Source organism: Mixophyes fleayi, chromosome 11 (genome assembly GCF_038048845.1).
Source record: "Mixophyes fleayi isolate aMixFle1 chromosome 11, aMixFle1.hap1, whole genome shotgun sequence".
In the NCBI taxonomy this organism is placed as follows: Eukaryota; Metazoa; Chordata; class Amphibia; order Anura; family Limnodynastidae; genus Mixophyes; species Mixophyes fleayi.
In genome coordinates, this window is record NC_134412.1 from 57138443 (window position 1) to 57282621 (window position 144179).

At 41.9% G+C, this 144179-nt stretch overlaps 4 protein-coding genes across 9 annotated transcripts in view; 3 read left to right on the forward strand and 1 right to left on the reverse strand.

Annotated features, from left to right (window-relative positions):
- APOA5 (apolipoprotein A5) overlaps window positions 1-211 on the forward strand; it is a 13706-nt gene extending 13495 nt beyond the window's left edge. For all 5 annotated transcript variants that reach the window (XM_075191563.1, XM_075191562.1, XM_075191560.1 and 2 more), the window contains exon 4: window positions 1-211. This exon is cut by the window's left edge and continues 3036 nt beyond it. The gene's annotated coding sequence lies outside the window, so the exon portion shown is untranslated.
- A 45488-nt stretch (window positions 212-45699) lies between these two features.
- Window positions 45700-60349, forward strand: ZPR1 (ZPR1 zinc finger). The gene is made up of 14 exons (XM_075190417.1): window positions 45700-45904; window positions 47103-47264; window positions 48375-48465; window positions 48570-48640; window positions 49326-49412; window positions 52047-52169; window positions 52345-52410; window positions 52975-53041; window positions 56015-56085; window positions 56164-56253; window positions 56887-56997; window positions 58241-58330; window positions 59469-59534; window positions 59636-60349. The coding sequence occupies exons 1-14, from the start codon at window positions 45785-45787 to the stop codon at window positions 59771-59773; spliced, it is 1353 nt and encodes a 450-aa protein (XP_075046518.1). The 5' UTR covers window positions 45700-45784; the 3' UTR covers window positions 59774-60349.
- Window positions 60350-70419: 10070 nt separating this feature from the next.
- BUD13 (BUD13 spliceosome associated protein) lies at window positions 70420-105395 on the forward strand. Of its 2 annotated transcripts, none has more exons than XM_075190424.1 (11): window positions 70420-70583; window positions 76968-77058; window positions 79104-79188; window positions 80929-80974; window positions 88820-90771; window positions 91465-91670; window positions 92068-92167; window positions 100639-100777; window positions 101305-101489; window positions 102097-102178; window positions 104601-105395. In XM_075190424.1, the coding sequence occupies exons 1-11, from the start codon at window positions 70447-70449 to the stop codon at window positions 104692-104694; spliced, it is 3117 nt and encodes a 1038-aa protein (XP_075046525.1). In that variant the 5' UTR covers window positions 70420-70446; the 3' UTR covers window positions 104695-105395. The 2 variants fall into 2 exon arrangements, with proteins under 2 accessions (XP_075046525.1, XP_075046526.1); XM_075190425.1 differs by having other exon boundaries at window positions 91468-91670.
- Window positions 105396-140599: 35204 nt separating this feature from the next.
- Window positions 140600-144179, reverse strand: part of LOC142107034 (uncharacterized) — a 13578-nt gene continuing 9998 nt past the window's right edge. The window contains exons 8-10 of the mRNA XM_075190164.1: window positions 142697-142879; window positions 142410-142552; window positions 140600-140953 (exon numbers count right to left, since the gene is read on the reverse strand). Coding sequence (XP_075046265.1) covers window positions 140869-140953; window positions 142410-142552; window positions 142697-142879 — 411 coding nt within the window. The 3' untranslated portion in view covers window positions 140600-140868. The remainder of the gene's footprint in view (window positions 140954-142409; window positions 142553-142696; window positions 142880-144179) is intronic.

A 144179-nucleotide genomic window follows, 5' to 3' on the forward strand; every position in this document is an offset into this window, starting at 1 on the left:
ATTTGTAAGTTGCAGGTCAGATAGTGTGTGGGGATGAAAGTAAAAATGCCATATCAAATTCCTTTTATGAAATACTCTTCCATTTTTGGTCTTGTGTATGTCTAGCATTTCCGGTTTTCAGTGTTTATTTTATTGGGGATTCTGTGTTTCCTGTATTTGTATTGTTTTTCACATGCAAAAATCTGTGATGTTCAATGTTAAATAAATAAATAAATATACCATAAAAATATTAAAATCTCCATGTAATTTGGCATTGATCTTGTTTTTATATTACACAAACCAGGGCAAGGAGAAGATACAAAGCAGTTAAGAGGGTTCCAGGGAAGAGCTGAGAGGGTGCCATGGGACAGAATGCCAGGGCAGGGGATAGGGTGTCATGGGCCATGATCCTGGGGAATGGGTCCCAGGGAAGGGGTTGCCAGGGGACATGGTGCAAACGGCTAATAGAGAGGGTCCATAGGACAGGGTCGCACAGAATAGGGTGCCAGGGGAGAATGAGAGGATCCTGGTGGAGAGGGTCTCAGGTGCGAGGGAACATAGGAAGGGGAGAGGATGTCAGGGTACAGGGTTCCAGGGGAGAGTGGACAGAGTACTAGGCTATGAATTGCCATGGGTACAAAAATGTAGTACAAACTAATCATTATATATGGTTGAAATATTCCCAATCCTGTATCACATTTTTGATCTCTCTCACTGTGTCTTCTTCTCAGTCTCATTGCTACTCCATGCTGGGTATGATTGTTTCCATCCTCCCTGTGCAAGCAGTAGAACTTCACAATGCCGCTTCCCGCACCCTTAATATAGCAATGTGCTAAAGTACAAGCTCTATCAAGCTCCACTGAGTTTTCAAGCTATCATCTGAAAATACCAGCATAGTCCACATTGAGGCTTTTGGGGAGCATTTTCAATTTCAACCAAAAACCAGAATCCCTAACACATACTTCTTCCAGTACCTACAACTAAGGAACTTTCATTCTACCTCTAAATTAACCTTAGGTATCAGGCCATTGACCTTTTTTGAGTCGCTTTCCCTTCGGTGTTCCTCTACCAAAGGTTTCATATCCCTTCTGTACTGGGAGCTTTGGGTTCCTGACACAAGCAGGTGAGATTCACATGAATGGGCTTGGGAGGAAGACCTGTGGATCCTCTAGATAGGGAAGACTGGGAAGAAATAAGAACCAATACAGCCTCCAGCTCAATCTGTGTGAAATTAAAAGAAAACGCATAAAAACTCTTATATCGGTACTTGGTTCCAACCAAACTGAAAGAAATCTTCCCAGACTTGTCCAGCATTTGCTGGAGAGGATGTCTGATGGAGGGTTCCTTCCTCCATATATGGTGGCATTGCACCAAGCTTGCTCCATTTTGGATGGAGCTTCGGAACTTTGCATCACAATTACTGCAAATTGACAACCCCATGCTCCAACACTAGAGACTATCATTAGAAGAATATGTTACATGTATAAAATGTAATGTATGACGTGTATTATCCGCAGTACATCCAGATCATTTAACAAAGTGTGGGAGCCGTGGACTTCATACTTCCAAATTCAAATACCTTTTTTAACTTGACTCTTTTGGTAAAATTGGCTAAACGTCTAGACCCCTCAATTGCTATGATAGACGCTTATTGTTTTATTTCCTGATTGTTCATATGCCTCATGTAACTCACTATGTCATTGTCTGATGTTTAACGTTGTCCCTTGCAAAAATAAAGTGTTTAAAAAGAAAAAACAGAATCCCTATCTATGTCTATTACTTCATGAGAGTATGGCTCATCTGACTTTTTTAACATGTGACATTTCTGGTGCCCGTCTAATAAATGTGTATCTTTCTTCTATTAGTGTTTTAGCAATCATATTTTGTATGAAGAAATGAGTGATTACTCAATAAATTATATCTTGTTTAGATAACACATTAGTATTTTATTGGTCATGAATGTACCCATAGACCTAAAATAAGAGTGGCGTGTGGGGTGTGCCATTGGTGGAATTAAAATAAGAAAAAGAGGTAGTTTGTTAAAAATTCACACCAGCCAACAGAACTTACCTACTAGGGATGTGCACCGGCCACTTTTGGTGTCTCGTGTTTTGTATTCGGATTTGCTTGAGGTTTTGGGTTCGGATTTGTTTCGCAAAACACCTGACAAAAGGTTTTGGTTCGGATTTAAGGTTTTGGATTCGGATTTATTTTGCTAAAATCAAGTTTTTTGGTTTATTTTCACTCCTACGCTATTATTAATAGAGATGAGCGGGCTCGGATATCTGAAATCCGAGCCCACCCGAACGTTGCCGATCCGAGCCGGATCCGAGACAGGTCCGGGTATTCCCGCCAATTGCAAAACTAAAACCGAGGCTCTGAGTCATAATCCCGCTGTCGGATTTCGCGATACTCGTATTCTATAAATTCCCCGCTAGCCGCCGCCATCTTCACTCGGGCATTGATCAGGGTAGAGGGAGGTTGTGTTAGGTGGTCCTCTGTCCTGCTATATCTTGTGCTGTGCTGTGCTGTGCTCAGTCCAGTGGTGCTGTGTCCTGTGCTCTGTCCTTCTGAGTTCAGTGGTGCTGCTGGGTCCTGTGCTGTGTCCTGTTCAGTCCAGTGGTGCTGTGTCCTGTGCTCTGTCCTTCTAAAGGCATTGTTATTTCCCCATTATTCCCAAGTTATAAAAAAGTTATAAAAAAAATAAAAAAAAATTATTATAAAAAAAAGAAATTAAAAAAAAATATCCAAAAACAATCCTGCAGTATAAGTCCATTGGTACTGCAATATTACAAAGTTCACTGATTCAGCAGTATAAGTCCAGTGGTACTGCTATATTACAAAGTTCACTGATTCAGCAGTATAAGTCCAGTGGTACTGCAATATTACAAAGTTCACTGATTCTGCAGAATAGACTGGGAATTAGTGGAAATGATTGTTATTGAATGTTATTGAGGTTAATAATAGCGTAGGAGGGAAAATAAACCCAAAAACTTGATTTTAACACTTTTTATGTTTTTTTCAAAATAAATCCGAATCCAAAACCTTAAATCCGAACCAAAACCTTTCGTCAGGTGTTTTGTGAAACAATTTCGAACCCAAAACCTCAAGCAAATCCGAATCCAAAACACAAAACACGAGACACCAAAAGTGGCCGGTGAACATCCCTAATTATTAACCTCAATAACAATCATTTCCACTAATTCCCAGTCTATTCTGCAGAATCAGTGAACTTTGTAATATTGCAGTACCAATGGACTTGCAGCACCACTGAACTCAGAAGGACAGAGCACAGGACACAGCACCACTGGACTGAGCACAGCACAGCACAGCACAAGATATAGCAGGACAGAGGACCACCTAACACAACCTCCCTCTACCCTGATCAATGCCCGAGTGAAGATGGCGGCGGCTAGCGGGGAATTTATAGAATACGAGTATCGCGAGATCCGACAGCTGGATTATGACTCAGAGCCTCGGTTTCAGTTTTGCAATTGGCGGGAATACCCGGATCTGTCTCGGATCCGGCTCGGATCGGCAACGTTCGGGTGGGCTCGGATTTCAGATATCCGAGCCCGCTCATCTCTATTACCTACCTGACATTTCTATTGACATGACAATAAATCCTCCCCCACAAGCTTGCTGCCTAGGTGTGATCCTTGAATCACAACTATCTTTCTCTTACTACATGCAATCTATATCTAAATCCTGTTACATACATCTAAGAAACATTTCCAGAATATGCACATACCTCACACAAAACACCGCAAAACTTTAATTCATGCACTCATCGTCTCCAGCATTGACAATACCATTTTACTGGTCTTTCCCAAACCTTTCACCCCTACAATCTATTTTGCACGCAGCGGCTAGATTGACCTTCTTTATAAATCGTTCTTCCACTCCTGCTCTGCTCTACATTGGTTTCTTGTTTGTTCATCGAATCCAATAGAAAATACTTCTACTAACAAACAAGGACATAAAAAACTGCACCAGCATACATCTCATCACTTATCTCAAAATATCTCCCAGCTCGACACCTCCATTCTGCACAAGATCTGCGTCTCTCATCCTCACCCATTCCTGTTTCCAGGACTTTTTCCGGGCTACACCCACTTTGTAGAATTCTCTCTTTTGCACAATAAGACTTTCCCCTAGTCTTCAAACCTTCAACCATTCCTTGAACACCTACCTCTTCAGGCTAGCTTATCAAATTCCTCATCTACCCCCTTAACCTCCGTAGGGTACCTTATTACAACCCCTTTACACAGTTCACGCAAGACAAGAACCCTTAGACCAACATTGCTGTGTGACTGGATCATATAACACTATGCACTTTTAATTTTTGCAGTCTGGCTGGACCAAAATGCAATATATAGCATTTAATCTCATGTATCAAACTCCCTTGTCCTGTAGATTGTAAGCCTGCTAGCAGGGCCATCTTACCTCTCTTGGCTTGTTTTATTACTATGTTTGTTCTCAATTGTAAAGCGTTTTGGATATGCTGGCACTATATAAATAAATGTTGATTTATTGTTACATTTTATAATGGTCTAAGGCAGCACAATCTATAAACACAGTCCTGTATACATGTGTTAAGCTAGGAAGCACATCCTGTGACATGTAGGATATGCAACCTGTCATGCATGTAGTCTGGTGAAAGTTGACTGTCGGTCAAGTGAGGAGACAGACCTCAATAATAATTATCCATAATAATATATAATCAGCCTTGAAAGCCAATTGCCATGTTAAATTTGCCTTGCAAAGTTGCCAAATATCGGCAATTTGTAATACAATTCCCCCCTGATGTTTTAACCAGCTAAGGCTTGTTTTTGCTTCGCCCTATATACTAATATGGCTATTGTTTTAGTGTTAACCTAAACCAAATAATATTAGGGGTGGTACCGGGAGGAGGCGCAGAGCACTAGGTGTCACCCTGGCTCAGAGATAGATTAAGGGCTAGATTTACTAAGTTGCGGGTTTGAAAAAGGTGGAGATGTTGTCTATAGCAACCAATCAGATTCTAGCTGTCATTTTGTAAAAGGTACTAAATAAATGAAAGCTAGAATCTGATTGGTTGCTGTAGGCAACATCCCCACTTTTTCAAACCCGCAGCTTAGTAAATCTAGCCCTAAGGCTCTGAGAGGCTCGGGACACTTTAGACAGGGGTCTATGATTTAACATAGTTATCATTTTAGACAAATACACAGGCAAAACTGTGAGCACTACTGTTAGGTGCACGCAGTTCTGCCTTTACGAGCAGTACAGTGTGAAGCAGGACATATCTCCCAACTGTCATTCCAGTCGGACCAAATCCTGACTAAGTGAGACAGTCACCCAAATTCAGGACTGCTCCCCCAGATTCAGGACAGTTGGCAGAATGTCCTGCTCTCTCCTACCTGTTCTTGTCACTTTTACCACCTGTGGCTGCTGGTGTCATTAGCTCATTTGCTGATTGCCTGGATCCTTGATGCCCTATTTGGTAAAAAAAAAATGGTCACATAAAAAGTAAAAAACTCCAACCAGTCCCTGTGTTAAATCAATAGCACCCTCGGTTTATAATTAGGCCTTCCTCCAGACCCAACATTAATATATAATAGTACTCACATTTGCTAAATAGATATATTTCCCTCCAACCAGCCCTGACATTAAATTAATAGTATTCCCATTTAATATATAAACTTATTTCCCTCCCTCCAAACAGCCCTAGCAATAAATTAAATAGCATTTACGTTTAATAACTATAACCATTTCCCACAACTATCCCCAGCATTAAATAATTCATATTCACATTTACATTTCATATTCACATTTAATAAATAGCTCTCCTCCTCAACCTCAGCCCCATATTCAATTAATAGCCGCAAACCATCCCAGCATTAAATTAAAGGTCCCGTCACCTCACCTTAAATTAATAGGCCCCACTATTAAATTGCCCCACCAATAAATTAAATTGCCCCACCATCACCCCACTAATAAAATAGCACCCGCTCTCCACCATTAAATAACCTACCTCCCACACTATATTAAGACCCCCTCTTTCCTCATACATTATATTAACATACTCCCCCCTCGCACATATATGATATTGACATACTCGCCCCCCCACACATTATATTGACATACTCCCCCTCCCCCTCATACACATTATATTGGCATACTCCCCCTCATACACACATTATATATGTGTGTGAGGTGAAGAGGGAGTATCCTTATAATATCCTTTAAAAATGCACTTGTCTCGCCCATCCTTTAAAAAACAAATCTTGACCCCACCATCCTGTACAACTACCGATCCATCTCCCTTCTCCTCTTTGCTTCGAAGCTGCTTGAACGGCTTGTCTACAACCGTCTCTCCAGCTATCTTTCTGACAACTCCCTCCTCGATCCTCTCCAATATGGATTTCGCCTCCTCCACCCAACTGAAACAGCCCTGTCCAAGGTCACTAATGATCTTCTTTCTGCCAAATCCAAAGACCATTACTCCCTCCTTATCCTCCTGGACCTATCTGCAGCCTTGGACACAGTTGATCACTCTCTCCTGTTACACACCCTAAGGACCTTTGGCCTTTTTGACACTGTTATCTCATGGTTTACCTCCTATCTCTCTAATTGTTCTTTCTGTTTCCCATCCCTCCCACTTCACGTTGGTGTTCCTCAGGGCTCTGTCCTCGGCCCTCTGCTCTTCTCCCTGTGTACCTCTTCACAGGGTGAACTTAGTTCCTTTCGCCTCCATGCCGATGACACCCAAATCTACCTCTCCTCTCCTGACCTCTCCCATTCCATTTTCTCTAAAGTGTCCTGCTGCTTCTCTGCCATCTCCTCCTGGGTGTCCCATCAATTCCTTAAACTAAGCATTGCCAAATCTGAACTTATTGTCTTCCCTCCCTCAAGAGTTTCCCGTCCTCCCACACTCTCTACACTATTGGTACCATCATCTGCCACAAGTATGATGCCTGGGTGTCATCCTCGATGCGTCCCTCTCATTCGCCCCCCACATTTAATACCTCACCCAATCCTGACTCTTGTACCTTCGCAATATAGATCGTATCAGACCCTTCCTCTTCATCAATGCCACCAAAACTCTCATCCACGCCTTGATAATTTCCTCCCTTGATTACAGCAACCTCCTCCTTACTGGCCTCCCACGCAACTGCCTTGCTCCTCTTCAGTCCATACTCAACGCTGCAGCCTGACTTAACTTCCTCTCCCGCCGGACTACATCTGCCTCACCTCTCTGTCAAGCACTGCACTGGCTCCCCCTCTGCTACAGAATCCTCTTCAAACTCCTCACCCTCACTTATAAAAGCCCTCTGTAACTCCACTGTTCCTTACGTCTCTGACCTCATCTCCATTCATACTCCCTGTCGCCCCCTTCGGTCAGCTAATGACCACTGCCTAACCTCCCATCTGGTTACCTCATCTCATACTGGCATTCAAGAATTCTCCCGCACTGCCCCCTTCTCTGGAATGATCTCCCTCGCTCTATCAGGCTATCTCCTAACCTGCACATCTTCAAACACTCCCTTAAAACCCACCTGTTTAGGGAAGTGTCACAGTCACTAGGTGTCTTGACCCAGAATTTACTAGATGTAGCTTTACTCACCAGAGGCGCGGAGTCTAACACAGTGGCTGGTCTTCTCCAGGAACTCCCGCAAGGAAGTATGGGTTTTTGCGGCTTCCACTGTGCAGGTCACGGCCCTCTGGAGAGTATGGTAAATAGTCGGATACAGCTATACACAATGAGAGCAAGGACCTCCTTAAACTGGATAGGAGGAGGAATGCCAGAAGATTAGATAGTCTCTGAGTAGTAGGAATAGTAATGACACAGCGAGAATGATGACCAGTAGTAACTAGGAATGAGAGGTTCCGAAGTGCCTAGAGTGCAGGTAAACTGTAACAGACGGATACTTCACAGCTGAAGGAAAGATTATACGAGCAGCCAATAATACAAAGTAGCAGGGAAGTCAGCGACTAGCAGATATTACCACAGATACAAAGTAGAAACTTAGTCCCGGTAATAGATAACATACAAGGTAGTGTGAAGCGGTCTGGCGTGGAGTAGAGACTTGTCCAGGTACAGGTAAGATACGAGGTAGCGTGGAGTGGTCTGTGGCTGACCGGTATTACCACTAGCGTGGAGTAAAAACTTGTCCAGGTGCAGTAAAGATACAAGGTAGCATGGAGCAGTCTGCGGCTTACAGGTTTTACCACTGACGTGGTATAGAGACTTGTCCAGATGCAGGTAAGATACGAGGTAGCGTGGAGTGGTCTGCGGGTGACAGGTATTACCACTGGCGTGGAGTAGAGACTTGTCCAGATGCAGGTAAGATACGAGGTAGCGTAGAGTGGTCTGCGGCTGACAGGTATTACCACTGGCGTAGAGTAGAGACTTGTCCAGGTACAGGTAATATACGAGGTAGCGTGGAGTGGTCTGCGGCTGACAGGTATTACCACTGACGTGTAGTAGAGACTTGTCCAGGTGCAGGTAAGATACAAGGTAGCGTGGACAGCAAATAGGAACCACGAACAGGAAATAATAACTCCTTAGTACCTCAGAGGAATGAGGACCAAGAACAGGCAAAGGTAGTAGGACTGCAGGTGTCTTAAATAGTGAGAAGTAATTAATCATCCAATGAGGAGAGGAACAAGGTTTTAACAGTCTGTAGGTCTGCACATCTGCAGACCCCTGGTCAAGATGGTGGACGGCCGCGGCGCAAGATAGGCGTCGGCAAGACAGGCACCGGCAAGGCGGAGAGAGACCTAGGTCTTAAACCAGAGGAACTAACAGTCCGGTGAGTGATTGTACCCCCCCTTTTAAAGGTGGGCACAGAACACTTGGAACCGGGTTTGCCCGGATATGTGGTATAAAACTTTTTTAGAAGTGCTGGAGCATTGAGAACATCCGCACGGATCCAAGAGCGCTCCTCCGGACCAAAGCCCTTCCAATGGACCAAAAAACAAAGAACTCCTCTAGAAATTTTTGAATCAAGGATGTGAGTGATCTCGAACTCCTCCTCCTGTTGAAGTTGGACTGGACGAGGTGTCGATGAAGGAACTGAAAATCGGTTGATGATGAGAGGCTTGAGTAATGAAGCGTGGAAAGAGTTGGAGATGCAAAGGTTCTTGGGCAATAACAGTGTGAAACAGACAGGATTTATCACCTGAGTGATTTTATATGGTCCAATAAAACGTGTAGCGAACTTCATGGAAGGAACCCTCAGGCGGATATTCCTGGTAGAAAGCCATACACGATCTCCAACTTTAAATGCTGGAATTGCTCGCCTCTTTTTATCAGCAAAGAATTTATATCTTGAGGATGCCTTCTTCAGGGAGGACCTAACCTGAGCCCAAATGGAAGTAAATCTCCGGCATAATACATTAACAGCAGTAACTTGGGTGGGAGGGAGGGACGGAAATTCTGGGAGAGACGGATGGTGACTGTATACCACAAAGAATGGTGTATTGGAAGATGACTCATAATACATGTTATTATGGGCAAACTCAGCCCATGGGAGTAAGTCTACCCAATTGTCCTGATTGGCTTAAGAAAAAATTCTCACGAAAGTCTCTAGATCTTGGTTGACTCTCTTGGTCTGACCATTTGATTGAGGATGGTATAAAGAAGATAACGACAACCGGATACCCAAGGTTTTACAAAGAGCACGCCAAAATCTGGAGACAAACTGCACTCCCCTATCCGAAACAATTTCAGACGGACATCCATGAATTCGAAATATTTCCTTGATAAAATGGTCAGCCAATGTAGAAGAAGAAGGCAAGCCTATCAAAGGGACATAATGAGCCATCTTAGAGAACCTATCTACGATCACCCAAATGGTATTAAATTTTTTACTGGGAGGCAGGTCAGTGACGAAATCCATACTTATATGGGTCCATGGTTTGGAAGGAATGGGTAGAGGTCGAAGCAGCCCCGCCGGTGCTCTACGGGAAGACTTGAATTGGGAACAAATATCACAAGCGGCAACAAATTCTTTGACATCCCTTCTAAACATCAGGTTGTTGAAGAATGGGAGCAGTAGAGAACGCCTTTTTGAGAAACTGGAATGCTAACACCCTTGCGGGTAAGAGCACAAGAGAGACAATGGAAGAAAATCCTTGAATAAAACGTTGATAATAGTTAGGAAAACCCAAAAAGCGTTGGATAGCTTTAAGTGTAGTTGGCAGAGGCCAATGTAAAACTGCGTTCACTTTTTCAGGATCCATCTCCAGGCCTACTCCAAACACAATATATCCCAAAAAAGGAATTTGAGATAATTCGAAGGAACATTTCTCCAGTTTACAGAATAGTAGATTTTCCCGAAGTCTTGAAAGAACTTCTGCAACGTGTTGTCAATGAGACAAAAGATTTTCAGAGAAAATCAATATGTCGTCTAGATAGACAAGGACACATACATACAACAGGTCCCGGAAGAGGACGTTACACACTTGCCTCTGAACTCCAATGGAATAATGAGGCGAATCATTCACGAATCCCTGGAAGACAGCTGGGGCGTTACACAACCCAAATAGCATGACAAGATATTCATAGTGTCTATCCCTGGTGTTAAAAGTAGGGATGTGCACCGGCGACGTTTGAGGTCTCGTGTTTTGTGTTTTGTATCCGGATTTTCGTTATTTTTGAGGTTCGGATTTGTCTCGCAAAACACTTGACGAAAGGTCTCGGTTCGGATTTAAGGTTTTGGATTCGGATTTTTTTTGAAAAAAACATAAAAAGTTTAAAAATCAAGTTTTTGGGCTTATTTTCACTCCTAGGCTATTATTAACCTCAATAACATTCAATAACAAGCATTTCCACTAATTTACAGTGTATTCTGAACACCTCACAATATAGTTATTAGTCCAAAACGTTGCAACAAGGTATCTTTCTGGACTGCGTAGAGGAGTGGGTCACCACAATATATTAAAAACCCTGAACTTTTATGATTCGCACCAATAAATGTACCTGGACTGCGTAGAGGAGTGGGTCACCACAATATCTTAAAAACCCTGAACTTTTATGATTCGCACCAATAATTGTACCTGGACTGCGTAGAGGAGTGGGTCACCACAATATCTTAAAAACCCTGAACTTTTATGATTCGCACCAATAAATGTACCTGGACTGCGTAGAGGAGTGGGTCACCACAATATATATTAAAAACCCTGAACTTTTATGATTCGCACCAATAAATGTACCTGGACTGCGTAGAGGAGTGGGTCACCACAATATATATTAAAAACCCTGAACTTTTATGATTCGCACCAATAAATGTACCTGGACTGCGTAGAGGAGTGGGTCACCACAATATATATTAAAAACCCTGAACTTTTATGATTCGCACCAATAAATGTACCTGGACTGCGTAGAGGAGTGGGTCACCACAATATATTAAAAACCCTGAACTTTTATGATTCGCACCAATAATTGTACCTGGACTGCGTAGAGGAGTGGGTCACCACAATATATTAAAAACCCTGAACTTTTATGATTCGCACCAATAAATGTACCTGGACTGCGTAGAGGAGTGGGTCACCACAATATATTAAAAACCCTGAACTTTTATGATTCGCACCAATAAATGTACCTGGACTGCGTAGAGGAGTGGGTCACCACAATATATATTAAAAACCCTGAACTTTTATGATTCGCACCAATAAATGTACCTGGACTGCGTAGAGGAGTGGGTCACCACAATATATTAAAAACCCTGAACTTTTATGATTCGCACCAATAATTGTACCTGGACTGCGTAGAGGAGTGGATCACCACAATATATTAAAAACCCTGAACTTTTATGATTCGCACCAATAAATGTACCTGGACTGCGTAGAGGAGTGGGTCACCACAATATCTTAAAAACCCTGAACTTTTATGATTCGCACCAATAAATGTACCTGGACTGCGTAGAGGAGTGGGTCACCACAATATATATTAAAAACCCTGAACTTTTATGATTCGCACCAATAAATGTACCTGGACTGCGTAGAGGAGTGGGCACTGGGCACCACAATAAAATATATAAAAAACCTTCAACAGATCTGCATTACACTACACATACGGCTGCTCCTCCATCCTCTCCATCATATACATGTTGGAGTTTTAGCGTGTGACAACCTCTTGTTTTTGATAATGTCAGTGCATTTTGAATATTTTTCAATTTGCCCCACACCACTGAATGTACTTTATCTATGATACGCAATACGCATCTATCTATCTTGACTGCGTAGTGTGGTGGCCCCGGTACACAATTTGGTACCGAGGCCACAATATAATTAAAAAACCCTCCACGTGTCAGAATTCCACCAAACAAGTATCTGGACTGCATAGTGGGGTGGCCCCGGTACCCAATTTTATACCGGGGCCACAATACCTCCTCCAAACATGGTACAGACAATTCGTCATTGAGATCCCAGACAGACAGGGTCAAAGTGTTATTGTTTGACTTTGTAAACCCAAAAAACTGTCCCTGTTGCACATAGTCGTGCAATGAAGACTGACTTTTTCATTTAAAGGCACGATCTTTCAAGTGTAGTGTTTGTAAGTCTAAGTCATATTATACTTTTGGTAAAATTGGTTTATTTTGTTCCTCTTTATGGTAATTAGTCATAGAATTAAAGTATGAAATAGAATTAAAGTATGAAATAGAGTGGTATAGAGTTGTAGTGTGGTATAGATAGAGTGGTCCACACAATATAATAATAAAACCCTCAACTGGTCTGAATTCCACCAAACAAGTATCTGGAGTGCGTAGTGTGGTGGCCCCGGTACACAATTTGGTACCGAGGCCACAATATAATTAAAAAATTGGGCATCAACTGTCACCGTTGTTTAATATCTGATACACCTAAATATGGACTGCAAAGTGGAGTGGCCCCGGTAGTAAATTTGGTGCCGGGGCCACAATACCTCCTCCAACTTCCAAGTGTAGTGTTTATAAAGACAGACAGCGTCGAAGTGTTATTAGTTGACTTTCTTAACCCTAAAATTGTCCCTGTTGCAAATATTCGTGCAATGGACAGTTACTTTTTTATTGAAAGACTCAAGCTGTCAAGTGTAGTGTTTATAAAATATAAACAACAATACAGTAGTTTTAGAGCACGTCAATACCTCTTGTTTTAAATTATGACACGGCATTTTACTTTTGGTTTAATTTCTTGTATTTTTTTAAATTTGGTTTTACTTTTTGAACATGGCAAACGACTGTTGATTGGTCATATAATGCAAAAAAAAAAGGTCCAAGATGGAATTGTCCTTGGGCCCTCACACCCATCCTTATGTTGTTTAAATAGGACATGCACACTTTAACAAACCAATCATTTCAGCGACAGGGCCTACCAAACAACTTTGGCTGAAATGATTGGTTTGTTTGGGCCCCCACACCAAAAAAGCTATTCATCTCTCCCTGTACAGACTAAACTTACTGAGGCAAGATGTCGTCCTCATCCTCAACCTCTGATTCCTCTCCCCCTACAGTGTGAACTTCCTCCTCATCACACATTATCAATTCGTCCCCGCTGGACTCCACAACCACAGGTCCCTCTGTAGTATCTGGAGGGCAGTGCTGTACTTCATTGAGGAATTGATTATTCATTTTTATAAACATCATTTTTTCAACGTTATGAGGAAGCAACCTCCTTCGCCGCTCACTGACCAGGTTCCCCGCTGCACTAAAAACTCTTTCCGAGTACACACTGGAGGGAGGACAACTCAGGTAAAATAGAGCCAGTTTGTACAGGGGCTTCCAAACTGCCTTTTTTTCCTGCCAGTAACAATATGGACTGTCTGACATGTCTACTTGGATGGTGTCAGCAAAGTAATCATCCACAATTTTTTCTATTGTGACAGCATCCAATGCAGCGAGAGTAGACATGTCTGCAATGGTTGGCAGATCCTTCAGTCCGGACCAGATGTTATCAGCATCCCCGCCAGTGCCTCTTTTGGGAAAACTGAGCTTTTTCCTCGCAGCCATAGATGTGGAAGAAAATGAGGGTGGAGCTGTTGGCATGTCACGGTCCTCTTCAGAGGACAATCTCCTGACCAGCAGGTCTTTGCATCGCTGTAGACTTGTGTCCGCCGGAAACAGAGACACAACATACGCTTTAAACCGAGGATCGAGCACGGTGGCCAGAATGTATTCCTCTGACTTTAAAAGAGTGACCACCCTCGGATCCTGGCAAAGCGTACGAAGGGCTACATCCACAAGAGCTACATGCTTGGTGTAATCGCAATGGCTTACCAGCTCCTCCCTCACTTTCTCCAGCTGCTTCTGCAACAGCCTGATCAGGGGAATGACCTGACTCAAGCTGGCAGTGTCGGAACTGACTTCTCGTGTGGCAAGTTCAAATGGCTGCAGAACCTTGCACAACACGGAAATCAGTCTCCACTGCGCTTGACTGAGGCGCATCCCCACTCCTTTGCCTATGTCGTAGGTGGCTGTGTAGGCCTGAATGGCCTTTTGCTGCTCCTCCATCCTCTGCAGCATATAGAGGGTGGAGTTCCAGCGCGTCACAACCTCTTGTTTGAGGTGATGGCAGGGCAGGTTCATGCTTTTTTGATGTGCCTCTAGTCTGCGGTAGGCACTGGCTGAATGCCGAAAGTGTCCAGCAATTTTGCGCGCCACCGCAAGCATCTCCTGCACACCCCTGTCACTCTTGAGGTAATGCTGCACCACCAAATTAATGGTGTGGGCAAAACATGGGACGTGCTGGAAATTGCCCATATTTAATGCCCGCACAATGTTACTGGCATTGTCTGACACCACAAATCCCCATGAGAGTCTAAGTGGGGTAAGCCACTGGGAGATAATTTCCCTCATTTTCTCTAATATGTTGTCAGCGTTGTGCCTCTTATTAAAGCCTGTAATGCACAATGTTGCCTGCCTTTGCATGAGCAGCCATTTTGTAGATGCTGCTACTGATGCAGCTGTTGCTGTTGCTGCGGAAGGGGATGCATCTACCCAGTGGGCTGTCACAGTCATATAGTCCTTCGTTTGCCCAGAACCACTTGTCCACATGTCCGTGGTTAAGTGGACAGTGGGTACAACCGCATTTTTAAGAGCACTGAGGACACTTGATCGTACTTCTCTGTACATTTTTGGTATCGCCTGCCTAGTGAAGTGGAATCTCGAGGGGATTTGGTACCGGGGACACAATACCTCCATCAACCCTCTAAATCCCACTCCACTGATGGCGGACACCGGGCGCACGTCTAACACCAACATTGCAGTTACAGCCGCAGTTATACGCTTTGCAATAGGGTGACTACTATCGTATTTTGTGGTCATGGCAAACGACTGTTGGACGGTCAATTGTTTTGTGAAAGACTTAGCGGTCTTACGACTTCCCCTCTGGGAAGATGACCGACTAACAGCAGCAACAGCAGCAGTGGCAGTAGTAGGCGTACCGCTGCAGGATTCCTCGGATGAATCCCGTATTGAGGAGGACTCAGTCTGGCTGCTGACTTGGGCTGCAGGACTGAATCTGATGGAGATTGTGGAGGAAGTTGACGAGGAGGGTGTTGCTGGTGTGTATCCAACTGGACCACGGGATTTAGGTGTCCCTGTACCGATGAGGGTCCTAGCCCCAGTTCCTGAACTAACCACTGAACTATGAAGGTTATTCAGGTGACGTATAAGGGAGGATGTTCCTAGGTGGGCAAGATCCTTACCCCTGCTTATTTGAGCTTTACATAAGCTACATATGGCCATACATTGGTTGTCTGGATTTGGATAAAAATAACTCCAGACCGAAGAGGTGCATTTTTTGGTCTTCTGACCAGGCATGACGATGGGCTTTTTCATCCCATGGACATCAGCTGTTTCCCCCCCTGGTGCCTCATTTACAATAACCACATCACCATCCTCATCATCAAGTTCCTCCACAGCGCCAGCTACATCATCAATAGCCTCCTCCCGAGCCACCTCTTCCCGTACAGTGATGGGAAGGTCAGGCTTGACAACCACCAACACCCTTGGACTCGCCTTGGGGATTTGTGATAATTTCTCTTTAGAAGGCAGAGTTGTTTGCTGTTTTGTTGCTGACAGCATAACTCTCTTCAATTTTTTGTAGGGGGGGGAGGAGGAGGAGGGCTAAGATCCGTGGGTGAAGCTGAACCACTAGTCATGAACACGGGCCAGGGCCTAAGCCGTTCCTTGCCACTCCGTGTCGTAAATGGCATATTGGCAACTTTACGTTTCTCCTCAGATGATTTAAAGTTTCTCTTTTTGCTACTTTTTCTTAACTTGGGCTTTTTGGATTTTACATGCCCGGTACTACGAGATTGGGCATCGGGCTTGGAAGACGACGTTGATGGCATTTCATCGTCTATGTCATGACTAGTGGCAGCAGCTTCAGCATTAGGAGGAAGTGGGTCTTGATCTTTCCCTACTTTATCCTCCAAATTTTTGGTCTCCATTATATGTAGCACAAGATACTGCAGAATGTGTGAACTTGGTAATATTGCAGTACCAATGGACTTATACTGCTGGATTGGTTTTGCAAATTTGGTTATAATTATTATATATTTTTTTTTTTTTTAATTTTTTTTTTTTTTTACTTTTTTTTTATTTTTAAAAAACTTGGGAATAGTGGGGAAAAAACTATGCCCTTAGAAGCACAGAGCACAGGACACAGCACCACTGGACTGAACAGGACACGGCACAGGACCCAGCAGCACTACGGAACTCAGCAGGACAGAGCACAGGACACAGCACCACTGGACTGATACTGCAGAATGTGTGAACTTGGTAATATTGCAGTACCAATGGACTTATACTGCTGGATTGGTTTTGCAAATTTGGTTATAATTATTATATTTTTTTTTTTTTTTTAATTTTTTTATTTTTTTTTACTTTTTTTTTATTTTTTAAAAACTTGGGAATAATGGGGAAATAACTATGCCCTTAGAAGCACAGAGCACAGGACACAGCACCACTGGACTGAACAGGGCACGGCACAGGACCCAGCAGCACTACGGAACTCAGCAGGACAGAGCACAGGACACAGCACCACTGGACTGATACTGCAGAATGTGTGAACTTGGTAATATTGCAGTACCAATGGACTTATACTGCTGGATTGGTTTTGCAAATTTGGTTATAATTATTATATATATTTTTTTTTTTTTTAAATTTTTATTTTTTTTTACTTTTTTTTTATTTTTTAAAAACTTGGGAATAATGGGGAAATAACTATGCCCTTAGAAGCACAGAGCACAGGACACAGCACCACTGGACTGAACAGGACACAGCACAGGACCCAGCAGCACCACTGACCTCAGAAGGACAGAGCACAGCACACAGCACCACTGGACTGATACTGCAGAACACAGCACAGCACAGCACAGCACAGCACAGCACAGCACAGTACAGCACTAAACAGCACAGAACTAAACAGCACAGAACTAAACAGCACAGAACTAAACAGCACAGAGGACCACCTAACACACCCTCCCTCTACCCTGATCAATGCCCGAGTGAAGATGGCGGCGACTAGCGGGGAATTTATAGGATCCGAGTATCGCGAGATCCGACAACGGGATTATGAGTCAGAGCCTCAGTTTCACTTTTGAATTTGGCGCCAATACCCGGATCTGTCTCGGATCCGACTCGGATCCGCAACGTTCGGGTGGGCTCGGATTTCATAAATCCGAGTGCGCTCATCCCTAGTTAAAAGCTGTCTTCCATTCGTCTCCGGCCTTGATCCGGATTAAATTGTAAGCACCGCGGAGGTCTAACTTGGTAAATATCCGAGCTCCCTTGATGCGGTCAAAGAGTTCAGTGATCAAGGGGATAGGGTAACAGTTTTTGATGGTTATGGCGTTAAGACCTCGGTAGTCTATACAAGGTCTTAATGAACCATCTTTTTTCTTAACGAAAAAGAAGCCCGCTCCTGCGGGAGAAGTAGATGGCCGAATAAAACCACAATGGTGTTAAGAGCGTTTTGTAGCTATCCAATAACGATTGTCGAATCTCGATTTGTGTTTCCAACGCACAAATATTTATTCTCAAAAAGTAGCAGAATAATTCAAGCGAAATAATAATAAGTACAGCCGTTACTTATCGCAGGCGCTCTCGATCCAGAGAACAGTCATTCAATCCTGAAGTCTGTGGACAAGAAGTCTGTCCACTGGATGTGAGGCTCATGCTTATATGCAAACAGAAATACAGTAAAACAATGCAGATGATGTGGCTTGCTTCTATTGGTCCAGGTTTAAGGAAGGTCCAGGGGGTTGTAGATCATAGGCTGGTTTAATCTAAGGAATCTAAAGGTGGGGGTCATCTCTCCAGGGGATGAGCTCTGTTCTTCCCGCCATACCTCCAATTACAACCAGTCTATTAGCATTTAACAGTCAGAATCATATTAAAGGTTTATTTCCTAACATCAATAACTAGAGTATGCAATGTGCGATCTCTTCGCCGAATGCATTGGACAGCTGCTGATGTAAAGGGGATTAATATGATATCAAATATGACACATTTCCCTTAACCTGAACCATAGGTTTCACTTGTATGCATATACCTTCTTTATTAAACATGAATTCTACTATATTTCGACATAAATGACTATGTGTTGCAACTACAATTAATGTGTACTATTTACAAATGTTTATGTTTGTGCGAATATGTGTAGAAGTGTAGAAACTGTTTATTGCCACGTGTTGCGGCTGGATACGCCCTTTCACGCCGTAGCGTGCTCTACGCATAATTTCAGACAAAGACAATCAAGTTTGCTCGATATTAATTGAAATGACTTTATCCAATTTGCTGACTTTGACAGCTCCACCCTTTGATAGTACACCAAACTATCACATGATAACCGTTTCAAGTTCAGGATTATACAATATTTCTTCACAGACCAAGAACTAGGTATCTCTCACCACCCTTTCAGTCTCGTTTTCAGTGTTTCTCCCAGGAGACTGTTTTCCACACTTCAACACAGTCGGAACACATTTGACACACAAACCAATTGCTAAGATGACACCAAGTATAAGGAGAAGGAGCTTACCTACACTAGCAACCATTTCCTGTACCCACTTCCCTAAACCAGAGAACCATTTTACAGGGTTCAACCACGAGAACCAACCTGCCAGCTTTTCCCCGACATCATATAACGAAGAATTATGATTCCTTCGAAATTCCCATTTTAGTTGCAGAATTTCGTCCATCTTCCGGTCTATAACCCCTTTGGGGTCATCTGTATTATTGGTGATGTACGTGCAACACTTGACACCAAACTGGGTAGCCAAAGTCACACAGTATCCACCATTAATAGAGGTAAGATAATTCAGTACCAACCTATGTTGCACCAACTCCTTCTTGTACGCTTGTAGCTCCCTTCCAGTATACCTGAAAGTGTCATCATACATCTCGGTGATATTATCTATCAATTTAGCTAGGTCTTGAATATATTTAAAATTTAACGTTCCCCGAGCGGTCCTGGTGAGGTCTAGAGCAACCATAACTTGAAAACCAGCAGTTTCACTAATCAATTTTGTAGCTATGGGCTCCTCACCAGGAATCAGATTTCTCTTGTCACGGTGTTCATACTGTGTGTGTATGTATGGTGGTGATGTAGTCTTGTGAATATCAACCATTTCTTCATGAGTAATAGTCATGATTTCTGGAACCAGTTTAGCTAAGAAACACAAACCCTTGAAACTTGGAGTCACCCAGGAATAAGCTTTCCTCCCACAAACAAAGTACACATCATCAGGGAGAACATAAGGAACAGTATGCCCATTAATTATATCACAAAAGGTTTTGACAAAACTACCTATGCCCAGTATCTCCATTTGTTCAAGACACGTGTCGGCATGAATGACATTCTTACAATTACCTATAGAGACCTTTCCAATGGATAATTTCTTATGTTTAGTTACACGCCCTAATTTGTGGTGTCCATCAACAGTCCTGCTTATTGGTGACCTTGCAAGTCTCCCTCCAAAATGAGTGTGGCGAGCCATTGTCTGATCTGATAGGTTAGCTTCCCAATTCTCCAGACGCTTTGCATGAGAGATGTTTAGGCACAGTAAAGATCTGTGTAAGGAGTATTGTCGAAGCTTCAGACTAGGGGACCTAGTGTTATTGTACCTCCCTTCTATGGGCCTCCCACCCCTCAATTCGAGTACATCGGAGATGTTTAGTGGGAACGGCACTAGTCCTACGTTATGCTGTCCCTGAGGCACGTGTGAGCACACCTAGCACTCAGTTTGATTTAGAACCTTACCCACTAAGGAGTGATAATCCTCCAGAGGATGCCTGCTCATGTCCAGGGTACTGGTGGACTGGCATCGCTGGATGCACTTCTCTTCAACTAGGGAGTCACAGAACTTACAGATGCAATACTCATTAGACAATAGCCCCTCACACTGTCTCCGAGTTCCCGAGCTAGCAGACCTTTTCATAACCCCTGGACTAAGCTTGATAATGGGCTGCTCTGGGTATTCTACTAACTCTATCTCATCCGTATCACTACCAGAACCTGCCTCTGTCCTCCATCCTCCTTTGCAAAAATCGAATGTGCTAGAAAAAGTAAAAACAAGGAAAATCCTGGAACAAAAGAAAAACAAAAAACGCCACTCCATCGCTGGAAAGATAGTTCTGAGGCAACGTCTCTGGTTCAGGTGTCTTGACTGCAGGCTTTAGGTCTCCCGGAACAGGTTTACGAGTAACAGATCTGTGTCGTCGGTCTCAGCTTTATCTCGCACTTTCTCCGGGTTCCTGACTTTCCTACAGTGGGTGGAATGGACCCAAGTGTCTCTCTCTGCAACCTTCAGTGATGTGGTACTGGTCAGCAGCACTTGGTACGGGCCTTCCCAACGGTCTGTTAAACAACCTGAGCGTAAGAAATTGCGGATCATAACATAGTCAGGTTCAACATCATAACAGTTCGTTTCTGGCATACCAGGTGACAGCATTTTGAGTTTTTGTTGTTGTTGTTTTAGCTATCTGCTCATTTTGATAAGATATTGTACAGTCACTTCATTATTACACTTTAAGTCGTCTTGCGGACTCACGATCAAATGAGGTTGTCGGCCGAACAGTATCTCAAAGGGGAACAGATTAAGAGGAGGTCTAGGAGTGGTTCGGATGCTATGGAGGACTAGTGGCAAAGCTTCAGGCCACGCTAACCCAGTCTCAGCCATTACTTTACCAAGCTTGTTCTTAATAGTACCATTTACTCTTTCCACCTTACCACTGGCTTGTGGTCGGTAAGGGGTGTGAAGTCTGCTACTGATTCCCATGAGTTTACACATATTTTGGAAGATATCACCAGTAAAGTGGGTACCCCTATCACTTTCAATGATTCTAGGGATACCGAATCTACACACAAAATCTTGTACAATTTTCTTTGCAGTGAACACAGCAGTATTAGTGGCTGCCGGATATGCTTCTACCCAACCGGAAAAAACATCAATACATACTAACACATACTTTAGATTCCTGCAAGGTGGTAATTGGATATAGTCAATTTGTATTACCTGAAAAGGCCCATCTGTAGGAGGGATGTGGGATGGCTCAGTTGGAATAGTTTTCCCGACATTTTTCCTCAAACAAGTAAGACCGGACATTGCTTTCTTACCAGCCTGAGAGGAAAATCCAGGAGCACACCAGTATGCTCTCACCAGTTTGCACATACCTTCTTTACCCAGGTGAGTCAGACCGTGTGCTGCTTCAGCCAGGCTTGGATAGTATGTTCGGGGAGCTACAGGCTTACCTTATCCATCCCTCCAGAGTCCTGAGGACTCTTGACCACATCCCTTCGCCTTCCAGACCGCCTTTTCCTGCAGGGAACACAAATCTTGCATTTCAATTAATTTCTGCATGTCTAATGTCTGAAAAACCATCATAGTCTCGGTCGATACAGTCATAGATTGCCCTGCCGCCCATTTAGCAGCTTCGTCTGCCCTGTTGTTGCCCAATGACACTGGGTCTTCTTCAGAGGTATGGGCTTTACACTTTATGACGGCTACTGTGCTGGGTAACTGTATCGCTGTCAGAAGTCCTTTTATGTGTTGTGAGTTTGCCACTGGCGTACCTGCTGCTGTCGTAAATTTTCTAAGACGCCAAAGGGCCCCAAAATCGTGCACTACCCCGAAGGCGTACCTAGAGTCAGTATATATATTAGCTGATTTACCCTCTGCCAACTCGCAGGCTCTCCTTAATGCTACTAGTTCAGCCACCTGGGCTGAGTGAGGTGGACCAAGGGGTTTAGCTTCTACAACATCCTGATCGTCTACAACAGCGTAACCAGTACATAGTTCTCCCGTCTCTGTCTGTCTATGACAACTCCCGTCTGTATAAAACGTAAGAAAATCGACATTTTCTAAGGGGGTGTCACGTATGTCGGGCCTGGCAGTAAAGGTCTGGTTCAGGTATTCCATACAATCATGCGTATCAGTACTCTTGCCAAACTCATCATCAACCAGGGTCTCCTCACCTCCCACCCTTTGTGTCTCTAGAGACACATATGGAAGGTATGTAGCTGGATTTAAGGTGCTACATCGTTTGATGGTGATGTTTGAGGGTGCCATCAGAGCTAGTTCCCATTTTGTGAATCTAGCTGAGGAAACATGTCTGGTTTGAGCTGAGTTTAACAGAGCTGATACAGCATGGGGTGTATAGACAGTTGAATCATGTCCTAATACTACATCCTCGCTCTTACTTGCCAGTAGAGATGTCGCTGCTACACTTCTGAGACATGTTGGGAGTGATTTTGCCACAGTGTCCAATTGTGCACTGTAGTATGCTACCGGTCTGCTACCGTCACCATGTTTCTGTGTGAGAACACCTGCTGCACAACCATTAGCTTCCGTACAGTATAGCTCAAAAGGCTTTTCATAATCAGGTATTCCCAATGCAGGTGCTCTAGTCAGACTATCTTTGAGATTAAAGAACGCTTGCTCTGACTCTTCTGTGTGTACGACACGTTCTGGTTTCGACAAAGAGACTAGCACCTGTAATGGTAATGCCAGAATAGAAAAACCTGGGATCCAGGATCTACAGTATCCACACATCCCCAAGAAGGTACGAATTTGCGTCTGGCTCTGCGGCAGAGTCATGTGTTGTATGGCCTCAATTCTGTCACTCGTCAGATGTCTTAGCCCCTGGGTGAGACAGTGCCCTAAGTATTTGCCCTTAGTCTGACATGGCTGTAACTTGTCCTTTGCCACTTTGTGCCCTGTTTGCGAGAGATGGAGCAACAACAATTTAGTATCATGTAAACATGACATAAAAGAATCAGAGCACAACAACATATCGTCCACATATTGAATTAGAACAGACCCATTGCTAGGCTGGAAAGTTTGTAAACAGTCATGTAAGGCTTGAGAGAAAATACTGGGACTGTCAATGAACCCCTGGGGAAGTCTGGTCCATGTATATTGCACCCCCCGGTAGGAGAATGCAAAAAGGTATTGGCAGTCAGGGTGAAGAGGGACTGAGAAGAAAGCAGAACATAGATCAATGACAGTGAAATGACTAGCAGACGGTGGAATCTGCATGAGGAATGCAGCTGGATTAGGCACTACGGGGAATTGGCTCTCAACCATTTTATTAATTCCCCTTAAGTCCTGGACTAATCTATAGCCCCTCCCCCCACTCTTCTTCACAGGGAAAATGGGTCTATTTGCTATGCTGGATGTACAAATTAAAATCCCTTGTTGCAACAGCCTTTCAATAACAGGATATACACCTAGTTCCCAGGGCCATCTTTTCCATTGGGCACGATGGGCAGCTGCCCGGGGGCCCCATGGGCAACGGGGCCCCATAGGCACGGCTCTTAATGAGAATAAATAATCCTGCAAAAGAAAAAAACCTGCAAAAAAAACCTTCAAGGGTCACTGAGCAAGTACACCTATCTATCTCTATCTCTATATATCTATATCTGTATCTGTATACATCTATATATCTATATCTAGGGGCCCCGTGCACTGCTTTGCCCGGGGGGCCATAATGTTGTTAAGATGGCCCTGCTAGTTCCACCTCTGGTTTTAATGGATACTGTGGGATTTTTGGAGCTATCCTACCACTTTTTAGATTTACCATCACAGGAGCTACGTTTGCCATTAATCCAGTGTCTTGTCCATCTCTGGTCCATAGTGAACCCGGTATTTCCAGCAACATCCCCTTTACTTGAGATGGACTCTGTTCTATAACGGTAGAGTGCAACATTAACCTTTGAGGGGTGTCTAATATATCCTGTACCTCATGCACGACCTTCTCTGGTATATCTAAGAACATACCATCTGGGGTACAGTATATGACACATCCTATTTTATATAACAAGTCTCTTCCCAGCAAGTTAGTAGGAGCCGCCGCAGCCAAGAGAAATGAATGCTTGGTATGCAGGGGCCCAATAGTAACTTCAGAGGGGTTAGTTAAAGGATAATGTAACACTCTTCCCGTTACCCCTATAGCTGGAATAGTTTTACTGGTCACCTGTAGATTGAAAGGTGAGGTTATCACAGATCTGGCCGCCCCTGTATCTACAAGAAAAGTTTGTTTCCTACCAGCTATGTCAACTATCATCGTTGGTTCTTCTCTCAGACTCTCTGTTAACCTCACTGGCTGTAGACTACAGGTATGACATGACCCCTAGCGCTGACTATCGCTTTACATTTGCAGCTAGAATATGCGGGTAGGTGTGAGTCTTCTAATCTATCTGAATCCTTCCTTGGAGGATATTTTTGTGTCCCACCTCTAGGGTTGTATCTGTCCTTTTACAATCCCTCCTAATGTGTCCTTCTTCATTACAGTTGAAACATCTGATCAATCTATGTTTCTTATTATGTGGGTTGTATGCTAGTGGTCGTGTATGCATCCCCTCTAGAGCCTGTATACTCACCGTCATCAACCTATCATTCTTCTCTTCCTTTTTTCTAAAGATATTTTTATCATGCTCCACAGCAGACTCCTTAAGGGAATCTACTGTGATGCCTCTCAAATCAGGTAATGAGGTTTGTACTCTGGTTTTTAAATTTTCCCTACGACCATCCATTAGTACTCCTACAGCTACTTCCCTGTGATGTGGGTCCTCACCTATGTTTGATATCCCAGTGAACCGTGTTATCGCTGCTATAGCTCTAATAAAGTAATCTGCTGCTGTTTCACTATCTTCTGCTTTATGGTGAAAATTTTTCTCCAATTTACTACTACTGGAAAATAGATGGCTAAATGTTTGATAATTTGTTCTATATTCTCTTGATTAATCTCATCTGTCAAGGTGTCGTCTTCCTCCAACGAACAATCTTTAATAAATTTTTGTATGTTAGTATTGGGAGGAAGACACGCCCTCAACACTACACGCCAATCCTTATTGGTTGGTTCGTGTGCATTTCCTAGGTCTTTAACAAACCTCTGACATTTAGCCGACTCTTTTCTAGGATCTGGGAATTCAGTCATAATGGAATGTAATTCTGATCTAGTCCAAGGACAATGCATTGTTACATTTCTTAAAGGAACTACATCATCCTTATCCGCTTTCCCATTTGGAACTGATATTCTGGGAGAAACATGATTGTAATCCAGAATACTTGTCCATTATAGGCCTAGAAGCTATTAAACCAACCCCTAGAGGGGGTGATAGGTTCAGAACACTATGCAAACAGGAGGCATATTGGATATATCTCCTAAACACACTGTCTCCAATGGGCCTAAATGAATCGATTGAGTTAAATCAAATAGTATAGGAATATTATATAAGAATTTTTATATTATGCTTTTTCTTATCCTCTCTCTTTTTCCCTCTATCAGCAAAGCTTTGAATGATCTAAGTTGATGGTACCTATCAATATATATATATATAGTTTAACTACTCAGCTATATGATCTTATTTGATTGTTAAGTTGATGTTATTTAGCAACATAGCTCATTTATACAGCTATACGATCATATTCGATTGATATCAATGATCATTACATTTGTATAATCATGTTGTTAATACTGTTTATTTTTTCCTATTTATCTCCGTGTTTCATGTGAGGAAATTTTCACTCTAGAGATGATTAATATAATATCAAAAAATTAACTTATTTGGATCTAATGGTCAAATGACTATAGTGAAGCACAAAAGAATTCACTTGAATCTCTAAGGAATGGCTTTATAGTAGAGCTGCTGCCCTACAGGGTAGATTGGGTATCAAGCCATTTTGACAGCTGAGAATTTCTATTGGATTTATCCGATGTGGTTTATTAAGGAGAATTGCATCCACTACATATAGGGTTGATAATTTCAATATGGTATATTAAAGTAAAATCTAATAATGACACTAAGATTAGTTCATATACTGTATAGGGTCAACTGTGTATGTATATATAGGGTTAACATAAAAGGTTTAAGATGTTTTTTCTGTCAAGACAAAATAAGAATACATAAAACGGAGAACTTTATGCTACCATCAGCTACGACACATTAGTGTCTCTATAGAGCTATATATATGATTTAATATGATTTGGTTTGACACATTATGTTATGCTAATAAATATAAGATACTGTGTAGCATTGAGTACATAATATTGTAACATGTAGCATTTAGCTGTCTAGGAGATTTCACTGCGTGACAGTGTTATTTCTCCATAGAGCGGACTGGTCTTTTGCAATGTGATTGATGAGATCCTGATTACAGTCAGGTGTATACAATTGAACTCATTAGGTAGATATATAAGATGTGTTTAATGAACGAGACACTATCTCTGAGGAAGTTGTACTATACAACGAAACGCGTAAGACGTGTGTTCTCGCTACTTGGAGTTATTCTCAGGCATAATTGATTGTTCACTGGAAGCTGCTCTATCTACACACCGGAACCATACGGAGGTGTCTCATCCACAGCACTAATCTCTGGAGACTGGAGGTTTACCCTCCCAATAAGAAGATCCTGAAATCAACTCATTCGCAATACTGCCCGTTTGATTATACGGAAATCATCAACCCTCTAAGCTTGAAGGGAACCAAGTTTCCATGACCCGTTTTGGAGGAAATCTAATACTGGCACTCTGACCATACACGCGGGAGATAGAGGAATCCGGAGCGAGTGTGCCGGCTGAGACCTTCACGGTTGGGTAAGCAATTGCCCTTATACGGGTTATACACCACCCATACGAACATATATGTTCTCATACGAAGGAGGCCACTGTGAATGCTATTTTAACTAACCATCATAGACGGACCTTATTCCGCTTAGTCGGTCTAAGTGGGTCATTATCCAACTGTGACTATTTAACCGACGGCATCTATTCATCTGGATTTTCTTTATTGTAAATAAATACACATCTATTGTGTAGAGACTCTCCGTATTCTGGATATTGATCTAAATTTGCTACATAGCATGTTACATATAGCAAGCTTCCAGTAACATGTTCCAAATGGAAACAGATACCGCTTAATGTGGAGATAATATTCATACTTCAATATAGGTGCACCTATTATCGATACTCCCTAAGATAGGGTTCTGTTGGTTTTATATGCAATCTGAGAATTATCCATATTTTAAATCTCATTACTGATAATAATGTTTTAATAAATTGTTTTATATCAATCACATCGCATTTCCAGTTTTTTTATAGAGGATCTAATACTCCACTGTAATTTTTTTGTCCACTGGATGTGAGGCTCATGCTTATATGCAAACAGAAATACAGTAAAAAAATGCAGATGATGTGGCTTGCTTCTATTGGTCCAGGTTTAAGGAAGGTCCAGGGGGTTGTAGATCATAGGCTGGTTTAATCTAAGGAATCCAAAGGTGGGGGTCATCTCTCCAGGGGATGAGCTCTGTTCTTCCCGCCATAACTCCAATTACAACCAGTCTATTAGCATTTTGCAGTCAGAATCATATTAAAGGTTTATTCTCTAACATCAATAACTAGAGTATGCAATGTGCGATCTCTTCGCCGAATGCACCGGACAGCTGCTGATGTAAAGGGGATTAATATGATATCAAACATGACACATTTCCCTTAACCCAAACCATAGGTTTCACTAGTATGCATATACCTTCTTTATTAAACATGAATTCTACTATATTTTGACATAAATGACTATGTGTTGCAACTACAATTAATGTGTACTATTTACAAATGTCTATGTTTGTGCGAAAGTGTGTAAAAGTGTAGAAACTGTTTATTGCCACGTGTTGCGGCTGGATACGCCCTTTCACGCCGTAGCGTGCTCTACGCATAATTTCAGACAAAGACAATCAAGTTTGCTCGATATTAATTGAAATGACTTTATCCAATTTGCTAACTTCGACAATGGAGATTCTCCTTAACGTAATCGGACATCGCCTGGGTCTCAGGTTACGAAAGAGGATATACACGACCCCTTGGAGGATTCTTGCCAGGTTGTAATTCTATTGGGCAATTTCAGGCCCGATGAGGCGGAAGATGTTCTGACTGAACTTTATTAAATACTGTTACGGACTTACCTTATCCCCGCCGCTCCGTCCAGCCGCACTTCCGCATTCAGGACCATGTGACCGCACCCGGAGGCGGTCACATGACCACAACCTAGAGGCGGGGATTTTGAATCCCCTTCTGTATAAAAACCTCACTCTGACACTCGCTGAGTGTCAGAGCAACACTTACCTGTTCCTGGCTCCTGCTCTTCGTGGATTGCAGTGTCTTCCTGTTTCCTGTGTCTCCTGTGTGCTGATCTCTGCCTGTTTGACTTCCCTGGCTCTCTATTCCCTGTGTACCGACCCGGCTTGCTGACCATTCTCCTATTCTTGTGACCCGTGTACCGAACCTGGCTTGTTGACTCCGAGTTGCCTTCTGATTCTGCCTGACTCCATTCCTGTGTACCGAACCGGCTTGTTGACTCCGCTACCACCGCTTCACTCCGCTGTACTACATCTTGAGGCGAACCTGGGGACCGCGACCTGCGACTCCTGGCAGCGAAGCCCACCCCGCCTTGCGGCGGTTCTTGGTGAACACCGGGGAGATCGTTAGACTCCGCACCTCAGGTAAGCCAGCGCTAATCAAGATTAGTAATATAGTATCCAGAATCTGTTACAGTTTGCTCTGACCATGGATACCACAGCTAAAGATCTGTTGGAGCATTTAGTAGGAAGGATGGATAAACAAGAAGCTAACCAAGAGCAACTTTTAAAATTCCTCAATAGTCTATCCACTCGCTTGGATGTTGTCCAGAACACCCTAGTGGCTGGCGGATCACCTGGGCCGGCAGTGGCCCCTGTACCTCAGGCCGCAGCAGCAGCTTCTTCCTCGCAGCTACGGTTACCTAACCCACCTAAGTTCGATGGAGACCCTAAAAATTGCAGAGGATTTTTAAATCAATGCTCCATACAATTCGAGCTTCTACCTGGGAACTTCCCCTCCGGGAAAACGAAAGTGGCCTATGTGATTTCGTTATTGTCCGGTCAAGCTTTAGCATGGGCTTCCCCCTTGTGAGAGAGGGACGACCCCATTCTACATAACTTCAACCTCTTCTTGTCCACCTTCAAGAAAATATTTAATGAGCCAGGAAGGGTGTCCAATGCCGCTTCCGGCTTACTACGTCTCCGCCAGGGAAACCAGTCTGTGGGGCAGTATGCGGTCCTCTTCAGAACCATGGCCTCTGAACTTCGCTGGAACGATGAGGCTCTAGTAGCTACATTCTGGCAGGGCCTTTCAGACCGAATCAAAGACGAGTTGGTATCCCAGGAACTCCCTACGTCTTTGGACGACATTATCTCCCTCTGTGTCAAAGTTGATTTGCGTTTCAAGGAACGTAATTCTGAGAAGGAACAGTCGCGGCGTAGCATGATTCGCTTGGCCCCCAACTTCCAAACCCCTGTTCTTCCCCCTGAAGAGCCCATGCAACTTGGGAGGACCCGCTTATCAGCCGAAGAGAGGGAGAGGAGATTTCGGAACAAGCTGTGTTTATATTGTGGAGAGAGTGGCCATCTTCTGAGTTCTTGTCCCAAACGCTCGGGAAACGACAGGGCCTAACGAGTTCTGGAGCTGTGTCGTTGGGCCTCTTTTCTCAGTGTCAGTCAGTTCCCAATAGTAATGATTGCCTGTCTATTCCCATTTCCCTTCAGTTAGGACAAAAGACCTTCCCGCAGTCGGCTCTTCTAGATTCCGGAGCCGCAGGAAATTTCATTTCTGCCACAGTAGTTAAACAATTCGCTATTCCCACACAAGCCTTGGAACAACCCATCTCTCTGATGGCCATTGATGGGGGAAGAATCCCTGAGGGGTCCATCCTGGTACGCACTATTCCTCTTCTACTTCAGATAGGAGCACTTCATCGGGAGAAGATTTCTTTTCTAGTAATACAAAGATCTACCAACCCAGTCATCCTAGGACTTCCTTGGTTTCGTGCCCACTCTCCCACCTTGGACTGGAAATCTGGTCACATATTGTCCTGGGGACAGTCCTGCTTCTCTCGCTGCCTACAGAGAGTGGTTCCCCCGAATAGTCCCAGACGTACCCAAGAATTTCCTGTGACTCTCCTGCCTGAGCCATACCAAACCTTCTCTGATGTTTTCTGTCAACAAGAGGCCACTAGACTTCCCCCTCACAGAATCTGGGACTGTGGCATTGATCTGATACCTGGTAAACCCATTCCCAGGGGCCGTGTTTACCCCCTTTCCCTCCCGGAATCTAAGGCTATGGAGGAGTACATCCAAGAAAATCTAAACAGGGGCTTCATCCGCAAGTCTGCCTCCCCAGCTGGGGCTGGCTTCTTCTTCGTAAAAAAGAAAGATGGGGGCCTCCGCCCTTGCATTGATTACAGAGGCCTGAATGCCATTACCGTTAAAAATCGGTATCCACTGCCACTGATTTCTGAACTATTTGACCGGATCAAGGGTGCCACCATCTTTTCTAAACTTGACCTCAGAGGAGCGTATAACCTTATACGCATTAAGGAGGGGGATGAATGGAAGACGGCGTTTAACACCCGAGACGGCCACTTTGAATATCTGGTCATGCCTTTCGGGCTATGCAATGCCCCAGCCATATTTCAGAGCTTTATGAATGAGCTGTTTCAAGACCTCTTGTACCAATCTGTAGTCATCTACTTGGACGACATTCTCATCTTTTCTCAAGATCTAGCATCTCATCGTACTCATGTATTGGAGGTCCTCTCTCGTATCCGAAGAAATCAGTTATTTTGCAAATTGGAGAAATGCACCTTCGAGCAGAGACAAATTCCCTTCCTGGGATATATTATTTCGGGCACCGGTCTACAGATGGATCCCACAAAATTGAAAGCCATACTTGACTGGCCCCAACCTTCAGGCCTTAAAGCCACTCAACGCTTCCTAGGATTCTCCAACTATTATCGTCAATTTATCAAGGGGTACTCCTCTCTCGTGGCTCCCATCACAGCATTGACCCGCAAATCTGCTGATGCTGGTATTTGGTCCTCTGAGGCTATCCAAGCCTTTATATTATTAAAGTCTCTCTTTTCATCCGCACCCATTCTTCAACAGCCAGATTGTTCTCGTCCCTTTGTCCTGGAGGTAGATGCCTCTTCTGTTGGCACAGGAGCCGTACTATCACAGCGAGGTCCTTCTGGAAAACTTCATCCCTGCGGATTCTTTTCCCGTCGCTTTTTACCTGCTGAGAGGAATTATGGGATTGGCGACAAAGAGCTCCTGGCCATCAAATTGGCTCTCTCCGAATGGAGACATTTACTAGAAGGAGCGCAATTCCCTATCACCATATATACCGACCATAAGAATTTGCTTTACTTACGCACTGCCCGATGTCTAAATCCTCGTCAAGCAAGGTGGTCCTTATTCTTCTCACGCTTTGATTTCAACATCACTTTTCACTCAGGATCTAAGAACACGAAGGCAGACGCCTTATCTCGCTCTTTTGATCCAGCTGACATGGAATCCTCGGAAGATAAGAAATTCATTGTAAATCCATGTCAAGTATTGGCAGCTACACACCTGAAAAAGGGTTGTCCTCCAGGCAAAACATTCATCTTGCCACATCTACGCACCCGGCTCCTTCACTGGGCTCATCACTCACTCTTCTCTGGGCATGCCGGCATTCGCAAGACCTGGGACTTATTGTCCCGAAGCTACTGGTGGCCTTCCTTGCTGGAGGATGTGAAGAGATTTGTTGCTGCTTGTTCCAAATGTGCTCAACACAAGACCTCTAGGAAGAAGCCTTATGGATGCTTGCTCCCATTACCCATTCCTGATTACCCTTGGTCACAGATCTCCATGGATTTTATCACGGACCTTCCCCCTTCCAAATCCTGTACTGTAGTGCTTGTGGTCACGGATCGCTTCTCTAAAACAGCCCACTTTATTGCTCTCAAAGGCCTTCCTTCTTCCTCCTCCTTAGCCGATATTTTTATTAAAGAAATATTTCGCCTCCATGGCTGTCCTCAACATATTGTCTCCGATAGGGGATCACAATTCATATCAAAATTTTGGCGGTCTTTTTGCAATAAATCCGGGATCAAGCTTGACTTCTCTTCCGCATATCATCCCCAGTCCAATGGGGCTACTGAGAGAACCAACCAAGAATTAGAGAAGTTTCTCAGAATATTTATCTCTAGTAACCAAGACAACTGGGTGGACCTTCTCCCTTGGGCCGAGTTCGCCCATAACAACCATTTTCATGAGGCCATCTCTAACTCCCCCTTTTTTGTTCTGTATGGCTGCCATCCTAGACTACCCACCTTCTCTCAAGTCTCATCTTCTGAAGTTCCAGCAGTGGACTCTCTGGTTCGTAACTTCTCTGATATTTGGGAACAAACCAAGACAAACTTAAAACAAGCAACTGCTCGTTCCAAAAAATTCTACGATAAAAGGAGAAGAATGACTCCAAGTTTTGCAGTTGGTGACAGGGTATGGCTATCCACCCAGAACATTCGTTTAAAGGTTCCCAGTAAAAAATTTGCTCCCAAGTTTATTGGCCCATTTGCTATATCTGAGATTATTAATCCCGTAGCCTTTAGATTGAGTCTGCCTCCCTCCTTACGCATACCCAATGTCTTCCATGTCTCCTTGTTAAAACCGATGGTAACCAACAGATTCTCCACCTCATCCAGAACTCCTCCTCCTGCTGTGGATCGGGATCAAGTGGAATACGAGATTAAAACTATCCTAGATTCTCGTAAAGTTCAAGGTGCCATACAGTTCTTGGTGGATTGGAAGGGTTACGGCCCTGAGGAGCGCTCATGGGTAAGAGCCATTGACCTACATGCTCCCCGTCTACTTAAATCCTTCCATAAAAAATTTCCTTTGAAACCCTATTAGGTGTTCGGAGTCCACCTTTATGGCAGGGGGTACTTTTACGGACTTACCTTATCCCCGCCGCTCCGTCCAGCCGCACTTCCGCATTCAGGACCATGTGACCGCACCCGGAGGCGGTCACATGACCACAACCTAGAGGCGGGGATTTTGAATCCCCTTCTGTATAAAAACCTCACTCTGACACTCGCTGAGTGTCAGAGCAACACTTACCTGTTCCTGGCTCCTGCTCTTCGTGGATTGCAGTGTCTTCCTGTTTCCTGTGTCTCCTGTGTGCTGATCTCTGCCTGTTTGACTTCCCTGGCTCTCTATTCCCTGTGTACCGACCCGGCTTGCTGACCATTCTCCTATTCTTGTGACCCGTGTACCGAACCTGGCTTGTTGACTCCGAGTTGCCTTCTGATTCTGCCTGACTCCATTCCTGTGTACCGAACCGGCTTGTTGACTCCGCTACCACCGCTTCACTCCGCTGTACTACATCTTGAGGCGAACCTGGGGACCGCGACCTGCGACTCCTGGCAGCGAAGCCCACCCCGCCTTGCGGCGGTTCTTGGTGAACACCGGGGAGATCGTTAGACTCCGCACCTCAGGTAAGCCAGCGCTAATCAAGATTAGTAATATAGTATCCAGAATCTGTTACAAATACATCAGCAAAAGGAGCATACTGTGGAGGAAGGCCAGGCAAAACAGATTCAATAGAGGATTTATTCACTTTCACAGGAAGGACTTGAGTCAGACATCTATGATGACAAGCTGGACCCCAGGATACAACTTGCGGAGCGTTCCAGTCAATTTGTGGGGAATGAAGCTGAAGCCATGGAAGGCCAAGAACAATAGGACTAGTGGTAACCGGAAGGACTAACAGGGAAATTTGCTCTTGATGTAAGGCCCCAACTTGAAGAGATAGAGGAATGGTACGTTTAGTTATAGTTCCATTGGTAATTTGTGACCCATCAATGGCCGTGATGACAATGGCTTTCTCTAAAGGAATCACTGACTCCTGCCTCTGTGGGTGACCTGTTTTACTGGATAGAATAGGCAAAACACAGGTTCAATATACACTTTGACTGCCCTGTTCTGGGTGCACAAACTGTCAATTAACCCAATTGTTGCTCAGCTCTGGTTGTTAGAACAGACACCCAGCACTATGGAAGACCTGTTTCAGAGAGTTGTACTGGCTAAACACAGGTGACGTTGACTGTGTACCTCTTTCCAGGGTCCAGAAAAAGAAATTAACAATGTGTTTACCTCTAGAGTAGTAAGGCACAATAGGCATGTCATGGTTCCCTGCTTCTTCTCAGACCACAGGACCATTCTCTTTTAGGGTGTTCTCTGCCATGGTGTCCTCCTTGTCTGAGCTCCTGGAAATTGAATTGTGTTCTACTGGAAAGTGAAAATGTGTTTAAGGAGTTAAGGGATGCCTACATCACATGGAGAAATGACAAAAGATATTTTGATTGCATGTCTGACTGGCAGGAATATGTTAAGGTCAAACTTTGCTAATTTCTTTCAGACTATAGGTAGACAACAGGCGTGTGAGAGGAAGAGAAACTTCAGGAGGCTGCAAAGACAACTGCAGTCCCTGCTGGTTCTCCAACTTTACGGCTGGGATGTGAAGCATGATCTGGAGGAGACCAAGGGGAGCCTGAAAAGAATCCAGAAGCATAATCTTCCATTCCAAGGAGGAGAATCTGGAGAAGGGTGAGAAATGTAACGCTTTCTTTTTCAGAAAACTTCACTCCAGCCACACGCCCCTAACTGAACTGTAAAATGAGACCGGCATTCCCAGAGAGTAGAAAAAGGGTGTCATGGGAGTCATCACAGACTACTACAGTAACCACTAGTCCCCTAAGACTACTAAATCAAAGTGGCTGAATCATTCCTGTCAGGTATTAATAACACTATTGATCCTGCAGGTAAAGAAGCCATGGACACCCTCCTGGCTTTGGATGAACTGCTCTCTGCTGCTAAATCTTTTAGGCCAGGTAGGGCCCAAGGCAGTGACTGTCTCCCAGTGGTGCTCTATGTAGCGCTGTGGAGCCTCATTGACCTGGACGTGCTAGAGCTTTATGAGGAGATGGAAGTGGAGGGCAGAATGCCTCCTACTCTGAGGAAATGACTGTGACCTTAAAAATTGGAGGCCCAACTCTCACCTGAACGTCAACAAAAACGACTACAAAATCCTCACCAGGGTACTAGCCAACAGGCTAAAGGGTGTCATAGGACAAATAGTTCATCCAAATCAGACTTGCTGCATTCCTGGTCGCAGGATTGCAGATAGCAGTGTGATGCGGTTTGTTACATCAATAAACAAAATGCACATGTGGCCCTGATCAGTCTTGATCAGGAGAAGGCCTTTGATTGTGTTTCTCATGAGTTTATGTTTAGGGTTTTACAGAGATTTGGTTTAGGAGAAATGTTTTGTTCATATGTTAACCTGATGTACCTTGACATTTATAGCTCAGTGTTGATGAATGGCTTGAAGACTGACCCTTTTTCTGTTTTGTCAGACAAGGCCGCCCTCCTTCACCTCTCCTTTTTGTTTGTTGCATAGAGCTCTTCACGATCTGCATCAGACAGAATCCAGATATAAGAAGCTTCACGCACCGGGTCCAGACTGACTAGAGGCCAAGTGCTCGTACTACATGGATGAAGTTACTGTCTTCTGCTATGACAAGCATTCGGTGCCAGCATTCGTTCTGACCTACGAGAACTTTGACCGAGCTTCGGGGGCAAAGGTTAACTGCGGGAAGTCAGAGGCAATGCTCTTCAGGCAGTGGCACCTGTCATCCACCGTTGCATTCCCTTCACAATCAAGTCAAACTTCATCAAGATTCTGGGTGTTTGGTTTGGTGGAAATAAGGCAGCATTGAAGTGCTGAGAACAAAGACTTGCAACTATGAGACAAAAGACTGGTTTGTGGAGCTTTAAAGACCTCACCATTGAAGGGAAAGCACTGGTGCTGCGCAACAAGACACTTCCTGTTCTGCAGTACACAGCCCGAACTCACCCAACTCTTGCTGGGGTCTGTAAGACCATCATGAGGACCGTCTTCCACTTCATCTGGGACTCCAAAATGGACAGTGAAGTGGTCAGTTATGTATAAGGAGCCCTACAAAGGTGGGATAGAGATACCAGGTATCCCCACCATGCTGCAAGCCTTCTTTGTGTGTAACTGTATCAACATGACTCTTACTAAAAAGAACACTTGCTCTGCTGAGAAGTCCATGTCTTGCTTTTTCCTGCTGCCTCTTTGGAGGGTTCTTGGCTAGGATAAGTGAGACAGCTCCTTTCCTTACAACTGGACTACACCTTGGTTTTACCTGGATGTTGGACAATTTGTGACAGAACACCATCTGGAGGTAATTAAATCAGACTTGTGGAAGCCAAAAACTGTCCACAAGCTCATCAGAGCTAAGGATGTTATGGAGTATTATCCAGGGATCCCTGCAGCAACTGCATAATGTGTGGGAGAATGTGGCCTCTAAAAAGTTGACTAACGGACATAAAGACATTGCATGGATGACTATCCAGGGGGGTTTGCCTCTCAGGACATTCATGCACTCCTGGACAATGTGCAGATATATTCACTGTCTTTTCTGTAAAACCAGAAGGGAAACATCTCAGCATATATTTTGGAACTGTTCCACTGCACAAGCACTGTTGGATGCCTTGACACACAAACTTAAAGACATTGTGCCCAGGAAATGTCTTTCATACCATTCGGTATTTTATGGATTATTTCCTGGGACCCACACTCTTGGGAAAATCCAGGAGGTCTGGCGCCTTATGAACTGTTTTAAGGATGCTATATGGCTTGCCAGGAATCTCCTCCTTTTAAAAAGGGAGAAGATGTCCACCTAGAACTGTCGCAGGCTGATCCACAGCCTGCTAAGAAACTATAACACCATTGCTAGTCATGAGAAAGATGATTGATTTTCTCTCCTTCTTCCCCTTTCCTTCATGTCTCTGTTTTTCAATAAACCTTTGGGCTTATGACTCTCCCTCCCTTACTCTCTCCATGTCTTGCATTTAATTTATGCATCCGCCCCTATAAATGTGTCTGTCCTTCAATAAAGCATCGGGCCTGTGATCTCCCCACCCTTCCCACTTCACCTAACTACCCCTCATATCTATTGCTTATTTAATTTTTTTGTGTTGTCAAAATCATGATTGGTTAGTGCAATACTTTGTGCATAATGCAGGATGTGACATGTTGTACCTTTTGTCTTGTATGGTACTAACAACCATGTCTGACTATGTTTCACTGAGTATTGTGCTGAGTTGCGACGCCGTACACTTAAATGTAGTGTATGTTTTTTGTACCTTTATAGAAAATTAAGATACTTTTTTAATAAAAAAAAATCAGATTCCTGACAAAGTGGGTGAACTGTTTCAGGGGTTGGGATATGCAAAACACAGGTTTGCCAGACTGCACACCCCATTCACAGAGCCAGAGCAGGCCAATGGCATTGTTTCAATTGCAGGGATTGGCACCTAATGCTGCAACTAACCTGCTCTGTGTGTCAGAATTGACCCCAAGCAGTGTTGGAGAGGTGTTCTCAGGGGTTGGAACAGGTAAAAAAAAGGTTTTGTGGACTGTATACCCTGTTGAATCTAAATCAGATTGTTCACCTGTAAGTGCTCATTTATCAGTCTATGAGCTCATCAGCCAGAGAGAATAAGACACTGCAAGCTCTACGTGTACAACTAGCTCTGATTTATTAGTTACAAGTCCATATCTATATAGCACAAAATCACATATTACAGAAAACTTTGCCCCAAAAGGTTTTAACCACTCATGCTTCCTTTATACAGATCTTTCTACATTCTCACACAGGAATTCTCCCCAGGGAGGTTGGTTTATCTCCTGCCTGCTATATCCAAGGTCATGGGCATAGTTTCTTGCAAACAATGAATAATTCCTACAAACTAGCTGTATCTAAGCTGTCTTTGAGCTATAAGAGAATAAAATGGCTATAAGGCAACCAGATGGCGTCAGCTCAGCAAAATCACATTTCTGATTTCCCATCTTTTTGTTGAGGCTCTGGGGCCTCTTGTGCTTCCTTTATATTTTCTAACTATGGATTTCTTAGGGAAGGAAAAAAGGAAAGGGAGGGAGAAAATACACAGTGCGCTCGGCAAGTGTTATATGTCACTTATATCTTCATAAGGATAAACTTCAGTAACGAGCATGTGGATTCCAAGGAAAAGGTTCTTGGTTTCTGCACTGATCACAACTGGCAGTACTACTGAGAGTTCCACAAGGTTCACACTCATTAGATGGAGTGTACAGTACAGTGGTTAAGACAGATGTGGTAACTGTAATTTTTCTGTAAGAGAAACACTTAGCTTTAATACACTTGCTAATAAGCCACATCATCAGTTTTATTAGTATATATAATAATAAGGATTAGTAACAGTCCTTGAAGTACAACATGTATAAAACCTGATAACTATCTTCCTATACCCTTGAACCAATTGGCCGGGTACAGCCATGAAAACTATCCTTCTAGATAAGCATCTCCAGTCTGCTCCTTTAAAATTGTATATTTCATGTCTTAATTTTTTTTGTAAGTGTTCATCAAACATTTTCTCTGGATCATCTGCGTCACTAGTTAAAAAGGTGCAATCCTGGGCTTTAATTTAAATATTTAGGGTCAGCCAGTATCCGCCAGACTAAGCTGTCAGGTAGTCCAATATTAACCTATTGTCTTGTGTAACTGTAATGTGTTGGGCCACAATACTGACAAATACATTTTTGTATTGGGTGTAAAGCCCTACAGTCATGGGTTGCTCTTTTCGTTATTTGGTTGGGTTAAACTTTCATATTAGAATTTTTCTCATTATGTATAATGATCTCTACATTACTATTGGCATGGTTCTGGTTCTTCCAGACCTAGCTTTGCTTTCTAGACTAGTACACATCTACAGCCTACAGCAAAAAGGAACATAACATGCAATCAATATTTCTCCTGCTAATATCAATGAACACCACTCCATGGTGTCCCTTGGACCTTTAAAAAACTTGTAAAATACATTTTACTCAGACTCCCCTTGTCTGAAGATCTTGCAGTGGAATGCGTGTATTCAGGTGTCATTTCCCTGTACTTCCACTACCATGGGAGTCGTCAATAATACCTGGAAAGGACTCTCATATCTGGGTTCAAGACTCTTCCTGACGTGCTTTTCACGACCACCCAGTCCCCTGGTTGCAGTTTAAAGGCATCTGTATCAAAATTAGGGCCCAGAATGGAAAAAAACACTTGACCATGTATTTCTGTTAGTTGTTTCTATAATAAAGCAACATAGCTCAACAAATTACCATGTACATGATGTAGTTGCTATGGAAAATAACAGCCTGGTCTGTGTGCTGTGCCAAACAGTATCTCATTTGGTGCTAAACCTGTGCCTTTTCTAGGAGTGTTTCTTACTCAGTGCAGGGCCATAGGTAAACATGAGATCCATGGCAGGCCTGTTTCAGCCATTATTTTCTGCATTTTCAATTGCAGAGTACCATTAAGGCGCTCCACACATCCCGAACTTTGGGGTCTGTAGGGGGTGTGAAGGTCAGATATGATTCCCATGTCTTTTAACAGTTCTTGGAATCCTTGCCCCGTAAAGTGTGTCCCTCTGTGACTTTCAATGACCTCTGGTACCCCATATCTGCAGATTACCTCACTCATAATTTTCTTGGCTACTGTTTTAGTATTTGCTTTCCTATACAGCCATGCTTCCATCCAGTGACTAAAGAAGTCGACACAGACTAGCACATTCTCAAAGGCTGAGCATTTGGGAAGCTGTATAAAGTCTATCTGTATTCTCTTATAGGGATACTGTGTCTGGGGTGTGCTTTTCCGTGGCCTTGGGACAGACTTACCTATTCTGTGCACAGATAAGGCATCCTGCCACTAACACCTGTGCTGCTTGGGCGAGCCCTGGTGCTATCCATAACCAGTTAGTGAGTGCAACCATAACATCTTTCCCCAGATGCACTTTCCCTATTGTGCTATTTTGGCTATATCGGGATAAAGTGCTTTTGGCAGACACAAACTTTACACCACTCTCCTTGCACTTCTAGTGCTCTATGTTTTGCCCAAGTCTCATTCTCTGTGGCCTGTCTCTGCATAAGTTGGAGTGTGATACGGTCAAACTTGGGGTCAGGGGGTCTCCATGTAAATAGACTCCCCTTGGGGTACTGGGGCTATGGCGGCTTCTCGTGCGGCCTGGTCTACCAGTCTATTACCCTTAGCTTCGGGGGTAGTGTCTCTATGTGTGTCATCATCTTCATCACTGACAGTTTAGAGGCAGCTGGAATGCGGTGAACAGTGCCCTGATATGTTCAGCATGTTGACTGGTTTGCTTGCTGAACCCATAAAGTACCTACTTTTCTATATAGGGCCTTAAGCATGCGTAATTCCAAACGCATAACTTGAATCAGTGTAAATGTTTACTCTTTGTCCTTCTGCATATATTCATGCAAGTGTCAGGGCCTTCAGTTCAGCTTCTTGTGCTGACATGTGACTCGGTAGAGTCTGTTGAATCACTATTTCTGTGTGTGTGATTACAGCACACCCTGTAAAAGAAACACCATCTATGTAGTAGCATGAGATGTCTGCATTTGGTAGCGGTGTATCTTTAATGTCAGATAAAACCAAAAATCCTTGTCTCATTAGTTCTACACAATCATATTCAGAAAAATGTTGCGTGTATATTTTTTCTTCTTTTTCAAACTGGGATTCCCCCGCTAGGGAAAATCTGACGTGTTTCCTCCCATCTTCTGAAACATGCAAAAATAATGCTACTTCATATATAGTAAGAAAGAGATATACCGACGCACCAGATAATCATATACCCGGTCTATTATTATAATATTTGTGATCATATGACTGGGTTGGTGCACCCTACACACGTTGGACTGATATTCACAGAGGTAAGTAGAGGGTAGAAAACGTGTATCTTAGGGGCACTCTATGATTATTTATTTATATAAAACATACATTTTAATAGTTCATTTAAAACGATAGTAGAGTCCCAAATTAGTACCTTAGTACCACTAGTAGCGAAATAAAACCAAAATAATAACCAAAATAAATTTATTAAAAAGGCAGAACCAACTGCCTAGCCTCGCTGTGTAATTTGTATTACAATTTCCCTAATTATATTATATCTGGGTAATATCGATCATCATGCTGTCCAGGTGTCTGGCATAATAAGCAGATTAACCAAGTTAGTGTAGACACTGTTTAAAAGTGCAAGAGAGATAAGCTATACCGTTACAAGCAGTTCCTATTTGCATACATATGATGTCATAAATCTAATGCAAATAGATAATATCCTCTCAATACTTTACTGATAGGGAGAGAGTCAATCTTATAAAATTGAATACATAACGTTTAGGACAGAATCAAAACCATAATATTTTCTTCACCCATTTATAAGATAGTTAGGTCTAGATTGTCTAATATGATAGGAGTTGGTAGCGTAATTATATTGTGTCCCGTTTTACAAGATAATAAACTCCTTTCTTGCAGAGATACCAAATTTGCTGCTATCTAGTACCACTCCCTATTGATATGAGTCTGGTGTCCCTCTCAAGGACTACAAACAGATCCCTTACGTGCTAACTATAGCCACGCTCCCCTATAGACAAGGCTGTGGGGTTTTATTGAATTGTCATATAGTATCAGACCCCCTCTGTTCTATTATGGCCCCTTTGCGTATTAAGGCATATCTCCCTAGCTTATACAAATAGCGGCAGCATGAGTCACACATGTAAGCAACACAGCGAGGGGGTCTGATACTATATGACAATTCAATAATGTCTTTACAACACTGATTGACTCAAAACTGTTATGAGGATAATAATAAAAACCTTTTGTTATCTACCATAATTTGACATTACATTGCATTACTTTCTTTCAAACCATCCAATATAAAATTTAGTCATTAAAAAAAACAAACAACAAACTGAACTACCAGTTTATATTTAACTATGTTAGTTCATTTCTCCTTCTTTCTCCAGAAACACAATAGTCATTACTCAGCAGAGTCTACGTTATTTAAATATTTCATTAGTTTCTACTTATGTTTGTTGTGGCTGTGGACCAAAACATATTGCAAACTTGTATTGATTGGAAGTTGGATAAATTCAATCTGGATTGCCTAAAGGGTCTTTCTCTGTAGCTGGAGATCTTCTGTGAAAAAAAAAAACTTTTGCATAGAGATTAACATTTATTCATTAGGGATTACAGTAACTGTCATTAATTCACATTTCCCAATCAGTGTGTGTTATTGTATCTAACACGCTTGTACGCCGTTATAAGGTAACCAGTGAATATTTTTGTTCAGTGGACAGCTGCTTATGTTTCTCTGTGTAACTTAACTGTGACGTTATGCGTTCCATGCCATGAATATATGATTTTCTCAAAGGGGCAGTCCCTAATTTCACAAACAGGGAATGTCAAAGTGACGTGACCTGGGCGAGTGTTCAGAGCCACTCCTTTCGGATCATCACCTAGTACTGCCCCCTCTCCTGAGGAAGCCTGCCTGAGCACGGGTGAAACGCGTTGATAAGGATGGTTAACGTCTTATAGCCTTTGTCGAGTGATTTAAAGGTGGCCAAGTCTGTTATATTCAGCAGAATTCATGTGCAGACGGCCAGGAATCCGGAAATAGTAACAGAAGAAGACCTACTGTAGATGAGGAACGCAGCTGGCTGACGTCTTCCCAGGACTTGTGAAGTGAGTACCCACGTCTTATATTCTACTACCAGAACCTATGGACACCTACTTGTATATATAACTCATTATCTTCTCATGCATTGTGCATGGGTAGTGCAATTCTATGGCATAACTCTAATCTATATTGACAGATTTCCTCTCCTGGTCGGACCTTTCGTTTGGGTGAAGTGTAGTGCTTGCTACCTGTTCCTTTTTTGGTCGTGCATTTATAGTACACAACCTACTTAATTCATTATTTTAGTTATTATATCATTCTGCTTCTGATACATTTAGCATATCCACTCAACACATATCAGTTCATTCTTTGGCTATCCCCGCTTTTTTGAAAAATTACTTGCAGACCTTCTACTCCTCCCAATTATTAAAATCTTTGTGCATCATTTCTATGGGGGAGTTGCTGTCATCTATCTGCTTACTGTCTATATTTCACTATATTGACAGTATTATTGAGTCCCAATAGAGACTCTGATCTAGTTTCTGTGGGTTGTCCTAATAGTGGATGTCCTGTTCTGTGGACTCCTCGGGGTGGATGTCCAGTTCTGTGGGCTCCAAACACTGGATGCCCCTGTGGACTCCTTACACTGAATGTCCTGTTCTGTGGGCTCCAAACACTGGATGCCCCTGTGCAGAATAGCCTGACAGTATCTGGGACGAAGGTCTGCGAAATTCATCTAACTTCTTTGATAAATTTCTGGGGATGCTGTTGGTGTGTCACACTTGCACTAAAAATTCACTCATCTTTCAGAAATCTAATTACCAATACAATTACAGTAAACAAATTGAGTTAGTATTTACTGTATAAATCTAAGACTTACAGATCTGCGTGCCTAATACCTTAGACGGACATGAGGAAGCTCTAAATATAGAGGAGCCTGACGAGTAGAAAACTCTACTCCCCCGGGTTATAGTCAGAGTCCTGTGTCCAGGGCGACATCCAGTTCTGTCTGTCCTTGGCTTAGGTCAGCAGTCCTGGACCTCCAATGCTGTCAAATCTAAATCAGATTATTCACCTGTGTGAATTTATCAGTTTCTGAGCTCATCAGCCGGAGAGAATAAAAAACACTGCAAGTTCTGTGTGTACAATTAGCTCTGATTTATTAGTTACAAGTCCATATCTATATAGCACAAAATCACGTATTACAGAAACCTTGTCCCAAAAGGTTTTAACCACTCATGCTTCCTTTACTCAGATATTGCTACATTCTCATTTTCACACAGGAATTCTTCCCAGGGGGGGTTGGTTTATCTCCTGTCTGCTATATCCAATGTCAATGGCATAGTTTCTTGCAAACAATGAATATCTCCTACAAACTAGCTGTATCTAAGCTGTCTTTGAGCTATAAAAGAATAAAATGGCTATAAGGCAACAAGATGGCGTCAGCACAGCAAAATCACAATTTACATCATTGCTGCCCTGTTCCCTGCATTTCCCCTGTCCCCTGAAATAGTCCTGTCCCTCGAGTGTTCACATACAGACCTATATCGGTAACCGGTAGCAGGAGGCGCTGTGATCGGAACATACTAAAAGGAATGACAGCTCCAGTCTGCTAAAAGGAATGCCAGTTGACTACTATGATATCAATTGAAATTTTATGTATATTTAAAAAAAAAAAAAAATCTTATACTTCTGAATTATATCTTCCACATACTTATTGCTAAAATACTTTGTCATGTTTGACATTTGGAATGACATGGAATGTTGGATAATTACTATGGAATGACAGCTATTATATACACCATGTCAATGCACAAATGTAAAAAATAATGCTGTTCTATCATGGAAAACATCCTTATTTCTCCAAGATCCCCTACTCCCAATCCTTTGCATATGCGCTCCCCAATAACTGTACCCCACTACACCAGTGTCATAATGTGGAATGATGGAGGATTGGTATGAAATTGTCTGGGAAAAATAAGGGTGTTTTTATGAGCAAATGCAACTTTTTACTGATGTTTCTATATTGACATGGCGTATAAAACAGCTGTCATTCCATAGTAATCATCCGTCATTCCACATTATGACACTGGTGTAGTGGGGTACAGTTATTGGGCAGCACATATTCAAAGGATGTAGTGTGTGGGATTAAGGGATTTTGGAGAAATAAGGGTGTTTTATGAGAGAAATTCAAGTTTTTACTAATATTTCTACATTGACATGGTATATAAAACAGCTGTCATTCCATAGTAATCATCCGTCATTCACATTACGACACTGCTGTAGTGGGGTACTGTTATTGGGGAGCGCATATACAAAGGATTTAGTGTTTGGGATTAGGGGATCTGGTAGCAATAAGGCTGTTTTATGAGAGAAATGCAACTTTCTATTGATATTTGTACATTGCTATGGTGTATAAAACAGCTGTCATTTCATAGTAATCGTCTGTCATTCCACATGTAAAACATGACAAAGTATCTTAGCAATAAGTGTGTGGTAGATAGAATTCACAAGTATAAGATTTTTTTAAAATATACATACAATTGTAATTTTCTATCATAGCAGTCACTGGCATTTCTTTTAGCAGACTGGAGCTGTCAATCCTTTCAGTAGGTCCCCTGTGATCCAATATGTTCCGGCTCCTGTTTCGCATATGACACAGTTCCCATTACATTTACCCCAAGACTGAAACAACAAAAACAATATTAAACTTTGCTTCTATCCGAAAACGAGACGACTATGATGACAATGATGATATTGAGGAGAACGGCACCGCTTTAATAATGGGCGTGTTTGACAACCACGTTTTACTGACAGTTAGTTCCGGGTGAAAGGGAAGCACATGGTGCCGGAGGAAGCGGTGTGTCAGTGACTGTGTGGCTGCTGTATGATGAGCTAGTCGGTATGTCGGTGATACACGCCGGTGCCGGTGCACCCGCCTCGGTGTTCCGGGAGATCAGCGCGGATGATGAGGAGCAGCAGCCGGCAGAGATCGAGTCCCTGTGCATGAACTGCTACCAGAATGTGAGACCTTACCGGGGGCAGCAGGACATATATTATATTATTAGTAGTAACAGAACTTATACTACCACCAGGTACCCCCCAGCTTCTCTGGGGGGTACCTGGTAGTATAGGTTCTGTTACTACTAATAAGTACAATCTAGGCTGTTAAAGTGGTTGAATTTATTCCACAAACAATAGATACATATCATTTGGATACTTGTAGATTGTACCATCTTCTCTTGTATCAGGATGTTAGGAGAATTGTTTATATAATTAGTTTAAATAGACTCAATCGCTGATTTATTTGACCACATACTGTTTAAAGTCTGGGCATTAAAGATGCAAAATTTATATTTGACAACTTTCTCCCACAATGTGTCCCTTGCTGAATGGCAAATAAAGACGACTGTAGTGTTGCTTTTCAGAAAAGGGCTTACATTTTGGCCATTGACCCTTTTTCTTGCATTCTTAATGCTAGTAGAAACATAATTTGCTATGCGGTTTTACTTGCATTTTATTAACTTGTTAGAGCTCACAGGAGGACTCCTGATGCATTTAAGTGCATTAAATACAAAGATGGAATAAGAAAAATACCAATGTGTTTGATACCTAGAAGCAACGGTTTCCAGTGTCTGACCTGTTTATATTAAGCGTTAGAAATACTTGTAAAATGCACTTAAAGCCACCAGTGGACATGAAGCCTTAGGGCATAATTTATCAAGCATAGATTTTTAATATTGTTACCTCCAGCAAAATTGCAGAAAAGTTGTGATTTTAAACAAGCCATGCTTGAAAAATAATGTCTTTAGTGTGTTGTGTGTGTGTAGGAATGGATTGTGCAAAAGTAATATAATCTGTGTATGGCAAGAAATATTCAATTGTTAGGTGTATTATTATATAACTGAATATCTATCATATGCAAAACATACAGTACACTACCTAAGATGAAACATTGGCACATGCCCTTCTAAGATCACATCCCTTTGTCATTACAGTTTGGGACTATTGGGAGGTATGTGTGTATATATAGTTCCATACCAGAACAAATTTTACAGTCCCATATACTATTGATGCACAGGCATATCACAGTGTATGTAGGAACATTTTGTTATTTAAAATCTTAAACCTCTCAATAGCACAACTAGGCTTGTGATATATGTGAACATGCTGAAGGCATAGCTTGTTTGAGACATTGTATCTGATTACTCTTTCTATGCAGGGGATGACACGAATACTGCTTACCAAAGTGCCTTTCTTCAAGGAAATAATTGTCAGTTCATTCACATGCGATTCATGTGGCTGGTGCAACACAGAGATCCAGTCTGCTGGGCGGATCATGGAGCAAGGTGTCCGCTATTCGCTCAGTGTCAGAAACAAGAGGGTGAGGAGCTGTGGGGCAACACAATCCATGCAGAATGTTAAAACCATTGTGATAGGTTGTGAGTTATAGCCTAATGCAAGATTTCTGGGGGGAAGTGGAAAAAGGAAAAAAAAAAAGTTAAACCACTCCTGGACAAATCCTAGTTTCCATAGTGATTAAAAAATTTCTGTGGGACTTCCACATGTTTAATAACAAAATTGCTGGCTCCTAATTTTTGGATACATATTTCCAGGTTTGACTTAAACTGTTTTTCACCATCATACAACTCTTATTGGTTTTCTTTGTTATATCTTTCTGATGTCATTGTATGTTTTTGTTTTTTGCCTTTATCCCAGCCAAGCACTGTTTACATTCCTTGCCCTTGTATACAATCTACATAAACTACTTTCTATTGCTAAAAAAAAATAGAACTATGTGTTTAGTAACAATTTCAGGAGGGCATCTTCTGAATGTGGAAAACTGTTTTAATGTGTTTGGCCTGAGGAAGAGCATATAATCCCTGTGGGGTTTGGATTCCCAAATTCCCTACTCGGCTACCATCAACAGATCATGTTTTGAGGAATCTGCATACGTTAATGTATTTCATTTGGTCCCACTTTCCCACAAGGCCATCCTCAAAATGTGTCCTGTTGAGGGTACTTAGTGACCAAAGCTGACAAACGCTGCCCTTGAGAATGAGAGAGTGGTGAGCAAGCACATTTATTGTGGCTCTCTGGGCAGAGTGGCCTCAAAGAGAAAAGCAGGTTCCCTTGTTTGCCTGAATATTGTTGATGAGTTTGTGCACAATAAGGGAGATTCTATTCAGCATGATGTGTCTCTGGAACAGTCTGTGGAGACACATTGACATGAGGTTCAGGCTGAAATCTTCTCTCATTTTCCTTGCTCCTCGTAGAGGTGCCCAGAAAAATGAGCGAAGATTCCTTACCGTAATATCCAGCAATGCACAAAGGGCATCTCCCCCGGATAGAATCTCCCCCAATGATGTCTGTGAAATGTTTGGTCTAGCACATGCAGAAGAGAAGTTGTGGATATAAGTATGTATAGAAGTTAGTCACTCTGCCCCAAATCCACAGATTTCTATATACACAGTCTAATGTTTCTTCTGTTCAGGATGTGAACCGTGAGGTGGTGAAAACAGACTATGCAACAACCCATATCCCTGAGATTGATTTTGAGATCCCTGCTTGTACGCAGAAAGGAGGTGCGTATATAGCTAATCGCCATTATGCATATATAGCTAATCGCCATTATTGTATAGTGCAGAAGATGCATGTAATGATTTAACATATCTCTGTTCTCTACTAGCCCACACTACAATTGAAGGAATCCTTGAAAGAACTGTTGTGGGTCTGCAGCAGGAACAGCCCCTCCGCCGGGTAAGGATCTAGTGTATACTAGACTGCAGTCTGAAGAGTCTGGTATACAGCTATTTATACAGAACACCCAGTAAGATTTGGGTATGGTGGGCTAAAAAGCCTTATAATGTAAATAAATTACAGTAAACATATTAAAACACTATACTGTTGTATTACTACTGAAAACCAACACATTTATTGATTTAAAAGAGCACTAAACTATCAGTATGATTTTGTGGGAGGAGAACTGAAAAACTCCACACAGCGACCTACCTAGTGTAGTGGAAAAAACAAAGGGATAATTAGTACAGCAAATAACTGAAGGGGCGGGGAAGTTGAAGGAGAAAAAAAAATTGTAGATTACATAAGTAACTGTTTTTGCTTCATATTTGCTGTTGAAAATTCATAAATCGCCTACACTATTGGGGGCAAGATCTATACCCTACTGTACTGTAGATGCAATATATTTACTACAGAATAGGTGTTACTTGAAGTATCAAAATTCAAAGTAGCCAAGTCATTGGGTCCAGATATATACATTATAAATAATATAATAGTATAGTTATCAAGCTGTGGCCCAGAACTGATCATTACTGTATTGGTTCTAAGTCTTGTATAGTGTTCACACTATTCTTAAATTACTTAATCTTTCATTATGGGGATATAGGCGTTCAATATAATGGTGAATATATGTCTTTTCCTATAGGCTGAAGATGCACAATTAGCAGAGAAAATTGATGATTTCATTGCAAAACTTCAGCGTATGAAGGCTGGGGAGACACCATTCACGTTTGTAAGTTAATTTTCCTAGGACTGGTTTGAGTGTCGGTGAAACATTCAAACATCATGTGTGTGTTGTGTATGCTAAGCTGGAAAAATATACAGATGTAGCAAGTGTAACGATTCTGCTGCCATTACATAGTCCATGCAGTACAATGTCTCCATACATACCATTGATAAGTTTTACTTGCAATACCATGGATAACCACATGGTTTGCTATTGAATCAGTTCTCACTGAATGATGGTTTCGGCAATACTGAATAGTATTCTTAAATGAATGAATCGCCAGCATCTGTGTTCTGAGAGGCGCTAGCTGTCTGTCAGTTGCAGAAAAACCCCAAACATGGCTGAGTAAAGGACAGAGACTGCACTGTATAATAAATAAAAATGACCACCCTGCCTATGGAGAGGTGTGGCAAAAATACAGTGTACCCCAGCCCTCTGAAAGTCCTGGGATTCACAACGACCATTGGTGGCTGTGGGGGCTGGTTTAATTAACAAGTATTGGGCCCACTGGAGTGGAAAGATTCCTAAGACTCCATGTTATACAAAAAGATCAGAAATAAATACACACCGCTTTAATTGAATAACAACTTCCACAAATCCTTGTTCGCCAGGTTTCTAAATATAAAATCATCTTTCTTGATCCTAGTCAAATAGGAAATAACATCATATTTTTTTCTTCTTTCTTAATCTTATGTAGTCCAAATAGGGGGGGGTAAAAACGCCAATAAATAACGACCCAAATTAAATTATTTTGATTGAGATTAACTGGGACTCTACTGCCAGCCAATCACAAAAGATTTCCATGCTGGCTACTTGTCAATCCTGACTTTGCCATGGTGGGTGTCTGAGGTTTTTTTTATTTTATTTTTTTTCCCATTGTGGAATACTTTATTACATAAAAAAATAAAGTCTTTATTAAGTAAAGTGGTGGACAAGGGTTTTGGGTACTTATTTATTCAATTAAAGTTAAATTTTAAATTATGTTATATATTGTACTTGTTTGCTAGCATCGGGTGGGTTTTCACTATAGCAACCCAGGCAGTTTAGTGCTGAGGGTGGTTGAGGATTGGGGGCATAGACAGTGCTGCCTTATTTTTTTACACCGTACATCATCCGTGGTCTGAATGAGTAGAGGTAACTGTCAATGATGTGTGGATCTCTGCCATTCAGCAGTGTGTGTTTTTTGTTTGGCTGTGTTGTTGTTTTTTTTTTCCCCCTGAAATAAAGTGAATGTCATTTACCTCCACTCACACCACAGATGCTTCCTTAGTTTAATTCAGGATGGGAATGTGGTTATTTGATGCACAAAGCACAGTATGCATGCGCTACATGTTCATCTTATTTGCATATTTGATTCTGTCATGATGGCAGAACTACATAAGTGGAAATTTAATATTATGCTATAAAATGATGCTTATATCTCTGGTATGACTTTGTACTGCTTGTTCTTTGGGTGTTTTAGTTGATTCATACACAGGGACAGCAACTCAAACATTTTGTTTTTTGTGTCTTTAGCCATATTTATCCAACTTCCTGCAACCTTTCTATTCATTGGTCTGTCCCCTTTGAACTAATGTCAGAGTTTCTGTGACATCACTAAGCCTGTCCCTGTGTGTGAATCAACCAATGGACACTGTGCATTTATGCTAAGCAAATCTGTCTAGCTGTCAATCACTGTCAACTTGTTACGTCGGTGAAGCCCTCCTTCCTAACGTGACAACCTGCTGATTCTCTTTCAATATGTTTAACTAAGAACAGGGCAAAGTGTAAAGAGTATCACTTCTGCATAGTCTTTCAGTTTTAACTAAGACTATTTGAATCTGTAGCTGTTTTTTCCTTGATATATGCTACAAACGTTATTTTGGGCTTTTCTTTTTTTTTTTTTAACAGGACAAAAAGTTTCTTTAGAATGCTTGGATAAAACAAAGCTGCTTTCTATAGACATGTGAGGGAAAATTATGAGATATTTCTGTACTGTATTAGCCAGCAAGGTGTGCAGCCGGACATCGAGACAATATCCGGCAGTACCTTGCAGCTAACTGAATTTTTCCCCTATGTATCTATTAAATGTTTGGTCTTTGTGTGTGGGCCAATAATAAAGTGTATAAGATACAATACATGAAAGCATTTTTTTGTTTCGCCCCCGCCCCACCTTTCACCACAGTGTTAACATTCCATAAAACAGGATTGTGGCATTCAAAGCTCATATCAAAGTGTATTAACATGAAGGGAGTTGTCGGAGAACTGCTCTGGGTCATCAGTAGGGTTTCAGACAGTGGCTGTGGCACACTACACTGCAGTCTAGTGGACAATGTTTGCTTGGTTTGTGTTTCTAGGAAGTAAACGGGTATGAATAAGTGTGTATGGGAGATGGGTTACTTGTTCACTGTGTGTGTTTACATACCAGAAGCAGGTAGACCTTATATATTCCAGAACTTACAAGGAGATGGCTGAATTGGAGGAGCAATAATTGGAATGTAGAATGCACGTCCACTGGAAGTGTCCATTGTGGTTTTAGTTCTGTAATGTTCTAGATTGATTAAATCAGCATTTATGCATGGGTTAGGCACAGACATTGTGTAAAATCAGTCACAGCTTCTAATATATTATTGGTGTATGTCCAAAATTAATCTCTTCTAGGTCCTAGATGACCCCTCTGGAAATAGTTTTGTAGAAAATCCATTTGCCCCCCAGAAAGATGAAGCCCTTACAGTCGCACACTACAGGAGAAGCAAAGAACAGGACTCTCTACTAGGGATAGAGGTGAGATCAACATTATTTTTTGCCAGTGACTATCTGTGTTGCTATGAACAATTTGTGAGTGGCTCCATTTCTAGTTTATCTAAACAAAGATTAAAATGGAAAATCATAATTTTATTAGCGTAAATTGGAAATTCTGTATGTACTTTTGAGAATATTTTTTTCTCTTGTTGGAAAGAGCTTGAATGGCCAGCAGAATTCTGAAGAGACCCCTGAGGTCAGTACAGAAGACATGAGAGATGAGGTAAGATGCTCTACTGTGAGGCATACTTTATCTACTTCAGCCAGTTCATTTATAGATAATAGGTACTAATCCATCATTGCATTAACAGAAGTAGTCTTTACATAAGTCATCTTCAGTTACCCTGCTACAACATCCTCTTGTGATCTATAATCACTCCCTGGCTATACATGGTTTCCCCCGATTGCCAGGGATAAATGTTTTCTGCTAGCAGAGACATGTGCCATTCCAGAGATACTCATACAGTAAGTCCCTCATTGTGCACTTCAGGCAACAGTGCCACAAGAATTTGTACACTTAGGTTTATAGGAAATGTGCTGATTGGACAATCCACATTTTACTGCAGCTTTTCCAGTCACCTGTAACCTGGCACAAACTGCTCACTTATAGTATATTCTCTGGACACGGTGCATAGAGGGTTTAAAGTGGTGACTCCGGAGGTGCATTACAGAAGAGGGTTTCAGGGGCAGGAAAAGGCAGCAGTTGTTGGAGGGACAAAGCTAAAAGTTATTCGAGGCTGGTGTACTCTTAAAATGTACAAAACGATTACATTCTCCTTTCCTACAGGTGCTTCAGTTTCCAACGAACTGTCCAGAATGTAATGCTCCTGCAGCCACCAATATGAAATTGGTGCGTATCCTTTGGAGTTAATTTGTGTCTGTTTAGTAAAATAACATTACATGAATATGACAGATTTCTGCGATTAGTGCAATTGACATTGGTTGAATGGAGATTAGATTCCCTTGACACTGTGTATATATCTGCTTCAAGATAATGAACTTAATTCATAAATTGTGTATTGAGAGCTAGGCAGCGATTTGAGGAGAACACCATAGGCTGAGCTACTCTGTGCCTGGTGAAGGAGAACGAGGGTGCCACCTGTGCCCCCATCTGTATATATGTAGTCACAAATTGTGAGTTACATTATTCTGACTTTTGGCAGTGGCTGGATGTGACTTACATTGGGGGCCAGCAATAGGGGGAGGTGGGGAAATTGTATCCCAGCCGTGATGGGCGCTATGGTGGTGGATGGCATCCACTTGCCCTTTCAGTATTGACTTCCTACTTTTTCAACTGCTGGCTTTAGTGTTCGTGTTAATTGATTCACGTTTCCATGTACTATAAAAAATAAATAAATAATAATTTCATTACACTATGGAAATTGAAATAAATTAAACTTTTTCCAGTTTTATTTACAGATTCCACCTTACAACATTCAGCTAACAAAAAAAGGCAACAGTTCTGAGACTTAATACATAATGATAAACTTGGAGAAGTGATCGGTCTCCTGATTTAATACTTTGTAGAGCCATATTTTACTGTAATTACAACCATCATTCTGTTTGGTTATGTTTCTACCAGCATTGTGCACTTAGATTGTGAAATACACTATATGGACAAAAGTAATCAGACGCTTGACCATTACACCAACAGGAACTGTAATGACATTGTATTCAAATACATATACTTTAATATGGAGTTGGTCTCCCATTTGCAGTGATAACAGCTTCCACTCTTCTTGGAAGGCTTTCCACAAGATGTTGGAGTGTTTCTGTAAGAATGTGTGCCCATTCATTCTGTAGAGCATTTATGAGGTCAGGCACTAATATTGGACGAGAAGGCCTGGCTCGCAATCTCCGTTCCAGTTCATCCCAAAGGTGTTTGATGGGGTTGAGATCAGGGCTTTGTGTTGGTCAGTCAAGTTCTTCCACACCGAACTCATTAAGCCATGTCTTTATAGTCCTTGCTTTGTTGCCACAAAGTTGAAAGTATAGCATTGTCCAAAATGACTTGGTATGCTGAAGAGGATTGCCCTTCCCTGGAGTTCAGGGGCCTAGCCCAAACCTTGTAAAACAGCCCCATACCATTTTCCCCCCTCCACCAAACTTTACAATATTTGTGTTTACATTAATGCCAGTGGAAGTTCAGAACTCTTCAGTTATGGAATCAGCAGAGCGTTGGTGACTTTTACACACCATGCGCCTTTGCAGTCGTTGACCCTGCTCTAAAATCCCTCACTTTAGTAATTGGTCTTCCATTTCGTTGCTGTTGTTCCTAAATGCTTCCACTTTCTATTATTATCACTTACAGTTGGACCGTGGAATATCCAGCAGGGATGAAATGTCAAGAACCGTCTTATTGCAAAGGTAGCATCCTATCACAGTACCACACTTGAAGTCACTGAGCTCTTCAGAACGACCTATTTTGTATCGCAAATGTTTACAGATGAACACTACATGGCTAGGTGCTTGATTTTATACATGGCAACGGGTCTGATTGAAACATCTCAATTCAATAATTAACAGGTGTGGCCAAATACTTTTGTCCATATAGTGTATTTGTTCATTCTTCCTTGCAGAATTGTTCAAGTTAAGTCAAATTTCTTGGTGAGCGGCTATGGACTGCTCAGTCCATTCACAGATTTTTTTTTTTTATCGGATTTAGGTCAGGGCTTTGACTTGGCGAGTCAGGGACTTTTACCTTCCTATCCTTAAGCCACTGCATTGTTTTCTTGGCTGTATGTTTGGGGTCATTGTTGTGCTGGTAGGTGAACTATCTGCCAATCTTCAGCTGTCTAGAAGAGGGCTGCAAGTTTTTCTCAAGAATCTGGGTGTACTTGACAGCATCCATTTTCCCTGCAGTTCTGACCAATCACCCAGTCTGTGCTAAAGAGAATTACCCCCACAACATGCTGCTCCATCCATGCTGCACAGTAGGTATGGTGTGTTTTGGGTGGTGTGCTGTGTTTGGTTTGCGCCAAACCTAGCGCTTGGAGTTCAGTCCAAAAAGTTCTATCTTGGTCTCATCTGACCAACCTTTTGCCACATGGCATCGGAATCTTTAGTGTTTTTTTGCAAAGTGCAAACGAGACTGAGTGTGGCACTTTTACAGAAGAGGCTTTTTTGCCTAATTTGTGCCTTTCTACAGTTTTATCCTTGAGCCGTTTAAAAAGCACCTTTCCAAGCACGGTGAATTCTTTGCCTTACCGTACACTATTAGTAATGAAATTCTGAAGAAATGAAAACCACTATAATCGATGTCAGCTGGTGGGCAGTTGGCCTGTTGGTCATTGGTTGTACCTGAGCACGTTTACAATGGTTACTCTAAGAGAGTGATTACTTATCCAAACCAGGTATTTTAGTAACTCGATTATATTAATTGTTAAGAATTTTTGCAAATATTATTTTCATTTTGATGTTGAGGGTTATATGTAAATACAGCAGGAAAAAAACAAAAGGTAATTATTTTGACAGGGTGATATGATGGTTTTGTATAGGCACTTTACCTCACAAAAGAGAAGTCTCATTTTAACAGCATTTCCATCTTTTGGTTTGTTTGTTTGTTTTTTCAGTGGTACCAACTTTCGCTAACTTGATGATCGCCCAACTCCTAAAATCCCTCAGCCACTTTATTATCATTAACATTTATATGCAGCCAGCAATTTTTGCAGCGCTTGTGAAGGAAACCACCACTGGTTTAAATTTAAATTCTAGGTGGTAGCAGCATTTCGAGTTGGGCTCAGGGGATGTTTGCTAGGTGGTACTTTAGGCAGAGGTATAAATTGACAACTGGTTACATCTGGTTCGTTTCCTTAACTGAATACCAGAAATCCCTCACTTTAAAGAAGTTGTTATAATGGCAACAAACTGCGACGTCTGCAACCATCGAACCAATGAGGTAAGCTTTAGCTTTTAATTTGCCTTATTTAAAAATATACAAGAGATCGGGGATGAAACCAATTCTGTTTTATTTCAGGTCAAATCAGGAGGGGCTATAGAACCTCTTGGTACCAAAATTACTCTTCACATCACAGACCCATCTGACCTTACTAGAGATATCCTTAAAGTAAGTATTATGTTATCAGAGTTTAATTGGCATGTACATAGAAACACAGAGCACTTACCATATCAAAGTTGGTAATTGGAAACGGCACACTTTATTTATTAACCGTTTTTTTTATAGCGCCTTCAAATTACACAGTGCTTTACAGAGAATATTTGATAATTTATCAGTCCTTGCCACATGGGAGATTAAACGATTTCCCTACCACATGGAGGCACGCAAGCCATTTAACCTGCTATGTATGTCTTTGGAGTGTGGGAGGAAACCGGAGCTCCCACAGGAAACCCACTCAAACACAGGGATAATATACAGACTCCACAAAGATCGTGGCCTGGATGGAATCAATGCTAGGACACCAGTGCTGGGACAACAATGCTAACCTCCTGTGCCACAGTGCTGCCGACATTCAAATGTTTCAAATCTTTTAGGGAGTTGTTTAAAAAAATATTTACACTTATATTACAACATTTTACCATCATTTGTATTTACTTTAAACTTTAGTGCACTAGTAGTTTTGTGTATTGCTTTCCAATGGATGAACAGTCTATTGACGGTCCCTTTTAGCACAGTTAACACCACTATAGTCATACTTGCAGCACTTGGAAGATGTTAATTTTTGCTATTTTGATTTGGCAGTCTGAAACCTGCAGTATCGGCATTCCAGAACTGGAGTTTGAGCTGGGAATGGGAGCTCTAGGGGGCAAGTTTACCACTCTGGAGGGACTCTTGAACGATATCAGAGACTTGGTAAAAGATTATACTGCTTCTGTTCCATGTGCCCTCTTACATGCTATCCTAAAAGATCATTATCTTCTGTGTTCGGTGTGTTTATCCATTGTATGTTTGACTTTCTCCATGTGGTCACATAGGTCACTAGGGTAGTTCTAAGTATGCAGGCGTTACCGTTGTCTCCTATGTTCTATAGCACTCTTTTCATTTAGCGTTTGAAACCAATTGCAGCAGCTTATTCAGGAATGGGAAGAAACCGTAAGGATACTGATCTCACCGAGCTAGCATATACTTAACATAGTGTAGATCTACAGTAAATAAATTGTTGAGGGAAAATTAGTCAAGTTGCTGTGTTCAAAATGGATTCTAGAGGTAAAAATATAGTTAAGGGGAGGGGGGGGGGGAGGGGAGTAGCCATTAGAAAGGAAATTGCAATAGTTAATGGAGAAGATTGAGTGTATGAAGTAAAGTTTTTGTAGACTTGTGTGAGATGTGCAAGTTCAGTAAGAGGTTTCCTAGATGCATGTAATAGGATTGGGAGACAGAACTGTTCTTTGTTCCCCACATCCAATCTGAGTCAGAGAAGGCCCCCTAGGCCTGTAGTCAGGGAAGGCCCCCTAGGCCTGTAGTGGGGGAAGGCCCCCTAGGCCTGTAGTGGGGGAAGGCCCCCTAGGCCCGTAGTCGGGGAAGGCCCCCTAGGCCCTCCTTGACTCAGCAGTGTTGGTTTTTCTAGTTGTGTTGTCAACAGAAATAGACATATAACTAGGCTCTGTGGAGTGTTTGGAAGCTCACAAGGCCCAGTAGGTTGTGTAAGGAAAGGAAGCATGTGAGTTGAGGTAGCCTCTCATGAAGCTTTTGAAGAGTTGAGAGATGGATCTCTAATGTGAGAGAATTTGGATTAGATTTTTTTTTATTACAGAATAGAAGTAATTGGCTTTACGCTTCAATGATGTTGTAATGTTTCCGGTGAAGAGGGAGAGGTTACAGAAGTTAAGGTGGGGATGAGCTAATGAGGGTCAGGTCAGGTGGAGAAGTAGTAGCATGTGAAGAGAAGAAAAAGTAGATGCTGCATCTTCATTTGTGGGATTAAGCTATATAAACAGTAGCAACGTTCATAAACTAATATGATAATGACTTATTAACATAAACTGCAAAAAAAAAAAAAAAAGATTTTTAGAATTCTCCTCTGCATGATCATATCTGGTTTTCAATTCTGTAGAATGAGTTTGCAGCCATTAAGTCAATTTTGTTAATTCTCCAGGTGGTTCAGAAAAATCCCTTTACCATTGGTGACAGCTCTACATCAGACAGAACAGAGAAGCTGCAGGAATTTGGCAGGAAAATTGATCGGGTAGGTTGATGGTTGCTATGGCAATGGGGCAATGCATCTTTTGCCTCTTTAGTGATTTTTTTCGTTTTGCAAATTGTGGTGATGTTCATTATGCTTTAATCAAGTTTATTGCAGAAAGTTAAGACTCTTTTGGTTATATGAAGTAAGACGTGGCTTACTCTGCCCTCTTACTTCATGTCCAGGTCTAGCTCAGGATTCCCAAAACAGTCATCTTGGTAAAACAAATTGTATAGTGAAACTTATGCCTGGGAAGCTTATACATAACATCTTACTTTGCTTATCCTCCTCGTCCTCTCCACGGCTTTTGACAACATGGACCCTCCCTACTCTACTTCCTTCATTCAATTGGCCAACTTCACACTGTCCTCTTTGGTTCACCTCCTACCTATCCAACCGCTCCTTCTCCAGCTGCTCCTCCCTGCTTCCGATAGCGGTCCCTCAAGGATCAATCATCTGCCCCCTGCTCTTCTCTCTGTACGCATTCTCCCTTGGTGAAGTCATCAGCCACTTCAGACTCCAGCATTACCTCTATGACGACAACACCCAAATCTACCTCTCGTCCCCTGATCTCTCCCTTTCCCTCCTCTCTGCCATCTCTTCCTGGATATCGCAATGCTTTCTCAAGGTCAACATGGCTAAAACTGAACTCTGTTTCCCTTAAAACCCACCTCTTAATTAAAGAGAAATTCACTGACTAATCCCTTCTCCATCCTATTATCTCCCCCTTTTCTATGCCTCTTTTGATTGAATTGCACCCCACTTCAGATTGTGAGCTCTCTTCTTCTGTGCCCCCTTCCCCTGCCCTCCTCTACATGTGCCCCAATGATGTCCCTCCTTTTCTTCTTACTTCCTCCATGTCTGCACTCTACCAGGCAATCTGTTTCTGTTAGCCCTGTATTGCTGTATATGGTACTCTTCACATTTTACAATTGACAACTGCATTGTGTCTAATTTATATTATCTTTTTGTATTATGTGATATTACACTATCTGTCTTGTTTTCCCTTCGTCTCACCCACTGTACGGCACTGCTAAAGCCTTATGGCACAATATAATTAAACTGTAATAATAATAATAATACTTGCTACACTTTTGACTGGGTATGGTCTGCTTTCCACATATTCTTTCTTTTTGTGCAGATCCTAGAGGGACAGGTGAAAGCTCATATTGTTCTGGATGATCCAGCGGGGAACAGCTTCCTCCAGGTAAACCCAAAATGTTCTAAAGTGGAAGTCCGGTAAGGTCCAATACAGCAAGAGTTGTCAGTGCATACATGCTAATAGTGGCATATCTTTCTCCTTTATAGAATGTTTATGCTCCAGAGCAGGACCCCGAAATGACAGTAGAGAAGTATGAGCGATCATACGAACAGAATGAAGACCTTGGACTCAATGACATGAAAACAGAAGGCTATGAAGAGGAAGCGACAAAATGTGGTTGTTAACTTTAAATTACACAAACCACAGTCTCCTAAAAAACCAATAGAGACATTGGGTCGTTTATACTTTTGTTATAGAAGTGGATCACAATGTTACCAGCAACTACCTCCATGTATGTAGTGCATGGCGTGCCATCTGGGGAAGATGTTACTGGATAAAGAAGATGGCTGCTGTTTTTGGAGCTGAGCTTTTAGATTGACATATAAACACATGGAGCAGAGGTGCTGTAGACATCCACAGCCCCATATCTTGCAGTCTAATCCTAACACAGAATTGTTCTTTAACTGTAGTGTGCTCGGGGAATGTTTTTTGTTTTTTTTTTTTTGTTTTTTTTTTATTCTTTTCAATTCTATTTTGCACACTTCTAATGGTGGCTTTCTCTAAACATTTGAGAGACGTAAAGGAGAAGTTTCAGACATGACCCACACTGTCGGATATCACACAGCGTTGGAGGTGTTATCTTTTCAGTATTTTAAGTTTAACATGGAAGCATAGCCACAAAGAAACATGTGGTGGTATTTCTTTTTATATATTTATTTTTGACAAATCAAAAGCAGAAAATAAAATCCTTACTTTACTGACTTGTGTGTTTCAACTTATGTGTGTACAAGGTAATCTCTATACTTTGATGAGTGGAAGGGCATCAGTGTTACACCAACATGCATGTAGGAAATAGGAGAATGGAGAGCTTCAAAAAAAGAAAATGGTTTATCTTTCTGCTTTATTTCTATAGGTAAAGCTAAACACTGATAACCCTCCTTTTTAGCTTTCTGTTCTTTGTGTGAAGCAACACTAGTGACTCATATAATTCCCTGTTGATTTAAAGGGAAGTATGATTTTTGTTTTGTGTTAGTTATCAATTGTCAAACATCCCTTAGTTTATAATATCCAATGATTAACCTTGTTTGCCCTGAAAGTATTGGTTATTGATGCTGCATATTGATGGTTGTTGGTGGAGTCTCCTGTTAGGACCTAAACGGACTACTTTTAGTAAGGGAGGTATAATTACTTCACGTACAGTCATGGCCAAAAGTTTTGAGAATGTGAAAACCAATACTTGTGTCAAAGTTTGCGGCTTCAGTGTTTTTAGACTCTTTTGTATACTGAAGTAAAATTTAAAAGCATTTCATAAGTGTCAAAGGCTTTTATTGACAATTGCATTAAGTTTATGCAAAGAGTCAATATTTGCAGTGTTGACCCTTTTTTTCGAAGACCTCTGCAACTCGCCCTGGCATGCTGTTTATCAACTTCTGGGCCACATACTGACTGATGGCCGTCCATTCTTGCCTAATCAATGCTTGGAGTTTGTCAGAATTTGTGGGGGGGGGGGGGGGGTTTGTACACCCACCTCTTGAGGATTGACCACAAGTTCTCAAGTGGGGAGTTTCCTGGCCATGGACTCAAAATTTCGATGTTTTAATCCCCCAAGTTATCAGTTTTGCCTTATGGCAAGGTGCTCCATTATGCTGGGATAAGCATTGTTCATCACCAAACTGTTCTTTGATTATTGGGAGAAGTTGCTATTGGAGGATGTTTTGGTACCATTCTTTATTCATGGCTGTGTTCTTAGGCAAAATTGTGAGTGAGCCCACTCCCTTGCCTGAGAAGCAACCCCACTCATGAATGGTCGCCCGGGACCCAGCATCCTCCTCTCTCTTGCTGCTTCTCACTGAATGTCGGGCGTGACGTCATCACGCCAGGCATTCAGTAAGGAGGGAGGAGGATGCTGGGTCCTGGGCGCCGCTGGATTGGTTATTTTGTTTTTTTTTTCCTGGCCACAGCACCCCTGTGACAATGCCGCGGCACCTCTGGGAGCCTCGGCGCACACTTTGGGAACTGCTGCGCTAGAGTGTACTCATACATTTTTTTTTTTTTTTTTTTTATTAAGATGTCTGTCTAACATTTATTAAATTATAATGTTTGTATTTGAAACAGGAGCCCTGTCCAAATATTCTCTTGTGCAACATGCTATGACTGGGAGAGTCTTTACTGTTAGTGTGATTAGGACTGGTTATTTTGGCAATGGTGCTGCTAAAATTGTTATTGTAGTTGGGGTTTTGCCTTTTATTGAAGCTGGTTTTTGTAATGAACCTGTAATAGTGGTAGACTGTTAGATTTAGAATCACCTTCCAAAATGGGGACATTTGTGCAGGGTTCTTATCAATCTCCTATTTAATAACACAAAGATTATTTACAAGTGGGGAAAGAGAATCCTCCTTTCTGTGTAGCCAGGGCCCAAACTCTTCAATACAACTCTCTCTAGCTGGTTCTCAAATTCAGGTAAGAGGTGGGAGTATTTGCTATACTGTGCATGGATTGTCCAAGTGGACAGCTCTTTAAACCAAGAAACGAACTGCCACTGACTCTGACATGTCCTTGCATTCTGTAAAGAAACTTATTAAGGTTTATTTAATAACTTTATATATAGTTTGAAAATGTGCATTAAACCATAGCAACCAATCAGACACTTTCTTTCATTTTCTACCTTGCTTTAGACTGATAATTAATACTTGGTGATTGCTTGCTGTGGTCCAGTACAATTTTTGGCACCTATATGCATGGTTAGGAAATTAATATATTATTTTTATTATTATTATTATTAATTTTTATTTATAGGGCGCCACAAAGTATCCATAGCGCCGTACAAGGACAAACAATGGCACAGTACAAGGTGAAACCGCACAGTACAAGTAACAGTAAGCACTATAACTCTGGGGGCTCAGGCACAGCATGAAAGAGAGGGAGGGAGGGGAAAAGTGAGTATAGGCAGGTAACTATGGCCCAAGAGGGTGGGCACGGATGACAGGTTGAGAGTCACTGAGGGGAGCGGAGAGAAGCGAGAGGAGACAGAGGGACTGAGAGGAGGTGAGCTGAGTAGCTGGAGAGCGCAGTTAAAAGTGATGGAAACAGAAGGTAGGAGAGCCCTGCTCAAAGGAGCGAACAATCTAAAGGGAGGGGAAGACAGACAGACACATGGATGAGACGGAGAGACGGGAGAAACGGAGACTGAGTCGAGGAAGGGGGAGAAGGGATGAGATAGAGAGGTAGCCGACCGGTGGGAGTTTAGGCATGAGACTGGAAGGCTTTAAGGAAAAGGTGGGTTTTTAATGTTCGTTTGAAAGAGGACAGATTAGGGGAAGTTCTGATGGAGCGGGGGAGCTTGTTCCAATGGAGGGGAGCGGCACGGGAGAAGTCTTGGATACGTGCGTGAGATATTACATTTTGGACTACATAGTTTTGCATATTTTGGTAAACAAACATTTCAATTTGATTGTGAAAATGAAGTGCTTTTAAAATGCTTGACTACCTACTTTTACTATTGTAAAGGAGTCTGGGAGAACCAATCGGAATCTGCAGTGTGTGTGTCCCATTACCCACACACTTTGTAGAGTTACACACCCCCCAGTTATCAGCCAAGACTAAAAAGGAGGCCTGGGAATACCTGAAAATCATGCTGGACTGATCTGGAGGGTTACAGTATTGCGACGTGGGGGAATGCTAGGCATGGACAGAGATGGCAAGTTATGCAAACACCGTGCATGATGTCATGACCCAGACCCATGCCACATCATCAACGGCACCTTATGTCATTTCTGAATCAGTCCGTGCATGTGTTGACATGGAAAGTGCATTACAAACAGCAGTGGAGGCCTGTTTTGTGTATAGCAGTCATCAGTGCAGTGCAACACAGCATAGCAAGTGACTATGGAAATTGCATGTACCCCACAAACAAGTCTAAGAGCAACAATTTTAGGGAAGACCTAGTTAGTGGTGCTATGTTTCGATCTCAAGATTCGTCCTCTTCTTAGTACCCCTATGAACCTGTAGGACAGAAGACGAATAAAGATTATAGTCATGTTTGTGGAGCATGTGAGAAGGAACTAGCAAGGACTATAAATAAGCCCTCGAGGGCAACTTCTGAGCAATTAAAATAAAATAATGGACTGGATAATCTTTTGTAACAGATTTGTTTGCACTTTAGGGTTAGAGGCAGATCACAGATTATGTGCATCTGGTGGATATTGGAGGATCCTCTACTCCAGGATCTTTATATTCATTAGGGGAATATGAGTACTCCTTTTATAGTGAATAAGGTGAGATCAGGGAAGTGCCCAGAGCTTTTAATATAAAAGTACTACTTAAACACCTTATTAAGGCAATGTAGATACAGGACATTCCAGGCAAGGCTTCATTACAAGATTCCTTTTCTTTTTTGGAGGATTATTAACTGAAGCATAGAGTCTTTGTGGTACATGAAAGATTTGATCAATAAGCAATGGGAACAGCTGGATGGACATCAACCCAATCCATGAATTTCCAGGAGTCCTTTCCAATGTATAGGACGATGAAAAAAATGTTTTAAGACACTTCATGTTTCCTTGGGAACAGAGATTAAGACCTCAGCTTTCAGGGCTCTCTGCATTAAGAAGTCCAAGACAGAGGTAATTAAGATTGTTTATCAGCAATATTGATGTTCTAGAGAAAAGAGTTTATTTCCTCTGTGAAGCATTGTTAAATTCAATTACACTTTCCACCAGGAGTGTGAGTTTCACAGTAGCGCCTATAAAAATCATTTGGCTATGGCCTTTGGTGGCAGACCAACAGTCCAAGAATCATCTGACAATCCTTCCCTGTTAGCGCAAGAAGGTATATATTATTTTTTTTTTTCATCCTTCAAACAGCCGAAAGTTATTGTCCTGGCAGACAAGACCCTAGACAGTTTGGGGTTAATATTTCTAAACTGTCCTTTTAGGGATAAAGGAAGATGGACAAAAAAAATCCTAATCCCAGCGGTGAGTTAGTATCTGCCTAGGCAGAGGTCTGGAAACTTGCTACTCAGGATTCCTGAGTTTGGGACATTATCGACACTGGATATAAAATAGTTTCAAGCTACCCAGGAGTAATATTTTTGTAAAATCCCAGAACCCATATTCCCAAATGCAACGAAAAGTGGGATCAAGCAATTTACAGATATTGATGGAAAAGCAAGTCATCACTTTAGTCCCTGTCAATCAAAGACATGCCATTTATTTTTTATTTTTTTTATTCTAAGCAGTTCTTCTTTGTAACTGTGAGATTTGCAAACTATCCTCGATGTAAAAAGGCTAAAGCAGTTTGGGTGCACATAACATTTCCGCCTGGAATCAATCTCTCCTTCATGTAATACAGAGAGATTTTCTCACATCCATAGACTTATAGAATGCTTATCTCCGCATGGTAGTACAGCATCATTGTTTCCCCAGATTCTTTGTTCTGAGATAGCATTTCCAGTTTACTTACCTGCTATTATGTCTGTTTACATCAGCATGGACCTTCACCAAAGTACTATTGGTCCTCCGAAAGCAAGAAATCGCAGTCTAACACTAACCAGGACAGTCAAGGGTAATCTCTTTTATACAGATTGCAATTCAATTCTATAGATAGATAGATAGATACAGCAAGGTTCTTACTGTCAGAGGAGCGACTGTTCAAAATCTGGCACAGTAGATTCAGTTGCATTGATAAAAATCTATCTCCAACTGTTAGGCATGACATTTTTTACAATATACATCTTTCCATGAGAAAGGTGGCATAATAAGAAACCTGCTGAAACAACTATTTGATGTATCCTCATCATCAGTTATTTATATAGCACCACTAATTCCGCAGCGCTGTACAGAGAACTCACTCACATCAGTCCCTGCCCCATTGGAGCTTACAGTCTAAAGTCCCTAACACACACACACACACACACACTAAGGTCAATTTTATTAGCAGCCAATTAACCTACGGTTGTTTTTTTTTGGAGGTAGGAGGAAACCCACGCAAACACAGGGAGAACATACAAACTCCACACAGATAAGGCCATGGTCGGGAATTTAACTCATGACCCCAGTGATGTGAGGCAGAAGTGCTAACCACTAGGCCACTGTACATGTTGAGTCAGTTGGCAGAATCAGACACTATTAACAAGCACAGGTGCACAACAGATTAGGGGCAGGCTGGGCTGGAGAGCATCTGCCCCCTGATTCAGTCCCACAGTGGGCTGCCTTGGGCTGGGTCACCTGCATTTTTTTCCTTTAAAATATTCTTAATGGGCTGCTGGGTCAAGTCTTGATCCCTGGGCTAAAATTTGCCAGCCCTCCCCTGACAACAGATACAGTATAAGTTCCCCCCCAGCACAGGTACTCAATGCAAAGTGCTATAAAAAAAATGTTTCTTGAAGTGTTAAATGCAGGATTACCTAAAGATAAAATAGATGCTATAAACACTGCAGATTGTTTAAAGAGTGAAAAAGCACTTTAAGAGAAGAACAAGGGCACTATCCCTAAGCACATTGCCAAGAATGATGTTGAGGAAGAGACTGCAATTCCCAACGCACTGCAGTGCCCCATCCAGCCCATATGCAGAAGTACAGAAAACACTTGAGCAGTACACACATAGGGGTGTTGGGTGGAGAGCGCCGCACCCTTTATGAAAGGAAGGCTGGTCCCCGCAAGTACATTTCACCATCTGCAATCAAATAGGGAAAGGAGTAATTTTCCCCAGTGAAAATGTTGGGATCTGAACTACCAGATAACATAATTGGAATAGATATAGATGTGCCCTCAGGCACTTACGTTTTTGACTGTTCTGTAAGATCTTTCACGGTGTCTGCAGAGAAACCGGCTATAAGAGGGAATGCAAATGGTCCCCAGTGTACATTCTTCCTCCAGCGCAACATGTAAACCTCAAATAATATCGCATTCAAGGAGGTTTAAAGGAAATTGGAGAAACTGCAAGCATTGTTACAGGCAGGAGTGTTTTGAGAAGCTGACAGTCCCTTTAGCTCTCCAGTGTACCCCAAGAAGAAATTTTGCTTTTACTTAGGATGGAAGACAATATAGTCCACAGTATACACAATATTAAGGATTTGATGAACAGCAAGTACTATGTCGTCAATGCCCTATCTATTAGAAGTGTCATTATCCAAACCTGTAAGGTCCTTAGAGCCACTCTCCTGTAATATCTCCTACCTCCTCCTCCTGAGAGGAAAATTCTAATTCAGAGGCCCAAAGTATTGAATTTGATTAGACCACTGTTTCTTGTGATGTTTCGGAACTGAAGTAGACCCCATTAATCTCTCTATTGATGAAGAAAGTTGTGCTAATGCCAGAGCAGATTTCTTCAGACTTTTGGCCCAAGGTGGCTCCTGAACCCGTTTCAGAAACGCCCTGAAAATTACCCTTAGGGGATCAATAATAAAAGACCCTGAGGATTTTCTCACTTACCTCTTGTAGACACGCAGTGAGCCGTGTTAATTCAGGGACGAATAAAGCTAGGTTCTCCACCCAGGCTTGTTCTGAAACTTCTGCAGCATCACCCCAGATGTGTGCGGACTCTGGGTCCCAGCCTAACAAGCCACACATCGGGCATCCAAATGTTAATTTAACCTGATATTTGGAGCATGTGAAGTAAATAACTGGGGCAGATTTAGACCTGGAACCTGTCCCCTTTGCAGACATGGTGACTGTTAGACAATAGGGAAAGTAGCTGTAGAGCACAATCTATAAGTAAAAGTAGACTTGCAAATAAAAAAAATATATTTTTTTGTATATCAATTGTGACAGTAACATTGATGGACTATAGCAAGTCCCAGGTTTCTGACCTATGGGGTTTGAACATCCAGGGAAAATTGTTGGTACTGGAAAGAAAGCTTTGGCCTCAAGCCGCATCAATGCTTCCCTGGAGTGAATCAAGAGGGACGGCCTCTATTCATTAGATCCATTTTGGGTCTTCCGATCTGCAGTCAGAAAGCAGGTAAATAGTTGCACCTGCATACTATAGTTTAAAAGGGTGTTTATTTACTCAGTCACTCTCTCTTATTAATTGGGGAAAGAGGCTGGAATCCAACATAGAAAGAGAAAACTACTATTTATAACTAAACTAAACTTGGGTCCTTTCATACTTTGGCATATATTTACTAAACTGCGGGTTTCAAAAAGAGATGTTGCCTATAGCAACCAATCAGATTCTAGCTGTCATTTTGTAGAATCTACTAAATATATGAAAACTATTTTTCAAACCAGCAGTTTAGTAAATATACCCCTTAGAGAAGGATTGTCAAATATATTAGTTAGAGCTGTACTGGGCAGTATTTATTTTGTTGCTTTAACAGCGCGGCAGTTCGTAACAGCTGTACCGTAACATTGGACTGCTGCGACTCTTTATGGTTGCTGTGTGGAAAAGTGTCCCGTCTACCCCAGCAGGTGGCGTCTGTACCCTGATCTTGTGACATATAACACACACACAGAGAGAAAATTATATATGGAAGCGCTAGTTCCAAAATCAAGTCCAAGAGCTGTCTTTCAAAACACCAATTCCACTACCTTGTTTGCAAGCAGCTGGCACCTCGTAAGTGACAGATGGTAAGTCCGGAAACTTGTTGTGTTTTAAACACAATCAGAGCAGTCAGCCAGCACACTCTCCCTGCCTGTCTCTGCGGAACGGACCTGCACATAGTGTGCAGCCGCCGGCAGCAAGCCCCTGCAATCGTTTGCGGCCTACCCCCCTGCTGCTGCCACTGTAACGCTGCCCCCCCTTCCTGGAGCCCCGCTACCATTGTATAAGAAGCACCCAATTTTGGACCCCAAATTTTTGGGAAAAAGGTGCATCTTATACATGGGGAAATACAGATATATGTTTTTGAATTTGTTTCAGTAATCCATCCTTGAGGATCATCTTTACCCATTGTAAGGAGTCATGTATACACTCTTGTTCTTGACTATCCTCCAATGGTTCCTGGTGTTCCGCAATGAATGCCTGAAAAATATCAATATTTAAAAATTATGGATAAGTGAGAAGGCTGAAGTATGCCACCTAAAAAAAGTGCATAGAAACCTGGATGTATTGTTATTTCTGTGAGATAATTGATAAAAATATCTTATGTACAGTGATGTGACAAAAGCAATTATACTCATGGCCTGTAATGATAATATCATGTGAGTAAAATGTGACTAGATACGGTATTTTTAAAAAACAAAACCACAACATGTATGGCAATAACGGTCTTTGTATTATCTCATTTGCTGGTAAGGCTCTACTCTTTCAAATAAAAAAAAAAAAAGGTGCCTCTTTACATTTTGAAGTAAGAGAGGTGTTGGCATTGAGGCATTGAGGCAGCGGGGCATGTGAGGCAAAAGATAATGAGCACGTGTCATGGGGAATATCAGAGAAAAGCTGGCGAGTGTTGTCAGGGTATTGATGGTTGAGGAGGGTCTGTGTGGGGAAGAGGCTTCTCCCTCATATGCCCCCTCTGCCCACATGCTTTACTCACATATGCCCCCCTATGCCACAGAGCAGCTTCAATCACACATGCCCCCCCCATGCCAGAGAGTAGCTTCAATCACACATGCCCCCCTACGCCAGAGAGCAGCTTCAATCACACATGCCCCCCTACGCCAGAGAGCAGCTTCAATCACACATGCCCCCCTACGTCAGAGAGCAGCTTCAATCACACAAGCCCCCCTACGTCAGAGAGCAGCTTCAATCACACATGCCCCCCTACGTCAGAGAGCAGCTTCAATCACACATGCCCCCCTACGTCAGAGAGCAGCTTCAATCACACATGCCCCCTATGTCAGAGAGCAGCTTCAATCACACATGCCCCCTATGTCAGAGAGCAGCTTCAATCACACATGTCCCCCTATGTCAGAGAGCAGCTTTAATCACATATGCCCCCCTATGCCAGAGAGCAGCTTCAATCACATATGCCCCCTATGTCAGAGAGCAGCTTCAATCACATATGCCCCCCTATGTCAGAGAGCAGCTTCAATCACACATGCCCCCCTATGTCAGAGAGCAGCTTCAATCACACATGCCCCCCTATGTCAGAGAGCAGCTTCAATCACATATGCCCCCTATGTCAGAGAGCAGCTTCAATCACACATGCCCCCCTATGTCAGAGAGCAGCTTCAATCACATATGCCCCCCTATGCCAGAGAGCAGCTTCAATCACACATGCCTCCCCTTATGCCAAAGAGCAGCTTAAATCACATATGCCCCCTATGTCAGAGAGCAGCTTCAATCACACATGCCCCCCTATGTCAGAGAGCAGCTTCAATCACATATGCCCATCTATACCTGAGACAGCTTCAATCACACATGACCCCCTATGTCAGAGAGCAGCTTCAATCACACATGCCCCCCTATGTCAGAGAGCAGCTTCAATCACACATGCCCCCCTATGTCAGAGAGCAGCTTCAATCACACATGCCCCCCTATGCCAGAGAGCAGCTTCAATCACACATGCCTCCCCTTATGCCAAAGAGCAGCTTAAATCACATATGCCCCCTATGTCAGAGAGCAGCTTCAATCACACATGCCCCCCTATGTCAGAGAGCAGCTTCAATCACATATGCCCATCTATACCTGAGACAGCTTCAATCACACATGACCCCCTATGTCAGAGAGCAGCTTCAATCACACATGTTTGAGTCACACACGCTAATTCCCCGTTATATTACCCCTTCCTGCTGTAGCTCCTGCATTGACTACCATATAATTCCAGCAGGGTGCCTACACTGTGTGTGTACCATGTGACCGCAACCCTGTGATGTCATAGTGACGTCTGAAGATACCTAGACTGAAGATTTAGCCGTTCCTGTTTAACCATGCGAGCCCGGAAGTGCTTGTCAGGTAAACTTCCGCCACCAGCAACATGGCTGCGCCCGGGGGAAAGCTCCATGGGATCTCCAAAACGGAATATCTGAAGCGTTACCTGGATCCTGGTAGTTTAGGAGGAGATGATGGACCGGCGAAGAAGAAGAAGAAAAAGAAGAGGCCAGAAGGAAAGGGGTGAGATAGTGACAGGTTTCGATGATGGTGTATACAGAGATACCTGGTCACTGGCTGGGCAGACATGTACTAGTATGTAAGCTACATCGCAGTTTGCATCCTGGTTATATCATTTAATTCAGACTCAAGCAACTTGTGGTTCTACTAGTTTTCAGGCAACTAATCTAATAATATATAATCTAAATTGTGTATAGAACATGTAATTTAGTTCTGCCGTCTTGAAACTATAAGCCCAATGCAGCTCTAACAGTCGGTGTCATGTAGTGTAATTTGCATTGCAGTTTTCATCCAATATATATTATTTACCTTTGGTTATGATAGGGTCATAATTTGTAAGTCAAGGAAAAAGGACGCAGAACCTTCAGTGCTAGTTTCTCCCAGTGCTGTTGTGCAGTTCCTCATTGCCAGTGTCTAGGACCCAGTTTGTCACCCACTATTAGCCCTTCCCCTCCATTAGAATCACTGAGTATTTACCAGTCAGTACTTATTACATTACTGGCTATTTCCCCTTATCATAGCCTGCAGTGACTGCTGCCTCTCTGTCTCTATTTTTAAAGAAAATAAGAGGCAGAGGTGGAGTTTAGAGTGTTGGAGCACTGCAGACAGTGGTAAGATTTTAGATGGGAATGGTGACAATGCAAGGTTGTTTATCAGTTGCAAGCTTGGGGAAAGACTCTTGGAGTCTGTACTCCAAGAACATATTGCTAGGTAATTGGCTGCAGACAAAATTAACCCTAGCGTTTGTGTGTTAGGGAATTTAGACTGTAAGCTCCAGTGGGGCAGGGACTGATGTGAATGAGAAATGGTCTCTATACAGGGCTGAGTAATTTGATAATATTGCAGTTTGCAAAATAATAATAATATTACAGTTTGTGTCCAATGTTTCATCATCACTGTTAATTTGTAAAATGCCACAAAACTAAGCAGCGCCTGTACAGTGTGTATAACAATTTCATACATAAAAACAGGACAAGTACTTGGGCGTTTGACAGAGGATAGAGAGGACCCTCCCTGCTTGTGAGAGCTTACAGTCTAGAGGGAAATGGCAAAGCTGAGACAAAAGGAGCTAGTGGGACTCCAAAGTGGAGATTGGGACTGCAATTGTAATTTCCAAAAGCAGTAGAATCAGGTAGAGATAGTATAGGCTAAAGTGAAGAGGTAGGTTTTAAGAGAATTATTAAAAGTTGGGGGAGAGTCTGGTCAGGTTGAGTAAGGTTTTCCAGAAGTGGGGAGCTGCTTGGTAGAAGTCTTGGAGGTGGTAATCGAAGAGGAACAAGGCACATATTTAAGGAAATTCTCACCACTGCATTTAGGATAGATTTTAGTGATAAGGGTTTTGGTAGTATCCAGAGAAAGAAAGGGGGGCATGTTCTGTATAATGTTTTGAAGGAGGTGACAAGATGACAGTGCTAGTGACTAGATGTGTGGCGAAAAGTCTAGGATGACACCAAGTCAAAGGGCATAGGGGACTGGGGAGGGCTTGATGTCAATGTTGAGGGTTACTTGCGGGGGAGGTTTTTGACACTACGGACACTGATGAGCTTAGTTTTGAATGTTTTGAGCTTTAGGTAGTGTTGGGATATCCATTGGGGATGGGGGAGATAAGGGGTAGAGGGATAGATTTAAGCGTTGTCTGCATAAAGGTGCAACAGGGAGGCTTGAGAAGTATATTAATTACCTGAGAGAAAAGTAGAGGGCCGAGAACAGTGCCTTGAGGCCCATAACAGAAAGTGGAGGGAAGTACAAAGGTAGGAAGGGAGCCAGGAGAAAACAGTGCTGTGAAGGGTGTGCAAGAGAAGTGAGTGGTCTACTGTATCAAGAGCATTAGTGAAGTCAAGGTAGGATAAGTAGGAAGAAGTGACCTTTCAATTTAGCTGTGAGTGAGGGTAGTCTTGGTGGAGTGTATAGGGCAGAAGTCTGATTTCAGAGGGTTGATGGGAGTGAGAAAGCGTTCAGAAACTGCTAAACATGTTTGAAAGGAGAGAAAAGAAATGGGGACATTATTGGAAAAAGAGAGGTAGGGTCGAAATGGGTGTTTGAGGATAGAAGAGATGAGCAAATGTTAAGCCGGAAGGGAAAGTGCAGGAGGAGAGGGACAGGTTCAAGTGAGCTAGGTGCGTTTGTTGTGGTGGGATATGAGCAGAAGAGCTGGGATTGAACGGGATTAAGAGGACAGGTTGAGGGGGGTGAGGAAGAGATGAATATGAAGACCTTGCACTCTGTAACAGGAGAGAAGAAAACCTGAGGATGGATGGGGGGGGAATGGAGTGGAGGAGAAGGTGAGTGTGGTGTTCTGGCAAGGGGAGCTTTGTGACAAATATTTTGTTAGTGGTGAAGTCGTGGTTAGTGAGGGATATATATATATATATATATATATATATATATATAAACAAAATAAGTAGGAGGGGGCGCCACATAGTATAATACTGTATTCAACAATACAGATAGGTGTACCGCAAGCCAGAATTTAAATCACCAAGTGGACATAGGCACTCAGGTATTAGAAGTGAATCAGTAAGGATAAAAATTGAGAGCTGTTTATTTGTGCCTGGCAAGGGAAAAAATTCATCCTGCAAACAATTTGGGTCTCCATTTTCAGGGCTTCGCAATTTCAAGAGGTTTAGAAGCACTTGTAGGGGATTCAGTCACTTATTCGGGTGTCTGCATTATCTGACTTTAGCGTGGCAGCGCATTCTGTGTTGAACTTGGCTGAGGATTATTTCCTAAGGACTCAGTGATCTGGATCTTTGGCAATGTGGTAGCGTGATAGTTACTGAATCCTGCTGTCCTGTTCCAGCTCAAAGATACCCAGATAAGCATATATCTTAATTTTTTAATGTAAGTGTACATCTGTATTTTACTCTGCAATAAATGTGTAACCATATGGTATTACACTATGAGAGCCTTCCCCCTTTTTTCCTTTATATAAATGTGGCTACCACTGAGGATATATGAAGTGCCTATTCATGCTCCTGTAAGTGTTGAGAATAACACTTCACCAACCTGAAGGGGAATCAAAGCTACTCTAATCTATGAAGGGACCGACTATACCTACAGATAAGCTTTAAAGTTCTTTTATCTGGTACGCATATTGGTATAGTGTTGGTGGTCTTGGAAATATTTCCTCCTCTGTGTGTTTTTATCCTTACTGATTCACTTCTAATACCTGAGTGCCTATGTCCACTTGGTGATTTAAATTCTGGCTTGCGGTACACCTATCTGTATTGTTGAATACAGTATTATACTATGTGGCGCCCCCTCCTACTTATTTTGTTTTAGATTATTCCAGTCCACCAACTGGCTTTGTGGGAACTTTGGCAGCCTCCTGAACATAGGATATCCACTTCTTCCAAAGGACAATATTTGAATTGGAAATCTTCTCAGAGTTACGCGCTGTACTATCTATTGTATTTGTTTATATATATATATATATATATATATATATATATATATATATATATATATATATATATATATATATATATATATATATATATATATTGGCAGACCCGTGACTGGTGCACTGTATAATTAGCCGATTGTTGAAGAAATTGAAGGTTACGTGTTTAGCAGAGGCAATTGCACTGAATTATAATGTATCAGCTGAAAAACAAAATATTTACTGTTCTTTTATGAATATGACTTGTTTGGTGAAAAAAAAAAAAAGCAAGTAACTTTAAATAAGAAAAGATTATTTTTATATTAAATTTACCCTCATGTGGCGTAGTATTGATAATAAAGTTTAAAGGTGATGGTAATAAATTGTTATCTGCATCAATTAATTTCAGTGCTCAGTAATCTGCATGCAACGATTATATAGTTAATATGTGTATCGGATATAAAACAACTGAAGAGTTTAACACTTTAAATAAATAATATTTAATGTTATCTAACGGAAGCGATAAGCATCCATATATATGAACTCTGCAAATTAAGAGACCAGGGTGCATGTGTTGTTAAGCTCCAGTGCGTTTATGCTCTCTGTAACAAGGGCTCGTTAAAAAATGCAATATGCACATGGGCCGATGGCTAAAGCACTTTGGTCTTTGTGATCCCCAGAAATGCAGTTTCTATATTTTTATTTTGTTTAAAGATTATTATTTTTTTTAAATATAGTTCACTATGTCTTCCCCCGAGATGAGGTTGTGCGACCTATCTGTAAGAAAAGATATAGAGGATCTCAGGAGCTATTTGATACAAATATATTATCTTTGGTATAAGTTCAATTTACACCTTATATCAGGCACTTTATTAACTTTTCAAAATATTGCACTATAAGGTGCCTGTATCTTCTCTATTTCTTCAGATCGGCAATACCAGAGTATATTTCAGAGTGTGTTTTATATTGGACATTTTGTTTTATGTAATTCTTTATTAAACTATTTAGCTCCTGTGATTTAAATGTATGTTGTTGTTAACATACACATTTAGTACATGTTATTTGCTCCTCTTTTAAAGTGGAACTGGAATCTTTTCTTGCAGAATGTGATGCATTATAATTGAATATTGATAAATGTTTATGCTCTGCAGTATATTGCGCAAAACATGTTATAATATTTTGGGCGAAATTACATAACTTGGTAATTCCATGTAAACATTCCTCGTGTTAAACAATATGCTTCTTTTTGCAGAGTGTAAAATCTGTGGCAGGTGGATCATTTTAAATAAACAATATGGCAGCTGCCACTGATGGTAATAAATGCAAGCACACAGAGAAATTTGGTTCTCTGTGCCAGGTCATTTTACCGAATATGGATTAAAAATAAAGTGTAAATTATTGCCTGTTTTCTAATTGTTTTGGATTTGTCTCTGTCACTCATTAGTTTGGATGTATGTTGCTACTAAAGCAGGGGTGCACAACTTGTTTCTAGGGACTTGAATTGGGGTCCCATAATCCCAGATATGCTATACATTCTGTTGGAAGCTGCCCAGAACAATGATAAACTGACATTGCTTTTGGCTGGGTACACCCTACAGAAAATTTCTCCTGACAATTTTACTAATGACTGAAAGTCCCGATCTGCATGCCAATTTATACGTACACACTATATACATGTTTTACAAGATTTACCTTCACATCTGTGCTGTTCAACTGTCATAACCATCAGCTGATAAAATTGTGACTCTGTCAACTCCAGAGAGGTCTGCCTACACTGCTGGTTGTGAGTGCATAGACACTGCAGAATTTGCCCATCATCATATATAGAGATTTTTAGTCCATTTATAAAATAAAATCAAACAGTACAATTTGCTTTGGTACTATAAAATATGATCGTGGGAGAGTATTTGCTAATACAATATCGGACCTAACGGTCGTTTATTGTATGATTGGCACGTTAATCGGGTATAAAACCTGTAGTGTACCCAGCTTTACTTAATCGAACGAGTGTTAAGCTTAAGCTAGGTACACACTACAGGGTTTTTGTCCAATAATCGGCTCAACCAGCTGACATACGGCCCTTCGTTCAAAAGTCGGGTCAGTGTGTGTAGTGACACGATGGTCGAAAGTCTGCCCAAATGGACGATTGTCGCCTCATTTGGTTGGTCGTACCGTTAAATATTTTCGTTCCAACCTCGTTTCCGTTGTATAGTGTGTATAAACTTCCGACCGATGTGTATGAAATTGCAATCATTGCTCACGACAACATGGCTGTAAAAAGTCGCTAAAGGGACGTCCGCTCTTCCCTTTATCTTCTAAAACAAGGCTAGTGTGTATGCAGTCCATGGATGTAAAATCGATCGGCATAAAAAGTTGGTGGAAAATTCTGTAGTGTGTACCCAGCTTTAGTTTACATTGGATTTGCCAACATTGTTATCTTTAAAGCAACATCTAAGGATTTGACTAGATACCTGTTTTAAATTAAGGGGATTTTGTTATTTGTTTTTCTGTTCTCTTCCCCTGAGAAGTAGAACCTGTCTTTATTGTTACTGTGCTCCAAAGATTCTGAATCTACTTTCCCTCATTAGCATACTAGAGCCATTGGCCTTTCACAGGAAACAAAGGACATTACAAATTATTGATATCCAATAAAGTATGTATTTTGGCACAAGTAGTAAGAATAACATATAGCTATTATTTATATACTGTATAAGAAAGTGTTTATATCATGGCACAATATAAGTTTTACCCAATGTAATTTCAGGTTGATTAATCCATATTCACCACCCCACATCATGTTGACTTAATTTTGATGCTTTTATTTTTTTTCCTTGTCAAACTTTTTTTTTCAACTTTTGTTGTTGTGTTTTGTTTTTTTAATTGTGTAGTTGTTGTTTTTGTGCCTTTGTAGTGTTTGTCTTCTATATTGGTCTCACCTTTTTATTGATTACCTGCTCTATGTTATCTTTGTCATTATGCTAATAGTTTAACTTCTTACGTCTTAGCATGCGTATAGTAGATGATGATGCTGAAGATTGGAAGAAAGAGCCAAAGAAAAAGGAAGAGCCAGTGGACGAGGAAGACGACCAACCAGTGGTGAGAACCATTGATTCTGTCGTTTAAGACGTACTGTAGATGTAAATGTCCTAGATAATGATGATTATGTGTGTGTGTGTATGTGTATATATATATATATATATATATATATATATATATATATATATATATATATATAGTGTATGTAGATTATATACAGCCTAATTTAAATAATTCTAAAAGCTATCTAAATTGAGCTGTGGTATATGTAAAAATACAAAATCGTGATTTATTTCATATAACAAATAAATGTACTTCAAATAAGATGCTTCTCAAGTAAAAGGCAATATTTGACAAATTTAGTTTTGCTAAATATGAAATTAAAACTTAATTATTGAAGAGTTCCTCCAGAATAGAAATTCAAATCCCAAAATACTTGATCTATAAAGAGGCGCTCAGTCACCATAAATCCATACCCACACTAAGGGCCTATTAGCTGGTCTATTGTATCACAAGCCTCATTTGAAGGTTATTCTTTGCTTAATATATGGATGCTGACTGCCAGAACATCTGCAAATCTCTCTTCATCTCCTGCAAGTTATCTTATTGTGGCCACACACACTGAGCTAAGGGTATCCATAATCCACTAATGGACGGAAAGGTATGATTTGACAACCTCGGTGCAAGTATTGATTTATGGTGATTGAGGTCCTCTTTTTGAATACAGTATTTTTTTGCACTTGGATTCTTGATCTGAATTAACTATATTTTTACCTATCTTGTGAAGTTCATTTATGTTTTATGAAAGAAACACAACAAAAAAAATGGGTCTATTCACTTTGTGTATTTCTTCTGGTGACTAGTATACAATGCAGAGCCTAGTGTACTACACAGTACATTCATTTGGATAGTATGCAAAGCTAGACCCAATATAATAGCTTGTGGGAAAGCTAGAGTCAATCTCAAGGCTAGTGGGCAAGCTGAGCCAGATGTACTCAACTGTACCCTCGTTGGCTGCAAGTCTCTCTGTTACCAGGAGACTGAGCTTCTATTAGCCAGTTGTTTTACTGGAACACTTGATCATTCCTAAAATACTTTCACAGAAAAGCATAATAAAAGCAATAACTTAGAAAAAGCAATAAGTTTTACAGAAAAGCATAACACTATTTAAAGAGCCACTTAACCCAGAAAATAATTTTTCAAACATGAAAGTAAAATTCATTATTCAGTGTGAAGAGTTGTAGTCGAATATCAGGTAAGTGTTTCCTTCCTACTCCCTTAGGGACAACTGCAACTTCTCCACATCTTTAGGACAGTGGGGCATATTTATCATACGGAAAAGCCCTATGGCTGGTGATATCGGGTGTTTTTGCTGGTAATAGGCCTTTGTACTACATACATGTACCTTTGCAATGCTTCTTATATTATTGCCATCTCAGGATGGCGCGGCAAAGCGGTAAGCTAACCCTGTTGACTTCTGGCCTGTATCGCTGAGACAGCCGAGTATCTCTCAGCTGCCTTGGAGAGATTTTATTCAGAAATTGCTGCGGTAGGTGATTTTTGTTTCTTAGTGCTACTATAAGTGAGAGTAAAACAAATCGGCCTTATCACCACATATTAATAAATAGATCTCCGTGTCTTCATGTGATCCCATAGAAGTGAAAAATCCTGCCCCTAATTTACAAGACTGCCAAGCTGTCGGTCACTGTCTACTTATTTAATTAGAGAAACACCTTCTTCCTTTCTAGTTTGACAGAAGAGTGTGTAGCTGTTTCATGTATATTATTCAGCGTGGTAATATTTTGTTATACTGGATGTTAATGAGAAATTGTGCCTTAAACTTCAAAGAGCAGAAATCTCGTTATAAATTGGGGTGCTTGAATTTAAAATATATATTCAGTTCTACTTTTAGAGGGAATATTTGGTATTTAGATAAAAATCCTTCCTCCACAAAACACTTTTACTTTTGCCAAATCTGTCTTAGTGGTAACAATGTGTACTATGACTGTCCTGGTTCATCTTGTTGAGTGCTTCACATACATGAATCAAATTAGATTCAGATCACTGTTGTTAGTGGCAGATAACATTCTTCCTGTTCTATATAGGTGGCAGAGTTTGTAGATGAACGCCCAGAGGAAGTTAAACGCATGGAAGAATTCAGGAACAGCAATAAGTGGAAACTGATACAAGGTGAGTAGTTACTATATACACTGTTTACTATTGTGATTTTACACGCAGTAAACTTAGGTTCATGGGTAAAAATTGAGGAGATGAGTTGTCATTTGGTTGTTGATGGCACGTTAGTGTCCACCTTTGTCTGCAGAAGTTTTGGTTCAGTAAAGTATTGGAAATTTTGTTTACCATGTAGTTTTTTCTACATGTATTGTAGCTGTAGCATTCTATAAGCCTATAGGTACTTGTGCATTGAAATTGCTTAAGCATCTGTCCTAAAGTGCTGATGTCAGGTATACTTTAATACTGCTCTCTGTCTAATTATTTCCTGCTAAAGGGATATGCATCTAAAGGACTGATTATATGTATGTCCGTTCTATCGAATTATTGCGTCAGCAGACTACTGTCTGTGACTTGGCACAGTGTTGTCCCATAGGGAAGCAGAGTGGTCTCACTAACGGCTTTGCTTCAACAAGCCATTTTGCTAATCGAAGCCATTATCTCTGCGTAAATAGTGCATGGTTTCAAGGTTAAACTGATACAGTTTATTTGCTTAAAACTAATTGTGATTTCTATCGGACAGAAGCCCTGCCATTTCATTGGCTCTCCACACTAACACCGCATTCTCATCCCTGCTAATATGGAAAGATCCTTTTTTCTACCACTGAGAGAGCAGCATAAAAGTTGCAACAGGAGCTTTTATTACTATTTTGTGTTGTAGTACAAGATGCAGGATATATATGTGTGGTGCAGAGGGAATCTGTTATGCTAGGTACAGTGCAATGTAAGGTCTGCATAGGACTCTGAGATACATTAGGTAGTTATGCCCCTTGCATAGGGCAGTGTATGAGCGACATAGGGTGAAAGTGAGTACAAGGCTGTTATACTGGGCACAGGGCAGTATATGGTGGGCATATGACTGTTTTGGGTAGAAGGCTTTGCTCTTCTGGGCATAACGCTGTATGGATTCAAATGGTGGGTATGAAGCTTTTGTGTTGGACATAGGACTGTAGTTGGCTTAAGGCATACTGGGCACAGATACCCTGGACATAGGAATGTTGGGCATGAAACGCCTATGTTTGGTACAGGGAAATATATGCTGGGCAAATGACTATTTTGGACGGTATATTGTGGGCCTGAAGTTAAGCTGGGTACAGACGCTACAGTGTGTGTATATATGTTTGGTCGGCATGAGCCTTTAGGCAGACCACGGTGCTTTATATTGTGGGCTTATTATTATTATTATCCTTTATTTGTTAGGTGCCGCAAGGTATCCACAGCGCCGTACATAGTACAAACAGTAAACCATACAGGGTGAAACAGTACAGAACAGTAAACATAAAGTACCAATGCTTCAGAAGCTCCGGGCAGACAAATGGAGTAAATACGGAGCAGAAGAGTAGGTATGGAGACAGGAGGGGAGAGGAGGGGGCCCTGCTCATTCGAGCTTATATCCTAAGGGAGGTTGGGGGGCTTAGTGTGATGAGCATAGGTCTGTTATGCAAAATATTAACTTTGTCTTGCCATGCAATGTACACCAAATATTTGTTTATTTTTCTTTTGTTCTAGCTTTCAGCATACTATGTATGGTGCCCTAGGTATATTCATTCTTGCTGTACCATACATGCAATAATCACCCTGCTGAGCTTTGTGCTTTCTACCCTCCAAGATAGTTTAAAAAATATATATATTGTCTTTGTAAATGTTTGTTGATGGTAGGATCAGATAACTGAGTTAAATGTGTGTAATTCATTACAGATGATGGTTCCCCTGAAATAGAAACATCCCAGGCCGAAGAATTAAGGTACAGTAATCATTTGTTTTTAAATACATATGTATATACAGTTTATGAGCAAAACGTAGGCACTGGGGACGTTTCTGTAAACTGGTGCTCAGGAAAAATTTGCATTAACGCAGCATCAGATTGGTTGCTATGGAATACAGCACTGTTCCCAACTTTGCCTTTCCCATTGTCTCCTGTGTTTGTCATTTGTGAGATGTATTGACTGTTTTATGTATAAAATGTATACACATATTTTTGAATTGATGACTATTGATAAATGTCATAGGTATAAGCAGTAATAAAGGAATAGTATTACATCATGTTGTATGTTGCTTGTACTTTTTGCCTCCTTCATGAATGGCAGTTACATCACTAAAAGATTATTTATAGATTGTATTTCAAAATAAACGTTAATTATTAAACCGTGTCTTTGTTTATATAAAAATCTTGCTCTCTGGGAACATTGACAATCTAAAAATGAAACGAAGAGTAGTAAAATGGAGAAATTAGTAATAAAATTATTTATGAGAAAAATAAAATATGAAAAAAAAAAAGGGAGAAATTAAGATAACACCTACCTGTCTTGCAATAAAGTACGCTTTAGGAGACTTTTTTATCATTTGAGACATTATGCCTCTATATTTATAATTACAGAGATGAGTAATGTGTCTCCTCTGTTCACCTACCCCAAATTTATAAAAAAAAATCATACTTAATAACTGACAATTTTATCCCATTGAGAAGTTTTTTTTAGCTGGATTTATCCAATGTAGTACTATACATTTTCTTGCCATAAATAATCATTCTTGAAATTTCTAGATCTCCATGACTTCCCCAGACCCTAATAAACACCCCAGTGGGTAATCAACTCCACTATATATAGTTTTTACATCTGAAACATTTTGCCAGTATGTGAATCATTTTGGGTGTCTCTATGACGTATGAATAACACCACGGGCAGTGTTTTGGCATTGAGGGTGAAGAGCAAAAACTGATCAGATGTAATGTGCACTATAAAAATAAAAAATTGTTTTTCTATACTAGGTTATAAGATATACCTGTGAAATATCCAACCACATATCATCCGATATTAAACATATGTCCTCCGTCCGTCCATCAGTTGCAACAATGAATTGTACAGTCTGGATATCATGCCTTTTGTATTATTAACACTTTGGATATAATATATTATGAAACGTTTCACATATGCCACCTTAGATCATTTTTTGAGCATGCATTGTATATAAATATTTATTTAATAAGCAATTTAGGGGCTAGATTTACTAAGCTGCGGGTTTGAAAAAGTGGGGATGTTGCCTATATCAACCAATCAGATTCTAGCTTTCATTTATTTAGTACCTTCTACAAAATGACAGCTAGCATCTGATTGGTTGCTATAGGCAACATCCCCACTTTTTCAAACCCGCAGTTTAGTAAATCTAGCCCTAGGAGTCGATCATCTTCTTTCGCTTGTGTGAAAGATTTAATTGCATCAACTGCCTGGAAATTACCTTATATGTTTGTGATTGGTGGGCATCTCTAAGTTTAAATCACTCTGACACCGACCCACACTTTACATATAAGATATAGTGTGAGTATTTAATTTATTAACACCACCATCTCTGTATCTTCATAAGCCTTAAAATGGTTAACAGAGCATGCTAAAATCTCAATTTCCATTTGTACATCGCTGCAGAGCATGCTAGCGCTATATAAATATATGATCATTTCTCTGTGCCACGAGATGTTAAACTGCAGTGAAGTACAAATAAGTATCCAGCAAGGCAAATTACCATTATTGAGAGAGAGAGTCCATTCACAGAGCTCTATCGAAAACGAATCCGATTGTGACGTGCTCTAAGGTTGTAAATGTTTCTTCCAGAAAATTGTTGAAGTTAAAACATATTTTGGTATCCACATATGTATGTGTTTGGCACTTTTTAGAAGTAGTTATAAATAAATAGATTTCAGGCCAGTGTCCGTCACTTTGGAATTGAACTCCTCTATAGGGAATGTCAGGTACCTGCAATATTAATCGAGCTTGAATAGAGAAATTAACTAATTCTGTTTTGTGTCACTGTGTACTTTAATGAGCATGGATAAAAGAAAGAATGCCAGAGAATTGTCTGAGGTGGCTAAACATGGACAATCTCAAATGTTACGTTTTGTTAACAATTTGGTTATCACATTCCAAGATTCCTAGTAAACCAAAAGAAGAATTCCAGAGCAAGACGCAAAGTTAGAATCCATGTATTGTAAACCTATTTAAAACATTATAGCTGTTGTGTAGCAGTTTTTTGTAATTCAGATAAAATAATGCAAATATTAAGCATACTTAAGATTCAGAAAAAGTAGCTTGTCTGTATTCTGTCTTCTTCCTTCCTCCATATCCAAATATGTTGGACCTTGTAGTTCTCTTCTCATCTGCTGATGATTTTAAAAGTTCCCTACATACAAAACTCCTAATAAAAAATGGCTAAATGGACATTTCTTTTTAATTGATAAAAAACACAAGTTAAAACCCTTGCATTGTTACAAAAAGTTAATAGCTTATCTGAAGTCCCATTAGAGCAAGGATCACAATCATCACTGGTTCATCGATTCCTGGAAGAAATTTCTCTAAGAGCAAATACAGTACATCAGCAGTCAAGGACACCGATTGCTACGTTGTAGGGAAAAATGCCATTGGTAAAGTAATTAGGAAATGGTATCGGTGTTTCTGAAGAATTTTAACAATCAAAGAGTCTCAAATATTGTTTCAATCGATCCTTGTCATATCTTGTTATGCATTTTAATATAGTTTTTATCTTATTTTATTGTCTATTATTTATGACTTTAAATAAGTGTAAGAGGTAATATGCATCTGCCATCTAGTCTGTGATACTTCTCAAGGGTATAACATGATTCTCACTAATTGCCCATCATTTCCCATTAGCATATACCCTCAGACATTTTTTTGTAGATCTTTTTATATAATTGAAATCTTTGGTATGTCCTAAATCAAAAAACTTGATGGTTTGAGAGTTATCATAGTTTATAAAACACAACTTAGGAAATTGATCTTAATTGTATGACCTTAATGAATTACAAAAAAAAAAATCTATATTCTGACTTCTATTGCAACTCTGAATATACTCAGTCATTTACCAGGTGGTGGGGTGGGCATCCTCCTATCCCCCAATTGTACCTTTCGTGTCATCTCTCCTGAGCACTCCCTTTATTTTTCCTCCTTTTGAAGTCCACTCTATCTCTTCTACCCCATCCATCTTCGTCTTTGTCATCTACCTCCCCCCCAGTCCCACTTCCTAATTTCTTGATAATGTTGCTGCCTGGCTTTCCCCACTACCTCTTCTCATACCCTCCCCTCCATCATCCTAGGTGACTTTAACATCCCCATCGACAACCCCACAGACCCCATCCTTCAAACTTCTGGCCCTTTCTCCCTCCTTTGGGCTCTCACAATGTACCATTTCTCCTGCCCACTGTCTCGGTCATTCTCTTGACCTCTGGCTTCTCCAACTCTCCCCTCCCACTCTGACCAACATCTCATCTCCTTCTTCACCTCCTGCACCCTTTCCCATGTACAAATCTACCTTTGCTAGACGCAATCTTGATGCTCTTGATCCTGCTTTTTTTCGCCTCCTCATTTTAAACTCCCCTCTATCCACCCTGGCCTGCCCCTGCCCCAACCAGGCGCCCTCACTCTACAACCACACCGCCACAACCGCTCTTGACTCTGCTGCCCCCAAATCTTCTGTCCACCTTCGCCGCTCTAGACCCCAATCTTGGCACTCCAAATTAACGTGGTTCCTTCAAAAATGCACACGTACCACTGAACACCACTGGAGGAATTCTCGTTCCTTGGCAGACTTCCTCCATTTCAAGTTCATCCTCTTATCCTACAGTTCCACCCTCTCCCTCACTAAACAATCCTTCAAGTCTCTCATCTCTTCACAGTCCTCCAATCCCACCGCCTTTACGACATTTTCAACACACGCCAACCCCCACTCCCATCCCATCCTCCCTTACTGCCCTGGACTTAGCCTCAATTTTGGAAGTGAACAAGGAGGCAATCAGACCCGAAATCTCCTCCTTCCATCACTCTTTTGCCACACCTACCATTCCACCCTCCTCTCCCTCCAGCCAACACCTCTTGTGCTCATTCTGCACCACTACGGATGACAAAGTTGATTCTCTCATATTATCCACCCTCAACCTGTCCCCTGGATCCCATCCCCTCTCGCCCCCTTTCCTCCCTCTCCCACACTGCCTGCTTCAACTGTGCTCACCTCTTCAATCTGTCACTCTCCACTGGAATCTTCCCCTCATCGTTTAAACCTGCACTTGTCTCACCGACTCTTCTAAAACCCATCTTGGCCTCACCCTATCTCTCTAACTACCGCCCCATTTCTCTTCTCCCTTTTGCGTTCAAAATACTTGAGCAGCTTGCCTACAACCATTTAGGCAGCTATCTGTCTGTTAACTCCCTCCTACACCCTTTCCAGTCTGGCTTCTGCCCCCTCCACTCCACAGAAACTGCCTTGACCAAAATCACCAATGATCTTCTCTCAGCCAAATTCAGGGGCCACTTCTCCTACTCCACACCCTTCACACCATGGGCTTTTCTGCTCCCATCCTTTCATGGTTCTCCTACCTCGCCAAACGCTTCTCCTCTGTTTATACCTCTGGTTCCTCCCGCCACCCCCTTCCCATCCATCCTTCCCATAGGAGTCCCACAGGGTTCTGTCCTTGGCCCTCTGCTTTTTCTCTGTACACCTCCTCCCTGGGTGGTGATCTCATCAGTTCCTTTAGCCTCCAGTACCACCTCTGTACCGATGATGCTTAACTCTATCACTCATCTCCTGATCTCTCCCCTTTCCTCCTCTCTTGGGTGTCCAGTTGCCTCTACACCATCTCCTCTTGGATGTTCTTACACTTTCTCAAACTTAACATGGCAAAACTGAACTCATTGTTTTCCCTCCATCCCTCCCCATCTCTCTATCACTGTTGAAACACCACTATATCCTCTGTTCCCCAACTCCACTGCTTGTGTATCTTTCTTGACTCCTCCATCTCCTTCACATTTAATCTTTTGCCCAATCATGTAGCTTCCAGCTCCGCAATATCGCCCGTATCACACCCTTCCTCTCTCCGGATGCCACCAAAACTCTTATCCTCTCACTGAGCATTTGTTATCTCGACTACTGCCACCTTCTCCTTATAGGCCTCCACCTGCGCCCATCTTGTTCCTCTTCACTCTTTAAACTATAGTTAATGCTGTGGCTAGACTTATCTTCCTCTCTCGCTGCTCTACATCTTCCTCCCCTCTCTGCCAAACCTTTCACTGGCTCCCCTTCCACTACAGAATCCTCTTCAAATGCTTCACCCTCGCTTACAAGGCCCTCTCCAACTCTACTGCTCCCTACATATCCAACTTCATCACCGTACATACTTCCTCCCGCCCTGTCCGGTCGTCTAATGACCGTCGCCTTTCCTCCCCTCTGGTAACCACATTTCACTCCCTTATCCAAGATTTCTCCCATGCTGCACCCCACCACTAGAACACTCTCCCTCATTCTATCACCCTATTCTCCAGCATGTATAGCTTCAAACGGTCATTGAAAAACCTCCTGTTAAAAAAAAAGCCTACCAGTCCTCCTCTTAACCGTTTCACCATGTATATATCACCGTCTTTCATCTTCCATGTCTCTCACTCTTCTTGCCCTCAGATTCCCTTACATTGGCTCACCCACACGTATCACCCATTCAGTTGTGGAGGTGCAGTTGTTAAAGGCATATTTTGTGTTACTGAAATAAATAGAGCTATATCAGGACCAACCCTTTTAGTTTACACAGAATACACATCCTGCTCAGGTAACGGATTTTGATTAATGCCATTTATACATCTCAACTCGCGCAATCTCTGTATTCCTTGTCCCAACTCATACCATGACTCATATCAACAACTTCTGTAGGTTCAAAGAAAGAAAGAAGCACAGACAGGCTCTTCAAAATATATCCCAGTTGTTCAAATAGTCGCTAAAAAATTCAATATTTATTAACATTCAACATACATAAAGAAAAAATCCAACTCATTAAATAAAAATATATGGGCTTATAATTGCCTTTAAATTGTAACATAAATTGGTTAATAATTCCGGTGGTGCACACACCAGAATATGTTTGCTCATTAATATTTTCACGAAATATATAAATGGCTTTTTATCACATATTGCACCAGTTTCAGATGTTCTTCTTGTACAATATGAGGAAGACAATTACCTACCTTGTATGATTCGGAGGCATAAATGGTATTATTCAGACCGCTGCTTTCAGGGCTAATTAAGATCAAAGTGTCACTCAGTAAGTGGTAAACAGTATTTTCAGCTGCCCGACATAGTTCTTTATTCAGTCTCTCCTCAGCAGTACATAAAACACAGCTCCCCGTCTATTACCTTTTATGGCCCAATGACTTTGCTGTGTATATCGAACAGCTTCTGGACCTGGGTCTCTCTCTGCGACTTGTAAGCTTCAATAAAAACCTCCATGACCATTCAGGCTATGTTCTTACATCCAAAAAAGTCATCCTCTTATGCGTTCCTCCACCTAACAATACTGCAGGTTTCTCAGAGATGGACTTCTGTAGATTTATCATATATTTGCTGTATCTCATTCCAGATTCTATAGCACAATATCAAATTACAGTCTGTGAACCGTGCTCTTCTCAGTTTTAATTTCACCCTGGTATCATTACACACTGTTCCCAAACTGATAAGGGCCACAGTCTGAATAACCGTGGCGGTAATCCCTCATTTGGATGTTGTTTATATTTAAACCCAATAACTGCTTGGAATGATCAGACTGACACTCTAGTGCAAATAAACTATTATTTATTAGTACAGACTAAGAATTACATTAGCTTGGGTTATCTGGCGACTATATGTTCTTAAGTGGTCCGGAGAGCCCCAGTATCACGATTGACACTGGATAATTGTTAGTCAGGTGAACTGGACACCCATCTCTGGTTCCAGAAGAGGATGGGGAGGGTCATACTTTTACCTTAGATAGTTTTACTTGGTAATCAGTGTCCTTGTTTGATGATGCACTATAAGAATGGTCTGAAAGTTGGGAGGCCACACCGGGGATGAAGTTCTAGATGTAAAGTGAAGGATAGGGTAGCTTCCCACAGTGTTGTCTTGTGCAACACATTGGAGGCTACATAAATCCAGGATTACCTGAAGAAGAGGGCAATGCCACGCAGAGAAAATTTCTTCCATGTTTGGATGAAGTGGGGATGATTGTGATCCTTGCTCTGCTGAGACTTGAGATAAACTCTTGTTTTCATAAGAATAGTTTAACTGGTATGTGGGGTATCTTGTAGTTCTCGTCTCATCTGCTGATTATTCAAAAGGATCCAAAATATTTGGTTGAGGAAAGAAGATGATGGATTACAGTTAAGCCATTTTTTCTGAATCTTAAATGTGCTTAGTACTTTCATTATTTTATCTGAATTGCAAAAAAGCGCTATACTATATGCGTTCTCTTGCTCTCGTCTGGTGAATGTGTTTCAGTTGGTCCATCAGTGGCTGAGGACTGTGTGAGAGAAGCAGTGGATTCGTCTATTCATATGCAGAAAATTGGTGTGATTGATATATTCGATTGCATTATTGTGAAGTGATAGGAGCGCACAATAGGATTATAAAAGTACACATCAAGGTTCATTTACATTATTTTTCCTTAAAATATCTGTATAAGTTCAACGGATTCAGTTTTGATAACTCTTGATTTTGACTGGTGCAGTTTTATTATTAAAACTATGTTTCTTTCATTGCTAAGTCCAATTTTTATGTTTTGTGCTACCTGTAGGGAAAGAACGGATGTCTTCAAAACAACATCAGCTAAGGGGATTGGAACCAGTCCTCTGGTGTCTCCAGACCCCTCCCCACCTCGAAGTGGCAGGCATGACTCTCCAGACCCCTCCCCACCTCAAAGGAGCAGACATGACTCTCCAGACCCCTCTCCACCTCGCAGGGGCAGGCATGACTCTCCAGACCCCTCCCCACCTCGAAGTGGCAGACATGACTCTCCAGACACCTCTCCACCTCGAAGGGGCAGGCATGACTCTCCAGGGCCCTCTACATCTCAAAGGGACAGACATGTCTCTCCAGACTCTTCCCAACCTCGAAGGAAGAGACATGACTCACCAGACTCTTCCCAACCTCAATACAGAAAGTATAATTCTCCAGACTCCTCTAAACCTCAAAGAGGGAAACATGACTCACCACATCCTTCCCCACTCCGAAGAGCTAAATATGACTCGCCAGAGCCTTCTGCTCCTCGAAAAGGACAATTAAATCCTTCCCCTCGAAGAGGGGTAAAACATGATTCCCAGAAGCCTTCCCCTCCACAGCGAGGCAGGCGTGACTCCCCAGACGCCTCTTCACCGCGGCGGGGCAGGCGTGACTCCCCAGACGCCTCTCCACCGCGGCGGGGCAGGCGTGACTCCCCAGACTCCTCTCCACCGCGGCGGGGCAGGCGTGACTCCCCAGATGCCTCTCCACCACGACGGGGCAGGCGTGACTCCCCAGGCACCTCTCCACCGCGGCGAGGCAGGTGTGACTCCCCAGGCGCCTCTCCACCGCGGCGGGGCAGGCGTGACTCCCCAGGCGCCTCTCCACCGAGGCGGGGCAGGCGTGACTCCCCAGGCGCTTCTCCACCGCGGCGGGGCAGGCGTGACTCCCCAGGCGCCTCTCCACCGCGGCGGGGCAGGCGTGACTCCCCAGGCGCCTCTCCACCGCGGCGGGGCAGGCGTGACTCCCCAGGCGCCTCTCCACCGCGGCGGGGCAGGCGTGACTCCCCAAGCGCCTCTCCACCGCTGCGGGGCAGGCGTGACTCCCCAGGCGCCTCTCCACCGCGGCGTGGCAGGCGCGACTCCCCAGGCGCCTCTCCACCGCGGCGTGGCAGGCGCGACTCCCCAGGCGCCTCTCCACCGCGGCGGGGCAGGCGCGACTCCCCAGGCGCCTCTCCACCGCGGCGGGGCAGGCGCGACTCCCCAGGCGCCTCTCCACCGCGGCGGGGCAGGCGCGACTCCCCAGGCGCCTCTCCACCGCGGCGGGGCAGGCGTGACTCCCCAGGCGCCTCTCCACCGCGGCAAGGCAGGCCTGACTCCCCAGGCGCCTCTCCACCGCGGCAAGGCAGGCCTGACTCCCCAGGCGCCTCTCCACCGCGGCGGGGCAGGCGTGAATCCCCAGACTCCTCTCCACCGCGGCGGGGCAGGCGTGACTCCCCAGACTTCTCTCCACCGCGGCAGGCCAGGCGCGCCTCTCCGGACCAATCCCCACCACAGAGGGGCAGACGAGATTCCTCATATGATTACCCTCAACAAAGAAAAATACATGATTCTCCGAACATATTATCCTCACACAAAACTAAACTGAGACAGCAAGAAATCTCACCACCTCACAAGAGCACAAATGTTTCTCGAAAGCATCTGTCTCCTAGCAAGAACAAACAAATTTCCCATTACTCAGATCATGCCTCATCTCCACACTGTAGGAAAACACCTCATTCTTCTAGTCCATCTTCCATCAAAAGTAAAAAACATAACTCCCTGCCTCAGAAAAACCGAAATAGCTCACTGGACTTTTCCCAAAAGGCCGAGCAAGGAAAACGTCTGCATTGCACTGCTAAAGGATCAGCAACTAAAATGAGATCTGATTGCTCCCCTCCACGTACCTCCAGATGGCATGATTCAGATTCTGCCCCTTCCTCTACCCGGAACAGAGCAGTGTCACCACCACAAGGCAAATGGAAAAAAGGTGCGTTTGGCTATTGACATATAAATTAATTTTAATAACGTAAACCCAATTGTAAAGATGCAGAACTAAACTAGACATTCACTTTGTTATACATTTTCCATAAGCAACTCCTTAAGAGAAATGAATTGTGGTTTGGTCTGGTGGGCCACAGGATATCCACAGATTCCTTATATGTTAAAATATAAAAGCACTCGTAAATAGCTACCAATAGTATTGCAGCCTACTTATTATTAATACACAGATTTTAAAGCTTTGTTTAAATGCGCACTGACAAACAGAAGTCCTAATAAATTCATAGTGAATGTACGTTGATGGTGCCATATATTTAGAAAACAATGACTAATACATTCCTAATTCAGACTTTTCACTTTGAGTAATTATTCTTTCTTATGTTGAGCGTAGATTTACCTCATTTTTGTAGTGAAGCACCAGAGATGCCGTTCAGTATCATTGTAACTTTTATAGCTCCATTGAGTAATATGCTTGTGCAACATCTTGTTACAGCATGTAAAAATTATACCTTTTGGAAGACACTACTGGTCTCTCTAGAGAATGCTCTGTCCTCTGCAGCACAGTGCTTCACCTGCTTTAATCTGTTAGGAATATGGAACCTTTGTTGACAGTTCTTTATAGATGGCATGATTACAATGCATTGTTTTTTCTTCCCCACAAGTTAATATCTCCCATTTTTAGCAGCTCAACAAAAGGATTCCGATTCCGATTTGTCTCCGCCAAGGCATATGAAGCAGACACGGCAGCTTGGTTCAGACTCAGACTTGTCACCCCCTCGTCGTGCACAGAGGAGAGGCTCAAACTCCGACTCGGACTTGTCACCCCCTAGGCGCAAAGCCGAGTCCAAAAAAGATCATTTGTCTTCACAAAGAAGCAGGGGGTCCCAGGTAAAGTGATAGTCCTCCATGGGTGTGTAAGGGGTTTGAAGTGGATAGCCAGAATGTAATTGTCACTCAAATTAAGGTGACTACGAACCATCCAAAATGGCTTCAGCTCCTTTTAGTCCCAGTCTAAGAGTAGCATAGTGTTACGGAACGAACCTCAAACCTTTTTTTTTTTTATTAAGCTTTGTGTTAGACCTTGAGTACAAATACATATCTACATTTGATGTACCCATCTTTATTTAAATATGTCTGGCCTTCAATTAATGAATTGCTCATTCCAAGCTTGTGTATGGAGATGGATAAGGTTATACATAAAGTGTAAGCTGCCATATGACATGAGCTGTTAAATTTAGCGCTTTGTCATTATCAGCTTTGCGTTAACCAATTCTGCCAATTTTAGATGCTGTCTGGTGGCAAAGCTGGCCTGGTGTCTGCAGAGGTTCTGAGAGAAGAGAAAGAAGAACAGAGGAGGGCACAGAAAGAGAACAAACACCTTGAAGGTGAGCAAAGAATGTGCCACTGAATGTGTGCACCGGCATTTTGTTCAGGAGCACTGTAGCATATGTATTTTTAGGCATTAATGGAGAGTGTTTTTGCAGAGCATTATATCCTTTTAGAGGCTAAGTCAACCTTAATAGTAGATCATCTGTTTTGCGTTTTTGGAATCATTTGTATCAGGGCCCCACAACAAGGGATCTGTGATTGTACCTGGTCCTCACAGTGGAGAACCTGAAGCACATGCAGAGCCCTCTGTCAGCTCCGCTGATGACGACTTTGGAGCGCTTCTGGCGAAAACGATGATTGACTCTAACCTTGAATGTCAATGATCTGGGGCTGACATAAGGCTTAGCATGCTGCATACTCTTGCATCTGTTGTGGGAATCATGGACCACTAACTGTGCAGAGAAGAGGGGTTTGTGACCGCACAAACCCCGCAATGTACTAGTAGAGAAAATGATTTAAAAAACATGTATCTTTCAGAGACATCCCTTTAAATATATATGTTTAGTGGAGACCCTCCTCAAGCAGCCAACTTGGAAGACCTGTTAAACAGTCCTTGTTATAGAGGTGCATATTGTTTGTACTGCTGTGACCATTTTATTTCCCAAACTTAATTATATTTAAAAGTCTCGGCATCATCATCACTTATTTATATAGTGCCACCAAATACTGTATATAGAATTTCTCTATCATCCTATCTGGGGAACACTGTTACCATGGGTTGTGTGAGGGAAGGAGGAGTTTGGCACTTAACCAGTTAACTCTGTTAACGTATGCTGCTGACACACCCCTCCCCCCTGCAACCTTCAGTTTTTGTTGAGTGCCCAAGGGAGTTGGGTTCCCTTAGCTAGGTAGTGAAGATTTTCTTTACTAAATTTTTTATTTTAATTATTTTTTTATCCAGAGGTGTGCTCCGTACTCCTTACAGAGCACACTTATAAAGAAGCCTCTGTCAGATGAAAGCCAGACAACTGACAGCAGGAGAATTTTTTTGTGGCTTCTGTGCAGTGTGACAGGCGGCTTATAAAAGCCGCTGTCGCACTGATTGTTACCAGGTTACATTGTTACCACGGAGGCAGAGAGCGCCGGTAACTTCCGCTGTAGGAGGCTGACATATTGGACTATTCCAAGTCCCCTCCTCAGAAAAGGTGTGGGGGGGGGAACTTGGTATTCGGCTGCAGGGTCAGGAGATCTGCCCGGGAAAAGCAGTGAGCGGCGATTACTGCTTATAGAGAAGCAGTAAATCTACCTATCAATCAATGCCATATTAAATGCAGCAAGTGCAGGACGGGGAGAGCTGAGATAATAGAGCTCCCCCACCTGCAGGGGAAAAGTGGACTCTCCCAAGGCGCCAAGATCTGCCTGGGAAAAGAGGCATCCGCTCCTTCTGAGGGAAAGCAGAGCTGCTGACAGACCTGTCCTACTCCAGACAGCTTAGCCTTGGGAAGGCTAAGTACCAAAATCTTTTATTCTATACTCACTATAATGTAGATAGAGATGTATTAGAAAACTTATTTATGCATATATATGTTAGTACATAGTATATTACCTGCATAGATACTCTTGCTTCACATATAACTTTAAAAACAGGAATACTCTGTCATAGATTAGTTAGTATCCTCTGTCTATTTCCTGTGTGTTTGCCTGTTTTACATTTTTTTTACTGTACTTTGTTACCTTTTAAAATGTCTGACAAGGGTAAAGCACCTTGTGCTAAATATTATACTTGTTCCAAGTGTAAAGTTAAGTTACCCATTGAACAGCAGGACCCGGGGGCGCTTTGTACTGACTGCTGTGGGGCTCCCATGGTGATGCAGGCACAGACTAACGCCCTAACCATAACGAAAACCCCAGCGTGGGCGGCTGCCCTGACGCAGGGGGTTACCACATTGGTAGACCTGCTTTCTAAACCCATTGAAATTCCACCTCTGGAACGATGGCCCCTCTTACTTCAGGGAGGATCACGGGGACTACCGAGTCCGCTGTCTCTGGACAAGCGGGAGATCCCTTTGCCTTACCATCTCAAACCCCCCTTATGGGAGAACAGACTTGGTCTACATCTTTAGTCAGGGGCCTAGATCGGTTAAACCAGTTTTTGGAGGCCTCAAGACATTTACCCAGAAAAAAGAGACACAGATTCTCTAACCCACTTCTGCCCCTCTCTGACTCGGAGAGATCCTCAGAAGAGTGTGAGGAGTTAGAAGATTCCGATTCCGCACAGGTTACGGACCCAGAGGAGTCTCCCAGATATCAGGGGATTGATGACCTGGTGGTAGCAGTGCGTCATTCACTGGGACTTCTAGACATAGAGGAGGCTAGATCTACAGATCGAGGTCTATTTAAAAAGGTCAGAAGATGAGCGATCCGTTTCCCTCCATCTGTGGAGTTGAAAGAGATCGCAGGAGCAACCTGACCGTAGGTTTGTTATTCCAAGAAGGTACCTGTCTTTATACCCTCTACAGGAAAATGATCTAATCCGTTGGGAACAGGTCCCAAGGGTGGATACGCCAGTGGAACGCTTAGCTCGCCACATTACGCTCCCTGTTCCAGGAACAGTTTTCTTGCAGGACCCCACTGACCGCAAGATAGAGGCTTTCTTAAAGTCTATTTATACGGCAGCAGGTACGTCATTCAAACCCATGTTTTCATCAGCATGGGTCGCCAGAGCTATGGAAACATGGGCTGACCAGTTGGCTACAACGTTGCAAGATTCTGACTTGCTTCCTCTTGCTCTTCACCTTAAGGAGAATTCAGGGTACGTCTATGAGGCTGCCCAGAACGCAGCTTCCCTTTCCTCCTCTGTCTCTGCAACAGCAGTGGCGGCTAGGAGGCCCTATGGCTGAGGTCTTGGGATGCGGACACTGAATCTAAAAAGTCATTGGAGTCCCTCCCTTATTGCAGGGGAGTGTTATTTGGCCCGGAATTGGATAGCATCATTTCCCAGGCCACGGGACACAAAAGTACTTTCTTACCTGTCAATGTCCCAAGGCCTAGGACACCCAGGTTTGGCTTATTCAGACAGCCCTTTCGAGGGGGCCAGACACTCATGTCCAGATCTTCTGGCACCAGAGGACACTCGCTCCGAGGTAGGTCTTCCTCCTACTCCTCCTCAAACCATCCCTCTTCTAAGCTCCCGGATAAACCGGCAGCATGACGCCCACCCCTCCTTCTAGTGGTGGCTGGAGTGGGGGGACGTCTGCTACTGTTCAGGGATCAGTGGGTAGAGTTCTCGGAGGACAGTTGGAGTTGCGGGATCATGACAAGAGGTTACAGAATAGACCTAGTAGGCCCAGCCCCTTGGAGGTTCTTTGCAACCAGCTTGCCCCACCATCCACAAAGAAGACAGGCAATGCTTCTCTGTATTGTTTCTCTTCTCTTGGCAGGAGTTATCCGAGAAGTTCCGGAAGACCAAAAAAGACAGGGGTTCTACTCCAACCTCTCTTTGGTCCAAAAGCCGGATGGTTCCTTCCGCCCATCTTAAACCGAAAACAGTTGAACCTTCACCTGCAGGTGGTCAGATTTTGAATGGAATCCCTGAGGTCAGTTATCAACGGACTGGATGCAAACCAGTTCATGGCTTCGATAGACATCAAGGACGCCTACCTCCAGAACTGGAAGGCACATCAGGCTCTTCTCAGATTCATGGTAGGATCTGCTCACTACCAGATCAGGGCTCTTCCATTCGGCCTTGCAACTGCACCAAGGGTGTTTGCAAAGAATATGGCAATAATGGCGGCTTGTCTTCATTTCAGAGGTGTGCAATTAGTGCCCTATCTGGACAACTTACTAATCAAGGCTGCCTCGGCTTACTTTCTCAAACAACATCTTCAGCTTACCATCAGGATCCTGGAGAGGCATGGCTGGCTCATAAACCGCCACAAATCCCAGTTAACCCCTTGCCAGAGAATGACTTTTCTGGGATTGATAATGGATACCAACAATCAGAGAGTGTTCCTTCCAGAGGACAAAATACGATCCCTGCGGGACTTGGCGATTTGAGTGTTGTGCTGCCAGAGACCGTCGGTCCTCTTGTGCATGCGCTTACTAGGGAAGATGGTGTCGACCTTTGAGACTCTCTCTTATGGGCGAATCCACTCTTTTTGCTTCCAATGGGACCTCCTAAAAAATGGTCAGGATCCCATCTGAAGTTAGAATGCCAGTTGATTCGCTTGTCACTGGAAGCGGGGCGATCCCTCAGATGGTGGATAGTCCAGGACAACTTGCTAGTTGGCAGGGCCTTTGCCCCATGGCCTTGGATCTTAGTATCCACACATACGCCAGCCTCAGGGGTGGGGGACTGTGACTCTTCATCTGAGACTTCAGGGGCTCTGGTCCGCTCAGGAGACCTCTCTTCCCATCAACATATTGGAACTAAAAGCCATGTTAAAGGCCTTGCAGGGAGCACAGTCCATCCTTCAAGGCCTACCGGTCCGTCTACATTCCGACAATACCACGGCAGTGTCGTACGTCAACAGACAGGGAGGCACCAGGAGTGCAAGAGCAATGGAGGTGACGACTCAGATTTTCACCTCGGCCGAAAACCAAGTCTCCGCCATCTCTGCAGTCTTTGTTTCAGGCATCCAGAACTGGCAGGCAAACTATCTAAGCCGGCATGCAATTCTGCTGGGGGAATGGGCTCTTAATCCGGAGTTTTTTCAGTCTCTGGTTGTCCGATGGGGGTCCCCAGACAGAGAACTAATGGCATCTCGTCACAACAGAAAGGTCCTACAATTTTGCTCAAGGGCAAGAGATCCCGTGGCAGTAGATGTAATGACAATGCCCTAGGACTTCAGGTTAGGATACCTATCCCCTCTTATTTCCATGATTCCCCGCGTCCTTTGGAGAGTCAAGCAGGACTGCCAGTCATTTTGGTGGCTCCAGCTTGGCCGCAGAGGGTCTGGTATCCAGAAATTCTGTTGATGGCGGTAGGTCCAGTTCTTCGGTTACCTCTTCTAGAAGACCTTCTACTTTAGGGACCATTCCTACATCAGGACTTACTGCAACTGAATTTAACGGCATGGCTGTTGAAGCCAACCTTTGGAAATCCAGAGGGTTCTCTTCACGAGTAGTGGATACCTTCCTTAAAGCTAGAAAACCAGTCTCTGCTCGGATCTACCACCGTATTTGGCTTACATACATTAGATGGTGTGAGAACTTGACCTGCCACTCGGATTCGTTCCGCATCTCTAGGTTTCTTCCTTTTCTTCCTTTTCTCCAGGGTGGCCTGGATGGGGGTCTTCGCCTAGGGTCCTTAAAAGTGCAGATTTCAGCTCTTTCAGTGTTTTTTTCACCCACGCCTAGCAGACATACCGGATGTCAGGACCTTCCTACAGGGAGTCCTGCATATCCAGCCTCCATATGTTCCGCACACGGCACCCTGGGATCTTAATATGGTCCTTAATATGCTTCAAGAACCTCCCTTTGAACCATTTCAGACTGGGAAGTTACAGTTTTTAACATGGAAAGTGGTTTTCCTACTTGCAATTGCCTCATTCTGTAGAGTTTCCGAGCTGGGAGCGCTATCATGTCGAGAACCTTATCTAGTGTTTCATGATCATAGAGTAGTTCTCCGAACAGTTCCATCTTTCCTGCCAAAGGTGTTCACGGACGACCCACAGGTGCTTGGAACAGGATCTATGAAATTTCTGGATGTAGTCAGAGCTCTCCCGAATCTATGTCCATGGGACATCAAATTCGCCGTACAGATTCCTTGTTTATTTTATTTAACTTCTCAAAAGGTGGTTGGCTGGCTTCCAAGCAATCTATTGCTAGATGGCTTACGTTGACTATTAAGCAGGCTTATATCAATGCTGACCGACCTGTACCAGATCGTATTGTTGCCCATTCTACCCCGTCTTGGGCTGCGTGGAATGGGGCCACAGCGGACCAGTTTTGCAGAGCAGCCACCAGGTCCTCGGTCCATACCTTTACTAAATTGTACCAATTCAATGTCTCTGCGTCGGCAGACGCCAGTTTTGGCCGTAGTGCTCTACATGCCGGGCTGTCAGAGCGGTCCCTTCCTTAAGGGGGCTGCTTTAGAAAGTCCCCATGGTAGCAGTGTGCCCCAAATAGGATGAAAGAGAAAAGAGGATTTTTATACTCCAGTTAAATCAGTTTCTCCGATTCCATCTGTGGGACACTCCGTTCCCTCCCTTCTGCTGTTTGGTCTTTGGTTGGTTGACTCCCGTTCCTTGGGGCATTATACTTAAACTGAAGGCTGCAGGGATGCAGGGGGAAAGGGTTTTGTCCGCAGCATACGTTAACGGAGTTAACTGGTTAAGTGCCAAACTCCTCCCCTCCCACAACCCATGATAGCAGTGTCCCCCAGATGCAATCAGAGAAACGGATTTATCATGAGTATAAAAATCCTCTTATTTGTCATTCACAACAGTGCCAGCCCCTTTGGACCTTACAGTTTAAATTCCTAGCACACACATACAGATACTAGGGTTAAAAGCCAATTAACCTACCAGTATGTCTTTGGAGTGTGGGAGGAAACCCACGCAAACATGGGTTTTCCAAACATACAAACTCTGCACAGAAAAGGCCCTGGCCAGTAATCAAACTCATTACCCTAGCCTGTTTCTTTCTTTCGTTTGTTCATATATATTTTTTTTCCAGCATCAATGCTTTCCATTGTTGGACGTTGAAGTGTAATAATGTTTGGGAAATGAAGTGGCAGCATGACACTAGTGGTGGAAACCCAGGTGTCCCATGGGAGGTCAATCATCAGGCCACAGCTGATTTCAGTTGAATCAGACCTTACAAGGTTTTTACCTCTGTGTTGCTACAATGTTTTTACCAAGAATACGCATTCTATTCTGTCTGAGAGAGGAACTGTTACAATAACTGTTACAGTGTCAGTATAATGCATATTGTAGTCTTATATCGACTGCAAGGGAAGCTACTGCGCATAATAATTGAAATACTGTAAAAAGTATATCCTTTTCATAATAGCGGTCATCTTGTATATGTCCAGTTTATATTCTTTCCATAATGAGCCTGCTATATATATATATATTATATTCTGTTCCTCTCTACCATACATGTCATGTGTGTGTATATATATTTTTTATTGTACCTTTGCAAGGAGCACCATAGGTTCGAAAAAAAAAAAATTAAAAATTAAAATAGTGCAATGCACAATGCTTAATGCAATGGGAATTACACTCACTGAGTGCACAGATTGATCTTTATCATTTCACACTATATACCATACAATGGCAGGGTTAGTCTCACATGGACGAAGCTGTCGCTCACAGTTTAGAAAGCAGGTGGCAGTTTAACCACTGCATTTCTGAATTTCACATTAAATAATGTGTAACAATTATGGAGATCCCAGTACCGACCAAAGGCAGATCATGGAGGAAGAAGACCTTCTACATAAAAATGTTCTCCTATCCTCGCTGCAAATAAAGTACTCCTAAGAGAATAGGTAAAGGGGAAAATAAGGGTGTGGAGGGGGTTAGATGTGTACTGGCGACACAGGTGTGTTCTGAACATCTTATTATACTAGAATGTTTTCCATAAAAGGACCTCCGTCAACCCACAGGTTGTGATCCCAAGCTGTAGGATCTATGGCTCAGTCAGCGGTGCAGTTACTACTGAGCTAATCTATCTCACTGCCTCTGCATACTTACCTGATATTTTAGTGGGATTACTGAATTGTTCAGCCATCTAACTGTTGGCTGAATGTCTCAATACATTTACCCAATCACAGGAGAGAAGGGAGGTAGGGAAATTAGGAAGTTCCTGCCCCATGAAGTAGTAGTCTCTTTTAGGCCTTATGGAGTATAGCAGAACAGATGTGAGACTGGGTACAACCGAGATAAACTCAGGGTAATGTCTCTCTTTATGATGACCGCTAATTAAAAAAATTAATAAAACTCAGTTTGGCAGAGAGATTGCAACAGGGAAGAATTAAATGAAATGGTGAAAACACTAAGGGCCTGATTCATGTCTGAACGCAACGAGTACGTAAGTTGTGTTTTTAAAAAGAGCATGGAACTTGTGCGCAACTACCGCTATATAAGCTACACAAATGGACGTATGTCCTAACATGAATCCGTCCTCCTCCAATGAACACTTAAGCTGCAAATGGGAGCTGTGTTCGTAAACTGCAGAAGTTACAGCTCAAGTAGGAGATAGCAGTTATTCTAAGGGGCAGATTCAATTAAGAGTGATGTCCCATAGGAACCTCATGCAAGACAATTGTCATTCAGAAATCTTTGCTTAGTTTTGCTCATACCTCCATGACTTACCATATATATACGTCCTTGTAATGGCGTGGTCGATCAACATGGCAAAAACCGACCATATCTGTATATGTACAAGCAGGGTAAGCTATATGGCCCTATTTCTCATGTGTCAGTGATATGAGAGCGAATGCCTTGTTCTGCAGCTTCTTTCTCTATGGTATATGGTGGTGTTTAGCCAGTTGCTTTAAACCTGTCGTCTTTAATATATCCAGATGATTCAAGGAACACAAAGACAGTTTTCCGAGACAAGAGTGGGAAACGCAGAGACTTAGAAGCTGAACATGAACAGAAACTGCAGAAACAAGCTGTTCAGGAGAAGAGGGATGCGATGTATGCCCAGTGGGGCAAAGGGTAAGAAATAATAGATGGTGGACCCCAGATTATCCTGACTGATAGCTGAACGGGAGGCTTACTAAGATGAGAAAAGTGAATGGTGTTCAATTAGTTGAGGGAGGACTTGGTGACAAGCATGAATTTTAATGTCCCCTTTTATAGCTGACATTTTTAAAAGTTACCCCTTACCCCTCTTTCTCCCCTGAACTATGGGTGCACCATGAGGTTTCAGTGCCAATATTATTGTATTGGGACTTCAAACGTCATGAACCTGAAACGTTGCAATAGCGAGATGAGGCAGTGCTGACAAAGCGATCAACTTGCAGCCTATTCATACATCCTGCCTGTGCGGCCCTTTTGTAGGTTAGCGGCCTACCCATGCGGCCCCTGTAGTATATCAGGTTGCATATCACTGCTGTAAGGAATCTGTGGAGACCAGTATGATTGAATGTGCAGAGGTTTGAGTAGGAGAGAGAATCCATTCATGGAGTTAGACTGTGAGTTAGAAGAAGATTTGTGTGATAATATTGTGCCTTTTCCTTCAGACTGGCACAGAAGGAACAGCAGCGTCAGAATCTGGAGGATGCTGCTCGAGAGATTGCAAAACCTCTAGCTCGATACATCGATGATGTTGACCTGGACCGCATGCTACGAGAACAGGAGAGAGACGGTGATCCAATGGCAAAGTTCCTGCAAAAGAAAAAGGAGAAACAAAGCAACGAAAAGAATGGTAAGTTTTTCTACAGTGAAAGATAAGCCAGAGGATATGTACACAGTAAAAGCTTAAAGAGAACTTCAACCATTTTTTGTTCTATTCATGTCTTCTAGTTTATGATTAAATTATTTGCAAATCATTGTTCTTGTTTTTATGCTCCCTTTTGGTGGAGATTATTTGAAAAATAATTATCATTTTTACAGCCCCTCTGGAATTCTGTCACCCGTGTGCTGCCACAGAGCAGACAAAAATTGCCAATTATTATTTTACTATTGGGAGATAATAATTTAAGTGTATTTCAACTTTGATAAAACATCCATGTGTTAGTAGCACTCACCCCATGTGGATTGTAGAACTTGTCTTATGAGTTACCTGATTTGGTGGTGTTAACAGGGGAGTGGTGAATTTTTGGCTTGTTTTGAGAATATCTATATACTTTATAATCTGTTTGAAACGTTAAAGTTATGACCAGTATACAAATCACATACTGCTCCAATAGTGAACATCTATAATGTAGATCTCATAATGCTCTATTATTTGCCGTGCTCAGTTTTTCAATTGTTCTTGTTACAGAAATGTAGTGTGAAGATGATTTTTTGTTTGCCTTCACTTTCTCTTGCAGAACGCCCAAGATATAAGGGTCCAAACCCTCCCCCAAATAGATTTAACATTTTGCCTGGGTACCGCTGGGATGGTGTGGACAGGTAGGCGGTGTATATGTTTGTTTACATCTTAAAGAAATATTGTGATGTGTGTGTATGTATGTATATGTGTGTGTATATACATATATACAATACTGTGTAAATGTTTTAGGCAGATATGGAAAAATACTGCAAAGTAAGAATGCTTTCAAAAATAGAGTCGTTAATAGTTTATTTTTATGGATTAACAAAATGCAAAGTGAATGAACAGAAGATAAATCTAAATCAAATCAATATTGAGTGTGACCACACTTTACCTTCAAAACAGCATCAATGCATCAATTCTTTTAGGTGCAATTGCACACAGTTTTTGAAGGAACTCGGCAGGGAGGTTGTTCCAAACATGATGGTGAACTAACCACAGATCTTCTGTCTGTGAATGTGGGCATGCTCAAATCCTTCTGTCTCTTCATGTAATCCCAGACAGACTTGATGATGAGATAAGGGCTCTGTGATGGCCATGTCATCACTTCTAAGACTCCTTGTTCTTCTGAAGATAGATCTCAATGACATTGGCTACGCTGAAGATAGTTCTTAATGACATTGGCTGTATGTTTTGGGTCGTTGTTCTGTTGCAGAATAAATTTGGAGCCAATCAGAGATCTCCCTGATGGTATTGCATGATGGATAAGTACCTGCCTGTGTTTCTCAACATTGAGGACACCATTAATCCTGACCAAATCCCAGCTCCATTTGCTGAAATGCAGCCCCAAACTTCAAGAAACCTCCACCATGCTTCATTGTTGCCTGCAGACACTCATTATTGTACCACTCTCCAGCCCTTCGGCGAACATACTGCCTTCAGTTCCAGCCAAATATTTAAAATTTTGACTCATCAGTCCAGAGCACCTGCTGTCATTTTTCTGCACGCCAGTTCCTAACTTTTTGTGCATAGTTGAGTCGCTTGACCTTATTTTCACGTCGAAGGTATGGCTTTTAAGTCACAATTTTTCCATGAAAAGACCACTTCTGGTCAGACGTCTTCAAACAGTAGATGGGTGTACCTGGGTCCCACTCTTTTCTCCAGTTCTGAGCTGCTGGCACTGCTGGACATCTTCTGATTTCAAAGGTAAGTAAGCATGATGTGTCTTTCATCTGATGCACTAAGTTTCCTGCACCGACCACTGCATCTACGGCCCTCCAAAGTTGCTTGTTTCTTCAAAAGAGCTTGAACAGAACATCTTGAAACCCCAGTCTGCTTTGATATCTTTGCCTGGGAGAGACCTTGCTGATGCTGAATACTTTGTGTCTTGTTGCTATGCTCAGTCTTGCCATGGTGTATGACCTGTGACATGAAACGGTGATCTACAACCTCACCTTTGCAGCAGAGTTTGGCTGTTTCTCACCCAGTTTTAAGCTTCCTACACAACTGTTTCAATTGCAGTTAATGACTGTGTTTCAACCTACATATGAAAATGATGATTATTATCAGCTGTTTGGCATAATTGGTTAATCATACATCTGACTATAATCCTACAAAATCCCTGACTTTGTGCAAGTGTACCTAGAATAATTGATGCTGTTTTGAAGGCAAAGGGTGGTCTCACCAAATATTGATTTGATTTAGATTTCTCTTCTGTTCATTCACTTTGCATTTTGTTGATTGATAAAAATAAACTATTAACACTTCTCTTTTTGAAAGCATTCTTACTTTGCAGTATTTTTTCCACACCTGCCTAAAATATATCTATATATAATATATATATATAGAGAGAGATATATGGGGCTTATTTAGAAAGGGACAGCAGGCCCATTTTTAAGCATAAAATATGTTGTGATTTTGGGGGTTTATTAACGGCACATAAAAAAAATGCATATCCCTATGTCCATAATTTGCATATCCCTGACTTGCGCCTCCTTACGTCTGTACATGTGTAGCAGGGTAGGGGTAGCTAAGTATCAGCCCAGTAAAGGATTCTTTAAGTACTTGCATTCTAGAGGTGAAGACAGCTGCAGATTTGCCTGTCAGGAAATGTATCTGTTATGAGTGCTGTACCCCAGGATCAAATGTATATGCTGCAGATTGTGATCATCAGTACTGGCATTTGTAGTTAAAATGGCATGTTTTAAATTAATTCATTCATTTTACAAAACGACCTAAAAGCAAACTGAGAAATAATGTTTCAATAGAACACTCCACTTTGTCACCCAAAACAAGGTGTATGTAGCCTCTTGTTTCTTCATACACTTAACCTTTGGGGGGGAAAAAATAAAAAAGCATATCCACGACAAGGGCTTGCTTCTTGTGGAGCCACTCAGTGAATGATACAGGCCGACTTTGGCTAGGATTACTTACACCTCACGTGCAGTATAATCTCAATGACGTACATTGCTACAATGTAATTCATGGATAACGTGGCCTAAATTATTACATTGATGAACATAATTATTGCCAACCTGCTCTGACGTTTTGTTTGTCCTCCAGGTCCAATGGATTTGAGAACAAGTATTTTGCTAGAATATCGGAAAAGAAAGCTGTTCAGGAGTCTGCTTACAAATGGAGTGTAGAAGACATGTGAATTCAAACATCTATGGTCAAAGCTTTGAGAGGGCCTTTTAAACCATTGGACATTGAACATGTGCAATGCAAGGAGAATTTCACCTTACATTCTCTGTATTCTGTGAGATCCTTGTTTGTTGGCCACCTTAATGCTGCTTACCAGCTAGCGGTCTATGTGGAGAAGATGGTCTTGCTAGTATCTCCTGAAAGTGATCTCCAAGCAATATAAGTAAAAAAGTATTTCTTATTTGCCTGACCTCAAAAACATGTTTTGGTAGACTGCCTTACTATCTGTTTACTGATGCACTACTGTAGGCTTGTGTTTCAACCTATATACCCCGTGGGTACGCAATGCTACATGGGTTCCTCTGAATTCCAAGAGGATGTCTATCGGTTTGTTGCTGAAAGGAAAACAAAACTTCAGGATTTTTTTTAAGGTGTTTTACCTAACACCACCACCACCAAACAAATGGTTACCTTGTGTTGTGTTAGCTGGGTTCCACTCTGTAAGATATAGTAAATGTTTCTTTATTTGTATTAATGATAATGTATAGTTTTTGCTTTTACTGCTTAAATCTGACATGGATGTTGGGTACTTCCAGTTTCCTGGCAGAATTACTACACTTATTATTTGTCCTCGGAATTAATCTTTTTTTTTTTTTTTTTTTTTACATATTTTAAAAGCAAATTCACAACAAAATAAACTCTTCATATCTTAAAGTGAACCTGTCACGTCCTATTTTCTAGTATAGCATAAATGAGCCACAGCACAATTATTTTTTTACTGGTAATAAAACACTTTCATTGTTGCTTATCACTCATTAGACAGCTCACAAGGGGTGGTCCAAGTACTCAATTCAGTTATTGTAAGACCTGTATGTTCAAAGCAATGTCCTCCGTAATGAGTATGGAATACTCCACAATAATTTTGCACCATAGTTTATTGACAGACACTAGTTTTTCTAATTTATATAATATTACAATGCAATTCATCTGAATCTGTACCTGCTTTTTTTTTTTTTTTTAATTGAACTTGTATATTCACAGGAACTTATCGCCCCCAAATCCACAGTTTCTGTGTTATTCCTGTAAATGCATTCCTCACTGAACTTTTCTTGGACATAGAAATGGAAACATTTCTCTGTAGTAATATGAACTAGGTTTCAAAGGGATCATACCAAATAATATTGCATGCAATGACTGCAAGATACTCAGTCATACAGGTGAAACAAGCTGGTCTCTCATGAAGATACAAACATATCATATATGTTTATTTTTTATGTTTGACCAGCACAGACCCCAAACTTGTGTAAAATGTATTTGATTTGAACCAAAAGGCTGATGCCACCCATTTATGCTGTGATGTTTAAATGTTTTATTTCAGAAGATATGAATAATTTACACACAAGGGTGGGCTGTTCTATTGACAAACTTTCTCTGATAGTAAAGGGCTGTGTAATATGTTGGTGCTACATGAATAGAACATGATTATAATAATAATATGGTAAAATAACTAGAGTGACTTTAATTCTTGGAGCAGTGGTTCTTAAACTGAGGTGGTTATATTTGCTTCCCTTCCAGGCTAAGTAAAAAAAATGGTGAGACTGAAACATTCTATGAAAGATCTTGTCTTTAGATTTGTCGTTCTTTGTAGTTCATGGCACTTTTATAGAATACACACTATGCAGGCATTCTATACATTTTTTACCATTAACGGATAGTCTCATTAGACAACAAATAGAATCCGGAGAAAAAGCATTGATTGTACCAGATCCTCATTGGTGGCTCCCAAATGGCTAATTCTACGTCTTAAACAGGGAGATGTATTCAGCAAACGGTTATTGCGGTCTAGCGATCTCTCTCAAAAGGAAACTTTACAGGTAACACGCTCCCACAGCTTAGCTGTTTCAATCAGTGATCGGAAAACACTGAATGAGCTCAGAGAAAGGAAAAGGAACAGTTCTTTTTATTCAGTAGACTGTAGGGAGCGTCTGATGTTGCGATTCCCAAATGATTTTCTCTGTCTCTGTAGCGGATCCAATCAGCGCAGTTGACGCACAGTGGTGTCCAGTTTATAAAAGTCCAACGTTACTACAGCAATGTTATGGCCTTGAACTTTATAAAAAAGTAAGTTCTGAATTCTCATGAATGGTAATAAGGCATTATTACCAGCAAATAGTCCAAGGATAACACAATAGGAACCTCCAATTAGTTTTTTAACAACCCTTACGCGTTTCTCTGCCTTCTATTCTAATGCAGTTTCATCAGCATGAAATGCTGCACACAAATTCCTGTTGCTAGGAAGGAACCTCTCAAGGGTTTCTTGCCTAATTACCTCACTTATTCAGCACTTTGTTGATCAAGGAATGTTTATAAATGTTTTGTTATAGTCAGTAGTTACTTATTATTTCTTTTGGTATGTTAAAGTACTTGGCTATCAATATTCCAAGCATACCCAAAGAAACGCACCCGCATAAATATTGAAACATAATAAAAATCTCAAGACATTATTTGCATGTATCTTAAATCTCGTTTCGATTTATATTGTATCTAATCACTTATTGTTCAAAAATAATATATTAATACTTTAATTTCATGCATAAATACATTTAAATTGATTAGGAAAAATAACTATATAATGATTAAAATATTTAATAGAATACAACCCAAACAATATAAATATAAATTATATAAATCAATATAAGTTAAATATGGTAGCAAATACCTGCATTAATCCAAAACATAAAGTTTATCTTTTTTAAAAAAAAAAAAAAAAACCCACATGCACAGTGAATAAATGTCATTCAGTTCTATTGCTTCATTAGTGATTTTAACCTAAAGATACAGAATGTTTCATGCCTATATAGTATTCTGTATCTATTGCAGCCTCCTTTTTGTTATTTTTAGTCTACACTTCCCAAAGCACACTGCGTGAGGTTCTTTGATAGACTGTGTAGCTTATTCATATTCTTCAAACCTTATACGCAATCGTTGTATGGTTCTGCCGACATATTGCAATGCAGAACCACATACTGTGCCGTAGATCACGAAGGAATAGCTACAATCAAGAAAATCCTATTATTTCATACTTTTTCACTCACTTAAAAAACCCTTTGGCCTATTTTGTAACCAGCCTACATTTATTTGTTTATTAATATTATTACATATTTCTTCTTTTCTTGCAAAATGCAAGGTGCTAAATTATTCCTCAAGTTCTCTGACTTTCTAAATATGATCTCAGGCTTTTCATTCAGAAAGGGGTTTAAACTTTCATCCAACTTTTGTACTTTTAGATTTCTTTTAATAATAATTCTAATTTGTTTAGAGTAAGGATTATACTGTGAAATAAATGCTGAAGACATCCTTATTTTTACTTCTGGATAGATTTCCTTTCTCTGGTACTTCATTTATCATAGTATGATTTTGTACATCCTTAGTTCTCCCCTGATCTTTTACTGTTTCTTATATATTAAAAGAGATTCCATGGGGTAAATGTATCAATCTGCGGGTTCTTCAACACCCGCGTGTTCAGCATCTTCCGCGATTAAATTTCAAGCGGCGCTGCATTGTAAAGGGTTAACTTCCCTTTACAATGCAGCGCCGCTTGAAATTTAATCGCGGAAGAGGCTGAACACGCGGGTGTTGAAGAACCCGCAGATTGATACATTTACCCCCATATCTTTACCTAGAGTTCCTTCTGTAGCTCTATTTAAAATGTCTTCTGGGAAACTCTGCCTCAAAAAAGTTTTTCTCCTTTGTATAGGTTGTCTGTTAAAGGACTCCACAGTGGTACAGATTCTCCGGAGCCTGAGACATTGGCCCTTCGGAATATTAGTTTTCCAGACATCTAAGTGATTACTTTTAAAGTCTAAATAAGTATTATAATAAACATTTATTTGTATACGTTTCTGTATAAATAACACCACTGTTTACTAATAATGTAAGATATCCAGGAAGTTAATACCGCATTCACTGTATGTGCTAATAAACCGTAACCCAAAGGTGTTAGTATTTAAGAAATTAGTGAAAGAAAGAATTAAGAACCAGTCATCTATATACCTGACATAGGACACATTGTTCGCTCCTATTCAAATTGGCCCATATATAGGTTTGCAAAACTCGAGTCAACCTTGTGCCCATTGCAGTACCAAGTGTGTGTAAGTAAAATTGTGAATCAAAAGTAAAATAATTGTGAGATAGAATGAAACGAATAGAATCTAAAATAAATGTACCGTGTCACATCTTGTTTTAGATAGAACTCCACCACTGATATCCCTTTCGCGTGTGGAATATTGCTATATAGTGACTCTCTTATCACATGTAAGAAAAATATATCCATATCATCTATATTCTTAATTAGATTTAGAAATTGAGTGGTATCTTTAAGATGTGACCTGAGTGACACAATGTAAGGTTGTAAAAATGAATGCACATAAAGAGAAAGCGTAGCAGTGATGGACTCAATCCCCAAGATAATAGGATGCCTAGGAGGGGAAGTGAGGAATTTGTGTATTTTAGGAAGGTGTTAATTAGTGGGGATAATTTGATAGGAAGTGTGCAGGAAATGGCATGTGTTGCCTCATCCCTAATGGCCCCATTCAACAATTTTTTTCATTTCCAACATAAATTTCGAAATCAAATTGCCAGTTTAGTATACATCGTGTTATCATTGAGTTGTCTTAATGCTTCTATCAAATAATCAGTTGTTTTGCATTACAACCCCACCCCCTTATCTGCAGATTTTATTATTATTTCTTTAGTTAACATATCTGTAAGAGCTTTACTTTACTGTTGAGTTAAATTATCACTCCACTTTATCTTTTTTAGTATTTTGGCATACATTTCTAAAGTCCTCCATTGTTTTATAGAAGGTTTCTATATAGGTGGTCTTGTATTGTAAAGGATAGATGTCAGAGTTCTTCTAAAAAGTCTTAACAGCATTCCCTTTATTTACATCAAATATTTCCATTCCACTCATCAACTGTTCAGCTTAGACACTTGTCCCATATTTTCTAGCATCAATGACTTCAAAATATCTAACCCTTCATTATCCGTTTCATTCACAATAATAGGGTATCCTACAATATTATTCTTATTCAGTGGTTTTTGCGCAATGTACCTCTTATGACATAAACCTCTTATACATTTATATAAATCTACAAATAACTACATCAAACATAATTGGTTTATTGGATGGGGCAAACTTTAAACCCTTACTCAAAACATTTATTTCCTTAGGGTTCAAGGCTTTAGAGGAGAAGTTAAAAATGAGCCCCTCATCTAGTAAATTTTTCCTTTTTTTTTTTTTTTTTTTTTTTTTTAATTCCTCCTCAATTTCCTTTATATCAAAACGTATGTTTCTTTTTGGGCTATTTTGTGCTGTTCTGAAAGATTTGTAATGGTAACGTTATTGGACTCTTGTCTATGTCTAATTTTAATTGATATGTGTGTGGGCGTTGCTCCTTTTTCAATAAATACATCATAAGAATTTTATTTCTCCCTCTATCATGTTTTCTTAAAATTAAGTCTAAATGAATCCTTTCTTTGTTTCATCAAAAACTCCATGTCTGTTCTCCAATTTTATATGGCTTCGTTGTCTTTATCTCTTATATTGGACGCTACTATTATTTATTTGTATAAAAAAAAAAATCTCTTCCTTTTCTCCTATTTGTATCCTCAAATATTTGTTTTCTCTATTATTTTTTGGGGATATTTCCATCCCCATACTTTTTCGTTTGATATTTAAATCTTCTATTGTACACCTGTACTTCATCTTTTTCATAGTCCTTACGATCGCTTTCCTATCCTTCCTGTCTACCTGTCTATTTGTTAAATTCCTCTCTTTTCTTATTAAACTTGTTATCCTTTTCTCCATTAAAATCAGTTTATTTTATCAAAGATTGTTGTAATTTTTCTATCTCTGCCTCCAAATAACTAACTTTACCTTCCCTGTATCTAATCAGTAATTCCATCAAAGATATTGAACAGTTATCCAAATTACTATCCCACTCCGTCACACAGACAGGGGGGAAGGAGAGTATCCCTATCCTCAGAACGAATCAAATAAAATGGTGCCTCTTGGCACTCCCCTAATTACTCAATGTAGGTATAAAAGGTGAGTACATTGTGAGTACAATAAATGTATTAGCAATGCTATAATCAACAAAAGTTGTTCCGGCCAGAACACTAGTGTAAACCATACAAAATTGCATGCAGTTAAAAAGAATGGTCTAGAGTTCTGGATATATGTACGACGTTCACAAACTTTCTAAGAGTCCAAGGGGCATTTCTAACAACTACCGATGGCAAAGTATTGCGCACTTACCGTTAAAAACACATCCCTTTGTGTGTCCCGCATATTTAAGAAGGGTGCATCGCAGCAGATATCGTGGATAGCTGCTGCTTTGCATTCTGCTTCGTTTTTGGGAGCAGTCACCATTCTACAGTATGGTGACTGCTCCCAATCGCAAGCTAACAAGTTACGAAAAAAACTTTTTCGGTAACTTGTCATAATAATGTACGCCAGCTGATTCATAATTGAAAGATTTCAGTGCTGTCAGCTCTGCTCCGAAGAGCAGAGCTGGACAGCGCATGTGTGGAAGGATCACATGATCCCTCCCTGTCACTCAATGCTCGCTCTCTGCAACTATAGTTGCAGAGATGTCTGTGCGCATGTCCAGTTCTTCGAACTGCACATGCGCAATTCCAGTGTGAAGAAAAATGAAGAGGACAAGGAGGAGATCTGGAGATAGCGCATTCCGAAGAGGTGGGGTAAGTATGTTTTTTTTATCACAGAAACAGCAGTTTATCGGAACTGCTGTTTCTGTGTTGCGTTTTTCATAAATTTGAGAAATAGTTCAATCCTTATCAATGCGATAAGGATTGAGAACTTATTTTCACTTAATGAGAAGATTGATAAATATGCCCCCAAATGTGAAAAGATACAGTCCATGTAAATTGTAATGTTTCTGAAAAAGGTAAGCCAGTATATATTAGTGCAAGTGTTGGAAGCATCACAGTCCAGAATCAAGAATAGACGTCTGCTGTATCCAAATCACTACTTTGTTATCTATTGAGCCCGAAAGGTATTCCGGTGCAAGTGAAAAATGGAAATGCTGAAAGGTTATCTATTGTTGGTAAAATAACATTCACAGAGCGGTGCTCGACTTACGTATTTGCCGTGAGACTCGCGCCGTTCCTTATCTCCTGGAATGTCCTTTTACCTCCCCTTGTGAGAGAGAGAGAGGGGGGGGGGGTGCTGAATGCAGGTGGCTGTTGTTGCTCGGAAAGATTTAGAATAGTGGTGAGTGGCGCTGTGCATGCGCATTGGAAGTTTCCTCTTTCCGATACACAGATGTTGTTAGTCAATAGCAGATTGTTCTAATGATGTTGAAAGTGCAGGCTGCCTTTAGTACAGGTCTTTGAATATCTGAAGTTGTTGTCTATAGTCTCTACCCAATACGTTTCACGTCAATACAAGAGGCTTCCTCAAGGATATGTTGACATGAGCCCTTAGGCTTTATATACTCCTCCTCTCCATATTTAATTGGATAATCATGGAGGGGGCCAATATTGCCAGAACTTGTTTTGGATACTAAGAAAATGTTGCAAACACAGATAATACTATATTAATTTCTAGGAACAATATGTAAATGTAGTGATGCCCAATGGGTTTGTTGTTTCTAACCATACATAAAAATAATAATTTTAGTATTGTAAAATGCATTATGTCAAAAGAGAAAGTCTGAATAGGTCACAATTCTTATATGCATGAAGGATCCTGATTTTTATTTGTCTTATTTATACACATCCTCAAAGTATGGGAACACCTTCTACCGAATCTATCAAAACATTGTTTTATAGGTGATACACCTATAGGTGTAATTTATTGAAAATATTTTCCAGATCTGAGTAGATTAGGATTAATGAAAACCATAGAGTAAATGAGGTAAGATTAAAGCACCCATATGTGTGCATGTCTACACATCTGCGTGTATGGTTATGTAGTTAAATGTTATATTAGAGAGGGTCCGCTAATGAAAAAATGACACTTAGTGGTTCAAAGATCAAGGTTTAGGCCCTGTGGTGCCCATATTGTAGATCCACCCAGCCTCTTCCTTGAGGATTTTTGAGATTAAATTCCCCCCTCTCCAAACTTGTTTAACTTTCTTAATCACTTGAGTGAGGTAGGGTCACCATTGTGGTGTGTAGCATAATGGTCTGATAGGCTATGGTTCAGATTGTTCCTGATGTTACTACAATGTTCTTGTGAAAGGATGGACCACCTATGCCACCCTGTCTTGTTGCTGGGAACCGGCTGGGCTTACTTTGCCACGGTTTCCTTTCTTTTTTTATCCCAAATGCGCCCTCTAATCGCGGTAGGAGGGGCTTACAATGCTGCCACCACTAGACTCCTTCACGGCATCCAGAACCGTGTTCCTTCTGGGTAACTCGCTGCTAGGGTACCCTCTTGCTGGTACGCCTTGGCTGGTACCCCTGACCTCTTCCTTTAGATCAGGGTTGCTGTGGATGGATCCCCCCCTGGCCTATCACACTGGCCAGAGCTGCTGGGTAGCGGTAGAGGGGTGGTATCAGAAAATAGGGTTCAAACCTCAGTACAGCCGGAAACGTATTAGAGTTGGGTCTAATCTGTAGGTCACAGGAATTTCAGCATGGAAGAAGTTGTGAAGCAGGTCTTTGAAGCAAGTGATGTTTATTTAGCTCCAGTAGTCCTAATAAGGACAGTTCACACTGGTTGAAGGTACCAGTGACCAAGAGGTCAGAATAAACAAGGATGACACATTTCAGTACAAACCAGTGCTGTTTTATACAGTTTTGGACACAGCCTCGCAGGGGGTATGCCGCCACCTGAAGTCTGAGTTATTTGTAGTATCGGGATGCAATGTGTTTCCCCAAACATGGATTTAAATGCAATTTATACTTAACAAAATTTGCAGTAATCTGTGATACCCAAAATCACATTGATCAGAGATTTCCTTTCACTTTAACCAGGATACAGATAACGGCTCCCTGCTGGGCCTTCAGGCCAGAGCAGGCATTTGACATTTCACATCAAAAGACTTTGTTAGCATTTCCTGCTATCAGCAAAACAGATTCCCTCCCCAGATATACCTAATTGGAGATTTCTGCTAGCAAAGTTACAAAACACCAAACAAGACATTTCCTATACCAAAATACACACAATATCAAAAATAAGTACATTTGCAATTATATTTAATAAGTGCCCTGCATTATTTCCTTTAAATAAATTTATACCATAAGTTATTTATAAGTGATGCAGCCACAGTTCTGCTAGCCTTTGTCAGGTGCTGTCTCCGCGCTCTCCACAGGCACCTTCTCTCCGCAATCCATGTCCTGTTGCCTAGCAGCAGAACTCTATCTCTACTCACCTGTCTGCAGCCAGCATGTCTAAACCGCCTAAATCTCCCTAACCCAATCAGGAGGCACCTTAGAGTACTTAAAGCAGCCTCTGACACATGTGTAGTGCCAGAGTATTGGTTCTACCCTGCTCCAGCATTTAGTTTGCATTCCTGTTCCTGAACTCCTGTGTATAGACTCCTTGGCTTGTTTGACCTCTCTTCCGGATTTCCCTGGTACCTCGCTGCCCGCACTGGTATTGACCTTTGGACCGTCCCTGACTACTCTTGCCTACTCTCAGTGGTGCCTCGCTTCCTTGGTTTCGACTCGGCCTGTCTAACTACCCTATTCGCTGCACTGGTGACTTCCTGGGAGAACCGCGACCTGCACATCGCACGCAGCCAAGCCCAAACCTCCTTGCGGGGGTCCCTGGTGAACACCGGTGGTGGGTTAGACTCCGCGCCTCTCAGGTTAGTAGCGCTAATACCAGTTGGTGATATTCTCTGTGTAAAAGTGTGACTGAATACTCTGGCCATGAGCGGACCGGACGAACCTTCGGCCAGCGACATTACTTCACCTGGGTCAGAGAGTGGAACGACAAGAATCCAACCAGGCACAGTTATTGCAATGCATTCAGGGAGTCATCTCCCGTCTGGACTCCTTACAAGCATCGCCGCCTACCAATTCCTCGGCCGCCAAATCATCTGCTGCATCAGATCCTACCGTCCCTGCTAGGGGTGCTACCGTTAGAGGCCTCCGTCTTCCTCCTCCCGAGAAATACGATGGCGATCCGCTGAAATGCCGTGTCTTCCTCAACCAGTGCTCTATTCAATTCGAATTGGCTCCGGAGAATTTCTCGTCAGAAAGAGCTAAAGTGGCCTATTTGATTTCGCTCCTCTCAGGGCAGGCATTGGCCTGGGATTCCCCTCTCTGGGAACGGGATGACCCTATACTGCAAAATTATGTGGTCTTCATTGAAAGATTCCGCAAGGTATTTGATGAACCCGGAAGAATCTCTTCAGCCTCCGGTCTCCTAGGATTACGCCAAGGCTCTCTTACAGCTGGACAATATGCGGTGCAATTTCGGACCCTTGCAGCCGAACTCCGATGGAACGATGAAGCTCTCATCGCTACCTTCTGGCAAGGTCTTAATGAGCGTATCAAGGACGATTTAGCTTCTCGTGATCTTCCTTCCAATCTGGATGACCTGATATCCCTGTGTATTAAGGTGGACATCCGCCACAGGGAACGTGCTCTCGAACGGGACCGCACTCGCCGGCCGTTTCCTCGTCTAGCACCCAACTTTATTCCTCCTACTCCACCTGCAGAAGAACCTATGCAGATCGGCCGTTCTCGTCTGTCCCCAGAGGAACGTGAGAGACGTATGAAAAACCGCCTCTGTTTGTATTGCGGTGAACCAGGACATCTTCTCTCAGTTTGTCCCAAGAGGCCAGGAAACGCCACCTCCTAGGTGATAATAGGGAGGTCAACCTAGGACCCCAGTCAATTTCTCCCTACCTTCGGAAGGAGTCAGAGTTTTTGATGCCAGTCACCTTGGTTTTCCCTAATGGCCCATTTACTACCTGGGCCTTTGTGGACTCGGGGTCCGCAGGGAATTTCATCTCTTCCAAACTTGTGACCGAACTCTGTCTGGATACTATTCCTTTGGCTCAACATTTGATGCTCACTGCTGTGGACGGAAATAGTCTCCAATGGCTCAATCTCTCTCTTTACTTCCCCACTCCGGATGGAGATAGGAGCACTTCACTCCGAGAGTATAAGTTTCCTTGTGCTACCCCAATCAGTTAACCCAATCATCCTGGGGCTACCATGGCTGAAGCTCCATTCTCCACAATTCGACTGGCAGCGAGCTCAAGTTATCCGCTGGGGTTCATCCTGCAATAAAAGATGTCTGAGATCCGTTTTCCCATCTAAACCCAAGCTGGCCTGTCTCTGTACTTCTTCCCTGGTGGGCCTTCCTGAAGTCTACTCTGAGTTCGCTGATGTGTTCTCTAAAACCGCTTCCGAAATCCTTCCTCCTCATCGGCCTTGGGATTGCCCCATCGACCTCATCCCTGGAAAAAACATTCCTAGAGGCAGGGTATATCCGCTGTCTTTGCCTGAGACACAGGCTATGTCGGAGTATGTTACTGAGAACCTCAGGAGGGGATTCATTAGGAAATCATCTTCTCCAGCAGGGGCAGGCTTCTTTTTTGTAAAGAAGAAGGACGGCTCTCTCAGACTGTGCATTGATTACAGGAGACTAAATGCCATCACGATTAAAAATCGTTACCCCCTTCCTTTAATCTCTGAGCTCTTTGACCATATTCGAGGGGCACAAATCTTTACTAAGTTGGACCTCAGGGGAGCCTACAACCTAATCAGAATTCATAGAGGAGACGAGTGGAAAACCGCATTTAGTACCAGAGACGGCCACTATGAATACCTGGTGATGCCGTTTAGGCTCAGTAATGCCCCAGCGGTCTTTCAGGACTTTGTGAATGAAATATTTAGGGATTGCTCTACCAATCAGTGGTTATTTATTTGGATGATATCCTAATCTTTTCCCAAGACCTGTCTACTCATCTCATGCATGTCAAAGAGGTGTTTTCTCGTTTACGTGCTAATCTCCTATTCTGCAAGCTCGAGAGAAATGTCTCTTCAATTGCTCTCAAGTACCCTTCCTAGGATATATTGTATCAGGCTCCGGCCTTCAGATGGATCCAAGCAAATTGGAGGCTATTCATAATAGGCCTCAACCTTCCGGTCTCAAGGCTACCCAGCGTTTTATTGGCTTTACGAATTATTATCACCAATTCATTAAAGGGTTTTCTACGTTAATCTCTCCTATTACTCTCCTCACTCGGAGGGGCGGCCAATCCAAGTCTTGGCCCCCAGAGGCTGTACGAGCATTTCTAGCCATTAAGGAGGCCTTCTTGTCTGCACCCGTCTTATCTCAACCCGATCAAAATAAACCGTTTTTCAACTACATGTAGCCAACTACGGGATTGGGGACAAGGAACTTCTCGCCATCAAGACCGCCCTGGAGGAATGGCGCTATCTGTTGGAGGAGGCACGCTTTCCCATCAGTGTATACAGATCATAAAAATCTCACCTACTTGCAGTCTGCACAATGTCTAGACCCTCGACAGGCCCGCTGGTCGCTATTTTTTACCAGATTCTAGCTGATACTAACTTTACGGCCCGGTACCAAGAATTTGCGTGCTGACGCATTATCTCGATCTTTTGACTTCTCCGATGTCTCGTCATCTATTGTTGCCAAACCTATCCTCAATCCTTCCACTATTGTAGCCTTGACCAATTCCTCTTTCAAGATTCCTCCTCCTGGTCGTTCTTTTGTACAGGAACATCTACGCATTAAGATGGGCTTATAACGCCAAATTCGCTGGTCATGCTGGGGTTAAGAAGACAGTTGCTCGTCTATCTCGCCTTTATTGGTGGCCCTCATTGCCCTCGGATGTCCTGAAATTCATCCACGCTTGTGAGGTCTGCGCCCAACACAAGATCCCGAGTAGACCCCCTGCCGGTCTTCTCCATCCTCTGCCCATTCCGGACCTTCCATGGCTTAGTATCAGCATGGTTTTCATTATAGACCTTCCTGCCAGTCATGGCTTTAACACCATCTGGGTGGTGGTGGACCGCTTTTTTGAAATTAGCCCACTTCATTCCCCTCAAGGGATTACCTTCTGCTTCCCAGCTGGCTCTCCTGTTCATCCGAGAGATTTTTCGCCTTCACGGCTGCCCGAGGGACATCATTTCTAATTGTGGAGTCCAATTTGTCTCCCAATTCTGGAGATCCTTTTGCAAACAGCTTGGGATCAGCCTAAAATTCTCCTCCGGGTACCACCCGCAAACTAATAGGCAGACTGAACGGACCAATAAGGACCTGGCATTTCTGAGGTGCTACTGTTCGGATCAGCAGTCGTCCTGGAGTGAACTTTTACCCTGGGCAGAGTTTACCCATAATAACCACCAACACGAGTCCACGGGTAACTCTCCCTTCTTTACCATCTAGGGGAGACATCCCATTCTCCCCACCTTCTCTGATCTTTCGGATTCCTCGGTACCTGCTGCGCAGAATTTGGTACACAATTTTTCTCAAATTTGGTCCCAAGTACGTTCCAGAGTACTACAAGCTTCTGACCGTTACAAACACTTTTCAGATCGGCATAGAAGGAATCTCACTGTAGTTCGGGTAGGAGACAAAATCTGGTTAGCTACCCGCAACCTTAGACTCAAGGTTCCCACTATGAAATTAGCTCCACGCTATATTGGACCATTTTCCATCTCTCATGTGATCAACCCTGTCACCTACAGACTTCATCTACCAGCTTCCCTGCGGATTCATAATACCTTCCATATATCTCTGCTTAAACCACTCATTCTCAATGAATTCTCCAGCAAAACCTCTCCACCTCCTCCTGTCAAGACTATTCGAGGTGAAGAATTTTTGGTAGAACGCATTCTAGAATCTCGTATCTCTAGAGGAAAACGCCAATTTCTCATCCATTGGAAGGGCTACGGCCCAGAGGAGAGATCTTGGGTCTATGAAGAGGATATTCATGCTCCACATCTGTTGGCAAGATTTCTTCGGGATTCCTGCACCACCCGTAAGAAAGAAGGGGAGGATACTGTCAGGTGCCATCTCCGCGCTCTCCACAGGTGCCGGAGATGGGCACCTTCTCTCCGCAATCCACGTCCTGTTGCCTAGCAGCAGAACTCTATCTCTACTCACCTTTCTGCAGCCAGCATGTCTAAACCGCCTAAATCTCCCTAACCCAATCAGGAGGCACCTTAGAGTACTTAAAGCAGCCTCTGACACATGTGTAGTGCCAGAGTATTGGTTCTACCCTGCTCCAGCATTTAGTTTGCATTCCTGTTCCTGAACTCCTGTGTATAGACTCCTTGGCTTGTTTGACCTCTCTTCCGGATTTCCCTGGTACCTCGCTGCCCGCACTGGTATTGACCTTTGGACCGTCCCTGACTACTCTTGCCTACTCTCAGTGGTGCCTCGCTTCCTTGGTTTCGACTCGGCCTGTCTAACTACCCTATTCGCTGCACTGGTGACTTTCTGGGAGAACCGCGACCTGCACATCGCACGCAGCCAAGCCCAAACCTCCTTGCGGGGGTCCCTGGTGAACACCGGTGGTGGGTTAGACTCCGCGCCTCTCAGGTTAGTAGCGCTAATACCAGTTGGTGATATTCTCTGTGTAAAAGTGTGACTGAATACTCTGGCCATGAGCGGACCGGACGAACCTTCGGCCAGCGACATTACTTCACCTGGGTCAGAGAGTGGAACGACAAGAATCCAACCAGGCACAGTTATTGCAATGCATTCAGGGAGTCATCTCCCGTCTGGACTCCTTACAAGCATCGCCGCCTACCAATTCCTCGGCCGCCAAATCATCTGCTGCATCAGATCCTACCGTCCCTGCTAGGGGTGCTACCGTTAGAGGCCTCCGTCTTCCTCCTCCCGAGAAATACGATGGCGATCCGCTGAAATGCCGTGTCTTCCTCAACCAGTGCTCTATTCAATTCGAATTGGCTCCGGAGAATTTCTCGTCAGAAAGAGCTAAAGTGGCCTATTTGATTTCGCTCCTCTCAGGGCAGGCATTGGCCTGGGATTCCCCTCTCTGGGAACGGGATGACCCTATACTGCAAAATTATGTGGTCTTCATTGAAAGATTCCGCAAGGTATTTGATGAACCCGGAAGAATCTCTTCAGCCTCCGGTCTCCTAGGATTACGCCAAGGCTCTCTTACAGCTGGACAATATGCGGTGCAATTTCGGACCCTTGCAGCCGAACTCCGATGGAACGATGAAGCTCTCATCGCTACCTTCTGGCAAGGTCTTAATGAGCGTATCAAGGACGATTTAGCTTCTCGTGATCTTCCTTCCAATCTGGATGACCTGATATCCCTGTGTATTAAGGTGGACATCCGCCACAGGGAACGTGCTCTCGAACGGGACCGCACTCGCCGGCCGTTTCCTCGTCTAGCACCCAACTTTATTCCTCCTACTCCACCTGCAGAAGAACCTATGCAGATCGGCCGTTCTCGTCTGTCCCCAGAGGAACGTGAGAGACGTATGAAAAACCGCCTCTGTTTGTATTGCGGTGAACCAGGACATCTTCTCTCAGTTTGTCCCAAGAGGCCAGGAAACGCCACCTCCTAGGTGATAATAGGGAGGTCAACCTAGGACCCCAGTCAATTTCTCCCTACCTTCGGAAGGAGTCAGAGTTTTTGATGCCAGTCACCTTGGTTTTCCCTAATGGCCCATTTACTACCTGAGCCTTTGTGGACTCGGGGTCCGCAGGGAATTTCATCTCTTCCAAACTTGCGACCGAACTCTGTCTGGATACTATTCCTTTGGCTCAACATTTGATGCTCACTGCTGTGGACGGAAATAGTCTCCAATGGCTCAATCTCTCTCTCTACTTCCCCACTCCGGATGGAGATAGGAGCACTTCACTCCGAGAGTATAAGTTTCCTTGTGCTACCCCAATCAGTTAACCCAATCATCCTGGGGCTACCATGGCTGAAGCTCCATTCTCCACAATTCGACTGGCGGCGAGCTCAAGTTATCCGCTGGGGTTCATCCTGCAATAAAAGATGTCTGAGATCCGTTTTCCCATCTAAACCCAAGCTGGCCTGTCTCTGTACTTCTTCCCTGGTGGGCCTTCCTGAAGTCTACTCTGAGTTCGCTGATGTGTTCTCTAAAACCGCTTCCGAAATCCTTCCTCCTCATCGGCCTTGGGATTGCCCCATCGACCTCATCCCTGGAAAAAACATTCCTAGAGGCAGGGTATATCCGCTGTCTTTGCCTGAGACACAGGCTATGTCGGAGTATGTTACTGAGAACCTCAGGAGGGGATTCATTAGGAAATCATCTTCTCCAGCAGGGGCAGGCTTCTTTTTTGTAAAGAAGAAGGACGGCTCTCTCAGACTGTGCATTGATTACAGGAGACTAAATGCCATCACGATTAAAAATCGTTACCCCCTTCCTTTAATCTCTGAGCTCTTTGACCATATTCGAGGGGCACAAATCTTTACTCAGTTGGACCTCAGGGGAGCCTACAACCTAATCAGAATTCACAGAGGAGACGAGTGGAAAACCGCATTTAGTACCAGAGACGGCCACTATGAATACCTGGTGATGCCGTTTAGGCTCAGTAATGCCCCAGCGGTCTTTCAGGACTTTGTGAATGAAATATTTAGGGATTGCTCTACCAATCAGTGGTTATTTATTTGGATGATATCCTAATCTTTTCCCAAGACCTGTCTACTCATCTCATGCATGTCAAAGAGGTGTTTTCTCGTTTACGTGCTAATCTCCTATTCTGCAAGCTCGAGAGAAATGTCTCTTCAATTGCTCTCAAGTACCCTTCCTAGGATATATTGTATCAGGCTCCGGCCTTCAGATGGATCCAAGCAAATTGGAGGCTATTCATAATAGGCCTCAACCTTCCGGTCTCAAGGCTACCCAGCGTTCTATTGGCTTTACGAATTATTATCGCCAATTCATTAAAGGGTTTTCTACGTTAATCTCTCCTATTACTCTCCTCACTCGGAGGGGCGGCCAATCCAAGTCTTGGCCCCCAGAGGCTGTACGAGCATTTCTAGCCATTAAGGAGGCCTTCTTGTCTGCACCCGTCTTATCTCAACCCGATCAAAATAAACCGTTTTTCAACTACATGTAGCCAACTACGGGATTGGGGACAAGGAAGTTCTCGCCATCAAGACCGCCCTGGAGGAATGGCGCTATCTGTTGGAGGAGGCGCGCTTTCCCATCAGTGTATACAGATCATAAAAATCTCACCTACTTGCAGTCTGCACAATGTCTAGACCCTCGACAGGCCCGCTGGTCGCTATTTTTTTTACCAGATTCCAGCTGATACTAACTTTACAGCCCGCTACCAAGAATTTGCATGCTGACGCATTATCTCGATCTTTTGACTTCTCCGATGTCTCGTCATCTATTGTTGCCAAACCTATCCTCAATCCTTCCACTATTGTAGCCTTGACCAATTCCTCTTTCAAGATTCCTCCTCCTGGTCGTTCTTTTGTACAGGAACATCTACGCATTAAGATGGGCTTATAACGCCAAATTCGCTGGTCATGCTGGGGTTAAGAAGACAGTTGCTCGTCTATCTCGCCTTTATTGGTGGCCCTCATTGCCCTCGGATGTCCTGAAATTTATCCACGCTTGTGAGGTCTGCGCCCAACACAAGATCCAGAGGAGACCCCCTGCCAGTCTTCTCCATCCTCTGCCCATTCCGGACCTTCCATGGCTTAGTATCAGCATGGTTTTCATTACAGACCTTCCTGCCAGTCATGGCTTTAACACCATCTGGGTGCTGGTGGACCGCTTTTTTGAAATTAGCCCACTTCATTCCCCTCAAGGGATTACCTTCTGCTTCCCAGCTGGCTCTCCTGTTCATCCGAGAGATTTTTCGCCTTCACGGCTGCTCGAGGGACATCATTTCTGATTGTGGAGTCCAATTTGTCTCCCAATTCTGGAGATCCTTTTGCAAACAGCTTGGGATCAGCCTAAAATTCTCCTCCGGGTACCAACCGCAAACTAATGGGCAGACTGAAAGGACCAATAAGGACCTGGCATTTCTGAGGTGCTACTGTTCGGATCAGCAGTCGTCCTGGAGTGAACTTTTACCCTGGGCAGAGTTTACCCATAATAACCACCAACACGAGTCCACGGGTAACTCTCCCTTCTTTACCATCTAGGGGAGACATCCCATTCTCCCCACCTTCTCTGATCTTTCGGATTCCTCGGTACCTGCTGCGCAGAATTTGGTATACAATTTTTCTCAAATTTGGTCCCAAGTACGTTCCAGAGTACTACAAGCTTCTGACCGTTACAAACACTTTTCAGATCGGCATAGAAGGAATCTCACTGTAGTTCGGGTAGGAGACAAAATCTGGTTAGCTACCCGCAACCTTAGACTCAAGGTTCCCACTATGAAATTAGCTCCACGCTATATTGGACCATTTTCCATCTCTCATGTGATCAACCCTGTCACCTACAGACTTCATCTACCAGCTTCCCTGCGGATTCATAATACCTTCCATATATCTCTGCTTAAACCACTCATTCTCAATGAATTCTCCAGCAAAACATCTCCACCTCCTCCTGTCAAGACTATTCGTGGTGAAGAATTTTTGGTAGAACGCATTCTAGAATCTCGTATCTCTAGAGGAAAACGCCAATTTCTCATCCATTGGAAGGGCTACGGCCCAGAGGAGAGATCTTGGGTCTATGAAGAGGATATTCATGCTCCACATCTGTTGGCAAGATTTCTTCGGGATTCCTGCACCACCCGTAAGAAAGAAGGGGAGGATACTGTCAGGTGCCATCTCCGCGCTCTCCACAGGTGCCGGAGATGGGCACCTTCTCTCCGCAATCCACGTCCTGTTGCCTAGCAGCAGAACTCTATCTCTACTCACCTGTCTGCAGCCAGCATGTCTAAACCGCCTAAATCTCCCTAACCCAATCAGGAGGCACCTTAGAGTACTTAAAGCAGCCTCTGACACATGTGTAGTGCCAGAGTATTGGTTCTACCCTGCTCCAGCATTTAGTTTGCATTCCTGTTCCTGAACTCCTGTGTATAGACTCCTTGGCTTGTTTGACCTCTCTTCCGGATTTCCCTTGTACCTCGCTGCCTGCACTGGTATTGACCTTTGGACCGTCCCCGACTACTCTTGCCTACTCTCCGTGGTGCCTCGCTTCCTTGGTTTTGACTCGGCTTGTCTGACTACCCTATTTGCTGCACTGGTGACTTCCTGGGAGAACCGCGACCTGCACATCGCACGCAGCCAAGCCCAAACCTCCTTGTGGGGGTCCCTGGTGAACACTGGTGGTGGGTTAGACTCCACGCCTCTCAGGTTAGTAGCGCTAATACCAGTCTGTGATATTCTCTGTGTAAAAGTGTGACAGCCTTATTTTAAACTCCTTATTGTTCTCCTTATATATTGTTTCTTACAGGGGCAATATAGCAGGTAGACTATTCCTTTAGTCTCGCAAGTGATTTTGTCTTTAATCCTGAATGTCTTACCATTTTGATTTGATACAAATTCTGTAACAGGTTTTGTGGTGTGTACCTTCATATTCCTATATGTGGAGCATTTGTTACAGTAGTAAAAACCTCCTACTTTTTTGACTCAACCAGGTATTTAAAGGGGTGTGTGTTTCGAGTGGAATGACACTATGTGCTACACTGTTTTTGAGATTCCTTGAACTTGATTTTTGATTTAGCAGGAATAAGTCCTATAAGTTTTTCATCTTTCTGTAATATTGGCTAGATTTTGATACAATGTTGCTGATTTTCTTATAGTACACACTGTAGTGTGTGATGAACTTTATGTTGTTCACTTTTTGTGTGTTATCTAACTTCTCATTTGTTGTGAAGAGGTGTGCACTATCCGCTTCCCTTGCTTTTTTAATGGTATCTTTCACTGTTGTTGGGTCATAACCTTTCTCTGCAAATTTGCTATCAAAATTAGATGCTTGCAGTTCAAAATCTGCAATGTTCAAACAATTTATCTGTAATCTAACGAATTGGCACCTAGGTATACTCTTAATCCACTATGGATGGTGGTTGCTGTTGGCCAGTGTATGGTTACTGCAGACTATATCTTTCATAAAGGTTTTTGTGCTGAGTGTGCCATCCCTATCAATAATCTCTAGATCTAAAAATTCCCTTCTCTCCTTGCTAATCAAATTGGTGAACTTGATACTTACTTCATTGTTGTTGATGTGGTTGATGAATGCTGTGAGGGTGTTAACATCACCTTTCCATATGACCACCACATTGTCTAAATACCGACGCCACATCATGATGTTCTCAAAGAATGGATTATTTTTCCAGATAGTGTAGTTCTCCCAGTGTGCCACAAACAGGTTTGTGCAACTCAGAGTGAACTTGGTTCCCATAGCGGTCCCGCAAACCTATGTGTAGTACACCCCCTTGAACAAAAAATAGTTGTGATCTAAGATAAATCTGATGGCTTCAATCAAGAACTCAATATGTTGTATTTCAAGTGATAACTCGCTTCTCAAAATATTTTCCACAGGGGAACAGCCTTTGTCATGTTGAATTGCAGTATATAGTGATGTCACATCACATGTCCTTAAGAAATAATTCTCTTCCCACTCTATGTTACTAAGTAAATTAAGGACTTGTGTCATGTCCCGTAAATAATATCTGTGTGACCACTAATGGTTGGAGATATGGGTCAATATACTCTGACAGGTTTGTTGTGATTGATCCTATACCTGACACAATCAGTCTCCCTGGCGGGTTGATGAGTAATTTATGTATTTTGGGTAAGAAATAGAATACTGGTAGTCTTGGATTTGATATGTACAGGTACTTGTGTTGCTTTTTTGTCAGAACACCCCCGTCTCTGCCTTTATTTAGTATTCCTAGGAGGCTTTTGTTGTATTTCTTTGTGGGGTCCCCTTTCAGAGGTTCATATGTGTCATCCTCTTTTAGCAACGTAAATGCCTCTTTAAGATGGTCATCTTTTCCCATAATCACTATACCCCCCGTAGTCAACAGGTTTGATGATTATGTACTTATTTCTACATAATTCTTGGATGGCTTCTGTGACGAAATGAGTTTGATAACACCTTAACTAACCTATGCCTCGTTTCTCACAAAATGTTTAGCTTTATAACTTGTACTTTTTATAGCCCTGTTTTTGTTCCCCAGCTCAACAGAGTACAACTGTAGTGTCTAATTAAATGCTCATTGTAAATATGTATAATGTTGTGTCTTGTTGATATTGCTGTGAAACTGTTATTCATTGTGCTTAATGTGAAGCCAGGTGGGTTATGGGTAAGGATCAAATTGCAGGATACAGGTGAGGGGGCTGGAGCTGCATTCATTCTCTCTCTCCTTTCTCTACAGGAAGCATTGAACAGTTGGGGACCCTATGTAAGGGGTTAATTTCCGGAGAGGCTGACTGCTACTTTATCTTTGTATTTGGGGGAGGCCAATTAGTATCCACTGTTCTCCACAGGACTAGTCCAGACATTTTTTCTGCAACCCAGCAGGGAGCTTCTGTGGAAGCACAGCTCCTCTCCACTACTCCTCCAACCCCTGATCCAGCACTCACCAATATTTAAGAGGAATAGAGCCAGGGGTTTGCCCAGGGAGGAGAAAGTACTGTGGAAATATGACCCTGGATATAAGGAGCAACTCCGGGGGGGTGTTTATTCTGTGATTTGATTTCTGGAAGGTGCAAGCTCTGGTGTTGAGTTGTCGTTCTCTACCTGTGAACTACATCTGCAGATCCATGGGTCTTCAAGGCAGGACGGCTAGGTGACTGTAACTCCATAAGCTAGTAGGATAAGGGACAGATGATGTGGTAAATGTGCCTGTTTGTATATATAGTCTACTTTTGTTTTTATTACAATAAATGTACTGTTGTACTTTTTTAACTGCATTTGCCTGAGTGACTATAAGAACCCTAGAAGGTACTGGGTATGCTTACCTGGCATAGTAAGGCACATTCATAATATCCAAAACGAGTTCTGGCAATACTGCCCACCTCCATGGTTATCCAATCAAATATAGAGAGGAGGAGTATATAAACCCTAAGGACTCACTAACATCCCAACAATGTTTTGTTTCTGTAATAAAGTTCATTAAACATTTTATACATCTCCTTTTCACATTAGTTTTGATTTATATTCTCATTCACATCTGTATATAGTACAGATGTGAATGTATATAGTGTGTGTGTGTGTGTGTGTATATATGTATATATATATATATATATATATATATATATATATATATATATATATATATATATATATATATATATATATATTAGTATATGTGAAGGACTAATAAAGAAGCAGCCCCAATTAAGGGTTTTAGCAATCCTCTAAAATTGAAAGAAAAACACCTCACTACTACAATAATCGAAGCATTGTCTAATAGTTCACATTAAACTTCAACATTCTTTTTATAAAAACAACATTTATTTAACATATAAAATTGACACAATAAGGCATCCGAAGTAGAAATACTTGGAAGTTTAAAGTGCATTTGATGTTCTATGGGATGTGGACTCATTTCTGGGCACTTCAGAACTGTCCAGTGTCTTGTCCTAAACCGTTTATGGGTGCTTTTTGAAATGTGTTTGGGGTCATCATCCTATTGGAAGACCCATGACATTTGATGGAAACCTAACACTGGGTTCAACATCAAGCTCCAAAATGGTTATATCCAGAATTCATGATGCCATGTTTATGTTCAAGGTGCTCAGTGCCAGATGCAGAACATCTGAACCTCCTCCATGTTGGACTGTAAGGGTTGTGTTCTTTTTATTTTACTCTCTGTAAACATGGGGATAATATACCAAAAAGCTCTAATTTGGTTTTGTCTGTTGACTTTGTGTCTCTGTATCAGCAGTGGAACCCTCATGGGGCTCTTACCATAAGCCACGTTCATTGAGTTGACAACAAATTGTACTAGTTGAAACTGTCATACCTTGTGTCTGAAGGCCAGCTTCAATATACTTGACTGTTGATCAAGGTGCTTTTTCCACCATTTCTGTAATCCTTACTACAATCTTCTATCAAGTTTTCTGTTTCTCTGGAGGTTGGCTATAGTGTTATAGGCCTTACACTTCCTAATAACATTATGTACAGTGAAAATTGAAAACAAATTCTCTGGAGAATGATTTGTAGCCTTGATATTGTTTATGTTTCGCCACAATCTTCTGTTTGACCTAGTCTGGGTACACACTACAGAATTTTCTATAACGACTTTACAAATAACTGGGGGGAGGGAGTCCCGATCAGCATGCCGATTCATGCGTATACTCTATACATGTTTTAAAAGTTTTACTCTCAGATCTGTGCTCTTCAACTGTCAACCATCGGCTGAATAGCTCATGACTCTGTAAACTCTATGGAGATCCTGATCATAAGTGCATACACACTGCAGGATCGGAAGGCAGTTGGAATGAGATTTTTAACAGTATGACCAATCAAATGACAATGGCTACTTTGGAACGACTCTCGCTCATCATGTAAGTATACACACTAATGCGATATCGGGCCAAACGATCATTTATCAAGTGTTTGGTCCAATAGTTGGCTTAAAAACCAGTAGTGTGTACCTGGCCTAAGTACACACTTAGGCGATATCCGGCTAAATGGTCGTTTATCAGGCATTTGGCCCGATAGTTGGCAGAAAAACCTGTAGTGTGTACCTAGCCTTACTCAGACAATTCTCTAGCTCTTTTATTTATACATGCTCATTGCTAAACACAGTGGCCCTGATTCATTAAGAAAAGTAAGGCAAAAAAATTAGTACGTTTTCTCCTGGACAAAACCATGTTAAGGGGTGCACATTGGTTTATTATTTTGCATATAACGATAATGCTGGCTGTTTTTTTTCATGTAGCGCACAAATACTTGACAGCTTTATGTGTAGACTGAAATTTAAAGTGTTGGCTAACCTGTGACACTCCAGGTGTTGTGAAACTACAAGTCCCAGCATACCCTTCCAGCAATAAACTGCTAAATATTGGCAAAGCATGCTGGGGCTTGTAGTTTCACAACACCTGGAGTGTTACAGGTTAGCCAACACTGATCTAGGGCATGCCCTACCCCAACTATAAACCTGTCCCCACAATTTAAATTTAGCTCCCCCTTCAATGCAACATTGTTTTGCCAAGGTGCAAAGTAACTCATTTGTTTGCCTTTACTTTCCTTAAAGAATCAGAACTAGTGACTCTTCAAGCTCATTTAATGAGTGATTTTTATATTGAAGACAACTTTCTACTCAGGCCAGTTCAATTCCAAAGTGAAGGAGAATCATCTGCTTGAAAGCTAATTATTTCTGTGTGGGATGCTTTTGTGTTTTATTCCACTGAAAATTAAAGGAATACATATGTGGATACCAAAATATCTTCAGTTTAAACATTTTTTTTTAACAAACAGTGCATTATTAAAAGATACATACACACACTATGTGGCTGCTTAAACTTTTGCAGTATGTGTCATAAGAGAGACAACGCTATGACCTTTCCTTTCTACACGTTTTTTTATTTTATTTTATTTTTTTAAACAAATGATTATTGATGGTCAGATAACATACACAGTGAGAATCAAGTACATTTTACATCATGTAGAGTACGTTAGTTGAAGAGCTCTCCGTATGCCGGAGAGAACAGAAGTCAGATTCTATTCCAAATATTGAAAAAGGACTACCGGTAGTTTTTATTTAAATTAAGAAAGAAACAGAGTAAAAAAAAAGAATAGAAGAGAGAAAGAGATAAATAGGGAGATAGGAAAGAAAAAAAGATAGGTAGAAGGGAGGTGTTTGCACACACCTTTTATTAGCGAATAGGATGAATACTTGTGTGTTGTTCTTTGTATCCTGACAATGCAAGTCCTACAAATTCATAAAGTTGTCACACTATCTTTCTTTTTAAACACCAAATGAACCTACTAAGACAGAAATGAACTATTTCCCCTTCTTGTCAAGGACACCCTCTTTCTTTGGCAGGGATCTTCTCCAGCACAGACCTCTATTCTTTTTTCCAGGAATCTGAATTCTAGGGCACTATTTTTTGCAAGTTTTAATAGGGAAAGCTGTGACCTGTTGTCTGTGAATATGAAAGGTCACATGACAGCGCTAGCAGAAGTCATCTAACAATTACATCTAAGGGTCAGCAAGACACATTCTGATTCCATTTTAGCCACCTCTACTATGACAGAAGGAACTTGAGTTCATTTAATGTCAGGTCCTCTTTAATGTTCATTTAAATAGTTTTTACATCCATTCTCTAGCCTAGGTTTTATATAATTGACCATGAAAATAATGGTTTGTTACACAAGATGACAGCTACAACATGTTTTCAGCTTGAAGATGGTGTGGGAATCTCAACATTTGTTGCTATTTCCACTTGTAAGTGTTAATTAGACCTAGTAAAGCGATAAATATCTTCAACTGCAGTTTATCAATCTCTACTGCAAAAATGACATTGCATTGAAATTATATGGTAATATGTCTCTTTCAGTGGCTCTATACCTCATAATTGCGCCCATGCTATTGGGCACAGGATTCATGCTGAATATACCCCTTGTACCCCAATAACTGTGTTGAGAGTAGTAGTGTTATTTGTACAGTCTTGTAGTTTGTCCTCTGTACGGTGCTGCAGACCTCATGTGGTGCCCTATAGATAAAGATTATTATTATTATTATTATTATTATTATTATTATTATTAATAATAATTATAATATGTCAGCAGTTTATTAGCAGTCTGAAAAATACTTAAAATGCTCAGTGTTAATACCTTTTATCATTATACTTATATCTTATAGTTAACCACTGATAACCTTCTTATCTAAAATAACGTCACGGACACCAAATATAAGTTTGGCAAAAAGGGCGTATTTTATTTAGTGGGAAATTTTTATTTAAGACTGTGATGGCGATGAGAGCGAAGCTGTCAGCTAACACCTAATCTTTAAACCAATACAGCATAAGGTGAATCTCTATACCGCTGTCCCAAGACTTTACGAATCCCAAGTCTTTACGATTGGCCGGTACTAAACTTGGCGTAATCGCGACTGCCCCTTCTGGACTCACATTGCCGTGTACGACAGGATATCCTCTGCCCCAGAGGACAAAGAGTCAGGTTACTGCAAAAGGGGCAGTGATGTGTGGCCAATTCAACAGTAGCACCTTCGATTAGTCGCTGACTGCATTCCTCTCCCACCTACTGCGCCTTGTCATAAGACAAGGACTTAAATCGTAGCATGACCAATTTACGCCGGGCGGGAGGGAGGTATCTGAAATCCAGGACTAAGAGAGAGCCAGCCCACTAATCCAAGCTAATTTATAACCTCTTGGAAAGCCACTCCCCCCAAGAGTGACAGGCTGGCTGCCAAAATGTTTAACCCCTAATGGTCAGTGCTGATGAATTATAACACAATATTTTAATTGCCCTCAGCTTAGGGCTTCACTTAAACTTCTGTACTAGTTATGTTTTGCCATTTCATAAACAGTGCTTCTTGTGTTACTCAAATGTATTTTTGCCTGAAAGATGTCATAATGGAAGTAGTAATTTCACAATGTGAATGTGTCCATACATTTTGTGTTGGTAAAATGTTACTCATTAGGTGTAGTTGCAAATCATTTCCAATACCTAATGTGTGAATTAAAATGATCTTTAAATAGAACTGCGTTCTCTTGTAGTCAGGGGAAGATTGGCTATACAACTTACAGACTTTTCCTGGTAGGCCGCTGGCCTCAGGAGGCTGCTGAATGTATTATTTTTTTTATTATTTTATTTAAATTAAAAATTGTGAGTTCCCCCTGGGTGGTAGCGGAGGGGGTTAGTGAGGTAGTGGGTGGCTAACCCCTCCTTCGGGACCAGTCACCTTCCTTAATGTGGCCTCAGCGCGGATCCCTGTGTCTGTCTGCTTCCTCCTATCAGAGCTATAGACCGGGGTCACATGGGGCGGCACCTGTTACGTGATGTGCGTCCCATGTGACTCCTATATATAGCACCGATAGGGGGAAGCAGCCACACATGCAGAGAGGCAGGAGAGGCTGTCTGCATCTCTCAGACAGTGGATGTTACAAGGAGAGTGTAAGTGGGGAGGGTGGGGGTATGTTAAATCAGTGTGTGATTGGGGGGCTTTTAATATATAGATAGTGTATGAGGGAAGGAGGGGTATGTTAATATAGTGTGTGAGTGTGATGGGGGGGGTTCAAAATATATATATATAAAATTTGTGATATCGGCTGCCAAGGCAGTTATACCTGTGAGATGGAAAACAACTATACCACCAAATATCCGGGACTGTATTAATAGATTAGAGTATTATAGGTCTATGGAGGAGCTACATTTGTCAACTATGGATTCTTTTGAAACATTATTATATTATTTGGGGCCCTTGGTTGAACTTTATTGATTCTCCAGAGTTCATAGCCTTAGACATATCCACCTGAGCTATGTGTATGTAGGTACAGGGATATACCGTCCCCATATGATTGTTGGATTAATCTATTCTTCAAACTTGTTTTATATAGGATTTAGATATATCTTAATTAGCTGAGACCGGAATGGATATATTGTTATGAGGGCTCTCATTATGCTATCCTCCCACCCTTTCCGTATGTCTTTACCTCTTCCCCACCCCTGTATTTATCTTTGTCTTTTATGTACTAGGTTATCAACAACTACCATATGTGGTTGGAAATGTTTGTTCTTTTTGATACATTTATTCTTCCTTGGCATGATGCCATGAGGCTGTACTTTCTTTATCATTTACCAATCAGAACAAATACTGTTGAAAATGTTTGTATAACCTGTTTATGGTCTTAAATCTCAATAAGAACTTATTTTGGATTTTTTTTTATAATTAAAATAAATAAATATATATACATATATAGAAGAAAATACATATATATATATATATATATATATATATATATATATATATATATATATATATATATATATATATATATATATAGTGTGAGGGGGGTTCTTAATATTAAGTGCAAGGGGTCGAAGGGAGGGGGGTTCTTAATAAGTGCAAGGGAGGGGGGGTTAATATTATGTGCGAGGGAGGGATGGGAGGGGGAGTTCTTAATATTAAGTGCGAATGATAGAAGGGAGGGGGGGTTCTTAATATGTGCAAGGGATAGAAGGGAGGGGGATCTTAATATTATGTGCCAGGGATGGAAGGGAGGGGGATCTTAATATTATGTGCGAGTGATGGAAGGGAGGGGGGCTTAATATTATGTGCGAGGGATGGAAGGGAGGGGGGTTCCCCTAGCCCAGCCTGCCCTAGTGTGAGGGGGGGTTCTTAATAAAATGTTTGTGGGAGGTAGGCTATTAAATTAATGGTGGTATTTAGGAGGGGACTAATTATTTAATGGGTAATATTTATTTATGGGGTGATGGTGGGGCAGTTTAATTAATTGGTGGGGCCTATTAATTTAAGATGGGGTAGCTTGGGGTCTATTAATTGAATGTGGTGCAGGGGCAGCACGGTGGCGTAGTGGTTAGCACTTCTGCTTTACAGCACTGGGGTCATGAGTTCAATTCCCGACCATGGCCTTATCTTTGTGGAGTTTGTATGTTCTCCCCGTGTTTGCGTGAGTTTCCTCCGGGTACTCCGGTTTCCTCCCACACTCCAAAAACACACTGGTAGGTTAATTGGCTGCTGACAAATTGACCTTAGTCTGCATACCTGTCTCTGTCTGTGTATGTGTGTATGTTAGGGAATTTAGACTGTAAGCCCCAATGGGGCAGGGACTGATGTGAGTGAGTTCTCTGTACAGCGCTGCGGAACTAGTGGTGCTATATAAATAAATGATGATGATGATAAGTTTGGGGAGAGGATGGCTATTTAGTAAATGTATATGCTATTGATTTAATGCCTGGGATGGTTGGCGTTTTCTATATTTCATGTATCCATTTTTTTTTCCAAATAGGGCCTCCAACATTCCAGGCTCCAGACAAGCAGCAACTGAGCTAAAGAAACCAGCAGCCACAGGAGGTGATAGTGACAAGAACAGGACACATGTATACAGGTACACACACTGGGCACACACCTACTAGGCCCCGCCTACAATATATTTGGGCCCGCCTACATGATGCCACTTTCAGACTTTTTTCCAAGGCCAAGAGAGAAATGTTTACAAGGGGCACTCAGGATCTATAGGTCATAAACATTGTTGAATATAAAACATAATTTATATTCAACAATGTTGATGACCTATGGATCCTGAGTGCCCCTTGTAAACATTTCTCTCTTTTCCTTGTATACATTTCTCCAAGTGTTAGGGAGCACCACTCAATAGTCCCTCTAAATATATGAACTCTGAGATGTAGACTACATATTAGTGTATCTACTTTGGGACCATTGTGACATTTCCTAGTGCGGATTTGAACCTTTCTGTACATTACTTTTTTCCAAGGCCCCTTTAAGTTCCTAATCCGCCCCTGCTTGTAGCTATGCCTGAAATTAACTGATGTCCCCTGAGCTCATCAGTGTGTTAAAAAAAAAAAATATATCACTTTAAATGCTGTATAAAGTACCAGCAAATCAGAGGCATAAGAGCACACAGGTGTTATAAAGCATGTATTTATGACAACACACAGTATGAGGGTTTACACCTTAAACTGGCTTTATTAACCTGGCAGAGGTGTTTATTTTAGTTGCCTGGAAAATGATCTTGTCATATCCCAGGGCAATGAAAGCCAAATACCTTTGCCTAATTATACATACAACACAGCCAACATGCAAAGAACAAAGATAAAAATAATTGTTTCGTAAATGTTGCAGCAGAGTACGTTGTAGAAGCCAATAAATTAGTCACCAGAGGGTGGAAACCTGTTAAGAAGTATATAGAACTGAAAAGCAAAGATTGCCATTATATGAGGAAAATTATTTATCCTAACAATTCACTGATACTATACCAGGAAAATCTGAGTTATGCTTTGTTCAGTGTTAATCGAACATTCCAGTGCAGCCCACTATATTAGTCAGCTGAGGCTTCTCCCCCACATATAGATGAGTCAAACAGCTGATTCTACAGGCATTTGTGTTGTTCTGACCCCAACCTGTCGGTCTTAAGTCTGTCCGGTGATTTTTAGGGTTCTGAAACTAATATCGACAGTTCATCAAGTGGTTCTCCTCTTACGTAGCGCCTATTACTCCCTCAACCAAGAGATCTGCCAATTCCAAGCTATAGCCTCCTGAAGCAATAGAGGCCTTTGTCAAATTTAAGTAAGCATTCACCTCTGCTCCTGTCCTTCAGCAGCCAGATTCCACTCTTCCTTTGTTCCTCAAAGTGGATCCCTCGTCCTTTGGGGTTGGTGCTTTTCTATCTCAGAGATCCTCCTTTGGGAAATTTTGTCCATGTGTAATCTTCTTTCAAAGATTTTCCCCGGCTAAGAGGAACTGCTGCATACGAGATAAAGAGCTTTGTGCTATTAAACTAGCTCTCGAGGAGTGGAGACATCTGTTGGAAGAAGCCATTTCCATGACCATCTATACGGACCATAAAACTCTGTTATATTTATAATCGGCACCTTCTTTGCAGTCTGATGTATTGGAATATATCTACTCATGCACCATCTGTGCCCAGAATAAGGTTCCCAAACAAACTCCTTACGGGCTCCTGCATCCTCTCCCCATTCCTGATCATCTGTGGAGCAATCTTTCAATGGACTTCATTACTGATCTACCCCATTCCAAAGGACGTTCTGTGATTTGAGTTGTCACAGACCGTTTATCCCATGCTGACTGACCGTGTATTTGACCTCAGCTATTACTCTAACTACGGCTTTGAATTTTCCTTCTGTTCTTCATTGCCTGATTATGTACCGACTCGGACCACTGACTATGCCTCTCGCCAAAGCCTCTTATTTCTATTCTATCACATCAGGGGGGGGGGGGGGGGGCTCCAGGGACCAAGACCTACGAACCTCTGGCAGCAAAACCCATACCACCTTGTGGCAGTTCTTGGTGAAAACAAGGGGATTCTTTAGACTCCACACCTTGGAGAAGCCTGAGCTAACCCTGACTGATAGTGCCGTCACATCTGTGGGCGTAACACATACGGCCCAAAACTCAAATTTTTGGGATCAAAATAGGAGTGTGGCTGATCCGTGCACAGCAGTAAGCGGGACATAGCTCCCAACATCCCAGCAGTTGGCACAAGTGTCCTAGTTAGCAGGACAGTTTGAAGTTGTGGTGTATTTGCTTTTTGTAGCAGTGTTGCTTTTGCAGTTAATTAGGAAACAATTCCGTTGTTTTGTAGTTTGATATCCCAGCGTCTATAGCAAATATATATATAAATAAATAGATGATGGTGATGAAATATGTACAAGTTTTATTTTGCCATATATGTTACTCCCTCTTGACAGGAAATAAGTTTTTTCTTTATCTGAATTGTTGAATTCACAGCTAGAGTAACTGGTACACCCCTAACACCCACATATTTAATATTCACACATATCAACAGACAGCTGATTACTGGATCCATCTAAAGTGATAGAATCAGTTAAAATGAATGCAAAGCTGTGCCATGTAAATGTGTACATGTAAACTAGAGATGGGCGGGTCTGGTTCCCTGAGAACCGAACCCACCCAAACTTTGGGTATCCGAGTATCGAGCTGAGTAGCTCGATACTCTCCCGCCCGCTCCGAATCCAAATCGAGGCCGAACGTCATCATGACGTCGTCGTGGCTCGGTTCTCGCGATACTTCAAGATTATAAATACACGCCTCCACAGCAATCCATCGCCATTTGACAGAGGGAGATAGCAGGGTGTAGTCACAGGCTGATTAGAGCAGGGACAGAGAATACAATATTCTTATTCCAATTGCTGTAACAAAAATCGCTAGAGAAGAGAGGAGGATAGAGGTTTATTTTATTTTTGTAATATTTGGCACTTCCCAGTACTTTTGGGGTGTCCCCCATAATTGTGCATAAATATTTCTGGCTGTCAAAAGTCATATTTGTCAGCAGTATCTTATCAAATAATTTTTACCACTACAAGTGCTTTGCGCTCAGAATGGATTCAAAGCAGTCCACATATGATCAGAATGAGCAACCAGGTTCTGTCACCAGTCCTGATGTTAGTGTTCCCAGTACGTCATCTGGGCAAGGCAATGTCAAACTACACAGTGTTTCAAAATCAGTCCAAAAAACCAAAACCCCAAAAAAATTTACTGTGTTGAAGCGAAAAAGAAGTGTTACTGAGCAAAAGTTAAGTGGCGATAAAAAAAAAATTGCCAACATGCCATTCTACACACGCAGTGGCAAAGAGAGAATGAGGCCTTCACCTTTGGCTATTAGTGGCAGATCCAAAAATGTTACCGAGCCTACAAGTGGTGCACAACTACTGTTACGCGTCAAAGCCGAGCTGCAAGATAACAGTAAGGCATTAGAGGATAATGTTTGCTCTGAATCAGAAATGACACCAATCCCTGTGGAGAGTCCATCCAACAATGGGATGTCTAATCATGAGCATTCTGTTAGTGTACCCATAAAGAAGGGCCCTTTCAGCAGTTCTGCTGATGTGTGCCTGAACAGCCCGAGTGTAGGATGACACCAAGTGAGGATGACACTTTGTCTTTAGAAGAGGATGTGGGGGAGATTTGGGTATCCGACGATGAGGATGCGGTTGATTGTGTAAGTCCTGCAGCAGTGTGGCACCAGTGGGAGCAGTTCTGGCACGTGAGGTTCTGGCACCAATATGCACTTTCCAAACACAAGCAGGGATGACGCAGGTGGCAGACCACAACAGTTTGACATCTGGGCTGGTTTGAAGGATTTGTCAAAAAAATGTGTGACCTTGACTATAACTCCAACCAATCCTACTATTAACATGCAAAGGATGGTGGAGGGCCTATTAAGGATTAAACTGTATTTTTCCTAATTTTCACTAATAATGTTTGGGTGTAATATACACCCAAAGATGAGTGCTCAATTGCTAAGAGTCATTGATGAAGAGGAAGACAAGCAGGCTTGTCTGTTGAATTTGCAGGCAAATTGTGCTGCGTTATATAGGTAACACCCAAAGAGAAGAGCTCCATTGCTAATTGTAATTGCTGAAATAGAAATAATAGGGCTGACAGTCTTGGTCTAAATCTGCAGTTACATTTTATTGTACCATAGCTCACTACGAAAGAGGAGAGGTGGCAGGGTTTAGTGATAATCTTCCTCAAACAATACTAATTCATCCCACCATCATATAAGTCTGTGTAGTATGATGTAATTGCTGATAATGGCCTTCCAAAGGGAATGACTAGTTGATTTTAGGGCAGAGCTGTCACGATTTTTGGGCAATTCTTTTACAGCACAGCAAATATCAAAATGTTGAGCGGACTCATCTGCATTACCACTGGGTGTCTTGGGAAAGCAATTTCTTTTACAACAAGCAGTTGCCAGAGAAACTGAAGGAGAAGACGTCCCAACAAGATGTTGATAAGTCTGGGATCCTTGCAAAGAAAATTAAGTATTTCATCTACAATTAAAATATAGTTAGCACATTTACTTTGTTTTATTGCACACTATAATTTTCTGTAGCACCTCTTCAAAATGTATTATTAAGGCAATCACTTGACTCAAGCTAACCGTGTCTGCACTTTCTTCACAGGTAACTACTTCGCTGGACTAAAGTATATTCCCCTCAAATGCTAGTCTTCTTGCAGCTGCTGCATTCTCCTACATGCTGTTGCAGAAACCAGAAATTGACCCTAAATGTTTCTGGACACAAACAGCATCTCCTGCATGTCATTTTTAAAAAGTTATGTAACACCAAGTTGATAGTGTGTGCAAAACAGGTAATGTGATGGAATTCAACCCCGCTTTAATGCTTGACCAATATTGGGGTCGTAATCAGAAATGATATATCCTCAGGAGAGTCCAAGCAGGATTAGCCATCTTTCAATGACATCCCTTAGTTTTTGGAACAGTTTGTCAGCTGTATGCCTCTTACTGAAGCCGCTGATACACAGAGTAGCCTACTTCTCAAAAATGTGACGTACCTGGGTACATGCTGCTGCTGTCCATGCTGAGGAAGGCGAATGACCAACCCAGTGGGCTTTCACAGTCATATAATCTTTAGTTTGCCCAGTTCCGCTTGTACACATATCTGTGGTTAAGTGTACAGTGGGTAGAATGCCATTTTGTCGCCCAATAATTAAATTTTTAGGAACTTTCTGGTACAGGAGAGAATTAGCTTTTCTAGTAAAATGGTATAGTGATGACATTTGCTAACAGGGACAGAACACCTCAATTAAATGTCTTAAACCAACTGTATTAATAGTGGACATTGGACGCAGATCTAACACTAGCATAGTACCCAGGGCGTCTGTGATCCGCTTTGCGACTGGGTGACAGGTCTCATTCTTGCAGAGGATTGTTTAACTGCCAATTGTTGGTTCAGGGGATATTGATTATGAAGGTGTTGGGGGGGAGATTGCAGGTGCTGGGATGTAGATGAGAGAAGGGAGGTAGATTATGCTGGAATGCTTGTTGTTATTTTTTTTAACCAAAGTTTCTGATTTTCCCAACAGTTTTCCAAGAACTCGCTGAAAAATGACGAAACATGGATGAGGATCCCAGATGGTTAAGGTCCCTACCTCTACTGAGTGTGGCTTTAAAAACGCTACAAATGGATAGACAACTCTTGCCAGGATTTGTGTAAAAATAATTCCACACTTAAGAGGTGGATTTTTGGTCTTATGCCCAGGCATGACAATGGCCTTTTTGTTATCACTGGCAAGAACTGCAGCAATTTTTCTTTTCAAGTGTATGAAAATCATATTGTGACATAGGAGGTGTTCAAAATTGAATAAAAAATGGCTGGAAATTAGTGTTACTGAAGTTAATAATAATGTAGCTACAAAATAATACCTAAATTATGTTATTTTAGCACCAATAAATGTAAAAAAATTGCAAAACAAAACCAAACAAATCCAAAACCAAAACACGACTGTAATCCAGATCCAAAATCGAATCCAAAACCAAAACACGGGGGTCAGTGACCATCTCTAATGTAAACAAACACATATCTTGACAGACTTGAAGCTTTGTATAATCTAATGATTTGCTAAGGCAAGGAACTTAGTTAGCTACTGACTTTATTAGCAGTGTTTTTGTTACTGTGTATAATAATTCTCTCACCAAACAAATTAGAAGATAAAAATAGTTTTCATATAAAGTAAAAGTATGCAACATTTTGCGCTCTAAGGGGTGTATTCAATTGTTAGCGTTAACGCTAACAAACGAGCGCTCGAAAAATCTTAGCATTAATACGGTAATTACTCGCGGAATTTCAGCTCGCTGCTCCCTGAGCTGCGAGCTGAAATTCCGCGAGTAAACTACCGTATTAACGCTTTTCGACCGCAATATTACCGTATAAACGGTAATATTTTTCGAGCGCTCGTTTTTCAACGTTAACGCTAACAATTGAATACGCCCCTAATGGTGTTATTCTATATAAATGTTAAAAGGGTAGATACTTTTCACAGAGCGTTGGGTTCTATTCCACCCAGGACAATATGTGTATGGATTTAGTGTTTTATCTCTGCTTCTTGGCAGGTTTCCTCTGGATGCTTCGGCTTACAAAGAAATACTGGTAGGTTAACCAGTTTCTGATAAAACTGACCCTAGTGTGTTTGTGTGCCTATAGTGGGAAATTAGACTGTAAAGTCCGCTAGGGCAGGGATGTAATGTTCTCTGAATGTGAAGTGCTGGGTAATATGTTGGACTATAGAAATAGAAATAATAATATTTACATGTAACACATTAAAGTAGTTTGAAATTATTATCCTATTTTCTAAAGTAATTTGCATGTCATTTTTAAAGTCATTGCTATATTATATATATAGTCTTACTTATAGGTAAAAGGTATTTTTGGATCAGTTTTTTTAACATTAATATTACTAAACTTTAGAACCTTACTATGGAGTAGCTCTTTTTTTAATTATCTATTTGGATTTTTATCTTTTTGTGTAGTTTCTAAGGCCATTCTATAAAAGTGGTGTTACTTTTAGAGTTGAATCAACCACTGGTGGTCATTATGTAATGTAATGTGATGTCATGTAATCAGGAGTTAATACGCATTTGCTTATGAGTGGACGTTTTGTGGATCTGCATATATATAGTATGCCATTTATATAAAGAGACTGTAGACTGACAATGGTTTTCTTGTAGTAAGCAATACAAGCAGCAAGATGTCATCTGATGGTTCAAGCAGCTGCCGCTTTCTCTCATTTGCTTGCTTGGAGCTGAAACTTGTTTCCTATTTGCTGCTCAAGGTACAGCTGCATTCGACACGGAGGTAGTACTGGTGTCCTGCATGGGAACAGAGAAATGGAAACACTGATTTGGCTTGAAAACATTGAGCTTCACAGTGTTAAGTGGTATGTTAAGTATTTTATTATGCTATGTTAAGTGGCAGAAAACTCAAGGTTTTGATCACAGCATAGCTGTTTATCTGCACCACATCAAGCTTTACAATAGGAGAGTTCCAAGGTCAGTTCAGCAGAACAACAAAAAACGTGTGCACTAAAAGTGTTTCCTATGAAGTTTACAATGTCTCTCTTATATTATTATAGTCTTCCAAAACAATTGCCATGTCTTTTTTTTATTAGTCTAAATCCACTTTAAATATGTTTGACTATGTTTTCCCCCAATGTACCCCCCCATCATGCTTTTACCTTTCCTATATTGTGTAGCAAGAGTGGTTGTAGATTTGGTTTGTTGAAAACCATCATCTGCTGCATACGGCTGTGTCCTTCAACCTATGCAACCAGACTCAGTCCAGCACAAACAGCTTTCCATGCTGGATGAGGTCTGCTGAATGACACATCAGACTGGGGGACACTTCCAGTATTCACAGCAATGTGCAGGAGGACAGTGACCATTTACAGTTGTGTGATATACTGATTACTGCTTCTGGCAGAGTTCAGGAAGACAGTTTTGAAAGTGAGAGGCGTAATCTTCCTTATCATTTTTTCATATAGTGCCAGCAAATTTCGCAGCGTTTTACACCATGTATTTGGTTGTGAGCATCTCACTAAGAAGTACACACTGCTCTGTATGGCACTGATTTCTATCTCCTCTTCTCAAACGCCTCGCACTGACTGCTTACAAAAGCAAGAATTTATGTTTCAAGTAGTTAGCGGTGTACAACCCCTTTAAGCCAAGTGATATTTCCTTACTAAAATATATGATTCCATGTTGAGTTATCAGAAAATAGTCCACGGACTGTTATCTAACAATTACACTATCAGATATAGTGATTTTCCACCATTGTGCTATCATATAATACTAGACTGGATGTATTATTAGATATTTGACTTAGGTAGGGGAAATGTGTTAAAATAATCTTAATGTATGCATGTGACCTGTGATCTATAGTTTAATTGATAGTCTAATTGATAATTAAAAGACTTTGTTTTTTAGACCATGTGCATTGGTGTGTCATGAAAACATTTATCAACTGAAGCAGTGTACTCTGGTGTCACAAAATCAATAAGGTTTGGAACTTCCAGGATAATACATTACTCAGGGGTTGATTGTGCTTTCACATTTGGCAGCATGTTTTCAGTCTTGTATGTGCCTCAATACGAGGCGAGGTCACCAATTGGGGTGTTTAATATCACAGGCTTTTATAATATTACTATAACTGATAATCTTTAAGCTGTGATCAGTCCTCTATCCCTACACCTACTGATACTATGGCAACTGATGAATATATTGTCAGGACTCACATCTGGTAATCACAGACTGTTTACACTCTTTATACCTGTATGTTTCCTTGTGTACAGTATTGAAATCTCTATCTCCTGTTAGTTCTAAATTGTCCTTCGCAGGCTTGCAGGTCCTCACCAGCTGCCCCTTTTTAGGTAGGAATGTGCTTCCTGTTGTGGTCTCACTGTCGAGCTTTACCTAGAGATAACAACAGAGAAGAAATGCTTTATTTGCTGTTCTATATTTTTCTTGCATAAGCAAAAACAATAATATGAACAATCAGACCTAATAACTATGTATTGTAAAACTATTAACTTTGCATGCAGTAAATTATAGCCTCACCAGAGGTCTCAGTGAGACACCATCCATGGGATCTCCACACCGCTGTCGTGGTTGAACGCCCCAGTCCTTGAACACACTTCTGCTGTGCGTGGTACCATCAAACTTGCCATTCAGTGGTCGGAGGACTGATCGTGGCCGTCTCACTGGCTCCCAGGGCTGTGACTCAGGAGGCAGAAATGCCAGCTAAAACAATAAATGTGGTACGCAAAAATGTAAATATATTATTAGTTAGATGGTTAACTGATTAGTTAACTGATTTCAAATATGCCAAGCTAAGTTGTGTTATGAAGGCAAGGAAAGAGTGGAAAGGATGGCATTAACATCAAATATTCATATACAATAATAACACAATTATTGACGTATAACATTTCTAAATTAAGGATATCTATGATTGTCATATGGTCTGAAATATATCTTGTATGTCAGATAATATTGCTGATACTTTTTCAAAGCTCATTATTGTATGACATCTTGATTTCACCATAGAAGTGGACAGGGATTTCCACTGCATTGTAATTTGCATGCAATCATACAAATAACTATGCATTTAAGATATCCCTATCATGTTCTCAAGCATGGTGCCTGTGTCCAGGGAAATCAATCCTTAACACCGGCTCACATTTTTATTTTGACTTGCAGATTATATTTGGAAGCACCGAAAAGCTTGTGTTGCCAAATGGTGACCCTGGCAAACTTAGGGAATGAAGAACCATTTTGGAGGATCTGTGTTACTTACTATTGAGGTTTGCAGTTCATTGCTAAATATATATGGCAACAATATGGTTTATCCTCATTGATTAGAATTAAGGCCAGTTTAACAGAAATTCAATTGCATGTGCTGAGTTGGTCATTGTGTACTTTGTACAAAGTATGGTGCTAAGATCTTTATATTTTTTTATATGCAGGGTGAAATATGCAATTTAGTGTTGGAGTGATTTATTTTGTTAATTTCTAGTGACCCAAGAATAATTTGGAGGCATCAGCTTGACTGGAATAGAAATCGAGAAGGGATATGATATGAGCCAATCAGGGGTGCCAAGAGGGCGGAGGAGCAGATACATAGTACCAGGGCCTGGACTTGTCTGGGAGACCTGACCTACCTATATAGTGGGAGGAGCCACCCACCTGGTATGGCCATGCCTCGTTCAGCAGATATTGAATGGGCTGCAGGAAGTTTCTGAGTCATGGCCTAAAATAACTTTTGGCAGCCTCTGGAGCCAATAAGAAAGTATGGGTGATGATGCATGAGAGTTATAAGAAAACACATGAATACATTTTTAGAGCAGCAGAATAAAAGAAGAATGAAGATAGTTAGGCAAGGATTGTGGTCATATACATGGCCTTATACAGTATGATAAGCAAAAATTTCAGGTTACACATGAGACAAACGAAGAAGACCGGGTATGATAATAATCTAATGTTCTACAAAATAAATATTTAGGATATACATATTATTGTAAAAGAACATATTATTATAAAAGAA

Coding starts and splice junctions, on each gene's coding strand:
- BUD13 (XM_075190424.1), top strand. CDS start 70,447: ATGGCTGCGCCCGGGGGAAAGCTCCATGGGATCTCCAAAACGGAATAT. Junction 79,189..80,928: donor TAAGTGGAAACTGATACAAG/GTGAGTAGTTAC, acceptor AATTCATTACAG/ATGATGGTTCCCCTGAAATA. Junction 101,490..102,096: donor ACAAAGCAACGAAAAGAATG/GTAAGTTTTTCT, acceptor TTTCTCTTGCAG/AACGCCCAAGATATAAGGGT.
- ZPR1 (XM_075190417.1), top strand. CDS start 45,785: ATGTCGGTGATACACGCCGGTGCCGGTGCACCCGCCTCGGTGTTCCGG. Junction 48,641..49,325: donor AGGAACAGCCCCTCCGCCGG/GTAAGGATCTAG, acceptor CTTTTCCTATAG/GCTGAAGATGCACAATTAGC. Junction 59,535..59,635: donor CGGGGAACAGCTTCCTCCAG/GTAAACCCAAAA, acceptor TCTCCTTTATAG/AATGTTTATGCTCCAGAGCA.